The sequence below is a fragment of the Nuphar pumila genome, chromosome 17 (assembly GCF_984573655.1).
Source record: "Nuphar pumila chromosome 17, dmNupPumi1.hap1.1, whole genome shotgun sequence".
Lineage (NCBI taxonomy): Eukaryota > Viridiplantae > Streptophyta > Magnoliopsida > Nymphaeales > Nymphaeaceae > Nuphar > Nuphar pumila.
Genome location: NC_143265.1, coordinates 70,098,393 through 70,242,571, shown reverse-complemented (window position 1 = coordinate 70,242,571; position 144,179 = coordinate 70,098,393). Strand labels below are relative to the sequence as shown.

General features: G+C 38.8%; 1 protein-coding gene and 1 pseudogene across 9 annotated transcripts; both read left to right on the top strand.

Moving 5' to 3' along the window:
• The first annotated feature begins 61,448 nt into the window (after window positions 1-61,448).
• Window positions 61,449-94,356, top strand: LOC149812150 (E3 ubiquitin protein ligase DRIP2-like). Of its 8 annotated transcripts, none has more exons than XR_016428524.1 (8): window positions 61,449-61,639; window positions 64,008-64,195; window positions 64,581-64,680; window positions 67,165-67,471; window positions 67,606-68,063; window positions 68,222-68,269; window positions 88,445-88,628; window positions 88,789-89,156. XR_016428524.1 is itself a non-coding variant. In XM_089993152.1 (8 exons), exons 2-7 carry the CDS (start codon window positions 64,060-64,062, stop codon window positions 88,606-88,608), a joined length of 1,146 nt encoding a protein of 381 aa, XP_089849278.1. In that variant the 5' UTR covers window positions 61,449-61,639; window positions 64,008-64,059; the 3' UTR covers window positions 88,609-88,628; window positions 93,920-94,057. The 8 variants fall into 8 exon arrangements, 7 of the variants coding, with proteins under 7 accessions (XP_089849278.1, XP_089849280.1, XP_089849279.1 ...); XM_089993152.1 differs by lacking the exon at window positions 88,789-89,156 and adding an exon at window positions 93,920-94,057 and having other exon boundaries at window positions 88,512-88,628; XM_089993154.1 differs by having other exon boundaries at window positions 88,556-88,628.
• Window positions 94,357-117,184: 22,828 nt separating this feature from the next.
• LOC149812149 (protein ELF4-LIKE 3 pseudogene) lies at window positions 117,185-118,731 on the top strand (annotated as a pseudogene). Its single transcript, XR_016428488.1, has 2 exons — window positions 117,185-117,320; window positions 118,094-118,731. The product of XR_016428488.1 is annotated as a protein ELF4-LIKE 3 pseudogene (transcript).
• The last annotated feature ends 25,448 nt before the right edge of the window (window positions 118,732-144,179 follow it).

The following is a 144,179-nucleotide window of genomic DNA, read 5'->3' as shown; positions in this document are numbered from 1 at the left end:
TAAAACCAAGTGAACCATGTTTTGTCATTAACAAAAATCGTGTAATAATGATAGCCCTCTCGAGACATGACCGGAGCTGGCCCCCAAATATCAGTGTGGATCTTTGCAAAAGGTTCAAAAGTTACTTATTTTCTGTCAACAAAAGGCAATTTGCATGCTTTTTCCATTTGACAACTACCACACATAGAATCATAAATATTGTTAGAAACAACTTCAATAAGATGCTTATTTTTAAGATGCCTAATAATATTTATTTGGGGGTGTCCCAAACATTCATGCCATTTATTTTCTAAAACATGCCTGAAGCGAGAGGAGAAAATCAATGCATGTTGTCGATCCCTTATGTCCATAGCATAAAGACCACTTTGCTCACTCCCTGTTGCTATTATCTTGCCCATCCTCTTGTCCTTTAACACACAACCAGCTGAGGTAATTTCAAAGGCATATGGTAAATCGTGAGTGAGTTGGCTCACTAAAATGAGATCTTTTGTAAGACTGGGAACATAAAGCACATTTTTTAAAGGAATGTTTGATGAAAACTCGGCTTCTCCAACATGTGTAATAGGGATTGTGTTCCCATTTTCAATAATAACTGAGTCATGGCCATAATAAAGGGTGAGGTTTTTAAGCTTACCTGCATCACCGATCATGTGTGTAGTGGCTCTCGTGTCAGCAAACCATTCAGTATCTTGACTTTCTTTCATAGTCAGAGCAACAAGAGCATGTGGAGCATCCTCAACTTAAAAAGCATGATTGAAGTGATTGTAACACTTCAAGGCAGTATGGTTTTTCTTTTTACAAATATGTCAAATAACAATACCTTCCTTTTTTTATCTTGTTGTTTATTTCCATAGTTGTTGGTGCCACCACCTCGACCTCCTGTGGCGAACCCATGACCTCTAGAGTTGAACTGATAGTGGTATCCTCCTCGTTTTTTGTTTTGACCATGTTGGGTATAAAAGGCAACTTGCGGTTGGTTATTGGTTTCATAGATTTTGTTTCGAACTTCCAAGCTTTGCAAAAGAGTAATAATTTTTTTTATAAGAGGGGACGAGGGTTTCAACATAGTAGTTATAAATGACTCGTACCCTTGCCCAAGACCTTGTAAAAACCAAAATCCTTTTTCTTTATCGTCAACAAATTTTTTTATGGCGGATAGGTCATCACAAATGGCTTTAAATTTTTGAACATACTCGTCAATGGAATTTGATCTCTTTTTACATACCGTCATCATGTGGGTGAGGTAAAATATTCTCTCTTGTGACTCTTGTGCAAAAACTCCTACAAGAGTCGATCATATTTCTTTTGATGTTTCTAAGCCAACAACATGACCTAATACACTTTTCGAAAGTGTATAAGTAATTCACCCATTCAGCAGTCGATCAGATCGACGCCAAGCAACAAAGGTAGGGTTAAGAATCTGCTTGTTCTCATCAGAAGAATCAATTATCATGACTGAGGCCATAGGAGTTTCATTTCTAATGAATCCCTGCATATCTTGGCTGTCTATAAGAGCTATTATTTGCATTTTTCATAGAAGAAAATTCGATTGGCTCAACTTGATAGTGACAAAGTTTGAAACATTCAGTGAGGAGGAGTAAGGATAAATCAGACTTACTATGGCATTCGACGAGGAATTCATGAGAAGAAGTGAACTAAACAAACACCTTCAGCTCTGATACCATAAAGAGGAAACATGAAAAGTGTCACAGGCTAATTTTTGCTCAATAAGCCCATGCGGCGCAACGGTCCTCCTTACCGCCGCAAGCCTTCTAATCGCTATCTCATAGCCACTTGTGCCACGACATAGAATAGCTCGCAACCTGTAACGCGCTAGACTAACCAATATGGCCAGACTAACTGCCACAAGCCACTCACCAACACTTTCAATGTGCTGAATCAGAATGTTGGCTCTGTGCGCTATCTCGCGCACAACTGCCTAGCGAAAGCTCTTCAAGCGCATCTTCCAATGCATTCTATGTTATCAATGCCACTTTGTGCATAGTCGTCCCATACCAATTAAACACTTCTGAGAAGGGCACCAACTTGCCTTATCTTGGAATGCCATGGAGCGCATCGCAGCTCCATGCGCACACCAAATGAAACCTCGCCACTGAAGGATCCAAGTCTTTCGACCCCCAGTCCGAAGACCAGTTGATGATTTCATGCCATAGCGAAGAGCACCACCCAAACTCATTCGCTGGCGCATAGGCTCTCTCTTGCCTAGCCCTGAGTATCTTTACTCGGTTGGAATCACCTAGTGTGACTCCTGGGGGAATTACTCCTAACCCACACGCACCCTCGTGCGTCAAATTGCCTCGCGTGGGAAGTCTGCAAGTTGAGAGGTTCTTAAGCAACTCTCCAAAGGCAACACCCTCTGGTCCGCTGGCACTGCTTGGCCCAACAACGCTCCACGTTTGTGCCGCCATAATACAGCGATGCACTAACGACGATATCATTGCCTATCGCATGCCATGCTACCACCGCACAACACCGATCAAGCTGACGCATACCGCGCGTTCTTACACTCGATGCATTTTCCACTCAGTAGAGCTCCGCACTGCTCATGCCCCATTCCAAACTCGGCCAGGGACATGCTCCCCCACCCAAGCCATTATACGTCCTCGATAATGTTGGTGTAGGTAAGAACGCAGTTAGCTTGATCTGCCAATTCCCTTTTTGTGTTAACTTTTGGCTAACTTCTTTTTCCATCCAGCTCAACTCGTTCTGGTGTCCATCCACCATCTCTACAATCTTCAATATGCCAAGTCCCATACCTTAGCGCATCTCTGATTGCTTAGACAACAGTCTTTCGCTTTCTCGCAACGAGCATTCCATGCTTGTGGAACCCCAGTGTAGTTCCAACTCAAGCAGGGCATCCTTGCCTGCACGACAAGCTTGTCGTCATTAAGCTCATGGTTGGGTTGCCTTCCAACCTCAGCAAGGGCACTTTGAGCCCTTTGTGATCCTCTCAGAGAAAGATGACCACCAATGTGTACCGCAAAGATCTCTATCCCTTTAGCACAACATTTACGGTTTTTCGATGATCCATTCGAGTCCTCAAGTGGGGAATGCTTTGCTGGAGCATTAACCCAATGCGATCCTTCAGAGTGTCTTCATGGCACTCGTCCTCCTCACATAGGCACCTTCGGCCCAATGCTGCTGCGTCCTCCTCACATAAGCACCTTCGGCCCAATGCTGCTGCTCCCCTCCCGAAGCCCGCATGCTGCAACTCTCTTCTAGAGTCAACAAAGAATTTCCGCAGGGATCAACGATCCAAGAACAACAACTCTTTCCGCACACACACTTCTCAGAGAACTTTCAACTTAAGGGACCAAACTGACGAGCATCTTTGCTCAACGTGGGCACTCCGCTAACCCACAAACTTAGGAGAGAGCACAAGTTTTATCAAGTCTCCCTGACCCAAAGATGCAAATCCTTTCAGCCGAATCCAACGTGCATTCTCCGCATGCACAAGGCAAACACTATGCTCCACCTGTGAGCCTAACGCACAACTGGTGAGAATCTTTTTGATTTATCTGCGTTCCCTTAGCCGGCAATTGAACATCAACCTTACGCTTCAGAATATCATGGTAAAGATGTCCCATGCCATCCAACCACTACTTTGCTTCAGCGATTCGATTCACCAATCTTTAGTTACGCAATTTTGCATCGCAAGGATAAATCATCTTTGTTCCTTTCAGTGTCGCACATAAACAACAAGGTCTCCGTGAACCTTTTCTTTTTGAGTGTATCTTGCTCAAGATATCGATTTGCTATGATGCCAATTGTCACGGGCTAATTTTCGCTCAATAAGCCCATGTGGCGCAACGATCCTCCTTATCGTCGTAAGCCTTCTAATCGCTATCTCATAGCCACTTGTGCCACGACATAGAATAGCTCGCAACCTGTAACGCGCTAGACTAACCAATATGGCCAGACTAACTGCCACAAGCCACTCACCAACACTTTCAATGTGCTGAATCAGAATGTTGGCCCTGTGCGCTATCTCGCGCACAACTGCCTAGCGGAAGCTCTTCAAGCGCATCTTCCAATGCGTTCTATGTTATCAATGCCACTTTGTGCATAGTCGTCCCATACCAATTAAACACTTCTAAGAAGGGTACCAACTTGCCTTATCTTGGAATGCCATGGAGCGCATCGCAGCTCCATGCGCACACCAAATGAAACCTCGCCACTGAAGGATCCAAGTCTTTCGACCCCCAGTCCGAAGACCAGTTGATGATTTCATGCCATAGCGAAGAACAACACCCAAACTCATTCGCTGGCACATAGACTCTCTCTTGCCTAGCCCTGAGTATCTTTACTCGGTTGGAATCACCTAGTGTGACTCCTGGGGGAATTACTTCTAACCCACACGCACCCCCGTGCGTCCAATCGCCTCGCGTGGGAAGTCTGCAAGTTGAGAGGTTCTTAAGCAACTCTCCAAAGGCAACACCCTCTGGTCCGCTGGCACTGCTTGGCCCAACAACGCTCCACGTTTGTGCCGCCATAATACAGCGATGCACTAACGACGATATCATTGCCTATCGCATGCCATGCTACCACCGCACAACACCGATCAAGCTGACGCATACCGCGCGTTCTTACACTCGATGCATTTTCCACTCAGTAGAGCTCCGCACTGCTCATGCCCCATTCCAAACTCGGCCTGGGACAAAAAGATTCAAGACAAAAAATATACGTGGTTTGGTTCTTCAGAACCTACATCCATGGAATAACCCTCACACTGGCTTGATATTATTCATCACCAGGTTTGTAACATAAATACAAAATGCAGATTTATCAGCTACAGGCATTTACAAGAATTTTGAATGAACTTATTTTTAGGCACATGATAAGGTAAATCTTTGCTGGCTGCTACTGCAGCATCATTTTAAGCCTTTCGCCATGCACATAAATACATTCATTAATGAAATGCATAGATATCTTGTAGCATTTCGTCCTGTCGCTATCACGTGCATTTTAGTGATTTCTAAACTTCTACTTAATATTAGTAACAACAAGAGGTGAATGATCATCTCTAAAGACAAGAGGTGAACAATATCAATATGTACTCTAGTAGAGTAAGTGTCCCCACAAGTTACTGTACTATATATCAAAAACTTCCCCACATCCAATAGTCAAATATGAAGTGGAAAGGACGGTGCAGAAGCCTTTATGAAGGGTAGGTGGCTGGATATATATATATATATATATATATATATATATATATATATATATATATATATATATATATATATATATATATTCATGAACAATTTGACCTGCTATAAGATAAATAATATTTTCTTGTGTGAGAAGTAAAAGGAAAACGATGAGAAAATGAGTGGAAAGCCAAAAAATAAATAACATGAAAAGCAAAAAACACAGAGGAAGCGGGTGGGAAACAAGAAAAACAAGTGGGAAACGAAAATGATGCGAGAGGGAAGGGAAGTGAGTTTCTCCCACGCTTCCCCTTTTCCTAAAAGGAGAAGCGTGGCGCTTCCCACTTTGAAAGCGCTATTCCAGGAGAGCGCGCTTCCAATTATGGTATGAACTGTTTGAAACTTCAAACGGTTTTCTACATGGGATAATTAATTAAATGTCACTTAAACCACCAACAATGGCAACAATGAAAGTTACATGGTTTGCTCATGCCAGTATGCATACACTAACAAATACAAAAAAAAAAAAGGCAAAAATCATTAATGGCAAGATTGGAATGTCATTGTGTCTGATCTGCCCTACCCTTTAGGGTAGGTGTTGTAGATTCCAAGGAAGTTGGGTTCTCTTGTTATCCCTCACCTTGCAGTCAGCAGGAGACTCTGCTATAAAAGTACACACACACTTCGTTTGTAGACGTGTATAGCTCAGTCTCCACAATGGGTAGAAGTCCTTGCTGCTCAAAGGAGGGCCTCAACAGAGGTTCTTGGACTGCTCAAGAAGACAAAATCCTGATCGACTACGTCAAGTCTCATGGTGAAGGAAGATGGAGAACTCTACCTAAGAAAGCAGGTAGTTTCTTACGCAAAACCTGCACATGAGAGAGAGAGAGAGAGAGAGAGAGAGACGCAGGCGGGGTTATTTGATCAACACCATCAACATTCTTGTTCTTATAATCATCATATTAGAGATGCACACAAGGCAGTCTCGAACCGAGCGTAGGCTCAAAAATCTCAGATCGTTCAGAAAAAGACATGTTCAAGCTTGGCTGGAGCTCAAGCCGAACTTGAACAGCATGTGTACAAACTTTTTTAATGAAAGTGCGAAGGGTGGAATTCAAAACACCCACCTCTCACAAGCGTGAAATACACTACCCACTTGGATGAAACCTTTGTTTGTGCCTTTTATAAAAAAAAAAAGATTATACATATCCTAAAACTATCCATTGTATGACTATTAACTGAGCTTACAGGTCGTTTATATTTAACGAGTTTGAACTTATGTTCAAACTCGGCTTGTTTATTTACTCGGACGAGTCCGAGCCGTGCAAGCCTAATCACTATCATCCTCATCTTGCTCATGATCAATTTACCTTGAAGATCATACCGGTGGCTTGCCTGGTGGGCAGCACACCCACTGATTAGGCCCAAATAATATTTTCTTGTGTGAGTATATATGTGCATGCATCTTGCACTCCAAAATATATATTGTGTGACATCACGTGGCGTTTCTCACATAGGAACGAGAATCAACTGTTTAGAATTAATCTTTGCTGCCCCCATGCACATGCTTCCCAACATGAAATAGGGGAGGGTGGTGTATGCCCCCTCCCGATGATTCACTGAATCCCACGTCTGTGTTCGGGGTTTTGAATGAGCACCACGTATACAAGCACATGGGGCTCGTATTCCCGTGTATGTTGGCATAACTTTGCATCGGACTCTGGTGTTGTTGCAAAGACTTAAGTACCCTTTCTTGCTATTCTTCTCATAAAGTGATGGTTTGAGAAAATGACAAAAATGCCCTTCATTCAAAAAAGAAAAAACAAACAGTTCAAAAAAAGGACAAACATGCCCTCCATCCAGAAAGTCGAGAATGATGTTGACTCTTCAAAGTCTTCTTCTTCTTTCTCCGTTCAAAAAAAGGACAAACATGTCCTCCATCCAGAAAGTCGAGGATGATGTTGACTCTTCAAAGTCTTCTTCTTTCTCCGTTCAAAAAAAGGACAAACATGTCCTCCATCCAGAAAGTCGAGGATGATGTTGACTCTTCAAAGTCTTCTTCTTCTTTCTCCGTTCAAAAAAAGACAAACATGTCCTCCATCCAGAAAGTCGAGGATGATGTTGACTCTTCAAAGTCTTCTTCTTCTTTCTCCGTAAAACACTATAAAACCCTCTCTCTCTCTAGAGAAGAAATCAAGGGAGGCAAAGAGTTCTCCCTGTAGAAGGCCATGAACATCAACCCTCTCACTCTCTCTCCCTTCTCTCTCTACTTCTGTGCACATCTAACAGACGATCCTACATTGCTCCATCAAACACCGACTGACCTGCACACTGACTGTAGCATCGTTCAACTTGAAGAGTTGTGGAGTCTGATTCAGAGTTTTTGCACTTACAGGAGAAGGGTTTGGGGCTCCTCCCAGCGTGGGTAGCATCGTTCAACTTGATTCATTGTGGAGTCTGATTTAGAGTTTTTGCCCTTACAGGAGGGGGGTCCGGGGGCTCCCCTCTGACACGGATCCCGCTGCGCGGTCAGCGGGCAGGGGTCCAGAGGGGGCCGCCCCTGGCGGGGGGCAGCGCCCTCCGGACCAATTTTTTTTGGGGCCTTCCAACAACGATTTGTAGTGTTATCGGGCTTTCCTACACCAAGTTGTAGTATTTTCGGGTCTCCAACGAGCCCCACAACAATTTATAGTGTTATTCGGCTTTTCAACAGTGATTTGTAGTGTCTTCCGCAAATCACTATAGCGATTTATAGTGTTTTTGGATCTCACTATAGCGATTTGTAGTGTCTTCCGCAAATCGCTATAGCGATTTATAGTATTTTTGAATCTCACTATAGCGATTTGTAGTGTCTTTCGCAAATCGCTATAGTGATTTATAGTGTTATTCAGTAAGCAAATCGTTGTAAATCGTTACCTGAATTAGGACTAACTTGTCAGGGTCATATCTCCCTAACCGAAGGTCATATTCCAAATTCGTAAAAAATGGTGTCTTCGTTATTGAGTCTAGTTTATTCCTGTAAATTTTAAGCAATTTCTATTGTCATTTCATTCTCCATTTTAACTAAAAACCAGACCCTTATTATTTTGTGTTATTTGAGTTTCACAACACCATTCTCGCTTGACATCCACATCTTGATTCTGGCATGCTCTTTGTTGGATTTTCCATTGATTTCTTCCAACCTTGCTTGGAACAAACATATGTCTTTCTCACCACGACACCCTGTGCATTTTTTGACCACGACACCCGGGACCCGTGCTGGGGGGGAGACCCCGGACCCCCCTCCTGTAAGGGCAAAAACTCTAAATCAGGCTCCACAACGAATCAAGTTGAACGATGCTACCCACGCTGGGAGGAGCCCCCAAACCCTTCTCCTGTAAGGGCAAAAACTCTGAATCAGGTTCCACAACGAATCAAGTTGAACGATGTTATCCACGTTGGGAGGAGCCCCCAAACCCTCCTCCTATAAGGGTAAAAACTCTGAATCAGAGTCCACAACTCATCAAGTTGAATGATGCTACCCACGTTGGGAGGAGCCCTTAGACCCCCTTCTGTAAGGGTAAAAACTCTGAATCAGACTCCACAACTCTTCAAGTTGAATGATGCTACCCACGCTGGGAGGAGCCCTCAGGCCCCCCTTTTCTGTAAGGGTAAAAACTTTGAATAAGACTCCACAACTCTTCAAGTTGAATGATGCTACCCACGTTGGGAGGAGCCCCCAGACCCCTCTCCTGTAAGGGTAAAAACTCTGAATTAGGATCTACAACTCATTTAGTTGAATGATGCTACCCACGCTGGGATGAGCCCCCAAACCCTCCTCCTGTAAGGGTAAAAACTCTGAATCAGGCTCCACAACAGTCAATGTGCAGGTCAACCAGTGCTTGATGGAGCAATGTAAGATCTTCTGTTGGATGTGCATAGAAGCAGAAATAAAAGGGAGAGAGAGAGTGAGATGGTTGATGTTCATGGCCTCCTCCAGGGGAGATTTCTTTCTCAGATAATCCTGCAGTGCAGAGATTGGGTCTTAAATAATCATCTTCGGGGCACTTAAGTCTTTACAACCACTCCTTTTCAAGAATCGTCATTTTTTTTGGCACAAATGGAGGAGAGGGTACTTAAATCTTTACAATTGCATCAAACTCCAACGCTAATTAATGCTGACAAACATGGGGATACGAGACACACATGCTTACATAAGTGGTGCTCTTTGGGACCCCCGAACATGAGATGTAGCTAACTGCCCTGTTCGGGGGGGGGGGGGGACATATAACCTGCTTCGATGAAATAGTAGTTCTCTTTGTTTGTTTTTTTAGTTTTTTCCTTTTGATATTGGATATGCAGTAAAATAAGTATATAACCATGAGGCTGGTTTGCATCCACGACTAATTCATGCAAATTTTTAAGTCAATCTTTGTGGGAATATTCAATGACTGAGTAAGGAATGTCCCCTGGGCACTGTGCCGTGGGGGTGCAGGCCAAGGCCAAGGCTTTAAAGGCTACAACCACCATATATTGATTGACAGCTCTGCCCTTCCCACCATTGCTTCGATACAACATCATCGTAATGGTGTCTGAAAATGGTGAGCTATTTGCTGTTCTTTTGGTAATACACAATACCCTGACATCTTGGGGTTTTATACTCTAAAATGACAGTAATGGTTGAGGGTTTATGTAGGCATATAGAATTGTAGAAAACAATAGTAAAATTGTTGTCATGCTTACTTCAGAGACTGTGCCTTGAATACTTGAGTTCCCAGGAGTTTTTCCTCTCAAAAAACCAAAAGAAAACTAGGAGATTTACATACGACTGCCATAGTTATGATGATTGAACTAAGTAGACATGAAACTATTTCGGCTTAATTTGTTGGTTAGTTAGGACTCAGATATGCATGATTCCCTGTAATTCTTTTTAGATATGCGCTGATCAGCAATGGGAGGCATCAAATGCAATATCTGTGGTTGCTCCGATTTCATCAACAAACTATCAAGTTCAATGTGGAATAGATGCACTGTATCAAATTTTTTGCCTCAGATTTTAGTTCTAATGATCTTATAATGAATAATAGAATTGTTGTATGGTAGGCAGAATCATAGATTTCATTTACTCAACTTTATTTAACAAGGAAAGCAAGGAAATGGATCTAAATCTTTATAAACAAGTAGCCAAGAAACTATTTCCCTGAAAGCAAGGAAAAGGATCTAAATCTTTGTATAATTTCTCAGTATGCTTCATATTTACCAAAAAGCCGCAAGCAATGGGTAAAGAGGAAGCAGAAAAGTGAGTTAAAAAGTAGTATGAAGTGCCATTCGTTTTGAAAGCCATTTTGGAAGTGTGCGAGAAGTAAAAAAGGAAACGTGAAGGAAACGAGGGGAAAAAGTGGAAAGCGAGGGAAAAGCCAAAAAAAAAAATTAATAACATGAAAAACACTAAAAAACAAGAAGCTAGCGAGTGGGAAGCGAACAAAAAGCGAGTGGAAAATGAAAATGACGTGAGAGGGCACTCTTCCCCTTTTCCAAAGGTCCCACTTTTGAAAACTCTATTCTGGGAGTGCACGCTTTCAGTAATTATGGTATGAACTGTTTGAAACTTCAAACGTTTTTCTACATGGGATAATTAAATTTCCACTTAAACTAGAGGTCTTAATTTCGCCAACAATGGCGACAATGAAAGTTACATGGTTTGATCATGCCAGTATATGCATACACTAACAAATACAAAAAAAAAACAAAAACAAAAAGCTTATGCATTGGATTTTCATAAGACTACAAGTAATGACAAGATTGGAATGTGTTATGTGACTGTACCTAATCTGCCCTCCCCCTTTAGGGCAGGTGTAGTAGATTCCACGGAAGTTTGGGTCTCTTGTTATCCCTCACCTTGCAGTCAGCAGGAGACTTGCTATAAAAGTCCACACACACTTCGTTTCTAGACGTGTATAGCCCATAGTCTCCACAATGGGTAGAAGTCCTTGCTGCTCAAAGGAGGGCCTCAACAGAGGATCTTGGACTGCTCAAGAAGACAAAATCCTGATCGACTACGTCAAGTCTCATGGTGAAGGAAGATGGAGAACTCTACCTAAGAAAGCAGGTAGTTTCTTACTCAAAACCCGCACTTGAGAGAGAGAGAGTACCTGCTTTCTTATTTTTCTACATGTCAATGATATCTTCTTTCAAGAGAGAGAGAGAGAGAGACGCAGGCGGGGAACGAGAATCAATTGTTTAGAGTTGTTTGCTGCCCTATGCACAGGAAACGGATCCCATCATTTGAAATAGGATGGGTTTCATCATACATTCAATCCCAACATGAAATAGTAGCTCTTTGTGTTTTTTAGTTTTTTCGTTTTAATATTGGATATGCAGTAAAATAAGTCGATAACCATGCGGCTGGTTTGCATTCACGACTAATTCATGCAATTTTTTATGTCAATCTTTGTGGGAATATTCAATGCCTGAGTAAGGAATGTCCCCTAGGCGCTGTGCCGTGGGAGGACAAGGTTTTAAAGGCTACAACCTAAGAATTGGAGTTTCTAAACATGCAGAAACCTTCCAAAGCTGATTCAATTTCTTTGTCTCTCATCTTGAACTGGCTTCTTTTTACACTCTCTTCATATGCCAGCTGAATCGACTCTCTTGCCTTGGCTGTTCGATCACAACCTGGCTCAACAGTCCTTTGCGGCCTAGGCCACCCACTGGGGGTATATTATCTAGCTAAGAGGAGGCCCATTAAGTGACCCCCATATTCCTAGGTCGGTTTCTCGTTATTAAAAGAAAATCATGGCTAGCACCGCTATCGTAATTAATCATTAATTTGGTAATATCTTTTTTTTTTTAAAGACATTATTTTGGTAATATCATCCAAGACGGTCTCTCAAAATCTATATGCATTTTGTGAATCCCATGTTTGATTGCGGCATTTTTAATTCTTTTTGCAGGATTAAATCGTTGTGGGAAAAGCTGTAGGCTTCGTTGGTTGAATTATCTGAGACCTGATATCAAGAGAGGAAATATTTCAGATGATGAGGAAGAGCTCATCATCAGAATGCATAAGCTCCTTGGAAACAGGTGATCCTTCTCTCTTGATACTTAGTCGACACTTGTATCCAAATTTTGGGTCTTGGAATTCCAAAAATCACCACCTTTCTCCACACATAAACAATCATTGGGCAACTAATAAAAAGATGAATGAAGCTTTCTTCCTCTTTACGACATAGAGGGCACATACCTGCAATTTGCATTCCCATTCTTTTTAATCTCATTTGAGTCAAAAGCATGACCTCTCCCAGTTCGGTTCCACTCATCCCCTATCTTCGTAACCTTCTTAAATCTTACGATGCAAGTTGGTTTGATCAAATCTGATGGATTCAGCATAGTCGATATTCATAAGAATTGACCCATGGGTTGTATTTTTTTTATAAAAAAATGTGATTTTTTAAATCTCAAAATTTTGTGTTTTGTCAACCGTTGAATTTTGAATCGCCGAAAAATCAGGAACACAGTTTGGGTGATTTAAATTACTATCTTCACAAAATGAATGATGAATTTCACATTTATAGTCTGATTTGATCAAAACAATTTGCATCAACGAAATCCAAAATAGGGGTACGAAGATAGGGATGACTTTGGGAATGAGTGAAACTGATTTGGCCCATAGTCAATATATTATGAACAAAAAAAATGATGACTTGTACTAATTAAAGAAACCATTCCCCAACAAAAGCAGATGAGTGCCCCCCCCATTAAAAGTAGCCAACAGTGGAACCATTACGGGTTCACATCAAACTCATTAAGATTTAAGAAAAAAGGAGCCGACTGAAAGGTGCTTTTCAATTATTGATCACCTATATAGCTAGTGAGTTTTGCCGAACTAAAATCAACTCTTTCTCTGATCTCTCTCTCTCCCTAAAAATCATGAATGAGGTCCGCTGCCTATGACACTTTGCTGGATTATTTCTTTCCTGAAAGAAATTTCTCCCAAATGAGCACCTCAAAAAAAAAAAAAGTACCTGAATTCCATCACTTCATCAGTGATGAGGGCAACGTAGGTGGTCTTGGCTAATAAATTGTATACAGTAAACCTAGTAAATTGGTAAAACTAACCTGGTGAATGACGCGAGTTGTTGTTGTTGTTGGCTTGGTGAAGATGGTCTCTGATAGCAGGCAGACTACCAGGTCGTACAGACAATGAAATAAAGAACTACTGGAACACCAACCTGGTCAAGAAGCTGCAGCAGAAGCAAACACCCTTATCTACCCAGAAACGCACCAGCCCTAGGAAGACCAAGAATCCGTTGAAAAGATCGGCAAGCAAGCGGCAGAGGAGCGATGGCAAGCCGCGAGAGAGCCCGGCGGTTCGCGTGGCGGCCATGAGCTGCATGGACACCATGAATCCACCATCTGATGAGCTCAACAACTGCATGGTAGCAGCTAAGAACGAATCAGCCAGAGAGAGTCAAGAGGACACATCCCACATAAACGTTAAAGAAGTGGCATATGAGGACGGTTTCAAGGATGTGAATGTTGGTGGGCGCTATATTGAGATATCCGATTTGATAGACTATGAGCTGTTGAGATTCAATGGTGAGGGGTTGGTCAATGATGTAGAGGGTGACAATAACAAAGATGGGGTTGGGATGGAATGTGGGGAACCAAGCTATCATTTGCACCAAGCCATGCTCGAGGAGTTGATGGGGGACGCTCGCGCTGGACCCAGCTTGGCTTCTCAGATGGAGTCCTTGTGTGCCTTCTTGGACTCGGAAGTGGGATGGATATGACCATATTTGAATAAGTTTGAAGCCAAAAGGACAAATATTTACAAATATCATCATAATGAAGGATTTGGATCTCCAGTTCATTCTCTCATAGATACGATAATCTAGGGTCTGAACGCCAATATATAAGTTGTTAATGAAGAACTACATCTCCTTTTATGTATGATATCTCCTAGAGACATGTCAATGGTGTGCATTCAAATTTAAAAAGAGGTCATTTAATCTTTGTGTATACGTGGGCGTGTGTATGTTTCTACGTGCAATAGGTGAGTCCACTTAATTGCAGAACGTTTGCAAGTTGTGTTCTCATAGATTTTTTGATGACGAAGAACACTCACCGAGAACTGGGTCTCTTAATAGGCTACAAGGTAAACCACCAAAGCAGGTTATATGTTCCCCCCCCGAACAGGGCCGGTACTGAGATCTCATGTTCGGGGCTTCCAAATAGCGCCACGTATACGATCGAGACCGGCATGGTTCCCGATGACAGTCCGTATCATACTGCATCGTAATTTGGTGCCGCAACAAAGACTTAAGTACCCTTTACCGCCATTCGCTTCATCTTCCTCGAACGGACATAAATGCCCTCCTTCTAGAAAACTGAACCGTCGGTTCTTGAAAAGGACAAAACTGCCCTCCATCGTTATCGCGCCAAAACGTTCCGCAGAGTTTGCGTATGTAGCAAGCGTTATGTTGTAGGATTCAAATAGTTCAAAACAATCCATTCTCGCTCTAAGCACTCTACCGGAGATTCTTTGCTTTCATCTGGAGTCGTCGAAGCATCCTTTCCCTTTGTTCCAGAGCATCTGTTTCCGTCTTACGCGCAACCGCAACATAGTTGTTACCACTGCTTACTCTACAATTGGAATATCCAAATTCCCATCGTTTCAGTGAGTTTCGTGTAAGGTTTCTTTATTCAATCTGAAGATTGCTTCTTATACAACGATTTGTTTCTTATGAACCAAAATATTCCGATGATTTCTAATCTTGATGATCGTGTAATGTGTTGTGCAGGTTACCAATGTCTGCGCCTCATCAGATTAGAGATACCCCGTCGTTCTATGGGTTGTCTATTAGAGAAGTGATCCGCCAGTCCCATCTATCTAAGGTTTTTGAAAGATACCAAAATATACTTAAGATTGAGAATGATAAAAATAGGGAAAAAGCCTTGGAATCGTATTATGCGAAGGATTATCCATCAGACATCGAGGCTGCAGACCAAAGGAAGAACTCTGAAGAACGAAAGATGCAGAACAAGGATGACGAAGAGAAGGCAAAGGCAAGAAATATTGCTAAGAATTTGAAAAGAAGGCTGAGGATTGACGCACGGGCGAGAGAAAAGATGAAGAAGAATGAGGAGCAATATCAAACTTATGTTCAATCTTTAGTGGATAAAACTGCGGCACAATGTAAGAGGAGAGACTTGGAGCGCAGGGCAATGTTTAACAAGGCATGGATACCGAAGAAGGAGGAGGAGAGGCGAAGGCAAATGAATAAGGAGGAGGAAGAGAAGCAACAGAATAATCCTCAATATGAGGAATAAAAGAAAAGGCGAATGAGGGAGAAGGAATTTGAGGAAGCTAAGGAAATGCAAAGGCAGGAGAAGGAGAATGAGGAAAAGAAGGAAAGGCAACAGAAGGAGAAGGAGGAGGAAGAAGAAAAGGAAAGAGAAAGGAAGAAGCAGGAGAAAGAATGCCAGGAAAGAAGGAAACAAGAACTGAAAGAGAAAGAAAGGCGGCAGAAGGAGAAGGAGGATGAAGGAAATGAAAGGGAAAGGAAGAAGCAGAAAGAGGAAGTGCAGGAAAGGTTAAGGAAGAAGCATGAGGAAGAGGCGAAAAGGGAGAGAGAAAGGAAGCAGAAGGATGAGGAGAAAAAGCAGAGAGAAAGGAAGGAGAAGGAGGAGGAGGCGAAAAAGGAGAGAGAAAGGATGCAGGAGCAGAAAAGGAAGAGAGAAAGGAAGCAGAGGAAGGAAGAGGAGAAAAGGAAGAGAGAAAAGAAGGAGAAGAAAGAGGAGGAGAATAGGGAGAGAGAAAGGAAACAGAAGAAGGAGGAGGAGAAAAGGGAGAGAGAAAGGAAGGAGAAGGAGGATGAGAAAAGGAAGGATAGAGAAAGGATGGAGAAGGAGGCCGAGAAAAGGAAGGCGAGAGAAAGACATGCGATGGTGGAGCCGGTAGAGATGAAGCTTGAAAGTCAATTGGTGGCAGTGGACCCACCAGAAAGTCCCAGGTTGGAGGGAAAACAAGAGAAAATAGCGACTAAGGTAAATATATCCGTTCTGTCTGTGAAGATTTAATAACATATTTAGCGATTTTGGTATAGCGATTTCTGTGTTAGGTATTAATATGTATAGCGATTACTGTGATATTCTGTCTGCAACCAATATTATTTATGGCGGTTAGTAGAATAGTATTTATAAGTACAAATGAAACTAAATTACAATTGGTAGGAATAATATGTTATTTTGTGTTACAGGGAGTTCACAGGAGAAGTAGAGCACCAGGTGAAAAGCTCGGAGGTCGGTGTCAATGGCCTATAGTTCTGTCGTGGTATGGTCAGCTGAGTGCATATCAGAAGGACCGATTACGAAATATGCACTTCGATGGCCTTTTGGACCAACAATATTTTGAAACTTGCTGAAATACCATGACCCACCTGATAAATAAATGGAATGATAAGACGAACACATTCCAGTTTGATTCTTTTGAGATCACCATGACTCTAGAAGATGTGGCGAGGATCACTGGCCTTAAGTGCGATGGCAGTACTGTCCTGTTACGGCATTCAAACTATAACGCAAGGGAGAAATGCACGGCCCTATTAGGAATGTCGATGGACGAATGAAGTCAATGTATTTCTGGTGGAATAAATTCCACATCAATGAAGGTCTCATTTTTTCGTAATAAATGGGAAGGCCACTTCGCTACTTGTGCATCTGAAATAGCTGACCAAGAGTTGCGCGGCTTCCTTCTATATTTTTTTGGTCTTACATTATTTTCCGATTGTTCTGGTTCGAGAATAAGTTCCATGTGGCTGTAGTACCTGGCAGACTTAGACAAAGTAGACAACTATGCCTGGGGTGCCGCTATGCTCGCACACTTGTACAGTCAACTCCACCGTGCGAGTAACGGTACAAAAACAGTTGGTGGATTTTGGTCATTTGTTCAGGTATTTGTTGATTACATACTTAGTAATTGTAGAACAATCTCATTGCAGGTTGTGGTGTTACTAATAATATTGTTTTTGTTAGGCCTCGGCGTTGGAACATATTATCCCATTGCGTCCTCGTTGTGGCCCTCCGATTTGTGGTTTTCCAAAGATCGGTCGTTGGGCTAGAATAAACGTCGCAATTTATAATGCTAAGTCCATTTTAGATGGGCTGCAACTAAACGAGGTAAACGTTCTAAAATTGTTTACAATCGCGACAACATTTACCATTGAGTATTATAAATCGTTGTAATGTTCAGCATTCTTAAGTATCCATCGTTGCAGGATTGTCTTCCGTAGTATCCATCTTCGTCCACTTGAATTGCACTAAAGAAACCATGTTCATTGCTTGATTTATTCTGTAAGTAGCGAACCAAACAACATATTTCTCCGTTCTTCATGTTATCTGTCATCTTCCTTCTCAAGTGGTTTCTTAGATCCAAAGGAGTGAATGACACATTTTCGCGACCACTATCTATGCGGGTAAACAAATTGTATGTCTTCCTTGGTGCAATGCCGACGCTATCGGCTATTTCAGCCATTGCAGCATGCGCTACAGTTACTTTACGATGTGACCTTAGCATAGCAGTCATATATGATGCAGATAAATCATGATTATGATCACTGATTAAAGTACGCACGACAAATTTCCCATTCAGATGTCTTCTCAAAACCAATCTTGCCTGACATCCACACCTTGATTCTGGCATGCTCCTTATTGGATTTCCCATTGATTTCTTCCAACCTTGCTTGGAACAGACATATGTCTTTCTAACCAAGACACCCTGTGCATTTTTTGACCAAAAAAACCTTCTCACACTGAAGCCAACTTTTAAGGCATAATCATTGTAAAATTTATATGCATCTTCCTCGTTATTAAACTGCATTCCTTCTACAGGAACATAGTCACGTGTAATTCCATGTACATTCCAGTTCCTACGGTATCAAAATCTACCTCATTATTGAATTGCATTTCTTCTCCTGGAACATTCAAGTCAAGTGTACTTCCGTGTACATTCCCGGGCCCTACACTTTTATTATGTGCACTGTCATCAAAATCTACCTCATTATTGAATTGCATTTCTTCTCCTGGAACATTCAAGTCAAGTGTACTTCCGTGTACATTCCCGGGGCCTACACTTTTATTATGTGCACTGTCATGGTAGTCTAACTCATCATTGAATTGCATTTCTTCTGCTGGAACATTCAAGTCAAGAGTGGGTCTAATGCCTGCACCCTTCTTTTCATGTGCATTGTTAGTGCAGATGTTCAATACTTCAGTTGCGTCATAAGTATAGATATTCAATTCTCTAGATCTTTCGATGGATTCAGCTACATCGTCTTTATTACAACCTGATGATAAGCTCAACAATGTTTTAAGCAATATATCAATTTATGTTTTGCAGCAAAATAGCAAACAAATCGATATTAACTAACAAAACGGGAGTCTGTTACTAATACAACGGTTTGAGATACAATGCATACGATGAATGAATGTAGGATACCTGATGGGGTAGAGGCCCTTCCTAGCATCTGCAAACAAGCATTCTTGTTAATAGGTCCCAGCGTCTTACAAATATCGATAAGTTTCCAACCTTCGTAAGAACAAGATCTACCTGCAATAACCAAACAATGCCTTAATGGCACACAAGACGACATGCCTTCTTCATCGATCGCATGATGAGATGAAAAGCTACTCACGCTACCTTAATGGCACTGGTTGGAATGTTTGTGCATCATTGCTTTCTTCGATAATGCCTAACAACAACGACAAATAAAATAAGACAGTGAAATGTTTTGTAAGCAATATATCAATTTGCGTTAGCAAGCGACATAACTTTACTACGATTTAATCAGGATGCATATAACAACAAATACCACTAGGGTTAAGCAAGTCAAAGCAACGATTTAATGCATGACAGTATCAAATCAAGTGCAGTTTGATGTTTGCTTATACTGAGAATCGACTTATCGCTTACCATGTCAATAAAATACTCATGTCGTACATGTGTGTTGACGATAACGCTCTCATAATATCCACGAGTCTCTAAAGCGAGTTCAATAGAAGTAGCTGAGAGAGCAACGATATGCATGCAAAAATCGGCCCGCCATTCGTGTAACGATGTGTTTCTGCATCCACATGTTTTCAAAGTCTATGTACAAATATCTTACAAATACATATTACATGAAATATAATATCTTACATAAACGATATGTATGTATAGCGATTTGTAAGATATTAAAAATCGATGCGGCAGTTCAGCATAATAACTTACAACTCGACGATACAAAACCATACTATCTAAAAGGTCGATAAATATATCGCACAATAAATTACAAATCGATAAGGAAGAAGTTGAGCATAATAGTAAACAAATCGATATTAACTAACAAAAATGTATCTCACAAAAACGGGAGTCTGTTACTAATACAACGGTTTGAGATACAATGCATACAATGAATGAATGTAGGATACCTGATGGGGTAGAGGCCCTTCCTAGCATCTGCAAACAAGCATTCTTGTCAATAGGTCCCAGCGTCTTACAAATATCGATAAGTTTCCAACTTTCGTAAGAACAAGATCTACCTGCAATAACCAAACAATGCCTTAATGGCACATAAGATGACATGCCTTCTTCATCGATCGCATGATGAGATGAAAAGCTACTCACGCTGCCTTAATGGCACTGGTTGGAATGTTTGTGAATCATTGCTTTCTACCATGATGCCTAACGACAACAAAAATGAAGAGAAGACACTAGAAGGTTTTGTAACGCAAGGCAGGCACGAGAAGGCGACAGTGTGTTGTACAACAGGATAAAAAATAAGGCGGAAAGCTAGACTGGAGACGAAGGCAAAGTTTTGGTTGATAATGGGAGCAACTGTTACAGCAGATGGCGCAGGAGTTTAATGAATAGGGAACGTCTCCACGTTAACATCAAACTTTCTGGATGGAGGACTTTTTTGTCTTTTTATCGACCCGTCGTTTCACAACTTTTGAATGGAGGATATTTTTGTCATTTCCCCGAACCGTCATTTCAGGGCAGGAAAAGCAAGTAAGGGTGATTAAGTCTTTGCAACAGCACCAGAGTCCGATTCAAAGTTATGTCAACATACACGGGAATACGAGCCCCATGTGCATGAATACGTGGCGCTCATTCGATCCCCCGAACACAGACGTGGGATTCAGTGAATCATCGGGGGCGAACATACACCACCCTCTCGTAAACCACAGATGAGGTCTCCCACGCCCAAGTCCCTGCGGAACCCACCAGTTAAAAGGCACTCACATATACAGTGGGAGTCGAGCACGAACGAATCCGAACCTTCTCCCCAGGCTTGTTGTCAACCTTTAGGCTAACCAAATGTTGATTCTTTAGATTATTATATATTTCTTTTTTTGTGTTGAAGGAAAACCAATGATTTCATCGAGAGGTATAACCTTCAGTTGTTTTGTAGAAGTCGGGTCATCACTCTCATTATGCTATTATTAGAGGCTCCAGCTTTTTGTTATAGGGGCGATCATGGTTCATCACTTAGCATGAGATGTCCACATTGTGAAGAACTTGGTCCCCAGCAGCACTGGATCTACTCCCTTGAAAGAGAGCAACCCACATGGATGCACGACTAGCATGCATAGCATTACTGAAAAGAGGCATCTTATACTCGCCTGGGTGGTCCGAGTTGTAGAGGGCCTCGGGATAAGGATCTGACTGCATTGTCCTAGGTTTGACAACCACCCGGTGTAGGTGCCTTCAACTAGTGGGCTCCGTAAGGGCTTGGGTGTCGGTGACCGACCCGAGGTTTAGCTCACAGGAGAGCGAGCAAATTAAGTGACCCAATTCTTAGTGTGGGTTCAGTCATTTAAATAAAAAACAAAAAAAAAAGGCGTGTCTTGCAAGTTACTAGCCCAAATGAATATATATATATATAATGCTTATATTTCACATGCTGAGGAGGGCCTCCAATGAAAAAAAATATGTGAAGAAATATGCTCAGGGCCTAAACTTCTCTTGAGCGGGCCCTGGGTCCAACTATTGTACTTTATCTGAGTTTGGTTATGATACAATTTTCAAGATGGGTTCAGGTAAAAGCTCAAATGGGCTTTTGGGTCGGGTAGTTCATGGATTAATTAAGTGGGTCCTAGGTAAAAAAGAAGAAGAAGAAGATTCGTTTCAAGGTTCAAGTGTGGTTTAGGATCCAAATATGACATGTTTCAACTGAATCTGAGCACCTAATAGGCTTTGGTATAATATACGTTTGGATTGGGTTCCTTTGAGGTCACACTTGATTGGATCCGGAATGAGCATATATAAGATGGATATGGAACATCAACAAACCCGGTTCGCATTAACTCCATCGAGATCCATGTTTGAAATCAATTTAGTCCTCGGTTCTCATAGATTCCTCTAACTCGATCCACCATATCTTGGCGACACATCATAGAGTCGAGCGAATGCTAGGATCAGTTTATGATGATCGGGAATCAAGCATAGCTCGAAATATGTGTATGGTCATGTACTGCCGCATAGACACCTTCAAACAACAAATCACGTAATACAAATCTTTTTTTTCCTATGTAAATAAATCGCCCGAGAAAAAAGGTGTTTGGAAGAAAAGTTATACACAAATGGTTGAATTAGATGCATATATAGCCAATTAGAAAACATGTTAACGACAAAATCAACCAGTTGAATGGAAGATGTATTCAATCTATTACCGGACAAAAGATGTGTTAGATAGCCAAAAAAGGGATACGAGGGACGCAATTCTGCCAAAATTCTAATCTCCTACGTCCATCCATCCAAGATTCATACATGGTCCACCGCCGAGGTGGTATCCCATGTGTAAGCAGGGTCCTGTGTCAGGCTGCCACATGGGGGGACTGTTGTTCTGGTAGGGGTCCCCCTAACCCCAACTTGCCTTTAAATAAACAAAAAAACATATCTTTTGTACGTTAAAAAAAATGTCATTAAATGCTGAAGGTCCTTTATTTTTTCCAAATCAACGTGCAATGTGTGTTTGACGTTTGAAGTTATATATACCTTCATCAAAATTATAGTATTTGGCATTTTTTCGCACATCTAACATGTGATCTATAGGTTTTGTTTAGTGGGAACCGGCTTTTGGATCACCTTAATTTGTTTTCTGTATACAGGTTTTTCTGGAGATCCAAAATCAATGGCTATGAAGTTGCCAGTTTTTAAAACTCAAAAATATATTCTTTTGTTGAAAAAGCATGGTCATTAGGTACCTAATTTGAACTGTTTGGGTCCAAATGGATCTTAGGGGCATTTTGATCATTTTATATAATTTAATTTTTTGATATTTTTGTTTCATTCATCTCAAAAAATTCTTATTGTGGTTTCATTTTTTTGTGACTTTGAACAACAACAACGCCTTCATCCCAAAACAATTGGGGTCGGCGATATGAACCAAAAAAGAAAATCATTCTGGGTCTTCCACATGAATCCTTCTCCTCCAATCATTTCTATCCAACGCCATGTCCTCGGTGAGGTTCAAAGCATTCATATCCTTTCCTATCATCTCCATCCAAGTCTTTTTAGGCCTACCCTGACCTCTTTTAACTAATATATTTTTCCATTTCTTCATCCTTCTAACTGGAACATCATTAGGCCTTCGCCGAATATGTCCAAACCACCGTAAATGATTCTCTCTCATCTTATTTTCAATGGATGCAACGCCTACCTTCTTACGTATCTTCTTGTTTCGAATCTTATCTTTTATTGTATTTTCACACATCCATCTAAGCATACGCATCTCAGCTACACTCATTTTTTGGATATGATGTCTCTTGGCAGCTCAACATTTCGTATCATATAGTAAAGCGGGCCTAATTGTCGTCCTATAAAACTTTTCCTTCAACCGCAATGGCATTCCACGATCGCACAATACTCCAGTTGCACTTTTTCATTTCATCCACCCAACCTTTATCTTATGATTTACATTTTCATCAATTTCTCCATACTTTTGAATGATAAATCCCATATATTTGAAACAGTCATCCACCGATATTTCTTGCTCACCAAGCTTCACTACACTCCCATCACTACTTCGTTGCTTACTAAACCGACATTCCATGTATTCTGTCTTACTCTTACTCAACTTAAAACCTCTTGCTTCCAATGTCTGTCTCCATAATTCTAACTTAGCATTAACCCCAACTCTAGACTCATCAAACAAAACAATATCATCAACAAACAACATACACCACGACATATTTTTTTGAATTGATCTCGTAAGCTCATCCATCACTATAGCAAATAGGAAGGGGCTTAATGCAGATCCTTGATGTAACCCAACCGTTATAGGAAAATTTGTTGTCACCTCTCAACAAGTGCGAACATTGGTTAATACTCCTTTGTACATATCTTTAATTATACTAATGTATTTGAGAGAAACACCTTTCTTCATCATTATTCACTAGAGAACATCCCTAGATACTCTATCGTATGCCTTCTCCAAATCAATAAAAACCATATGCAAATCTTTGTTCCTCTCTCTATATCTCTCAATAAGTTGTCTAAGAAGATGCATACCTTCCATAGTTGATCTTCCAGGCATAAAACCAAATTGATTCTCCGATATCATGACAACCTTCCTCAACCTATACTCAATCACCCTCTCCCAAAGTTTCATAGTATGACTCATGAGTTTTATACCACGATAGTTTGTGCAATCTTGTATATCACCCTTATTCTTATATAGAGGCATCAAAGTACTCTTCCTCCACTCATTAGGCATCTTATTTGTCTGCCAAATCTTGTTAAAAAGATTTGTCAACCATTCTAAACCTTTCTCACCCAAGCATTTTCAAGCCTCGATAGGTATACCATCTGGGCCAACTACCCTTCTTGATTTTATTTCCTTCAAAGCCTCTGCAACTTCTTTCTTTTGAATTTTGCGCATGAAGTCACGATTCATCTCATGAAGAAGAATGGAGAAGTCTCCAAGATCCTGAGCATGACTTCCATTAAATAGCTTATCACTAAAAAATATTTGTATTTTTTTATAGGTGTTAGATTCTATAGATTCGGATAGTTTTAGTGCTCGTCGTAATCTATTTATAGCACTAGAGGGTGTAAAGGGTAAAAATGTAGTTTTATATTTTATTTCAATCATGGACCAGAATATTGGATCCAATTTTATCTTAAATATTTGAGGTCCAATCTATCTAGGTTGAAGCCCACCTATTGGCCAATTCTTTTAGAGTACCATTAACCAAAGTGTTAGATGACCACTTTAGGGTCCAATCAAATTCAGCTACTTCACCGCCCATTCTCGTTGGACCTTTAAAGATGTTGCCCAAGGGGCATTATTTTCTCAATTTTGGTAGCTCTCCATTGGCCAGCCAAGAGGAGACTAAAATAAAACTTTCAAAAGATTGCACTTTATTGGTCTCTTGGGAGGTTGCCTCCCAAGGGACTAATGGGAGCCACAACCACTTTCTTTCCTCTTTAAAAGATATCTAAACAATTGCAGAAGGGTCTTTTTGCATCTTTGAAAAAATTATGAAAATGTTTTGAGAATAAGCTTGGAGGAAGAATGGTCCATTATAGTGTTTTGAGCTGAACTTGAAGTGTTCAGGCTTGAAGAAGCGGAGTAGGATGCCCTCCATCCTCATAGCATTGTGCTGGATATAAAGGGCTGTTTGAAGTGCCTTGTTGCTTTTGTTCATGACCCATAATGCTACGCATGTTCCTTGGCGATAGTTTTAGACTGCACTTCTTATATTGTGATCATTAAAGTTGAAGGAACATGCTTGTTGCTTGAATCAAACAATTTTCGTCTCTATCGATTTTGCTAAAACCCGATTGCTTTATTAAATTTGTATTGTGGGTGTTGTGATTGCCTCTTGGATCTGTCATTTTATTGTTAGAGTTTGGTTTATGTTTGCATGATATTTGAAATCTGTATGCCTTTTGAAAGAATTCAGATTTGTTAAGTTATTTTCTTGAAAGCTTGTGTAGTTGATTATCTTTCGTGTTTGAGTTAAGCATTATCTAACCGAAGTTGGGTTTCAGAGAAAAGGCTATTGAATATTAGAGAAATCATCATTAGAAGTGTATTTTCTGTGAGGTCAAACTTTAGTCACCCAAAAATTAAAATAAAAAATATAATCTTGTGTTTGTGTTTGCTGTGAATTTTTGCATTCTGGTCCGTTTGACCCAGTCCAGGTAATCTGTTTTATGCATATTAGATTTGTTGGAAATCTAATGAACCCTGCTATATTTTTCATGATGGGTCCGCTGATAGATTCTGTCTTTACAGCGACTGAAAATAAACTTGAATAGAGTACAATAATTCAGGTGATTGTATTTCTGGTGTGTCAGTGAGACCTGTTATTCGTATCATATCTTGACACCTCGATATCAAAAAAATATGATTTTTGATTCGTTTGAAATATATTTCTGTTGTTTGCGTTTCCTTTGTAGATCATTTTTTCAAATTCAATGATCTACTGAGGCAAATTTTAGGGAAGCAGATCAGGTCATGCTGAACATGAGCGTTTTTGCTCATGTTGACATCGTGGCCGTCTGTTTGCATTTTGGTTGAATGCCATGCGGTTTTGTTGACTTTTGAGCTTTTTAAAATGCAAATCGGATGACCGTGATGTCAACATGAGCAAAAACGCTCATGTTCAGCATGACCTGATCTGCCTCCAAATTTTAGTAGCATCAGTCACTATCATATGCTTAAAATTTTACTTTGACTGATTCCACAATAGAATTTCGTTTTGATGTCTTGGTCGCTAACCTACTCGTTGCCGGTCTGTACCATTATTAGTATTAGAGCAAGGGCTCTCAGATTTCTTAATTCGACATGATTTACATTTTCACGTTGTCTAGAGGCTAGGTTATGTGTCATCTACCTTAACGAAATCCTAAGTTGTGTTCGCCATGGCCGAGCAACAAGGAGGTCATGATCACGGTGACCACTTTAAAAAATGAAACGAGAGATTTTAGATCTTAAAATAAGGACTTGTCATCTCAAGTCGAAGAATTGACTGGAAGGTCACTACAAGCTGCATGCAAGGGCCCCCACGATGTGTAACCACAACTAATCAAGGGCCTTCACATCTCGGAAGGCAGTATTGGTGCTGGGTTAGGTGGAAGCTATGACGGAGATGGCTTGGGAGGGGGATATGGTGGTGGTGGAGGTCTAGGTGTCAGCTATGCTTGGGAGGTGAAAATGGTGGTGGTGCAAGTCTAGGTGGTGGCTTCGGCTTGGGAGGTGGTGATAGTGGTGGTGCAGGCTCAGGAGGTGGATATGGTCAGTTACAACACGACTGTGGTGGCGATGGTGGTGGTGCAAGCTGGGATGTGGAGCCGATGATCCAAAAGGTGAAGCGAAACTCACTGTTTTCCGTGTAGTTTAATTCTTTTTAAATGAAAATTGCTTGGCTGAAGCCGAGCTGACCTAAGCTCGAGTTAGACTCCAGCCAAGTTTGGACAAAAGCTGTTCAAGAGTCGAGCTTGAGCAACAATTTTTTTATTTTAGCCAAGCCGAGCCAGGTTAAGCTAGAGTTAGACTCCAGCCAAGTTTGGACAAAAGCTGTTCAAGAGTCAAGCTTGAACAACAAATTTTTTATTTTAGCCGAGCTGACCTAAGCTCGAGTTATTCTCCCCTTTAACCCATTTCTCATGGTTAAAAAGTATAACCTTTTTTATAATTTTTCGAGAAAAGGGACCACTTGATAATGGATTTTGTGAACAATGCCAAACTGAAATCAGGCAAAATCAATGCCAATGGAAGTCTCATTTTAAAAGCCAATTAATATTGTTCTCAAACGTACAGAAGTCGCTCATACAAAAAGGTGAAAAAAAAAAGTAATTTCTTGTTACAGACCCAACTTTTATCTGTAATCCTATGTCAGGTACTACTTTTCTGAAATTCATGATACAGCCTTTGGTTTTTGTGATATTAGTCAAATAAAGACCTACTTTTACCTTCACCAAGCTAACCTGAGTTAAGGACTTTAAAAATTGAGTAAATAATTTTCAATCTTTCAGTTAAACATATTTATCCTGGTTCAGACCGCAAAATACCAATATAAGCTATCCAAAATTGAAAGTATGGGTAAGATCTATTTTGGATCTGGGTGGGAGCTGTGATCCACTTTGGTTATTGGTAGGTTCTTAATAGTTAAAGGTAGATGGATGTCAGTTCATAAATGTAAGAAGGGCAGTCATGAGTCATGTCTAGTGTTGTGGTGTTAGTATCAACCTCAATCAACCGATACATAATCCTATCGGAGGAAAATCGATACAAAAAATTACCTGATTCAGGTTTTTTTTTAAATAAATCATAAAAATGTTTAAAAATATATTTTATTATATCTTAATATTATGTAACACGTGTCAACTTCTGTTTAAAAGTTAGCTGATTCAGTTCTCAGAGTTGAATCGGATTCGACTCGGCTTATTTACCTGAATCGTTGGCCCAATGATTCGTGGGCTGATACGATTGTTTGTAACGAACTTTAAAAAAAAGAGAAACCGAGGGATATTTCTAGAATGTCCTCAACCTCATAGAGTGGGCGATTGTTTGTAACGAAAATAAGAGGTACGGAGATCAAAGGACGTACCTAGCCTCCTTGGTTGTAGAGTTGCATAGAAGCCTGTCCACCACGTTCTCTGAATGAATGGCAGTCAGGTGTCAGCAAAAACAGCTGCCACCTCTTGCAACATTTTTGTGCTTTCCACTTTTGGCGAGAGAAGGCTAGGAGTGTCAACGGGCCTGGTTTACTCGGACCCAACCTAAACCAAAACCTATAGGGTCCGGATATGGTGATAAATAAGAAGACCCAATTAAGACTCAGGTCCGGACCCGAAGGTTCGATTAATACAAGGACCCGGGTATAGTTTGTGAAATTTTATACCCAACCCATTTCGATTAAGACCCACAAATTTCCAATATAAAAATGATAAAAAATATGATTTTACGAGGTATGGTCCGGGTTTGGTTTATGTAGTTCTTATCGGGTCCAGATATGGTTTTTCTTATAATGGACCCGATTAGACCGGGTCCATACCTGATACCATACCCGAAAATCTAATCCAAGTCTAGTTTCACCTGAGTCCGAATCAAACCCAACCCGTTGACACCCCTATCTGTGACCACACGGACACGTCGTGCCGTCTCTATCCAGGACACACAATCATCCCGCACCTCCTCCATGTCTGTTGGACGTTCTAAGATGCAGTGACCGTCTTATGCTGCCTCCAAACCCGGCTTTCAAACGTATCGGTTGGGCCTCTTTTACTGTTCGATAGGCTTCGTCTGCATTGGTAGTGTTCATTCCTCTTCTCTTTGGAGAGGTTTTACCGGGCTGGATCGTTGGTCTTCCTCCGGTGCCTCTGTCTCCACTAGGGTGGCTAACCTATTTATATGTTTCGTTTTAGCTTTTCTTGGAGTCGGTTTGAGGGGTCGTGATCTGCATTGGTCCGTGACAAAGTATGAGAAAATCCAACTAGCACTTGAGCACATGGCTAACTCATAGTTTTTTTTAAAACAAGGCAAGATCAAAACTGGGAAAAAGCTCTGGAAATTGACTCAAGGTAAGGCAAGACCACGATTAGGGGTGGCAATTTCTGACACGACCCGCCAACCCGCCTCTTAGGCGGGTTCGGGTTGGGCTTAAGCCAACCCGTTTAATAAACGGGTCAACCCGCGTAACCCGTTTATTAAACAGGTCGGGTTCGGGTTGGGGGTATGCCAACCCGCCAACCCGGCTGACCCGTTTAATAAACGGGTTAGGTGGGTGGGTCAACCCGCCAACCCGTCTGCACGACCCGTCAACCCGACCCGTCAACCCATCAACCCGACCCGCCAACCTACCTACCTGCCAACCCGATCCGTCAACCCGCCAACCCGACCCGCGAACCTGAAAACCCGTTTACCCGACCCAACCCATTTATTAAATGGGTTGGCGGGTCGTGTCGGGTTACCCGTTTATTAAACGGGTCGGGTTCGTGTTTGCCACAGCCGACCCGTTTAATAAACGGGTCGGGTTCGGGTTGAGGTATGCTGACCCGCCAACCCGTCAACCCGCCAACCCGACCCGATTGCCACCCCTAACCACGATGCCCACAATGAAGGAAAGTTTCAAACTCACTGCAAGATTGAATCTTATAAGGTTCTTGCCATTGAAAGCAATCAAGACAGGTCTGTCTCACAGAGAGAATCATTCATTCAAGAAAACCAAAGAGACTGTTAGTGCCAACACTGCCAATGCATGTCCATCTCAAAATAAGAAAATGAAAAACAGGCGTGTTTTTTCATGCAGGCAGAGATGATAACGAAGACCTGCCTATTTTGAAAAAGATGTTAGCCAAGGAATATCGTCCTCTTCCAGCGTAAAGTTTTATTTTTTTATCTTGCTCGTTTCAGCTTGTATAAAATACAAGAGAACAGATGAATAAACCAAGATAGAAAGAGCCTTTCAGACCGTGGCACATCAATCGAACCACGTTATATATGTTTTTGCCTATTTTTTCTCGCTACTGTTTGCTTTATTGTATTAGAACCTCACTTCTAGTGAGGAACAACCAGTCATCTCTATCAGACTTGGGAGAGGGTTTTTCTAATTTGGAAAGTAGGAGTTAATATCGCTTTGTTAGTTGTGATTTTTGATTTAATTCTTCTTCTAATTGATGATGCTATTTTGGAGGTCCCCTTGAACTATAAAAGGGACCTCATTTTTTGGTATGATATGAAATTGAATCAAGTTGCCTCACTCTCTCTCTCAAGAAATCGTCCTCGCCTTGAGGTCGGTCTTTCTTTCTCAATCTTTCTTCTAACTCTTGGTCTCTAAGCCCTCTTCCCTCCTTTCTTACCTCTACGAGTTCCTACCCTCATGACTCATTCAACTTGTCTCATGGCTCATCCTGTTTGTGTAAGGTGATATCAACAATTTGAGGTCTGAAATTGCTTAAGCACCAAGTAAAACTACTTCTACCTTGTAGACTAGAACAACCCTGTGGTAGACTCGATGAACACAACACCATCGTTGTTCTGAACTTTTTTCGGACAAACCAATCACATCTCCAACCTTAGGACACCTTTTCTAAATCATGTAAGCCATTAGAACCCATTTCTTAAACCTTCTCTAAGCCTAAGTCTCTCCCAAATCCAATTTTGGAAACAATATTTTGTTAATGTGATTTTTATAAAATAACCTAACTTAAAAATAATGTACCTCCAAATTTGTACCTAGTTCAGACCTACAAAATTAACCCTAGATACCCCTACGTATCTTTAACGTACCCTCCAAAAATTAGATCGTAATTCTTTCCGAATAAGGAAAATTAAATCTGACACTGAAACCTATTCTGCCAAAAACTTGATTTAGGAACAAACATAAATCAAATCAATACCCTAACTTTTCTAAATTTTAGTTCCCAAACTAGACCGACTCAGATTCTCAAATTTAACCCAGACCTTCCATAACATATCCCTAGCCTAATCCTAAGTTGTGAGATTTTTTTTTTTATTTTTTGAAAAAAATAATTCACTCTCTCAAGGCTAATAAAAAATTGAACAGAATCTAGATCCAAAACAAACTCAGAACTTTACAAAATTTCATCTCTGCAATCCTGAATCCCCTGAACTTAAGATTTTAACACAAGCTTCTCAGACGTGTCCTAAGATTTGTCTTATTTTTGCAGAATTTATTGAGTTGTATTTTAGGATAATCCAATTTTTTGTTGTAACCTGTCAGAGCCCTACCTGAACCTGCAAACAGAACTTGACCTTTAACCTAACTGAATCTAACCCAAGCCTACCTAAGCCCTAAAAAGTGAACCTAGGCCCACCAAAACTCATCATGAACCGACTACCTACCTTAAGCTGAATGGTAATACAACACCTCCTTTCATTCCTCTAATTGAATGACCCCCTATGAAGCCGTATATGGTCAACCCTCACCCAAAACCTTGACTTATAAGGAGGGAAGTGTCAAATATCTGAAAATAGAATGACAACTAAGGCAAAAACCTCGACTGGAGACGAAGGCAAAGTTTGGGTTGATAATGGGAGCTACTGTTACAGCAGATGACACAAGAGTTTAATGAATAGGGAACGTCTCCACTTTAAATAGTTAACATCAAACTTTCTGGATGAAGGACTTTTTTGTCCTTTTCTCGAACCATAGTTTCCCAACTTTTGAATGAAGGATATTTTTGTCATTTCCTCGAACCGTCATTTCAGGGTAAGAATAGCAAGAAAGGGTAATTAAGTCTTTACAACAACACCAGACTACAATGCAAAGTTATGTCAACATACACAGGAATACGAGTCCCATGTGCGTAAATACATGGCGCTCATTCGACCTCCCGAACACAGACGTGGGATTCAGTGAATCATCGGGGCGAATATACACCACCCTCTCCGAAAAAAGGGAGATGAGGGAGGAAATTCTGCCAAAATTCTAATCTCGCACATCCATCCAAGATTCATACATGGTCCCCACCACCGAGGTGGTGTCCCATGTGCTAATCAGGGTCCTGTGTCAGGCTGAAGAGGATCGGATCCCTGTGCCACATGGGGGACTGTTGTTCTGGTAGGGGACCGCTTAAAACCAAAAAAACATATATTGTAAGTTAAAAAAAATGTCATTAAATGCTGAAGGTCCTTTTTTTTTTTTCCAAATCAACGTGCAATGTGTGTTTGACGTTTGAAGTTATATATACCTTCATCAAAATAATAGTTGTTGCCATTTTTTCGCACATCTAACACCATAGATATGATCGATAGGTTTTGTTTAGTGGGAACCAACTTTTGGATCACCGTAATCTGTCCTATATACAGGTTTTTATGGTGATCCAAAATCAATGGCTAAGGAGTTGCCAACTTTTTAACACTCATAAAAACATATTCTTTTGTTGAAAAAACATGATTGAAGAGTGATTCTCACTGAATCGAGCATGATAAAACACATCTAACGGTTCAGATCTATCATAAAACACTTTAAAACTATGGGGTAGAACGGGGCAGCATTAGAAATGGGACCTAATATGTTCATTTCTCTCTCTTTCTCTCTCTCTCTCTCTCTCTCTCTCTATATATATATATATATATATATATATGAAAACTGAAACATGAGAACTAGAAATATGGGCACTATCAACATTTTTTTTAAATCCAACTATGTGGATGTGCTTGGCACGATGAATTTGCTAGGAATCAATTGGTGGATGGTGTATTTTTGATAAAAAATGTGATTTTTGAATACTTGAATATTTATGATGATTATGAGCCATTGATTTTAAAGCCTTAAAAAAATCTCGTTTATGCACCAAAATAGGATGATTCAAGGGTGGGTTCTTATAAAACCAAACCTGTAGATCACACCTGTTTGGTTAGATATTCAAGAGGAAAGAACAAAAAATCAATAAAAATTATATATATATATATATATATATATATATATATATATATATATATATATATAGAGAGAGAGAGAGAGAGAGAGAGAGAGAGAGATGTTGTATGACACAATCGACCATTTTCTGCCATTGCATGATCACATGCACTATCAGTGGTGCAAATTCTTTTTGTGCTAAAAGAGGGTTTTAGGGGCGGTCTTGTCTGCAGCTAACAACCTGGGTGAATAATAGGTTTTTAGCGGCGATCATGACCGCCATTAAAAACACCTTTTTTTGACATGCATCCTCACATTCGAGCGTCATTCCATGCTTATCCCATCCACTGTTACAGGATTTCTTATATATATATATATGTAGAGAGAGAGAGAGAGAGAGAGAGAGAGAGAGAGAGAGAGAGAGAGAGAGAGAGAGAGAGAGAGAGAGATACCTACTAAAGATAGGTAAACAATTGATGCAAATTATTTGGATATTAGCAAAGAGCATGATGGAGATCCATCTTTGAAGATTCAATCTAGGAAGTCTTACCTTAGAAGATCCAAGCCTAATTTGACCTGTTTGGGTTCAAATGGATCTTAGGGGCATTTTTATTATTTTATATGATTTAGATTTTTGATGTTTTTGTTTCATTTATCTCAAAAAATTATTCTTGATATGTGGTTTCATTTTTTTATGACTTTGGAATCACTAAAAAATATTTATATTTTTTATTATTTATTTATTTTTTTATACTTACCAGATTCTACGAATCCGAATAGTTCTAGTGCTCGTTATAATCTATTTATGACACTAAAGGGTGTATGAGATAAAATGATAATTTTATATTTTATTCCAATCATGAATCAAAACAATGGATTTGATTTTATCTTAAATATTTGAGGTCCAATCCATCTAGGTTGAACCTATTGGCCAATTCTTTTTTAGTACTATTAACCAAAGTGTTAGATGACCACTTTAGGGTCCAATCAAATCCAGCTACTTCACTGCCCATCATCCTTGGACCTTTAGAGATGTCGCCCAAAGGAGACTACTTTCTCAATCTTGGTGGCTGTCCATTAGCCAGCCAAGAGGAGAGTAGAACAAAACTTTCAAAAGATTGCTCTTTATTGGTTTCTTAGGAGGTTGCCTCCCAAGGGACCAACACAACCACTTTCTTTCATCTTTAAAAGATATCTCAAAAAATTGCAGGAGGCGCGTTTTGCATCTTACAAAAAATTCTGAAAAAGTTTTGAGAATATATAAGCTTGGAGAAAGAATGGTCCATTATAGTGTTTTGAGCTGAACTTGAAGTGTTGAGGCTTGAAGGAGCAGAGTAGGATGCTCTCCATCCTTGTAGCATCGTGCTGGACATGAAGGGCGTCTACCATTGCTGTTCGAAGTGCCTCATTGCTTTTGTTCATGACCCACAATTCCTTGGTGGTAGTTTTAGACTGCACTTCTTATATTGTGATCATTAAAGTTGAAGGAACATGCTTGTTGCTTGAATCAGAGCCCTTCGCGGTTTTGAGGCAAAACCACAAATATCGGCCATTTTTTAATATCGCGAAATTTTCAGAAACTGATATAAGCGAAAAAAAGGGATATTATTCGCCTATATATCTTGAAATATCATGTTTTTATCATGATATATCACTTTACAAATGTGACATCTGCATTTTTATATCTATTTGATGTTTTTAATGTTTTTTCTTACAATTGTATACATTTTATTATATTTTGAATTTTAAATATAAAAATATTTTCTTGAGATCTTTCCAAGAAAAACAAATTTTTTAAAATTTATTGCGAGATTTTTCTTTGCTGAGAAAATCCCGGTAACAAGATTTGCAACTGTGGTTTAAGGTAGAATGTCAATTTTATGGGTTTGGGCCAGACATGGTAGTGGCATCATATCAAATTAGATAAATAACAATTTAGAAAACATTACCCAGACAATTCTTAACTCTGATAATCACCACCGAGGTGGTATCCCGTGTGGTAAGCGAGGTCCTGTACATAGCTGAAGGCCCAGGTTCGAATCCCTCTGCCACATGGGGCTTAAGAGATATCCGCTAGGGTCTGCCTAACCCCAGCTTGCCTTTCAAAAAAAAAAAAAAAAACTCTGATAATAGTTTCATGTCTTAGTTAATTATAAATCCCAAAAGGGCGTTGAGCTCAGCTTTGGTAACATGTATTTTGAATTCAAGACTTGTGAATTTGATATACTAGATAGGTTGGGCACAATTTTCTAGGATGGATCAATTTATTTTGACAAACAACAATTTTTTGTGTTTTTAAATCAAAACCATTCACTGTGCAGGCAGTGGGGTCCACCAAAAGTGTTGATGTCTTGCAATATGAATGGTGGTGATTGAAGTGATGGACGGCGATGATTTCAAAACAAAAATTTGTGTTTTTGTCAAATTTGCTCATATACACATCTAAATTGAAAATGAAATTATTGCATCCCTAGTGGGGGCGATAGTATAGGTTATATATGCTGTACATTGCTGCCATTTTATTTATTTATTTATTTAAATGACCGGAGGAGAACCAGTTATCGGATTGAATATGATCAAATCATTATTAGATGCCACACATCTACTTACTTGGGATGTGTGGCATCCTCTCGCTTGGCCGAGTACTCAATCTGCTTTGGTTTTCCTATAGCTTAGCCTTCACTTATTTGGAGTTCTATGTGAGCATGAAACAGTATAGAATTTGATATTTCAAATTGGTCCTAGCCTGTGAGGTCTAGTCTCATCTTGTAGTGGCAATTCATGAATGTCGACACAAAGTTGATGGGATGTCACAAGTTCAAAATTCATGAGTGCGGGCCATTTGCTTTGATTCCAAAGATAGGTATACTCCCAGATGTTGAGGGAGTCCTAAGGTTTTGCACCATTGAACTTGATGAAGAATGTGACTTGTCCCAAGGTAGCTAAAAAAGAAAAGAAAAAGGTCTTCAGTACCATAATGTCCAATGTTTAAAACGGAGAAATAATGCCATCCTTTTTCTTGTAGAAAATGAAAAGTTTTTTTTGTGCATATTTATCAGCAAAATATGGTAAAAAATTTAATAAAGAAAACAAATTTTTACAAAAGAAAAATACAATGTTATAAATGAATTCTTGCCAATAATTTAGGCATATTTGTGTTTTTGTTGACATACTAAAATATTGCTTGTTTTCACATTTTTCTATTGAATCCATGGGCAGCCAAGAGACAACTGATATCTTGAGGAAAAATGTGATATCTTCATAACAGATGATGTTTTAGAAATATGGTGTTTTTTTCAGCACTATGTCGTCTTTTGAAAGAGCACAATAAAATCATGTTTTTCTTTGTTGGCAAAGGGAAAATCCCTTATCACTAACCGAACATCAGCAAGTATACTACTAATAAAACCCTTGAAACAACCTCTCCTTGCTAGAGAGTACACCAGCTTTGATTTTGGGACAAGGGATGTCCCTTGTAAATTTAGATCCTCATAGTCTCATGTCCAGTGAAAAACCATAGTCATCCTTAACTAGCTAGGAAGGGAGCCCTTGTGGGTAATAAAATCACAATATTTTTCACAATGTTGGTGCTGTGACATAAGAAACAGCCCCATCGGGGCCGCCCCAGTGGTAGTGGGCTGGGGGAGAAGGTGATGACCCATTGATACTAGGTTCAAACCCCACTGGGTATAATAAGTGGTGGGCTCCGTAAGGGCTTGGGTGTCGATGAACCCACCCCGGTTAACCTCATAGGGGAACAAGCCCATTAAGGACCCGGTTCCCGATGAGGGTTCCTCGTCACACAAAAAATTATGACAGAAGAAGTGAGGAACTTTATCTCCTTTCAATTTAAACATCTCATAAGAGCATGGATTTTGGTTTTGTGATGCTAAAGACGAATTGCAATGGCCAGTTTTAACATGATTTTTACTAACATATGATGCAAATCAGTGGCCTGATTTGCAAAGATCTACCAAACTACGATCTATGAGTTATACTACACTACCAAAATACGAGGGAAAAGGGTTTAGAGAAAAGAGGAGGAAAAGTAATCAAAGTAGAGAATAATTCATCATAAAAAACTAATTACAAGCTCTAAATTAATGTATTTATACTAAAACACCAGAACCCTAACCCTATGATGGCTACTCGATAGATCCAATATTTAAAAGTAAAATCCAACTAAAACATAAAGTAACTGACCCAATTTGGATCTAAATGGAACTTGGATCTAGTACGCTTCCAAATTATTCTTGCCTGTCTTCTTCTTTACATATGGACTTGAATCTGGCTCTACCCCTGCATCATTCTTCTTGAATTGGAAAGAGTTCAGCTTCGATGAACGAAGGGAAATTGAGTCGTCATGATCAAGTATCAGGTTGTAAACATTATCACCACAAATAACAGTAACACCCTCTTCTTGATTTGTGCTTTCATCATTTTCTTCAATTGGCTCTTCTTGATCCTCCTACTTTGCGAGATAGACATGCTTGTTGAGGGTAGGGCATTGGGAAGTGAGATGCCCAACACCATCACATTTGAAACATTGTTGTCCATTCTTGGTTGCTCAAGCAACTCCAGATGCTTGCTTCTAAATTGCTTGTCTTAGAGATTTTTCATCATAAAAACTAGCTCTCCAGGTTGGAGTAGTTTTCTTGTATTGTGAGAAAAATCTGATATGCCATGCTGAGTTTCAACACTCTTTTTTTGTTTGCTCCACGTTAAGAGCATATTGATATGCTTGATTTGTTGGATTAACCACCACGATTGACGTGGTGGTTATCCACGATGTGGATACATCCCTACATCAGGGATGATCCATCTGATAAATATGCATACGATAAGGGGGAACAGTTACGCAAACCGTTCCCACCGTATGCTTTATAAAGACTGGGTATCATGAGCGACCCAGGTGAAGTGAATACAGAAGGAAAATTCGGGTCTACTCATCGACTGCATCCGGAAGCCTGGCTCGTGGAAGGCAGCAGTCCGGCTGAACAGAAAAACTTTCCGGCGACCTCGTTTTTTGGTAACCAACACAGCTCCATCAAATGGCAGCATCAGGTACGAAGGCTCTGTTTTTCTTTTGTATTTGCAGGGCTATTTCCATACAGGGATGCCGACTGTGGCCTTGCCGGAAAACCTCCAGTCGGACCCAACATTGGGTTATGGGCCCACACCCCGCTTCCGCTGCGGGGTGTGCTCCGGGTAGACCAGCAAAGCAGGTCACCGTGGGGTGACGCTGCTGCTGGTCACCGGTGCCTGTCGCCGGCACTGACGACTGTCGTCGTTGGGCGACAGACTGATTAAAAAAAAAACTCTTACCTCAGTTTTTGGGGGTTTCCTGTCGGCGAGGACCCCGCCGACATTTCACTCCTCATCCCCCATTTAAAGTGTTGCAGGAACCGTCGCCGGCGACTGTTGAGTCGCCGGATTTCTGAAAAAGCTTCTGCAGCATCTGTTTTGGCCGGCGGATGGATGGCTGTTTTCGCCGGAGGAGAAACATCATCTGGAGCGGCGGGGTTGGTCGTCGGCAGAGGGCATCGCCGGCAGGCGACGTTGGTCGCCGACCAGCGACATTGGTCGCCGGTAATGAAAAGAAGGGGAAAAACCCCTCTTTTCTAAAAGATCGGGTTTTTTGCCCTTTTTCAATTTTTTTGTTTCGGGTCGGGTTCATTTTCTGATCCGAATCCGCCCACCTGAATCTGATCCATAAAGTTGATTCGGATCGGATCCGGAATTCAGGTGGGGACCCGCTCGGGTCCGACCCGGATAAGGTAAACCCCGGGTCAGACCCGGATAAGGTAAACCCCGGGTCAGACCCGGATCCAGCGGTTACTGGGTCCGACCCAGATCCGGATTTTACCGGGTCCGACCCGGATCCGGATTTCACCGGGTCTGACCCGAATCCGGTCCTTACCGGGTCCGACCCGGATCCAGTCAGTACAGGGTCCAACTTGGATCCAGTTTGCAGTCGGGTCTGACCCGGATCCAGGAGGGTCCAGGCACTATTTGGCCTGAACCGGATCAGGGACTGACTCAGCCCCTTTTCGGGACCAGTTCAGAGCCGTTTTTGGCTGGTTCCTTCCAGTTTTTCACCGGTTCCGAGATGTTAAGACCTTGTTTTCTTAAATATAAGAAAATACAAGGATTTTGGCATACGATTATAGGGTTTTATGAACTTTTTGTTCATACTTGACCCGGTTCATAAGGTTCAGAACCGGTTTGGACCCTTGGATGACCGGTTCGAGGCTGTTTCAGACCGGTTCAGAGTGCTTTAAGACCGGTTCGTGGAACATATGACAGGTTCATTCAGTTTTAGAACCATTTCAAGTGTCATATGTCTGGTCCATTCGGTTTACGGACTATTTTAAGATATAATTTTGCATATTAGCATTAAGGATAGTTAGATGAATCAGTGTTTTCATGTCACCAAAGTGACTGAATACACGTGAGTCATAAATGAATTTTATACTATCATACAGTTCCTAAGCCGATATGCACATTGTACTTAGATTCATGAAATGATAGACGACCCAAAGGTAGTTTTATCGTGTTTGGAATTTAAGTAGGGTAGAATAAGGTAAATGTGTCGAGATACATCACACATGAGTATCCAAAGGTACCTTGTGTTGATGGTCTAACTTCACAAGAACCTTAGTTTTACCGAATATGGTCGGTAGGCGAAGTGGTTTCGCGTGTCGGAGCTCTTACCAAAGTAGGACTCTGATGACCCCCTTCACTCGCCTGGAAAGAAGAATATCAAGGGCTTTTATTATTTTGCTTTTTCCACTAAAGTTTTAGTCTCGTATGAATGCTTCCTGATACGTGTCTTTTGTCATACAGTTTCTAGTTCTGTGATTTTAGATGGCTCTAGCTCTATACCTTTTCTAGATGGATCTAATTTTAGTGATTGAAAAGAAACTGTTTTATTTGCATTAGGGTATATGGATCTAGATCTGGCCCTAAGGATAGATGAATCTGCTGTCCTCACTGATCAGAGTACTGCTGATCAAAAGATTGCTTTTGAGAAGTGGGAGCGCTCGAATAGGCTTAGCTTGTTGCTTTTGCAATCTAAAGTAGCTAAGAACATTCAAAGTGCTATCCCACATTGCAGAACAGTGAGGGAATTCATGAATGCCATTGAGGCACAGTTTGTGAGTTCAAATAAGGCCAGAGCCAGTACCCTGATGTCAAAACTGATATCTATGAAATATACTAGAGGGGGAAACATTCGCCAACACATTTTGGAGATGAGAAACATAGCGTCTTAGCTGAATGACATGAAGCTCACCATCTCTGATTCTTTCCTAGTGCATTTAGTCCTAACATCCTTACCCTTGGAATATGGACCTTTCAAAATCTCGTACAACACACATAATGATGAATGGACATTTAATGAACTTATGTCCAAGTGTGTTGAAGAAGAAAAGAGGATGAAAGGTAAGAAGGTGCAGAGTGCACATATGGCTTCTCATACGTCCAAGGTAGGACCAAGGAAGAATGCATTTAAGAGAAATACTAGGAAGAAGCCAATTGTGGATAAGTCATCCCAAGACAAACAATCCAACTCTGCTCCCATAAAGTACTTCTTTTGTAAGAAGAAGGGACACATAAAGGCAGATTGCATAAAGTACAAGAAGTGGTTGGAAAAGAGAGATAATTTGTCATTTGTTTCTCATGAATGTAATTTATTACAAATTCCTTAAAATAGCTGATGGATTGATTCTGGTGCTATTGTTCATATTTCCAACTGTCTACAGTTGTTTCTGAGCAGAAGGGAACCAACAATGCATGAGAAAAGCATCTATTCGGGAAACAAGATGTGTTCACATGTGAAGGGTGTTGGAACCTGCATGATTACTCTAAATACGGGCGTAGTTTTAGATCTTCATGATGTCTTTTATATTTCATCGTATAGTAGAAACTTAATTTCAATTTCAAAGTTGGATAAATTTGGATATTGTTTTAAGTTTGAAAATTCTAAATTGTTCATATTCAGAAATTCAATTGAAATTGATTTTGCATCAATTTATGATGGTTTATATAGATTGAATGTAAAGATCCAAACTCATGAGTCTTTGACTTCTGAATACGCATTGGTTGGAAATAAACGTAGCATGACAGATGCTAAATCTTACATACTTTGGCATCGAAGGTTGGGTCATATCTCTAAAAAGAGAATAAAGAGACTGGTAAATGAAGGGATCTTGCAATCTCTAGATTTTACTGATAATGACCCATGTGTTGATTGCATAAAGGCTAAGCATACAAACACATATAAAAAGGGTGTCAAATGCAGTAGTGAGATATTAGAAATAGTCCATATGGATGTATGTGGACCGTTTTCTCCCTGTTACACAGGCAAAAAATATTTCGTCACCTTTATTGATGACTATTCTCGGTATATGTATCTCTACTTGATTTTCGAAAAATCTGATGTTTTTCAGATGTTTAAGGAATTTAAGAAAGAAGTAGAGAAACAAACCGACAAGGTTATTAAAATAGTCAGGTCTGATAGAGGTGGCGAATATTATGGTAGGTTTACTGAGATGGGCAAAGGGAAGGACCATTAGCGCGATTTCTTAAAGAGGAAGGCATTGTGCCTCAATATACCATGCCTGGTAGTGCCTATCAGAATGGTGTAGCTAAAAGGAGAAATCGTACGCTTAAAGAAATGGTCAGAGCCATGTTGAATTATTCAACACTTCCCATAAAGTTGTGGGGTGAAGCCTTAAGGACTGCTGTGCATATTTTGAATAAGGTTCCTACGAAATCTGTGCCTAAAACTCCTTATGAGTTGTGGACAGGTAAGAAACCATCATTGTCTTATATGCACATATGGGGATGTCCTGCAGAGGCCAAACTATATAACCCCCACATTAAAGCCTTTGATCCAAGAACAACCAGTGGATATTTCATTGGTTATCCAGAAAGATCAAAAGGGTACAGGTTTTATTGCCCATCTCAATCACCACAGATTGTTGAAACAGATAAGGCTAAATTCCTAGAAGATGGTTCAATTGGATTGAGTGCACTTCAAAGCATTGATTTTGAGGAAATACATGATTCAGTTTCATCACCTGTTAAGGAAAACATCGAAAGATACCACATTGTTATTCCTAATGATGGTGTGGTTGATCATTCGATTGTTAATGCACAAATCCAAAGTGAACCTATTGTGGACAATGCGGAAGAGCACGAACAGGATGATCAGGTTCAATCTGAGCCTGAGGAACGACCTGTTTGGAGATCCACAAGGATTAGGAGATCTGCCATACATCCTGATTATGTGGTGTACCTTCAGGAGCCTGGTGATTTCATAGATATGGATGATGACCCGTTGACTTTTATGGAAGCTGTTGAAAGCAAACAATCTTCACACTGGAAAGAAGCCATGAAAGAAGAGTTAAACTCTATGGCTAAAAATCAAGTGTGGGATCTTATCACATTACCTAAAGGAGTAAAATCTGTAGGGTGTAAATGGGTCTTTAAGACCAAGAAGGACTCCAAAGGTAACATAAAGAGACATAAAACAAGATTGGTTGCTAAAGGATTCACCCAGATGGAGGGCATTGACTATAATGAGACATTTTCTCCTGTCTCAACTAAAGAGTCAATGAGGATTATTTTGGCCCTCGTAGCTCATTATGACTTAGAGCTACATCAGATGGATGTGAAAACAGCGTTCCTCAACGGAGATCTGAATGAAGAGATATACATGGAACAACCTCTTGGTTTCTCTGAAAATGATCGTTTGGTTTGTAAGCTTAACAAATCAATATATGGACTTAAACAAGCCTCCCGACAGTGGTATATTAAATTTTCCCAAGTCATTGTGACTTTCGGGTTTACAGAAAACATTATTGATCAATGTATATACCTTAAGGAAAGTGGGAGTAAGTTCATTATATTGATGTTGTATGTGGATGACATCTTACTTGCAACCAACGATATGAAGTTACTTTCAGAGACAAAATAGTTTCTTGCATCACATTTTGATATGAAAGATATGGGTGAGGCTGCTTACGTTCTTGGCATCGAGATTCGTCGAGACCGAGCAAAAGGTTTTCTAGGCCTCTCCCAAAGATCCTATATAGAAAAGGTGTTAAAGCGATATGGGATGGAGAATTGTTCTCCTACTTCTACACCCATATCAAAAGGTGACAAGCTGAGCCTAAAGGATTGTCCACAGAACAATATTGACAAAGCACAGATGAGTGCTTATCCATATGCATCAGTTGTTGGCAGCTTGCAGTACGCGCAGACATGTTCTCGACCAGATATTTCTTTTGCAGTAGAGGTACTTGGCAGATTTCAGTCTAACCCAGATTTACCCCATTGGAAGGCTGCCAAGAAAGTCTTGTGTTACTTGCAAGGGACAAAAGACTATATGCTAACCTATCATAAAGTTGATCACCTCGAGGTCATTGGCTACTCAGATGCGAATTTAGGAGGATGCCTTGATAGTAGAAAGTCTACTACTGGGTATGTCTTCTTACTTGCTGGGGGAGCGATCTCTTGGAGGAGTGGAAAGCAGACGACCACTGCTGCCCACACCATGGAGGCAGAATTCATTGCATTATACGAGACTACTTCACAGGCTATATGGTTAAAGAACTTCATATCATAGTTAAAGGTGGTCGATTCCATTGGGAAGCCACTGAAGGTCTATTGTGATAATGAAGTTGTGGTGTCCTTTTCAAACAACAACAAAAGTACTAGGTCATGCAAGCATATGAAATTGAAGTATTTTGTTGTTAAAGAAAGGACAAAGAATCATTTAGTGCATATTGTCAATATTGGTACCAAAGAGATGATCGTTGATCCTCTTACTAAATGGCTAGCACCGGGATTATATTCTGAACATGTAATGAGGATGGGATTGTTAAACTCTTTTTGACATATGCATATAAATAAAGTGATCACTTTCAGTTTTTTATTCTCATTATGGTTGTTGTCAATCTCCTAAGGATTAGAGATTCAACTAAGGACCTTTAGAATAGATTATAAAGGTCATTCTATTCATCAAGTTATTCCCATAAGGTTTTTTGGTTAAAAGATTTATCGTCGGATCAAGTGGGAGAATGTTGGATTAACCACCATGATTGACGTGGTGGTTATCCACGATGTGGATACATCCCTACATCAGGGATGATCCATCCGATAAATATGCATACGATAAGGGGGGACGGTTACGCAAACCGTTCTCATCGTATGCTTTATAAAGACTGGGTATCATGAGCGACTCAGGTGAAGTGAATACAGAAGGGAAATTCGGGTCTACTCACCGATTGCATTCGGAAGCCTGGGCTCGTGGAGGGCAGCAGTCCGGCTGAGCAGAGAAACTTTCCGATGACCTCCCTTTTTGGTAACCAACACAGCTCCATCAAATGGCATCATCAGGTACGAAGGCTCTGTTTTTCTTTTGTCTTTGCAGAGCCATTGCCATACAGGGATGCCGACTGTGGCCTCGCCGGAAAACCTCCAGTCGGACCCAACATGATTTACATTATGAATAGTGACACAATCAAACTTATTAGAAATATAAGATTTAAGTCCAGCAATATACCTTGCTACCTTTTGTCTCAGTCACCTGACTTTTATAAATGAGGTGGCGAAACTCATCGGTATATTCCTTCACAAATATGCAGACTTGATAAAGTGTGATGTACTCCTTATAAACTTGTTTCAAGTAGTTTGGAGGGACAAACTTGTTTCACGTAGATTTGCACCTTCTTCCCATGATTGAACCAGAGGCAAAGCTTAATCAACTTGACTCTCTTCTATTTAGGCCTACCATGATTGTGTCAATCCTCGCAGCTTTGTAGACACTTAAATATTACCTTGTGATGCTTAGGGATATGGTGCCAAATGAAAAAGTGCTCTGCTGTGTAAGAAAAGAATTCATCTGGATCCAAGTCGCCTCAAAACTCTGAGAACTCCACCTTCATATCATAGTGGTGCTCTCACTCCTATGGACTGGTAGGATTTGGACCCATATGTCGGAGATCCATATTTCAATCAGGTTGCTCACCTCTAGCCTTTAGTTGACACTCAACATGCCTTGTAGGATATACGAGCCAAGCAACATTCACGTCATTGGGCTCTCTATACTGATCCACTACCCAACATGGGTCCATCTCTAGGAATGGGTTCGCAAGAACTCTTACACTCTTTTGATCACGATGATTTGCTACTAGTGCACACATGTGCTGCCCTAGTTGAACTCTATGTTGTGTGGGTCAAGGATCTCGGTGACCAAGTCGGACCTTGGGTTCTTATATATCCAAAATATGGGTTTGGGTCATGATGGGGTGGCTTGGGTATTTAATTTAATGGATGATGGTGTTGTACTAGATTGGGTTAGGGATAATTTGAATATTGGTTGGATTGGTTTTGGGTCTGGTTTATGTTCGAGTTAGGATTTGGATTTTGGTTAAGGTGGTTCAGATTGTGGGTATGGTTGGGTTATGGTTAGATTATGACAGTATCAAGGAACCCATATTTGGTTGGGATGGGTTTTAGATCAGGTTTGAAGGATGAGAGGTTTGGTTTACACTCGATTCGTAACCAAAATGAAATTGGGTTTGTCCTTGACTTGGTCTAAATGCAAACTGGGCTTTGTCTGGGTCCAATAAAGTCCAATCTTGGACAAATTAAATAAATTGAGACTAAAATAAGGGTTGGGGAGCCAACCCCATGGACTTGGTATGAAATTGGGGCCAAACTAAGACAAATTCGGTCCATTTTGTGGTTGAAGTGAGTCCATACACAAGAAATTTGTGTCTAGACACCTTGAACTGGTTCTTGGCTGAACTAGTACAACAACAAACTGGTTTTGCTAAAAACCAATTCCTACAATTTAGGTGTTGGGTGGTTGCATGCTCGACCGTAGGGCATAAGGGAGTGCACCCAAGCCCATCGCCTGCCATGACAGTGGATGAGGGGGCACTTTGCACACAAGTAGGGGTGTCAATAGGTTATGTTTGACCCGAACCTGACCCATACCCGTGGATCCCAAATTTTGAAAACAAAAAAGGGTTTTTTTTTTTAAAAGTCTAAAATGGATCTTGAAACTAGATCTAAATTTGAGAGTTGTGGGTATGTTCTACAAGGTTGCGCACATTTTCTCCTACATTGAGCAAGGATCAGTCACACCAGAGCTTGAAATCTTTACTTGTAGGTCTTTAACTTGAGAGCGTACGTACCTCTTATACAAATCCTAAAAAAAGCGAGTTTGATGGCATAAGCTACCAAGGCTCAGGAAGAAGCAGAAGCAAACATGATATATCGAGGTTAGAAAATTTTAAACTTATAAGAATAAAATTAATGAACAAAATGGGAAATAAAATATATTGAATCTTACCTCAAGCTTAGGTAGCCCTTTCTATGTTATTGACGAGCGTAGAGGAATTTAGGCAATACTTTGGTTAGGCGCAGGCTCCAAAAAAAAGTGAGATAGGAGATTTGGGTCCTAGGCTAAGTTAGGTGAGCTAGGTCTAGTTATGCATGAATTTTGGCAAGGTGAGGATGCAGTTATGACTTTATTTCTAGATGTTGGAATAGGGGTAGCCTATACTTATAGTTTTTCTGGCAGATTCAGACACATTTTTTGAATATTTAGGATTCATATTTTTGGATCCGTCTAAAGTTGACATGGAAGGTTCCTATTGGTTTATTTTTTTTATAGTTCAATATGATTGGATCATGCTATTCTAGCCTAGATTTAGGGGTGGGATTAGGTAGGTGCTTTGGGATTTGAGAATATTTTAATATTGGTTTGGAAAGGGATAGTGATAGGATCCTAGGTAGTTTCTCAGAATGGTGTGCTTTTTGCAACTAAAAAAAGGTGGATGATGACAAAAATTGTTGACGACAATAAGGAATTGTTGTTAGAAAACTACTAACGAAAAACACAAAGTGCTAACAACATATAGTGCTGATGACATATAGAAAAAAACTACTAACAATAATTCCAAACCTACTAATGACAATCCAATTGTCGTTAAGGAAACTGGTAAAAACAAGCCTGATATGTTAATTTGTTTCAGTCATAACTTTCTATCCAGATGTCAGATTAAAGCACATTTTAGTGTGCTAGAAAGCTAACATCTTCAACTGTATTAGATATTTTAGCATTACATAAAAACAAGTTTTTTACTTAGCAAGTCACCTTGTTTTGATTGTAACATTTTACTTCGATGTCATATTTACTTGATTTTTATTTTTTTGGAAAGCTAAGATTTTCTATTTTAATTTATCTTTTGAAAAAAAATCTTGAGGATGCTATTTTAGAGGCCAAAAATAATATTGAAATTAGAGTAACTCTAACACTACAAGAAAAACGCTAATTAGCGACGAAAATTTGCGACGGAAAAAATTCATTACAAATTTGCAATGGATTAGGAAGAGAAAGATATTCGTCGCTAAAATTTTGCTTATTTACGAAATTCGCGATGGAAAACATTCTATCGATAATCCGTCGCTAATTAGTGACGGATTAGCAATGGAATTTATTCCATCTCAATATTTGTCACAACTTAGCGATGGATCAGCGACAAAACTTTTTGACGACCTAGTGACGAAATTCGTCCTTCGCGAAATCGTCTCTAATTTCCTCATAAATCCCTAATTTGAACCCCTTTCTTTCTCTTTTTTGTTTTGTCTCCGCCGTCTGTCGCCCATCGTGTTTTGTCTCCACCACCCGTCACACCCCGACCCACCGCCCCTCGACCTCCCCCTTCGGCTCAGGTAACCCCCTGACTCCCCTGTCTCTTTCCTTTTTTCGCCAACCATTTCTTTTTTCGCCAGGGAGGGGCCAAGCCTCCCTATCTTACGGGATGCAAGGGAGAGGCTCGACCCCCTCCCTTTGCTTTTTTTGTCAAGGAGGGGTCGTGCCCTCTCCTTGTCTTACATGATGCGCGTGAGAGGCTCGGCCTCCTCTTCTTCTTTTTTTTTTGCCAGGGAGGGGTCGAGCCCCCCTCCCTATTTTTTTCGCCAGGGAGGGGCCTAGCCCTCTCCTTGTCTTACGAGATGGTCTGAAGAAGCTCAGTTCCCTCCCCTTTTTTTTCCAGGGAGGGGCCGAACCCCCTCCCTGTTTTTTTTTTTTGCCAGGGAGGGGTCGAGCCCCCTCCCTATCTTATGGGATGCCCGTGAGGGGCTCAACCCCCTCCCCTTTTTTTCTGCCAGGGAGGGGCCGAGCCCTCTTCTTGTTTTTTTTTTTCGCCAGAGAAGGGCTAAGCTCCCTCCCTGTCTCCCTGTCTTATAGGATGCGAGGGAGGGACTCGGCCCCATCCCCTATTTTTTTTTTGCCAAAGAGGGGTCGAGCCCCCTCTCTGTCTCTCTGTCTTACGGGATGAGAGGGAGGGGCCGAGTCCCCTCCCTTTTTTTCACCAGGGAGGCCCTCTCTGTCTTACAGGATGAGAGGGAGGGGCTGAGCCCCCTCCCTTTTTTTTTTGGCAGAGAGGGGCTGAGACCCCTCCTTATCTTATGGGATGCGAGGGAGGGACTCCAACCCCTCCATGTTTTCTTTTTTGCCAGGTAGGGGTCGAACCTCCTACCTGTATTGGTTTGTATATTTGTGCTTTGTAGGTACATTGCTCAGCTAATTGTGAGTTGCATAGTGCTAAGAATCACATGTGGCTAAAAATGCAATGAAAAAAAAATAAGAAAAAAATGCAAAGCCAAAAATAATTCAAATCGGGTAAATACCCGTGGTAAGTGATGCAAGCGCATCACATGTTATTTAATTTATTGGATGCAACACTTTTTTGTTCACACACTCACTTAATTTTGGATATTTAGGGCTGCTTTGATGGAGTTTGGAGATCATACTGAGCGTGATTTTAATGTATGAGAATAGAAGCGTTCTTATTTTTTGAGTACGGATTCTATGCTAGGCATGGTAGTAGTTAGCGGGATATTGGAGTGTGTTTTTGTTGTAGGTACATGTTTGACATTGTTTTGATATGAATGATTTAAATGTATTATAATGTTTGATGTGTCTGTATCCATGCTTGCATGAAGTTATTTTTCATTTGATTATGCTTTACATGTGAAATTGTATCATAAAAACATGTTTCAAATGAATGTAGCATTTTATGGAATGTGATTTCATATTTCTAAATATACTCGTGATGTGTATAAATATGATGTTATGGTGTTACATACGAAAATATGATGTGTATAAATTTAAATAAAAAATTGCTTACAAACAATCACTAAACAAGAATTAATAGATAAATTAGATATTTTTTTTATCATAGCATTATTAAGATTCTCTTTTAACTGATGATGATAATATCTGTAACATTATAGGATAAAATGGCTGCAACCCATGAATGAATGTATCGTAGGATAGTTGATAATGAGGTGTTGCATGAATATATGGATGGTGTTGACAGTTTTATTAAATTCACAACGACAAGTATCAGTACAGTTGATCCCACCGGTTAGATTAGATGCTTCTGCACGATGTGTAAGAACAATCGATTTGTAGAACCTCATGGCGTTAGACATCACCTATACAGGAAGGGTTTTGTTAGTGGTTATCAGAATTGGATGCTTCATGGTGAATAATTTTAGAATAATTTTGACACACGGGTGAATGTGGTGCACGATAATCCATATATACATTTGATATCGCAGAACCAGAAATAGGTTCTACTATAGAACATAGTGATGCACCAACTGGGGTAGAGAAAGAAGTAACAAACGATGCAGCTAGTAGATTTTATGACTTACTTAGAGATATTGATGAGCCACTACGAAATAGTTGCAAGAGTCACACTATCTTGTCTGCAGTTCTTCAACTACTGAATTTGAAGTCAGAGTATAATTTGAATCAATCGTGTTTTGATCGTATGTGCTCTATTGTGAAGAGTATGTTGCCCAAAGATGAGAAATTGTCACAAAATCTCCACCGTGCAGAGGTTATGGTCAATGCTCTAGGTATGAGGTATCAAAAGATAGATGTTTGTCCAAATTACTGCATGTTATATTTCAAAGATCAAGAAAATGACAAATCATATCCATCATGTGGACATCCTCGGTTCAAGCCAAAGACAAAAAAAAAATGGTAGCACAAGGTCAAAAGAAGTGTCATATACGTCACTTCGCTACTTCCCTCTCACCCCTAGATTGCAACGACTGTATATGTCTTCAAGGACAGCTAAACAAATGATATGGCATGTAAATAAAGTTCGACATGATGAAGACAATATCACACATCCTGTTGACGCGGAAGCTTGGAGGCACTTTGATCGTACTCATCAGAACTTCGCAATGAAAGTGAGAAATGTTAGGCTAGGTTTATTTACAGATGGATTTAATCCATTTGGAGGTAGATCAACCATATACTCGTGTTAGCCGGTATTTGTCACCCCATACAACCTTCCTCCAAGTTTGTGTATGAAGTGTCAAAATCTTTTCTTGTCTCTATTGATCCCTGGTCCGACTTTTCTGAGCCAAAATCTTGATGTATATTTAAGCCCATTGATTGATGAATTGAAAATACTGTGAGATGACAGTGTTCTTATGTACGATGCCCACAAAAAACAAAACTTTAATATGAAGGTTGTTGTTCTATGGACAATCAATGACTTTCCTGCATATGGTATATTATCTGGTTGGGGCACGCATGTGAGGTTGGCATGTTCGTACTGCATGGAGGATACAAAATCTTTTAGATTGACGCATGGAAGGAAGCCGTACTGATTTGATTGTCACCATCGATTTTTACCCAGCGACCATCTGTTCTGACGATAAAGGAATGTGTTTCGAGCATGCATAACTGAAATGAAAGGTTCACCCACAAGGTTGTGTGACCGAGAGATTTTAAGAAGATTGTGATACTTTTCATGTAGACTGACAGATGCCCGTAGGCCGCCACCCTTTCTTGGATTTGGGAAGGATCACATTTGAACAAAGAAATCTATATTTTGAGAACTACCATATTGGTCGACCTTATTGATATGACATAATTTAGATGTCATGCATGTGGAGAAAAATGTGTTTGATAATGTGCTCAATATAGTAATAAATGTGAAAGGGAAAACGAAGGATAATCTGAAGGCCCGTATAGTTTTTTGACTGCCTTAGAACACATATGAGCATGATTGAATCACTATGAAAGTTTTTTTACTGCCTTATAACACATATGAGCATGATATTAACATATATATAAGTTTTTTGACTGCCTTATGACACATATATGCATGATTAAATCAATATAAAAGTTGTTTGACAACTTAGAACACATATATGTATGATTGAATCAATATGCAAGTTTTTCGACAACCTTAGAACACATATATGCATGATTGAATCAGTATAAAAGTTTTTTGACAACCATAGAACACATACAAGCATGCTTTCATCACTATAAAATTGTTTTACTGCCTTAAAACACACATATGCATGATTGAATTACTATAAAAATTTTCTTAGAACACATTTATCCATGATTGAATCAATATGCAAGTTTTTTACTACTTTAGAACACATATGAGCATAATTGAATCACTATGAAAGTTTTTTTACAACATTAGAACACATATAAGCATGATTTTATCACTATGGAAGTTTTTTTACTGTCTTGTAACATATATATGCATGATTGTGATAATAACGCATTTATTTGACAGTCTTATAAACCATATATGCATGCATGAGTCACTGTGACATTCTTTGACAACCTTAGAACACATATCTGCATGATTGATTCACTATAATTTTTTTTCCAGTCTTAGAACATATATTTGAATTCTGTTAATGTCCTTCAGTTTATTGCTAGTCTATGTGTCATTCGGCCATTTACTTTGTTGCATTAGATTAGGTGCATTGCATATAATTTATTTCATTATATTTTGTTTATAAATACTAACATTTTGGTTCTCTTGTAGGATGCTGGACATGATCAACGTAGAGGAGCTGATGGAGGCATAGAGGAAGGGGCAGATCGAGAAAATGAAGAGGATGATGCACAAAATCTTGGCAATGATTAGATTCGTTTGTTTAATTTGTTTGACGTACTTGTAACTAATTATAACTTGGCAAAGACTGCATTTGGTTGTTAAAGTTTGCTTAACTTAGAACTTGTGTTAAATTTGTTTCATATATATATGTATTTTTTATGTGTACTTTTTTTATAAGCAGGTCATATGAATTGTATAACGAGAAAATTTTCTCGAGTTTCAAAATATTTCAATTTTTTTTAAAAATTTTTTATTAAAAATTAGCGACGGATAATATTTGTCACTAATACGTCTCCAATTTGAAGCAATCGTCGGTTTGCGACAGAATTTAAGCTGTCGCTAAATTGCGACGACCATTAACGACATATATGTATCACTCGTTAAATAGTAGTGACAGATTAAATTCTGTCGCATAACCAAATCGGTCTCTAATTAGCGACGGACATGATCCATCGCTAATTTGTCGCTACTTAGTGATGGATTGGCGACAGATAAATTCTGCCACAGTTTAGCGACTAGGGTTATGCAACGGACGTTGTATGTCACTAATCCATCACAAAATTCGTCGCTAACGTATTTAGCGACGGCTTAGCGACAGATAGCATCCGTCGCTAATACGCATTTTTCTTGTAGTGTAAAATGAGTCAAAAACACTAAATTTTGGTATGTGACTCATGGCATGAAATGACTTAATAAAAATTAAGGTGTCTACACTACCAAACCCTATAGGGTTTGGTGATAAATAAGGATGTTCAAATAGAATCCGGGTCGGACCCTTTGGGTCCGATTAATATATGGAGTCGGGTATGGTTTGCAAACTTTCATACTAGACTCGGAACCGATCTGCAAATTTTCAATATAAAAAGTATGAAAAATATAATATAAATTTACTAGGTATGGTCCAGTTCTAGTTCATGTAATTATCCTTATAGGATCAGGGTATGGTTTCTCTTATAATGGGTTTGATTGGACCCTGATCCAGTCTTGGTACCAGCATCTCAAATCAGATCTAGGTACGGTTCAACTTGGGTCTGAACCAAACCTGACCCATTGGTACTCCTACCGGCAAGGCAGAGTCCGATCGGCCGGATCCAGCTAGCATGTGGTCGCCAGTCATATTTCGGTCAGTGTTGACCCCCCATCTGACTTGCTGAAACGCTGGCTGAGTAGAGAGAATGATGGACCCTTGAAGGGTTCTACGTACCATTACTAGCCATCCGGAGGTCTGGTTGGCAATGATCCGGCCTACTCTGACCATAGGTAGAGAGGAAGAGACTTGTTTCCTTGTCTCGCCATAGCATAATGCTACCCATTGGTGGATTTGGACGGAGAGTCGCCATGTTCGAAAAGTCGGCCTTCTGGTGAGTTGTTCTTTGTTGATGGTGTTCTCCCCCACAGATCGATCAAAAAGTTCGTAAATCGGTCGTTGAGTGGCTGATATCACTTGATGTAAATCAGTGGCCTAATTCGTGAAGATCTACCAAACTACAATATAGAAGAGGAAGAAATTTAAGTTCAGAATAATTCATCATCAAAAACTAATTACAAACTCCAAAATAATGTATTTATACTAAAACATCAAAACCCTAGCCCTATATATAATAGAACCTGGATAGATCCAATATTCAAAAGCAAAATCCAACTTATAAAACAGAAAGTAATGAGCCTAATTTGGATCCAAATAGATCTTGAATCTAGTACTCCTTCATCTTCTTCTTGCCACTCTTATTCTTTGCATATTGACCCGAATCCGGTTCCACCCTTGCATCAGCATGTCATGGACATCTCCAGCATGTTAAATTGTCAACAGATTCGTTGTGGGCAAGCACCCCTTGCATGCAACATAATCTTGATGATTTTCATGATGAGCCAAATTAAAAATGCTTTAACAGGATTTGTTTAACAGAGAAATGATTTACATTTGAAGATCAACCCCGATGAGGCTCTTTGTTACATCTTTCACGTTATTGCATCTCATCAAACCATTGAATTTTCTCTCATCAATCTCATCATATATATAGCTAGGATTTGACAATTCATCTGCAAAATCCTAGCCACTTAGATGCATCAGTTGGATGGCTATGATCTAAATAAGATTGTATGATACATATTTCATAGGATTGAAATCTTTTTCCTTCTAGGACGCATGTAGAGGGCCAACAGATTTGTGAGAAATTCAGGCTGTCCAAGTATAAACCAATGCATAGAGACGTTGGGGGGAGGAGGGGTGGGCTCTATACTTATCTGGCATGAGCAGTTAGTGCACGTCACCTTGTGTTGGGACGTTGCAAGTTCCAATCCCAATGGTATGATTGTAGATATCAGAGTCTAGGTCAAATTGGAAAGATAGACTGTTGGGTCTAGTTGGATATGGTAGGAATTGTGTAAACACATACAGTTTGATTTGGGTTTGAATTAGGTAAGACCCATCATGTTTGACCTTTTCCATATAAACATAGTAGAATTTTTGTTTGCCTGTTTTCATTAGTCCATTATAGTTGAGCCACATATCTTGGATCTGGGAATTCCACTATGAGATCTGAATCAAAACTGAATTTGAAAGTTGACCCATTCCACAAGAGTCGAATTCGGTATCAGGTCATGATTTGACCCGTTTTCATCCCTAATACAGCATTTCCAAAGGCTCAATTTTAGCCAAGAGGGCTAACTTATTTAGCAACTTGGTCCTAAATGAGCTTGAATGATCAAGGAATCAAGGAAGTCCCAGATTAGCTTAGGGCTGGCAAACAAGCTGAACAAACCGAATATGAGGTGTTCAAGTTCAACTTGGTTTTGTGGTGAGTAAAATCGAGCTTGAGTTCATGAAAAGTTCAAGCTAGCTCATTTATGTTAAAAGAACCGAGTTCAAGCTAGCTTGTTTACCAAAAAAATGCATTGTTTTAAACATAGAAATAATAGGATTTAAACTCTAAACCTATTGAGCCAAGCTCAAGCTGACTGGTTACAGGAAAATTGCCTTTCTTTCTTTCTTTTTTTTTTAGAAGGGAAAAAATGCTTTGATTCAACACTGAAGGCAATAGGATTTGGTAGGATTCTCAATGCGAAACCGATATGTTATTTTCAAGGAAGGTTCTTAAAGTTGAATCGACAAGTGTTTTTTATTAGATTCAGACTCATGTGGTCAGACTCTTTTGGGATTTGGATCATGATTCGGGTTGACATTCTGTGTTTGGATCTATATTCATATCCGACTCAAATTTGATACCTGTGTTTTTAACCCATAAAATGCATGCTTTTCATCCTATTTTTCCTGAATTCTTAATTAGTTGCGTATGGAAAATCATTCCAGGTCTGATTAACTAAACCGATTGATTTGGTTTTATATACTCGAATATGAATTCGGTTAAAATCTGGAACAGAGTAATCTAAGAGCATATCCGATTTAGTTGTACAAGCGGATCTGGATTTGATCGTAGCCCTTTCAGTTCATACTGCTTATAAATCAGGATCTGATTAGGCCCCCTTGATTATCTGTTATTTAGTATGCTTACATCCAAACCAATTCCAACCCGCTTACATATCTAATTTTTATAAAATTTGATGCTTTTGGTGCTCAAGGGTTGACCCATATCCAGTTTAAGTTGGGTGAAATCTACTGGATCCACACTTGGACAAATGACTATAGACATCATGCATGTTCCCACTAACTTTTTTTTTTTTTTTGTGTGTGTGTGTGTGTGGGGGGGGGGGGGGGGGGAGAGAATAGTAAAGAAGGCATGCCCGCCCTGGCTCTTGTAAGAATGACATAAGAGAGAAACCTGCCTGAACTTGCCTCTACTCCACAATGACAGAGGGAAATAGTATCTGACGAAGGTAAATTATGCTGGCAGGTTATATGTTCCCCCCAGGAACATGCACTGTAGCTACAGTGCGTGTTCCGGGTAGGGGTGGCAAAATCTGACCCGACCCGCCAACTCGCTTCTTAGCCGGGTTAGGGTTTGGCTTAAACGGGTTTGTGTCGTAAACGGGTCGACCCACCTAACCCGTTTATTAAATGGGTCGGGTTCGTGTTAGGGGCGTGCCAACCCGTTTGACCCGTTTAATAAACGGGTTAGGCGGGCGGGTCAACCCGTTTACACGAACCTTGGTGTGGGCTGCGGGCAAGGTGAAGAGGGAGGCAGACCGGCTCGAGAGCGAGCTTCAAACGCAAAAGACGGTGGACAAGGGTTCGGAGCCAGCCGAGAGAGCAGCTCCACCTGAATGAGGAGCTGATGTGGTTGCTGCTCTGCTTCGACATCGTACCAAGGACCGTCCCATTTGAAAAGGAGCTGAGGCGCCTCCTCGGCCAGAAGATCGTTGGCTTGCTATTGCATCACCATTGAGAAGGAGGTGGTGGTGGACGTCGGACGATCATGAAACCCAACATTCTGCTTCTACAGAGGTTTTCGCTGGTGCGCGCAAGCATCAGTGTCGGAGTCATGGTCTCTATGGGATAGTTGTTGTCGGCATCAATGGAGGCAGCTTCAAAGGCGATGGTGGTGGTTTTCGAAGGTGGGAGCGGCAGAGGCAGTTAATGGTAGAATCCCCTCCACTGGACGGGTGGGCCTATCAGAACCCGTGATGAAGGTGACAGCAGCCACCCCCCACTTCTTCTTATGGTTTTGTACCCATTCGTAAAAGGGATTTACGGAAGAGGGTGAGAAAGAAAAGGAAAAGCAAAAAGAAAGAAAAGGAAAAGCAAAAAAAAAGGAGAAAAAGGGGCTTTAGGGTTCTAAAGGTTGGAATCCATTAAGATAAACGGGTCACCGTGTTTAGGGTCTATGTTATCGGGTCGACCCGTTTAATAAACGGGTCATCATGTCGTGTAATCGGGTCGTGTCGACCCGACCCATTTATTAAACGGGTTAACCGTGTCTGGTCGGGTTACCCATTTAATAAACGGGTTGTGTTCGTGTTTGCCACATCCGACCCGTTTAATAAACGGGTCCTGTTCGGGTTGAAGTATTCTGACCTGCCAACCCGCCGACTCGAATCGATTGCCACCCCTAGTTCCGGGGGTGCACACGCAACACCCTCTCGTAAATTACTAAGGGTTTGATTACTCGGCTTGTACCACAAGGACAAGATGATCGTTAGCTCCTCAATCATACTCAACCTTCAGTTGCGCTTCTTTTCGTTAGTCTGATCCACTTTAGTGGTCTCAGCTTGCGCGCCTCCTGGAGAAGACAACTCCAGCATAGTGGATTTGTACGGCAATGAGTGTGTTGGCGAGCTCGATAGGCAACCACCCAGGGTGGGGGAGTGGGTGGATGTGATGTCATTGTTGTTGTTGCGTCGATACCGATGAGCCTGACATGGTTCTCGTGAGAGGTCCAGTAAGCTTTTAACAAACACATCCTTATAAGGTTAATGTCTCATTTTTCTGCTTCCTGCAATGTTAAATGATAAAAAAATTGATTAATAAGTATGCTGAAATATTTACAAACTTGACAATATATATATTCATGAGTTACCATTCTCTTTTGGTGGCTCCCAAAAGAACTAGATCTACCTGTGTGTAGATGGGCATCATGCATCTTTGCTCGATTTTGTGCAGCATTTGCTGAGCGGTTCTAAAATTCATTGTTCGCCCACTTGTCGCACATGCCCTCCCAATAATCTCTCCTGATAGTAGAAGGCTCATGGCCCTTCCACTGTAGTGGGTCATCTATCCCACCAGCTGATCCTTCCCAAATCCAATAAAGGGCCTCGCACTACGGACATCTGTCAATACACATAGAAAGTATCATAATCTTCTTAAAATCTCTATGTCAGACAACCTTGTGGGTGAACCTTCCATTTCAGTTGTGCTTGCTCAAAACACAGTCTTTTTGTTGTCGGAACAAATGATTGTTGGGTAGAAATCGATGATGACAATCAAACCGACACTTCCTTCCATGCATCAATCTAAACGATTTTGTATCCTCCATGCAGTACGAACATGTCAACATCCCATGTGTGCTCCAACCAGATAACATACCATATACAGGGAAGTCACTGATTGTCCATAGAATAGCAGCCTTCATATTGAAGTTTTGTTTTTTTTGGGCATCGTACGTGAGAACATCGTTATCCCAAAGTATTTTCAGTTCATCAATCAATGACCTTAAATATACATCAAGATTTTGGCCTGGAGACGTCGGACTAGGGATCAATAGAGACAAGAAAAGATTTTGACGCTTCATACACAAGCTTGAAGGAAGGTTGTATGGGGTGACAAATACCGGCCAACAAGAGTATGGGGTTGATCTACTCCTAAATGGATTAAATCCATATGTACATAAACCTAGCCTAACATTTCTCACTTCTAAAAAAAAGTTCTGATGAGTACGATCAAAGTGCCTCCAAGCTTTTGCGTCTACAGGATGTGTGATCTTGTTTTTATCATGTCAAACTTTATTTGCATGTCATATCATTTGTTTAGTTGTTCTCGAAGACATATAAAGTCGTTGGAATCTAGGGGTGAGAGGGAAGTAGCGGAGTGACTTATATGACACTTTTTTTTACCTTGTGCTACCGTTTCCCTTTGTCTTTGGCTTGAACCGAGGATGTCCATATGATAGACATGATCTGCTATTTTCTTGATCTTTGAAATATAGCATGCAGTGATTGGCACAAACATCTATCTTTTGATACCCCATACCTAAAACATTGACCATAACCTTCACACGGTAGAAATTTTGTGGCAATTTCTCATCTTTGGGCAACATACTCTTCACAATAAAGCACAGACGGTCAAAACATGATTGACTCAAATTATACTCTGACTTCAAATTCAGTAGTTGAAGAACTGTAGACATGATAATGTGACTCTCGCAACCATTTTACAATGGCTCATCAGCATATCTAAGTCATAAAATGTACAAGTTGCATCGTTTGTTGCTTCTTCCTCTACCTCAGTTGGTGCATCACTATGTCCCATAGCAGAACCCATTTCTGGTCCTACGACATCAAATATCAAATCTATATATGGATTATCGTGCATCATATTTACCTGTGCATCAAAATTATTCTAAAATTCTTCACCATGGAACGTCCAATTTTGATAACCACTAACAAAACCCTTCCTACATAGGTGATGTCTAACGCCATGAGGTTCTACAAACCGATTATTCTTATACATCGTGCAGGGGCATCTGATCCGACCGGTGGGATCCACTGTACTGACACTTGTCGTTGCAAATTCTATAAAACTGTCAACACCATCCATATATTCATGCGATACCTCATTATCAACTATCCTACGATACATCCATTCATGGTTTGCAACCATTTTGTCATATAATATTACAAATATTATCATTATCAATTACAAGAGAATCTTAATAATGCTATGATGAAACAAATATCTAATTTATCTATTAATTCTTGTTTAGTGATTGTTTGTGAGCAATTTTTTATTTAAATTTATACACATCATATTTTCGTATGTAACACCATCACATCATATTTATACACATCACGAGGATATTTAGAAATTTAAAATCACATTACATAAAATGATACATTCATTTGAACAAAAAAATCATGATACAATTTCACATGGAATGCATAATCAAATGAAAAATAACTTCATGCATGCATGGATACAAACACATCAAACATTGCAATACATTCAAATCATTCATATTAAAATAATATCAAACATGTACATGCAGCAAACATACTTCAATATCCCGCTAACTACTACCATGCCTAGCATAGAATCCGTACTTCAAAAATAAGAACACTTCTATTCTCATACATTAAAATCATGCTCAGCATGATCTCCAAACTCCATCAAAGTAGTCCTAAATATCCACAACTAAGTGAATGTGTGAACAAAAAAGTGTTTCATTTAATAAATTAAATAACATGTGATGCGCTTGCATCACTTACTCACCACGGGTATTTACCCGATTTGAATTGCTTTTGCCTTTACATTTTTTTCTTATTTCTTTTTGCATTGCATTTTTGGTCACATGTGATGCTTAGCACTAAGCATCGCGCAATTAGCTCAGCAACGACCTAGGGGAGTCGGGGGTCACCTGAGCGTCGGACGTTGGCGAAGGAGGAGCGTCGAGCGATGACCTAGGGGCATCGGGGGTCACCTGAGCGTCGGACGTCGACGAAGGAGGAGCGTCGAGCGATGGCCTAGGGGCGTCGGGAGGCGGGCCGAGGAAACGTGGCGGAGACGAAACAAAAAAGAGAAAGAAAAGGGGGGAAATTAGGGATTTACGGGAAAATTCGCGATGACCAAATTTCGTCACTAAGTCGTCGCTATTTGGCGATGAGTTAGCGACAAAATAGTTCTGCCGCTGAGTTGCGACGGATATGACGACAGAATAAAATTCATCACTCATCCGTTGCAATGTAGTGACGGTTTATCGACAAAATATTTTCCGTTGCTAAAATCGTAAATAAACAATATGTTAGCGACAAATATCTTTCTCTCGTTAATCCGTCTCCAATTTGCGACGGCTTTTGGCCGTCGTAAATTTTCGTCGCTAATTAGCATTTTTCTTGTAATGTAAGGCCGAGCCCAGTGCAAGAGCTAGTTGTTTGGCATAAATGCGTAGCACCATTGTCCTGTATTGAACCGGTCGAGGGGGTTAGCAAAGAAGGCATGAGACTATACACTATAGGTTTTTTTTGGTGGGGTTGGGTGGGGGGAGAAGATATAGCTAGGGTTAGGCAGGCCACTACCTCTTTAATTACCAAAAGTTGATGTGCAAACTTTAATTACCAAAAGTTGATGTGTAAAAAAACTACGCAAAAAACGATCCCTAAAGCATGGAATTGTAAGAATTGAGTGTTTAAGAAATGCTTAGGTGGGTGAAGTGTGAAGCACTTAAGAAGCACAAAGGGCAAGTGAGAAACGATAACCCCAAAGGGGCTTGGCGCAGTGGGGTGTGGCCTTGGCTGCTAGATGGGTAGTCAAGGTTCCATTCTCACGGGCATCAAGTCCGTGGTATAAGCCCGAGGGGCAGGGTTCTAGCCTTGGAGTTTTACCCTGTCGGCACAACGATTGTAGGTATGACAGCCTGAGCCAGCGCGATCAGCTGGGTGTGGTTTTTTTGGGTTATAAATTAGAAGAAAAAAAGTGAGAAACGATCACATACACATGCTTTCTTTAAAAAAGAGATAACAAACCCAAGCAGTTTGGGAAGCCGTCTCGAAAGACACGAGACGACGCACGGACACATCATGCGACCCCGTGACATGTTTTTAATACTTTTACTATAGTCATAGCTTTTTTAAACACGTTATATTTGTATTATTGGCAGATATGTTTTTATGTATTGTACCTATACGTACAAGTTTGTTTGTTTTTATTAAAAAACTAAAATATTGCACGTCCCCACGTCCTACCTTTCATAAGAACCACGTATTCATGTCCCAAGTGTTCCAAATGATATACGTAGGGAAGGACACTCTAACATGGTTAAGACTAAAGTTGCGTAATTTACTTAAGTTTCTATTTTTTTTTTACCAAAAATACTCATCATATATAATTTCTGCAATAAAAGCAAATTTAAAAATAGAAGAATTCTTTTAAAACATGATCGGGAGAGGCGAACTTTTTTTTTTTATCTTTAAAAGCGAATTTTGTCATAAAACTTCCAAAGCGTGAAAAAACAAAGCGCAAGCATCCAAGACTTGAGAAATTTCCAGTGAATCATGTCTAATGTACGTGTGTAAAAAATGGGTCCGTGTTTTCTTGCAAGTGGCCGAGTTCCTGTGCATGGGGAATGGATGATACGGTAGTACAAGAGTTCATCCCTGTTTATTTGATTAGTTTATACGTAAAAGATACGTCACGGCAAATAAATCCTTTCTCTGTCTCTCTCTCTCTGAGAGTTTTGTTGTTGCCGTTGTCTGTCTGCGATCGTCAGCCACACGGCCGCCGCCGCGTTACTACGAGGAAATAACAACCCAAACCAACGAACAGAGAGAGAGAGAGAGAAAAGGCGGTGGCAGCAGCACCCGTCTCTCACCACTCGTCCCATCTTTTTTTCTTGCCTTACGAGAGAATTCACTTTGCATGGATGTGAAACCACTCAGATCCTTCCCTCCGATCGACGACCGATACGTTCCTCTTCTTCTTTGAAAGAGATTGTGAGCGCGCGCGCACGCGCGGCTTCATCGTTTCTAGAGGTACGTTCACGAGAAACACCATTCCTCTATTTATTCTCCGTTTCTTCTATTCTTTCCTCTCTTTCGGATGGCAACTCGTCGATCAAGAGAGAGAGAGAGAGAGAGAGAGAGAGACCATCTTCTCTCTCGCCACCGAAATCGTCGGAGTTGGATCTGAGGAGCTCTCGGCTCTCTGCGATTTTCTTGGTTGGGACGTCCATCGGATCCTGCCTCGTTCCGAGTCTTCCGCGTTGCTCTCGTCGGGAGGATCGGTTCCTCTTCCGTTAAAGCAATCCTCGTCGACTTGGAGAGAGCCTCTTTTGATTTCGCGCTTCACCAAACTAAAAATTAGTTTAGTCGGCGTCGTCGTCCTCTGCTCTGTTTTTTTCTCTTGGTTGGGGAAGAGCGATCAGTGAGAGTTGCGACCTTGGTGATGTGGGGTCACTTTTTTTTAGCTAAAAGAAACTGCGAAAGAGTTCGGCTCTTCTTCTCAAAATCGTTACCGAAAGGTGGTTGTTGCCTTGTTGAGCTTCATTCTTCGTGCTGCTCAAGTTCACCTTGGTGTTTATCTCAAACGTGGTTTTGGGGTTTCTTTTCAATCTGTGCTGCTTTGGTGGCCTGCAACGAGCTCATACGTCTGCCATTGATGTATGCTCTGCTTGCTGGCGGTGCCGCGAATCGGCCCGGCTTGTTTTCGGCACCTCAACTCTGCTTTGGTGGTAGAATATATGGTGCTGAGCCGGGGGAGTTGGAGTGTTGAGGTAAACTTTTAACGGGGATCTGGTTATTGCTACTTGGTTGGCATCTTTGAGTTGGTATTAGGGGGAGCTGGTCTTGGTGATCGATTAGGCCGTCGCCCGGGGAGTTGGTGGAAGAATGTGAAGATGGTTTTGAGGGGATGATTTTGGGAAAGGTGGAGAGTTGGAATTGTTGGATTCTTCTTCGTCTTGAATTTTGATTAATATAATTCTTGACATTCGTTTCAGTTTCCTAAACAGAGTAATTGAGTTGGAGCAAATGGTTCCGGAGAGTTTCAGTTCTCTCTTGGTGGCGTACTCTGTTTTAGATTATCAATGTACATCTTTCTGCACTTGGCTTTCTGTGTGAGTGGTTATGTGTTTTGGTGTTGGCTTGCCTCCCTCCGTTAAATCGGATATATATGTTCTGTAACGTGATTTACTTCTAGTTTTCAGATAACAGGGGGAAGAAGAAAATTGGGCTGGACAATATATGAAAGTTTTCCTTGATATTTGATGTGCTCTAGAAAACTGTTTTTAGTGGGAGACTTTATAGTTGTTTATTTCTCACTTGGTTCGGTTTCTTCCAATATTATGATTGTTTTCTTCGAAAATTAGGTGTATAAATTGTGTTTAAGATGTCGGCTGCGCATTCCATACTCTTTTAAGTCGTGCCAATTGAATATACTATAGCTTACAGGGTGCAATTATTTTAGTGTGATTTTCAAGAGTAGTATGGAGAAATTGATGGAGATGTAAATCATAGGATAAAGGTTGGGTGGATGAAATGGAAGAGTGCAACTGGAGTGTTGTGCGATCGTAGAATGCCATTGCGGTTGAAGGGAAAGTTTTATAGGACGACGATTAGGCCTGCTTTACTATATGGTACGGAATGTTGGGCTGTCAAGAGACATCATATTCAAAAAATGAGTGTAGCTGAGATGCGTATGCTGAGATTGATGTGTGGAAATACAATAAAAGATAAGATTCGGAACAAGGAGATACGTAAGAAGGTAGGTGTTGTACCCATTGAAATTAAGATGAGAGAGAATCATTTACGGTGGTTTGGACATATTCGGCGAAGGCCTAATGATGCTCCAGTTAGAAAGATGGAGAAATGGGAAAATATATTAGTTAAAAGAGGTCGGGGTAGGCCTAGGAAGACATGGATGGAGGTGATAGGAAAGGATATGAATGCTTTGAACCTCACCGAGGTCATGGCATTTGATAGAAATGATTGGAGGAGAAGGATTCATTTGGAAGACCCAGAATGATTTTCTTTTTTGATTCATATCGCCGACCCCAATTGTTTTGGGATGAAGGCGTAGTTGTTGTTGTTGATTTTCAAGAGTAGTATATTGTCACCTATCCATGTTGATTGGGGGTGGAGTGACTCTCCAATATTATATTGGGGAAACTACAATTTGAAATTTTGTGACATTACATTATTGTTGAGATGTGCACGGTTACATATATTTGTCAATACTGCTCCATTTCTTCTTTTCTCACTAATCATATTCAATGTATGCACGATCACTTTCTTCTTTATGTTTTCTACTTTATGTATTGTAATGGTGATGTAATTTATTTCTTTCTTAATCAAATGGCATTCTTTGGCCTTGGTGATGAAGTATCCTACTTTTATTGCACAGAAGATACCTTTAGTGGCACACAGAGAGATTTGATTTGGTTGTGATACAATTTATGCATACTAGTGGATCTAAGATGGCAAATCAATATGCGAAAGTTAAAAGGAGCCTGCTTGTGAAATGTTTGACTTGTCCACTTTGTTCAAATCTTCTTAAGGAGGCCACAACAATTTGTGTATGCCTTCACACATGTAAGGATCCTGTAACTTGTTTGTATTCTCTGAAAAATTGTTATTTCATGTGCAACATATTTAGTAGGATTTTGAAGAAGTCATTCGTTATGCATAGTACCTACGAAAGCATGTTATATTCTGGTTTCCTATACCTCTTAGATGTGTTTTTATGAAATCCCCATTGATAAAATGTTCAAATATTGCTCAAAAGGATGGATTTTTTTTATACCCCAGTTTAATGTTTTTCGTACTGACAGTGATGTACTTTCTTTCTAAATCAAAGTTCTGCAATTATGGGTCTTTCTTGTGCCAGAAATGTTCTGGCAGTGTTGACTGGTACATGAACTTTCGCTATGGCATTTAAATTGGATATTGGTTTTATCTTTGGTTTTTGCCTGTGTAGTTTGCAAAGAGTGCATATATCAGAAGTTTGAGGACGATGAAACATATTCTTGCCCAATATGCAATGTTTACTTAGGCTGCTTGCCTCAGGAAAAGCTAAGGTAACTGAAAGCTCTGTACCAATATCAATAATGTATTTGCATGTTTAAAATCCTGCACAAAACTTAATGTTTGGTTTTGCACTACAGTTGTCTGAGCGAGTATGGGTTTATTGTTATTATGAACTGAGTTATCTTAGTGAATCCAAAACTGTATCTCTAGTGCATGCTCTTAACATTTCTTGGTACGGGGGAATCCTTTTCATGTACAGCAATTATTATCGATGTTATGTCTTCATGAAGTTTGGTTGCCTGCTTCTTCATATATTCTAATCCAAAGGTTTGTATAATTTATCATCACCAATAAATTTTCATGTATGAGAGGATAAAGATAATATGCCATGAATTGCAAGTGTGCTTTATCAATTCCCTTCTTGCTGTCTATCATCACATACTGTAAGTTGACAGAGATCTAATTCATTAATACAACAGCCAATAATTGACATTTCTTCCTGCTTGAATCCCTGTTCCTTGATGCATTGGTATCTTTTAGATTAGGAGATTCAACTTGGAGTATAAGAGGGAAAAATATCTTATCATTTAAGATTAGCAGTTCCACCCAACTAAATGAACAGAGTTCAGCACACAAACTGTCTTTAGATGATACAGAACCTACAGTTTAGTTTGGATATCCTTACATGTGTAATGGGAAGGTGATGAGACTGCTACTAGTGTTCAACCTTAAATAAGGAGTTACACATAATACAATACCCAACCTCATACAATCCCTTACAGAACATGAAATTATCATGTTTGTAAAGCATGTTATGATTTCAAGTCCATAGGACAGTGTGATATCTGACTGAACAATGTAGATGTTTTCTATTGTGCTCATGAAAAACTGCATATGATGCAACAGTGAAATCTATCATGAAGTTTGCTTTTCCAAGATAGAGAAGAGAAACATAAATATTATTTATTATCTTTGTGATTGCACGATATAAAAGAGAAAGATAAAATATACATCTGTGAAACACAAGAACAAGGTTCTAGGGGTTAGAGTTGCATGGAATGTAGTGTTTTCTTACGGATGTAAAACCAGAAGGCGTGGCTCTCTTCTCTTGGTTATGATTCCATCAGTTTAGCCCCACATTTTTTTACCTATAAGAACATTTGGCATTATTGAAGTGATACTAGATTGTGTCATGATTGAAGCCATAATTTATAGTTTGTTGGAGGACTTGATGGCAATAACCGCAAAAAGTTATCCTTTTTACTTATTTTGTTCCAGTCTAACTGATAATCATCAATAACACTTGGATCAACCAAGAAATAGCAGGATAAATAGAAAATCCTGTTTTGAAAGTGGCCAAATTTTACAAGGAAACGATTTGGCATGACCAGCAGGGATGAGAATACTAAATAACTTCTAGTTTTCAACAATGCACCTCAGTTGCTAGTGGTGCAAAAAATCGATGAAATGTAAACCTGTAGAAAATTAATCAGTAAATGGATACAATAACAATACTTTAAAACATGACTTGAAAATAGCAAAATTTACTAATCAAAATAAGGCTTGAGAAACCACGAAGATGTGGGATGGCAATATACTCCATGATTGAACAGACAATAAAGGCTTGGAATGAAAGCTCTTTCAAGTTCATGAAAGCAGTGTGCTCAGGTATTGAATAGCACAATACAGGCCTAAAATAAAACTTGATCATTGATAAGAGATCAATTCCTTTTTTTATTTTCACAGACTCCAGTTCTCTACAAGTGATATTGTCAACTGATGATCTCTGTACAATTGCAGTTAAACAGAAAAATAGAAGAGGCAAATATATATCACTCTTCTAGAAGCTGTAGTGTCAGCCTTAGAAGCTCATTCCATTAAAGTTATAGAAAGAATTCTAGGTTAAAAACAGATTTCATGACCTCCTCAACAAGGTAAATTCCACATGTGCAACAATGAAAGATGAGGTATGAAGCATGTAAATCCCTGAATACACGAATGAAGACAAAAGAGAAGACTAAAAAAGGGAGTGTATTCAACATCAGGTAACCATACATGAGGAGGTGGGAATGGTGGCAACTGCATTAAGAAATAATTAGTAGGCACACTGCACACAGCTAAAAAATGACAAATTAATCTCATTGTTATATATATAGGTTGTAGGTTATCATTTTCTAAAAGTTTGTTTTAATGTTTGAATTCACTAAACACCTGTTATAGCATGGATAGTAGACAATGTTTTCATGCCTATTCAAAATGTACCATCATACTCACTCTAAATTTTTTAAGTCCTTTATGTTTGGCCTTTCTAGTGATGGAAACCTAGCCTGAAAGAGGTAATATTCATCAATCCTAGGATTCTAAGCTCCAGGTGAATGGAGCCACCTGATTTAACCACCATCAATGCTCATGCAAGGGCATGGGGTGGTTTTGAACTTCATCATGGCTATAAGAGAACACAAGGTCTAGCCACTTTACTGAACTTATAGTTAATTTTGGTAAATGATTGTGAATGATGCATATGTTTTTCGCAGACCTGACAATAATCTGCAAGATGCTAGAATGAAAATATTTCCTTTGACGAAGTCCAAAGGAATAAAAGCTGGACTAGTTCCATCCATTCCATCTAGAAGAAAGGAGCGATCATTGTCATCACTTGTTATCAGCACTGATCCTGTATCAACAACTGGCCCTGCAAGCAGAGCAAAAACTGCAGCACGAAAGGCAGACATGTCACGAGGAGTTGGTACCAAGCATTACGCTGATAAAGATGTCTTGAATATTGACAAAAGCAAAGCATTTGAGCGGCCAAATAAGCTGTCGATAGCATCAAAAAGACAGGTTACTGTCCCATCCTTTTATCTCTTTGCTTTGTAATTTAGAAGTTTTCAAAATATGACAACCATTTATAAGGAATCTCAGAAACATATTATGGAAAAAGTTCCCTGTTAAAACTGATTTCACCTGTGTTCCAGCGTGTTACAGCCAAGGATGAATCTGCTTATATTGCAGATTGTGGAAGTGGAAAAGCAGTTCAGGATTCATTGCCAAAAGTAGACGCAGATCTAAGTTGGGACCAGTTAAATTTTCTTGCAGAAACTGCAGATAGAACCAAAGCAGAGAATTCAAATGCACCTTTAGTCAACATGAGTCGAGTAGAAAATAAAGAGCTTAACAAATATTCCTCAAATATAACCAAAAGGATTAAGAAAAGGGACAATGGACCTGCCTATGCAATACAAAGAAAGGAATCTTGTAAAGTTTATCATCCAATTACAATGGGAGAAGGGACTAAATGTGATTCAAATGGTATTGACAATGACTCCAGAACAAGAAAACCCAGAAAAAATGGAGTCTCCACAAATGGATTTTCTGATGGATTGAAGAACAGATTACAGCCTGTTTGGTTTGCTTTGTTTGCCTCTGAGGACCAGTAAGGGAAAAGCTTCATGTTAATATAGCAAGCTTTGTTTTGCCTGCATCATAACATGCACTTAGATTTTAGGCTGCTTTTCCATTTCATGTAATTGATTTAAAGTTTTTACTATGAGTGTGAATTGTCTTGCTTAAATTCTTTGCATTGTCTTGCAGATTCGGAGTCTCTTTCCCTCAAATTCCAAAGTGCTACATCAGATTAAAGTAAGTTATCTTCCCATAATGTTTGAGGTCAATTTTGTTGTATGTGCCTTCATAGTATGGAACTTATGTAGTCTTTTTATGAAAGTATCCACTTAGGCATTCCAGGCTAGTTTGTTGTAATATTTGCGTAGTATGCATGTTATCAAATCTTTAAGGATACTTCTACTCATATATTACCTCAGGATCCATGGCCCATATTTAGTTCCAGGCTTCCAGCACAGTATGATAGGACATTGCTGCCACTTGATCCTCTGGTCTTGACCTTAATGGCCATCATATTTCTGGTTGAGATCTAGTACTGTTGGCTACCAATAAAGGGTTAAATTTTTATTGTTTCAGGGTTACTTAACTGGTAGATGCCCAATTGTGATTCATGTTGTAGGTGTACTTTTTAGGTTTCCTAATGGAAATAGTTTCACTTTTACCTCTGTGGACACCCCCTAGTGTAAATAACTTTATTATAATTCAAAATTTTCAATTGTCTTTTAGGTGATCAGAAACTTGAAAATTTATAATACCTGAAGCACAAAAAGACTCATATATGCCTTTTTAAATACTAGTAGTTTCTTGGATGGAACTCAGAAGTGGATTTTGGAAGTGATTTGGAAAGTAAAAAAGAAATGCATGCATGTTCATGTAATGAAATAATAAAGTGCACAAATACAAGGCCACTAAGTGTAACGCCCCAAAAATTTCAAACTTGTAAACTTTTGAAAATACTTAGAAAACCTTTCATTTTTAAGAGTTTTTATCATCAGAAACGATTTTTTTGAAAAACAAAACAAGTTGACAACTTTGGGCACGTTACCATAAAATTCCATCATCAAGCCATCATTAAAAATATTTTTACAAGAAAATCAGTGAGCCAAAAATATTCATTATGAAAACTATCTGGTGTACAAAAGTTAGGGTTTCCTCCTTGTACAAACTTCAAACCAAAACAGGTAACTAGGGCTCTAAATTGCGAGCAGGAGAGTGAAGTCTCAAGCCATCTCGCATCCCACCATCGGTTGTTTGAAGAAAACCTACTCGTCACCTGTTCCCATAAAATGGGTCAGTTTCATGAAAAACTAGTAGGTGCGCAAAAATAAGACAATAAAGAAGAAAAGCTAAAGCATGATAAACAACTGAACTTGATAGCTATAACAAGAATAATTAACTACGCCTACAAGTAATTTATGCAGAGAACATCTAACTAAAGCATATAACCAACCCACAGTATGGAGTTCATAAAACTTAAAACTACACAACATTCAGTAATGTGAACAAGATATCTTTAGTTTCGATATTAGCTGGACTGTGGGTACGCACAGACATAAAACGTAGAAACAACCGAGACTGATCCGGGGGTTTATTATGCCATGTATTTTTTATAACCCGGATAGCTGACTGAGTCCGCTTCTAAGGGGACGACCAGTGACCAAGCGAGAATTCTCCAAAGACATTCGTGGTAACGGATGCATCCTACTTCTGTAGAAGTTTATGGGAGATACCACCTAAGATCATTTTTGGTAGTTCTTTTCCCTAACTCTGATTACTGGAGAAGCCGAGTCATTTGCTCGTAGGGTGGTTGTTAACAACCTGTCCATCAGAGTTTTTGTACCATCCATCCTCTCTCTTGATGAACCATAAGAAGCGAATGGGCGCGACAGGGGTTACTTAACTGTCGTCCCATTCTACATGCTCTAGTCCTGTAGACTCACTCAAGCATTTTGCTTGTGAAGGCATAATATTATCATTTGGTGTATTTCAACAAATATGCTCATTGCACACTTCGAGGTTTCCTCGACCTCTCATGCTACCCATCGTAGTACCACATACCATCCCTGTCTAAAGGCACGACTACGACGATAGGCATGGGTTTCTCAAAAGATAACCCCGCACAAAGTTGCATAATATAAGTAAGTTCATGCTTAGTCTTTATCATAGAACTATCATGCAAGGCTTAGGATCGCTGCAGATCCAAACATTCCTCCCAAGTAAATCTCGGGTCGAAGCTAGATGCATCTAGCAACGTATAGGAAAACACTAGCTTTGCTATGCATGACTGCGCACTCGAGAAGTCTATAATCCACACAGGAACACCCCCTTCTCGAGACTGGAGCACTGGTATGCAATTTTGCATCTCTTCAAAAAGAGTGAAAATTGGTACGCGCACACATGCCCTGCAAGGCTTGCATTGGCCGAACACACGAAGCAAAACCTCTCACCAGGTGCAACAGCTCAGAATAAAAGCAACGAGCAACAGAAAATGCGATAGCAAATCTTGAGCACATAAAGCGCGGCGGCAACAGAAATGTAAAAGCAGAAAATAAGCTTGTGCACATCAAGCGCGGCGGCGACAGAATGTAAAAGCAGAAATATAAGGACAGAAAGTACAGAAAAAGTAAATACAGAAAATAAGCCTGGGCACATAAAGCGCGGCGGCAACAAAAAAGTAAATACAAAAAAATAAATACAGAAAATAAGCCTGGGCAAATAAAGCGCGGTGACAATAGAAAAGTAAATGCAGAAAAATAAATAGGGCAACAATCGCGAAAGGTAAAAATGTACGTATATACTTATACGTATATATATATATATGTATATATATATATATGTATATATATATATATATATATATATATATATATATATTTGTCCTTCATTTTTCTATTTTTAATTATTTTTCATTTGTTTTTGCATTCTGTTCGTTTATAGTCCGTTTGCACAACTTGCCCCTACCTTGGGGGGTTGCGGTTCTGCGTATGCCTGCAAGCGTAAGTGAGGACAGGCTCGGGCCATGGGGTGCGAGCGTGCTCCGTTGCGTAACCTGCGAAGGTACATTAAGTTAGTATGTTAAAAATGAAAGGAAAAAGCAATAAGGGGCAGTGACAGGGGATAGGCCGCTACCGGACAGGAGAACGAAGAGGGGCAGGGGTCAAAGCCCCCCCTACCGAGAACCCAAAGGCAACCGAAGGAAAAACAAGGGCAAGGACCTTGCCCCTGCCGAAAAATTCGAGGAGGCATGGGCCCGACCCCTGCCTGCTGAAAATCAGAGTAGGCAGGGGTCTTGACCTTGTCGATCTGATCATGCGGGTGGTAGGGGCTTTGCCCCTACCTAACAGAGCACAGAGAGGCAGGGGCCTGCCGAAAGTTAGAGACGACAAGGGCTTTGCCCCTACCTGTAGAAGACCGCGAGGAAAAAGGGCAGGGGGCTTCGGCCCTATCGATGAGATCCAAAAGGCAGGGCGACAACCCTGCCTGACATACACAGAGACGCAGGGCGTCTGCCCTGCCTGTCAGAAGGTTCAAACGACAGGGGCCTCGCCCCTGCCCGAGCAAACACCAAAGAGGCAGGGGCTGAGTCCCTGCCTGACGAGGTTTTAAGAAGGGGGAAACGACGACAGAGATAGGGGGCGAACCCCCGTCTGCCGTGAAGAAAGAGGTGCCGGGGTAAAATCCCTTGCCCGTCGACGATCGAGAAGGCTGCAGGGGTGACACCTCTGCCCGATCGCCGGAAAAAACAACGGTAGTGGCAAAGCCTCTACCTGACCGCGCGAGGGTAGGCAGGGCTTCACCCTGCTTGCCTATCTCATGGGAAAAAGGCAGGGGGCAGAATCCTCTGCCGAAAAGGGACAAGTGGCAGGGGTGTCGCCCCTACCGAAAAGCGACATGTGGCAAGGGGTGTCGTCCCTGCCGGCCAGCCAAAAAAAGAAGGAACGAAGAGGGAGAAGACAGTGAGGGGGAGGAGTTTACCTGCGAGGGGAGTCATCGGCGTCAGGTGGCCTCTGGCGAGGCGAGGTGGATACCGGCAGGGTGTCGAGAAGAGAGAGGCAGAAAAGAGGGGTTGGGAGTGACAAAGAGGGGAATGGCGAGGGTGGAGAGAACAGGGACCAAGGGATGTAACAAAGAGAGGGAGCGTCGGGGAGGGCTCCTTCAGTGAGGGTTGCCGGCGGCGGTGGTCAGAAAATGGGAGCGGGAGAGAGAGAGTTGCGCATGGGAGAAGGGTGATCACAGAGAGAGAGGGGGAGAGACAGAGGGGAGGGGAGGCGGTGCTATCGCCAACAACTGAGATCGCCGGTGTCGGCGATCGGAAAATGGGAGCGGGAGAGGGAGTGCTGGGAGGCGAGAGTGAGAGGGTTGTGGCACAGGGGGGAGGGTTTCAAATGAGACCCTCCCCCCTCCCCCTATGTTGCCTTATAATGGCACGGGGTGGTGCCCCAACCCTAATTGGGTTTTAGATCTGGGTCAGATCCAGATCCGACCCGAGTCCAACATTTTTTTACGTGGTTTTACACTAAGGGCAATAGACATAAGCCATTAAGGGCAAGTACAAGAGCTTCAAGAGCACACACACACACAAGCCACTAATGGGACAAAGAAGACAATTTAAAAAATATTATTTTATTCAATTAGAATTTCTCTAGAGAAGCATGGCAAAAGGGGAAGAGGAGTCCCTTATATATACAAAAAGTGAGCCAAAGGAGGCTCAACTAGCTGTTAGAGAGAGCTAATGGCTAGTTGAGCTAGCTGGTAGGCCCATCTAACAACTAGAATAAGAAAACTAAAAATGCCCCTAATACAATATAAAAAGTATAGTGAAATAACTAAAAGTTTGCTAAGGAGGAAAGAAAAACGCGGTGACGACAATGCTTTGGTGAAGTCGTCGGCAATTTGGTATTCTAATGTCACATAGGAAAGTTCAATAGTGCCTTTGAAAAATTCTTCTCGAACATAGTGACAGTCCATCTTCATGTGATTTGTATGCTCGTAGAAAGTATGATTGCTTGTATTATATGTGGTACTTTTGTTTTCGCTACACTTCATTGATGTGGTAGACTCCTCAACCACACAATCTCGGTAGTTGTGGTTGTTGTAGCTTGATATTCAGCTTTGGTCGACGACAGTGATACCACTTGTTGCTTCTTGCACCTCCAAGAATAAGTGAATCTCCTAAGAAAACACAATAACTTGTAGTAGAAATTTTTATCGTTAGGATTGCCCCTCCCCTAATCAGAGCCAGTATAAGCAATTAAATATAAACAAAGGAAAGATGAGAGAAATAATCCTTTAGTTATAGTGCCCTTTAGGTATGAGATGATTTATATCACGAAATTCATGCGGACTGTCATGGGAGCATGTTGAAACTTGCATTATGTATTGCATGGGCTATGTCAGATCGAGTGATGGACAAGTATGCAAGTGATACAATCATTTGGCGATGGGGAGTGAGATCCTCTAAAGGAGTTTTGTCATTGACCCTCGTCTTAGCATTGATAATTTCAGGAGTATCTACTACCTTTATATTTGTTAAACCCAACCTAGCAATAATCTCAAATGCCACTTTCATTTGAGGCAATATATATCATCTAGGGGAGTAAGCAACCTAAATACCTAAAAAAACTTAGAAAACCATGGTTAGACATATTAAAGTTTTCTTTAAGAACATTTTTAATAAATTTAATGTAATTTTTATAACTACCGGTAATACTCATGTCATCAACATATAAAAGCAGTAATACATATCCCTGCATTCTTAACAAAGAGAACCATTTCAGTATAACAAGAGACAAAACCAAGATCAATCATTACTTTACTAAAATGATCATATTAGGCTAAGGCTTTAGGCACCTGCTTAATACCACATAAAGTTTTCTTAAGGTCAATCACCTTACCTTTCTCGATTTTAAATATGAGTGGAGAGTCCATATACACTTCCCCACTAGGGTAACCAATAATGAAGTTATTCTTTACATTTAATTGGTAAATGGGTCATGTTTTATTAGAAGCTAAAACTAAGAAGTCTCCCAAGTTGATTTGGCAACTTTTGGAAGCTTCTGGATAATTATTAATTATTTAATAATTAATTAATTAATTTTATTTAATTCTGAATTTTATTTGTATGGCTGTTTAGGGCTTCTAAATAGAATCCCTATACATGCCTCAGAAGACTTAAAGGTTTGAGAAAATACTTTTAAAAATTGAAAACTTTGAAAAAGTCAAATTAAGAGAGTTTTAAAATTTTGGAAAGGGGGAGAGAGAGAGTCCTCAAAAGAAGAAACTCTCCTTCTCCAGCCCATCTAGAAGGGGTTGGAGAAGGGGGGGCGTCACCCCCTCTTAGCTTATTTAAGATAAAAAAAGAAGGAAAGAAAAGAGAGAGGGGAAAAGAAAAAAGGGAGAGGAAAATAAATGAAGGAGGAAGAAGAAGAGGAGATCTATTTCTCCATCTATCTACATTTTTCATCGTTATTTCTTATTCTTTTTCGATCTACGATCAAGGTACGGGTTTCCTCTCTTGAACCTATGTCACAGGGATTCGGCTAGCAGGGTATCGCACCCACGTCGACGCGATGCGACGCGAGTGCAGTCAACCCGACCCTGGGTGCGGTTGACCGCACCCAGGGTCATTTTGGTCCAAATTTTCAAACTTAAAAAAAATTGCCAAGAAAATTTTTTTTGCCCTATATGTCACAGGGATTCTCCAACTAGGTGCCGCACCCGCACCCGATACTGTCAACCTGACCCTGGGTGCAGTCAACACACCCAGGGTCATTTATGTCCAACTTTTGGACTTTATACAACAACAACAACAACAACAACTACGCCTTCATCCCAAAACAATTGGGGTCGGCGATATGAACCAAAAAAGAAAATCATTCTGGGTCTATATATATATATATATAATTTTGGACTATATATATATATATATATATATATATATATATATATATATATATATATAATTTTTTATATTTTTGCCACACCCCCGCACCTGGGTTTTTTGGAAGTTCCGCATCCGCGCACCCGCACCCATGTGACATAGTCTTGAACCAAGTGATAAATTGAATGTAGATGGGTTTTTCATGCATGATTTTGATGATAATTCATGGGGAAAGAGTAGATCTATATGTTTACTCTAAGATATATGGAAGAAGATTTATGGATCCTCTTCCATGGATTCTTTTTTCTTATTTTATTCACCTTTTCAAAAATAATTTTTTGTGTATGCTTCTTTTTATGCTAAAACAGAATTTATTTTATGATAAAAATAATTGTTATGTGTTTACATTATGATATTAGCGATTTCCTTGGACGATCCATATTATGGGCCGTTAGATGCATGTAAAAATGTGATGAAATAATATTGTATGCATGCAGTTTTCATTAAAAGTTGGTGTAATGGTGTTGTAGTTGAGAAATCTGAATATGCATGTGTTCTTGAATAGGCATATACATGCAAGCTAAATGTTCATGTTATGTTTCTGAACATGCATGTACACTTATGTATAGTCACTCATGATTTTGTTATGTCTGTTCCAAGACACTTTTGACCATGAAAATAATCGATTCAGAACATTTGTTTAACATGAAAGTTGTAGAGAATTTAATTATCAAATCAGAGCAACAAAAATCACTTGAATCGGAGTTCGGATGACTGCTACAAACCAAACAAGGAGTCAGACTTTTACAGTCCTGAGTCCTGACAGTCACCCAAATGACTGTTTTCTCTATTCTAGAACAGTTTTGGCAGACAAAACGAATGAATCGGAAGATAGGCTAAACATATAGGTTGTAGCCACATATGTTAGCTTTCCAACAATCTATCATACGTTAATTTTCATGAAGTAGATTAAGAGTTATGCTTCAATTAGTGCCACTATGTTTGATACACAGACAGTCACAACCTATGTCACAGGGACTCAGCAAAACAAATGCCGCACCCGCGTCGACGCGACGCGGGTGCACGTGCCGGTGCGGCCAACGCACCCAGGGTCATTTTTGTCCACTATTTGGGCATAAAAAAAAATTCCCCCGATGAAAAGGAGGATTAGGGCAAAAAAAAATTTTTTGCCCTAATCTCTCCTCTCTCTCCCCCTGAGCTCGAGCTCTCTCCCATCGCCGCCCCAGCTCCTCCTCTCGGCTCCTCCTCTCCTTTCGCAGGTATGTACCCTCTCTCACTCTTTTCTTGGGTCGGCAGGGGAGGGGCCGAGCACCCCCCCCCCCCTCTCTCGGTCTCTTGTTTAGTCGGCAGGGGAGGGGCTGAGCCCCCCCCTGCTCCCTCATTTTTCGGCAGGGGAGGGGCCGAGCCCCTCCCCAATTTGTTTTTTTTTTGGGTCGACAGGGGAGGGGCCGAGCCCCTCCCCCATCTGTTTTATTTTTTGGGTCGACAGGGGAGGGGCCGAGCCCCTCCCCCATCTGTTTTTTTTTGGTCGACAGGGGAGGGGACGAGCCCCTCCCGATCTGTTTTTTTTTTTTGGGTCGACAGGGGAGGGGCTGAGCCTCTCCCCCATCTGTTTTATTTTTTGGGTCGACAGGGGAGGGGCCGAGCCCCTCCCGATCTGTTTTTTTTTTGGGTCGACAGGGGAGGGGCCGAGCCCCCCTCGCTCTCTTGTTGGGTTGGCAGGGGAGGGCCTGAGCCCCCCCTTCTCCCTGTGTTTTCGAATTGATTTGAAAATTTTAATGTATTTTTTTTGTGTTTTCAGGATAAAAATGACGGATAAAGGGAAATGACTTGCATCATCCTCATCCCAACATGTGAGTTCTGCTGCTAGTTTTGCTGATAGTTGCAGTGGGGTTGATGATGTGGGGCCACTATGGGTACATGCAGATAAACTTGCAAAAACTGGAGAAGGAGGTGGTGGAAACAAGAGATTTCGATGCAAGCTCTGCGAAAGAGATTTTGTTGGGTCTTATACAAGAGTGAAGGCTCATTTGTTGAAGATACCAGGACATGACATTTCAGCTTGCAGAAAAGTTGATGAGGCAATGCGAAGACAATACAAGAAAATACAAGAAGAATATAAGAAGAGAAAGGCAATAGCCGATTCTTCTGCAGTCAGTGTGCCATTTGCAAGCCACCAAGAAGATGCTGAAAAAAAAGAAAAGTCAATGTAGGAGGTAGAGGAACGATACAAGCAACATTCAATACATATGGAAGAGAAGAATTAGATAGAAAAGTTGGGAGATATTTTTATTCTGGTTCACTCCCATTTAGTGCGGCTAGAAATCCTTATTGGAAGGATTTAGTAACATCCTTGGCAAATTGTAATTTGAGTGGTTATGTGCCTCCAAGATCAGAAAAAATACGAACCACACTTCTTGCAGAAGAGAGGGCAAATGTGGAGAGGTTGCTAGAGATTAAAAAATATTCATGGGAGCAAAATGGAGTTTCTATTGTGTCTGATGGATGGACAAATATTCAAAGGCGTCCATTAATCAATTTCATTGCTTGTTCGCTTAGTGGCCCAATATTCTTGAAAGCAGTTGATGCATCTGGGGAATATAAAAATGCAGAGTATTTGAAGGGATTGTTTATAGAAGTGATAAAAGAAGTTGGTGATCAGAAAGTGGTACAAATCATTACAGACAACGCTCCAGTTTGTAAAAGTGCAGCGTTGAGTTTGGAGAGTGAGTACCCTCATATTTTTTGGACTCCCTATGTAGCACACTGCTTAAATATAGCCCTAAAGAGCATCTGCAACCCAAAGAAGAAGAAAATTCACAAGCATATGCTTTATGTTCATGGATTGAAGATTTAGAAAGAAATGTCAAAAGCATTAGGAATTTTATTGTTAACCACCATCGTACTAATGCTATATTTAATAGGCATTCTGATTTGAAATTGTTGAAAGTCGCTGAAACACGTTTTGCGTCCATCATTGTGATGATGAAGATGATTAAAAGAGTGAAGAATGCTTTGATTAACATGGTGACTGATGAAAACTGGACATTCTATCGTGTTGATGATGATATCAAGGTTCAAGAAATTAAGAAATTCATTCTTGATGATGAGTTTTGGGACAGAGTGGTATACTTCCTTCAATTTACGCAACCTATATGAGAAATGTTAAGAGAAGTTGATAAGGATGAGCCCATGCTTCACAGAGTTTATGAAATGTGGGATAATATGATCGAAAAAATACAAGCTATAGTTTTCATGCATGAAGAAAAAAATCCTGCATTGGATGATTCAGATTTTTTTAATCATATTCATTCAATTTTAGTCAGAAGATGGGATAAGAGCAACACTCCTTTGCATTGCATGACACATTCTCTTAATTCAAAATATTATGCAAATAAGTGGTGGGCTGGTGGTATTGGTCGTGTCCCTCCAAATTTAGACCCAGAGCTATCAAGACATAGAAATATGTGTATGACAAGACTTTTTCCAGAAGCATATCTTCTACATCAAGTCAAACAAGAGTTTGAAAAATTTTCATCTTCGAGATTATATGGACCGGCATTATTCGTGAGAGAAGAAGATAATATAGATCCTATCACATGGTGGTCAACAATTGAATCAGAAACACCTTTTCTGCAACGTCTTGCATTAAGATTGCTATCGCAGCCTGCTAGTTCATCTTGTTGTGAAAGAAATTGGAGCACATATTCTCAAATCCACAACATGAAGAGAAACAAACTCACCAGCAAGCGTGCAGAGGATTTAGTATATGTTCATTCAAATCTTCGATTACTTTCGCGAAGCAATGATGAATACAGGTACTAATTTGCTCTCTTAGTTATTTGATTATTTCTTAGTTTTCATTTAAATATACTTGTATTGTATTTATCATTTTCAAATTGGGTTTATAACGCAGACAAGGAACATCCAAATTTTGGGATGTAAACCCAGAAGAGTGTGACTTCGAGGGAGAACATGAATTCAACGTAACAAACATGGATTTAGCTGAGCCCAATATTTCTTCTAATGATGCATTTGATGATGAAGAAGAAAATTATTAACATCCATTACTTCATCAGGATATACTTTGGTATGTAATTTAGTTCTTTTATACAATACTTATTTGATTGATATTTAGGTCGATTTATGTAATTGCTTTACTTATTTGATTGATAATTTGATATTTAGGTTGATATACTGCATGCATGATGAATCATATTATGAGTTTATGACAATGTTTACTGTTAAATGTTAAACTGTTAAAACTTCAAAATTATATATATATATATATATATATATATATATATAAATTTTTTTTACATTTTTTCCCCTGCCGCACCCCCGCACCCGAGTTTTTTGGAAGTGCCGCACCCGCACCCATGTGACATAGGTCATAACCGAATGGTGTTACATGATTCAATAACAAATTTAATTTAATCTAAATTTTAGCATTAGGGGTTTACTCTTCAACCTGCACACAAAAACACTTCTAAATGTATCTTATTCAATGTTAAATCCCTTCCACCTTACCTCAACTCCAGTTAGATAAGCAAGTTTTATAAACAAGCCACCACTATCAAACAAGCTAGTAGAAAATTTCTATTCAAAATCTAATGCGCAGAGATAATCTCTTAGATCAAACAATATGTATAACTAGTTCAAACTGAGGCAAGTTTAAGCAAACCCGATTATAAGTCACAAGATAAAGTTTCAGTAAAGTATCAAGATTCACGCAAACACGAACAATAGAAAATCTACTCTCTTCCAACTCGACAAGGGCACCACAACCAAAGAATTAACTACAACAATTGGTACAGAATTTTGATAGCAACTATGAATACATGAATGGTTCACTTGTAGCTTCGGTTCACGCCCAACTAGAGCTATGGTCTGCACCACGGTCTGGCTGCACCAAGCTTCAACAAAAGTGTCTCAATGTAAGAGACGACTAGGGAAAATCCACCATGATTTTTTCTTCAACAAAATTTTTCAGCAAAGAAAGAAGACCCCCCTCAACATTTTTTGGGCTTATTTAAGGGAGGAAGAAATGTAACATGGCCTTTCATTGACCACGTTGGAGGCCACCTCCTTAGTGGTTAATGATAAGGCTAAATTTGAAATGCTTTGCTTTCGATGGTCGAGAAGAAGGTATCCTATTGGCCACCTTGGAGGTGACTTGGGCTTAGAGTGACTTTAAGTCCACCTTCATCTGCACCAATAGGGAGTCAAGATACACTCTTCTTGACTTTGGTCAAACAAGTTCAAATGTGTTCCATATTGGTCCAACCGGGGGGGGGGGCGATATGGATCCATTTAAGATGAATTGGATCTGGTTCAAGATTCAATTCGTGTAAATGGATCTTAAATAATTTTAGAGCAAAATAAAATTGCTAAAAAAAATAAAAATCTACCTCGTTGCCCCATACACCCTCTAGTGCCATAAAAAAATCCTATTGGACACCATAACTATCCGGATTTGTAAGATCCGACACCTAAAAAAAATCAGAATTGATTCCAATATTCACAAAAAATGGAATTGCCACATAAGGTAATTTCTGAGAAGCTAAAAACAAAATTCTCAGAAGTTGAGATGTGCCAAAATGAAGTAGTTACTTCGGAGATCCATTTGGACCCGAATGGGTCTGAAGGGAATTGGATCTTCTAAGGTATCGTATCCCGAATCGAGTCTGGAGAGTTGGATTTGCATCCAACTAATCTTCAATGCTTCTATCATCTGGAGTAAATTTGTGTCCTACGAATCTTTTTAACTCACATATAAGGCATTTATTGCATTAATACATTCGTATGTAGAACCTTCATCTTATACTTAAGCCAAAAACCATACAGAATTGGTAGAAACTATGAAGGCAAAATTAGAAGCATTAGAAAGGGCTATCACTTGGACCATTTAAAATATTCCATAAGGAAAGAAACCTATAGGCTACAGGTGGGTTTATAAAATCAAAATCAAGAGTGACAGAACTCTTGAAAGATATAAAGGCAGATTAGTGATTAAGGGGTATTTCTAAGAGTATGACATCGATTACGAAGAAACTTTTGCTCCAGTTGCCCGAATGACCATAGTTAGGACACTGATAGCCTTAGCCTTTATTAGAAAATGACCATATTTCAAATGGATGTCAAAAATGCTTTTCTCAATAGAAACCTAGTTGAAGAAGTTTATATGAAAGCACCACCTGGTATAAGTATTCCTAAAGGTGAGGCTCTTTGTTTAGAAAAGGCTCTTTATGGTTTTAAACAAGCACCAAAAGTCTGGTATGACATGTTTAGTCATGTTATGCTTGATATTGGATTAAGAACTTGTCTAACTGACACTGCTTTGTTTATTAAGATTTATGATGCAGAGATTATTATTTTTTTTTATGTGGATGACATGATCATCATCGGAGGAGACAAACAAGGAGTTGAAAACATTAAAAAGCTTCTTAAAATCATTTTAAAGTGACTGATTTAGGCTTATTGAGATACTTTTTTAGGAATTGAAGTTGCTTATTCCCCTCGAGGTTATTTATTATCTCAATCTAAGTTTGCTTTTGATATTGTTTCTAGGTCTGGAATTACAGATGATAAGAGAGTGGATACTCTAGAAGTTGCCAACACCAAAATGAGAATCGATGATGGAGAACCTCTTGATGATCCCACTTCTTACAGTCAGCTTATTGGAGCACTTTCCTATATTTTCATTACTAGACTTATATTGCACACATTGTACACACAACTAGTCAGTTTCAGCACACTCCCACTTCTATTCAAATGGGAGTAGTTTTGTGTATTGTTAGATACATTAAGTCCTCTATTTTACGAGGCCGCTTTTTGTCTGCTTCATATTCATTAGATTTAATTGCTTATACTGATGTTGACTGGAGAGGTGATCCCAATAACAGACACTCAACCACTAGTTTGTGTTTTCTTAGGTGAATTATTGATTTCGTGGCGGTGCAAAAAGAAGCAGATGGTCTCTCTTTTGTCCACCGAAGTTGAATACCGCGCCATGACTCACAACAATGAAGGTAGTTTCGCTCAGAAGACTCTTGGCTGACATGAGAGTTGAAGTGACAAAAGCTTCACACATGTGTTATGACAACAAGAGTGCAATCTATATTGCCAACAACCAAACATTTTATGAATGCACCAAAAATATTGAAATGGATTGTCACTATGTCAGAGAGGAGTATCTATATAAAACCATTGATCTGCCATATATTACATCAGAATATCAATTAGCGGATTTCTTCACCAAACATCTCGTTGCTCCTAGAAATCATTTCCTCTTAAACAAACTTTCGCTCATTATACCGTAAGTTTGAGGGAGAGTGTTAAAAATATAAATGTAACTATATATAATATAATATATGTAATATTTTATATTTATTTATTTTATTTTATTTTTGTATTTTTATTTGTCTAGTTCTATTTTAACTAGACTTTAAACTAGTCAATATCCAACTAGATCTTGACTAGTTGGTATGGCCGTTGGAGCTAGTCCAACGACTACAATTAGAGTTGTTGGACTAGCTCCAACGACTCTCTATAAGAGCTCTTCTCTCCCACTCTCTCCTTGTAAAACCTCAAAAAAAAATTGTTGGACCCGGGTCGGATCCAAAAGGAGAGGCGGTCGGGCAAAGCCTCACCGCCCCCCCCCCCCCTCGGGTCTTCTATAGACAGCGAGACGGGGGGGGTTCAAATACGAAACCCCTTCCCCTCTCCTGCTCTCTCGTTCTCTCTCCCCGACACTCACTCTCTTCCCTTCTCCCCCCGACTTGTCTCTACACCCTCTCTCTCGCTGGAGACCCCTGTCCTCCGCCGCCGCCACCTGCAACCTCCCTCCGACGCCGCCGCCACCTGCGACCTCCCTCCTCCTCCGCCGCCGCCACCTGCGACCTCCCTCCGACGCTGTCGCTGCTGCCATCGATGATCTCCAGGTACGCTCCTCTTTTTCTTTCGTCTTTCTTCTTCTTCTTCGTTTCCCCTTCTCCCTTTCCTTTCTTTTCGTCGGCAGGGGGCTCCGCCCCCCTGTCACTTGCTGTGTCAACAGGGGGCTCCGCTCCCCCTGTCCCTCTTGTTTTGCTGATAGGGAGAGGAGCTTCCTGTGTCGGCCCACCTTTCCGGCAGGGGCTTCCGCCCCCCTGCCTCTTGTGGATTTTCCGGCAGGGGCAGAGCCCCTGCCTCTTCGTTGTTTTTCCGGCAGGGGGCTTTGCCCCCCCTGCCTTGTGTTTCCCGGCAGGGGGCGAGGCCCCCTTGCCATTGTTTTGTCTTTGGCAGGGGGCTTCGCCTCCTCTGCCTTCTTATGTTTCCCGGCAGGGGGCGAGACCCCCTTGCCTTCATTTCGTTTTTCGGCAGGGGGCTTCACCTCCTCCCCCCCCCCTGCCTTCTTATGCTCCCCGGCAGGGGCGAAGCCCCCTACCTTCTTTGGTTTCCCAGCAGGGGGTGAAGCCCCCCTGCCTTCTTCTTGATTTTGGGTAGGGAGCGAAGCCCCCTGCATCTCCTTTGTTTTCAGGCAGGGGGCTTCGCCCCCTGCCTTGATCTAGTGGTCGGCAGGGGCAGAGCCCCTGCCTGTCTCGTTTCCAGGAGGGGGTTGCGCCCCCTGTCCTGTTTCTGGTTGAGACAGGTTCGGCAGGGAGCCTCTGCTCCCTCCCCTACCTTTTCTGTCCTAGCAGGCAGGGAGCATGAGCCCCTGCCTCTGTGGCTTTTTGTCGGCAAGGGTGAGGCCCCTGCCTCCTGCACCCTTGTAGGCAAGGTGCAGTGCCTCTGCCCGTGCCTCTGCATCTCTGGCGTCTGGGAGCAGGCCTCCCTGCCTCTGGCACCCTGGTCAGCAGAGTGCAGAGTTCTTGCCTCTGCAGCCTGCAGGCAGGAAGCCTTGCTGCCTCTATTGCTCTTCTGCATTCTACAGGGAGTTGAGCTCCCTGTCTACCCTCGTATCGGGGTCCGGTACTGCTGCAGGTCTTATCGGACCCACTTCTCATTTGTATTTTGGCATGCTAACCTTTTTAGCATCACAGGTTGAATGGTGGATCTTACTCGCCCTTCGTGGCTTGAGCTCGTGCTTACCTACGCCGCTGGCATACGATGATCGTAACCCCTCAAGGTAGGGGAAGATTGCACAAAAGACTTGGACAATTGAATTGAGTTTAATTAACTAAAAAGGATAATTAAATAAATATATATGCATATATATATATATCATATATATTTATACGAGTACACACTTAACTCAAGGATGCGGTTTTGCGATCCTTGTCTCTTACTTTGCCGTCGTGCATCACACAAAGGTTTTGCGTTGCACTCCTGCTTACAGTCCCTTACTTTGCCGTTGCACATCGCGCAAAGGTTTTGCGTTGCACTCCTGCCTACAGTCTTTACTTTGCCGTCACGTTTTGCGCCCAGGCTCTTGCTTTTGCATATGTGTTGTTACTGCTTTGCTATTGCAAATGACGCTTAGGTTTTCGCTCATTGCATACACGTTTGAGGCATTCTCGTGGAGGATGCAAGAGACATCTACCACTCTCCCTCTTGCAACAAGAGTTCAGTCGGGAGCGAGCAATACATCATCGTCTAAGGAGAGGGATACCTCGCAAGGATCCTAGCTCTTCGAGTACGCAGTTCCTGCATAGTAGAATTGAGATTTAGGGAGCTGCGCAAAAACATCAAATACTGCCCCAAATCGAAGCATTTGGAAGGATGTGATTGGTTGGTTCTGTTCGTCTTTTCGGCATATCTCAGGTGATTTCGAATTGGGGGTTCGAGCGAACTTCTTAGCGGGTGTTCTGTTGAGAAACCCGTATCCCATCTATCGAGGCCGGTATCGAGTCATGCGAGACATGTAGATACCCCGATAGCGGATGAGATTCGAGATAATCACATGCCAATTGTTGGCACAAGTTGACTGTTTCAAAAGATAAAGAATGTCAAAGCATAGTTTGAGTAGCATTACATCTTTGTGAAACACTTCTGCTGAGGCTCCTATTGAGGAGCTATACCCCTTTTATCCTAGAGTACTTGTAGTCATGCACTACGTGTTAGTACTGCGATGATCAGATGAGACGGTCGTGCGACCTCGAATAGTGCTAAATGCACAATGCTGTAATCACATAAAATAGCCTCACATTCGCCTTCACAGGCAAGATGCTCGAGTGGGTTAAAGACCAAAGCATAGAATGGGTCGTTAGTTAAGCAACCCCTAACATACCTATTCGCTTCTTGTTGTCTGTCAAGGGAGAGGACAGAGCGGTACAAAACTTTAATGGATAGGTTGTTAACAACCACCCTACGGGCAGATGATCCGGCCTCCCCAGTCATTGGAGTTAGGGGAAAGGGGCTACAATAGTTAACTCAACACTTCTCCAGAAGTTGAATGCATCCGTGACACTACTTATAAGCCTATGGGGAATCCTCTCTTAGCTAAAGCCGTCCCCTTTGGAGCGGACTCAACTAGCTATTCGGGTTATTGAAAATACATAGAATAACAGACGCTCAAACTAGTCTTAGTTGTTTCTACGTTTTGCCTACGCGTACCCGCAGGCCAGTAATATCGAAACATAAAGTTTGTTCACACTGGTCGATTGCTTGGTAGTTCAGTATGCTACTCGTTGAGCTATACCCGCCTGTCGAGGCGTTACTCTAGTTTGTTAAACTGCTTACGCAGTTCTTTGCTAAGTAACATCTAGCTTCTCATACTAGTTAAATGCTTATAATAATAGCACTATATCAGTTGTTACATATTAGCATATAACTTGCTTAACCCCTTGGTCGAACTGGTTGGTGCTTATTGTAACGTAACACTTGTTGGCTTGCATCTCTTATGATTGATGTGATTGCATACAACTCGTAATCTACGAACTGGTGGCAACTAGGATTGATGTGGCCGCTTGTCTTATAAGATGCTTACATATTGTGATATAACTGTTGTCGTATGATTGCTTATGAATGGCTTGTGATGCAATGGTTTATGCCTTACGATTAATTTAATTACTTGCAGATGGATTAAGCCATTTGATGGTAATTGTATGTACTACGAGCATTGTTATGAGTGTTTGTCTTATTCAGTTGTTTTGTTTGGTTGTCGGATAGAGTTAGTTACTCTTCGCCTATAGAATCAGCTGGATTGCCATATCTGCGTGTTCTCATGTGTCATTTACGCATGCTTTGAGGTCCTATTTGAGGATTGCAATGTTTCTTGTGGCAATAACAAGATGCGAAGTATTATATGTTTCTGTGTGATGTGATTGATATGCCACGTGATAAGAAATGTTGGAAGTATGCGATAATATGTTCATGGTTCATGGACCCTTATTGGAGGAATGGGTGATCGTGTGTTTTGTTTTACTATATGAAGTGATACGATGCATATTGTTGATATACATGTTTGTGCCCATATTTGTGGCTACCGACCCCAAGAGCGGTCAATTGTTTGGAGCAGTCGATTGTATAGATGCATGTATCACTGAGTATGGTATCTGTTGAGGACCTGATCTCCAAAGAATTATCTGCGAGGGCGTGTATGATCAAGACCAGGTAACCGACTAGAGTGGTAGATTCTCTGTGAGGATGTACACTGTCCACGAACGGGTAGCCGCAAAGACGGTGAACTCCTGTGAGGAAGTGTATGATTCAAGACCAGGTATACCATCTAGGGCGGAATTTCTTGTGAGGTTATACATTTCCCAGACCAGGTGATCCGGCGTTGATCTTGTTGATACTAATAGTGGCTATCGACCTTGTGAGCGGTCATTTGTGTTGATGCGTGTATCACAATGATTTTTATTGGATATGACATTTGTTGGGGACCGACTTCCCAAAGGTTTCGCTGTGAGGGTATGTATGATCAAGACCAGGTGACCCGGCTAGACTGGTAGATTTTCTGTGAGGATGTACACTGTCTGCGAATGAGTAACCTCAAAGACGGTGAACTCCTGTGAGGAAGTGTATGGTCCAAGACCAGGTATACCCTTTAGGGCGGTAATTCCTTGTCAGGTCGTATATCTCTCGGATCGAGAGATCCGACGTGGATCTTGTGTTTTTGCTTACCATAAAAAGTTATGGTGAGCTGTGATGATCTTCTGAGATTGTTTGAGATAGTCAGTTATAAATGTATAGTTTGACTTTCTGTTTTAACATGATTACATGCAGGACTCAGATATGAGAATCAGATCGTTAGCAATTTTAGATAGTGATCGTGTCTTGGATCTTCTATGGAAGGGTGGGTTTTTCTGAGAAGTATGACGCCTTAGGTGAGTCATAGTAGGTGACAGTTAGCCGCGTAAGGCCTTGAGAGATGAGAATAGATAAAGGTGGTTCAGAACAAAGTGTTTGTTAGAAGTAGTGAGACCGACAAACGATGACTTGATAATGATTAGATGCAGAGACCTCATTCTAGGAACGAGAACAAGCTTGTTGCGTGGTAGTTCACAGCTTACGATCAAATGAATCGTTTTGCTACGTTTTGACAGTTGCGCTGCTTACTTGCTTTGCACTACTTACTCGCTTGCACTACTTACCTGTTTAACTGCATGTCTGCTTTTAACTGCATAACCTGCTGAATTAAATATACTTAATTCTGTTTCCTGTAGTCTCTCGTGCACCTACAAGTTTTTCGCGAAACTAACTCATTCTATGGGTACAGATGATGATTAGGTACACTACGGGCGATTGCACGATTACAAGATGACTTCAAGACTTCTTCCTGCTCTTAGCTCGCGTCCTGGACACTTTGGGTTTGTAATGGATTTTCTTTGGGATATCCGAATTTTGTGAGTTTTGGTTCTTTTAGTTAACGTGCCCAAAGTTGTCAGCTTGCCTTCTGAATTAACGAAAGAATAGTCTTCCACTGATTTCATAAATAAACTCTGAAGGAAAGAGATTTTTTCTAGTCTCTTGCATGTTTTCTGAAAGGATCGAAAGTTTGAAATTTTGGGGCGTTACACTCCTTGTGTATAAATAGGGGTGATCCCCTCTTCTTTGTAAGTATGATTTTTAAGCATTTCATGTGAACGAAATAAAGTTTATTATTTTATCTTTTGAGTTCTTTCATTTATGCCCTTTTGTGGGTTATGATTGTAGTGTCTTCAATAGACACCTATTACAAGCTTTTGTGCTTTCGTGGAAGACCCTCATTTCCTTACATAACCAACCTCACTGATCCCACTCAATCCATGTATCCTTTCCTAGATTTTGTTAGCACTCTAACTGTTAAATATTCAAATCTGAAATGAGATTACCAACATAAATGAAAAAGAAAAGAAAAGGAGAAAAGAGGAAGAAAAGATGCATGCAGGATATATATGAACCTGGCCTTTTCAAATAGATTCAGTGGAAATGTTACTTGCATTACTAGAACCTGTATGTTGATTTTATTGATACTCCTTTTTTAATATATGTTATCTTTTTATCTGAAGTTTATCTTCAAGTGCGTATGTTATGACAATATTTTATTGTTGCGGTTATGAACATTCTGTGATTGATCGTTTTGGCTACCTTTCTTCTTTTAATTTCAGATTAAGAAATGGGTTACTATTTCTTTGTTTAAAAAGGAACCTACATTATCCCCATGTTATGTGCAAGGTTGCAGCTATTTGAGAAACTTAAATGGTGTTACTTGCAAGCAGGGATGGAAATGTACCTGTGTCATATATTAAGCAGTACCTTGTGCAAAAGCTGAATTTGAGACATGAATCTGAGGTAATGATTTTGCTCGCAGTTGGATAAATAGAATAATCTTTGTAATACTGGGACCACTATGAAATTCTCTAAGAGTCGATGACTTATTTTTATTAATCTTATCTTAATAAACTTTATGCACAAAAATTGAAATCTTGATTTGATTATTTTTTTTTTCCAGTATTAGGTGCAAAATTGGAGGTATATTCACAAGTTAGACAAAGTCCATGATTTCTTGGTTATCTGAATGTTCATCATAGTTGCAACTTGCAACTCAACCTTTTGTTTTCTGCATAATGTAGATTGCCCTATTGTGCTATTAAGAATTTAATAATCAGATGGCATTTCTATTGTTGAGGAACGTGCATATATCAGTCAAGTAATGGATGACATGTTTGTAATATTATGTCCAAGTCTCTTGTCATCTTGAAGCTAATCTGAAGAGCTCGGTCCTTGTGTTGTTAGAATTGTTGTCAATCACAGAAAAGATGTGAGATTATGTATTACCAATTGATAAAACACAAGGATATAAATTTACTGTTTGATGCATATATTTTCGAAGATGTCTGATATAAACCAGATAACCTATTTATTGAAAGGAATAATGGTTCAACTATTTTCTTGGAAAATATTCTGGGCAGTTCTGAGTAACGTTATCAGAAATTTGAATTTAGATGCAATGCCAATTTCAATCACTACCACAGAAATATCTTTGGAAAAATCTGCTTTCCTCTTTTTTTTCCCCTTGTTGGAGCTTACAAGAACGTGTCTGCACACTTATGCATATGAAGTGCTGACTCTGGATTAAACAACAACAACAACAACAACAACTACGCCTTCATCCCAAAACAATTGGGGTCAGCGATATGAACCAAAAAAGAAATTCATTTTGGGTCTTCCACATGAATCCTTTTCCTCCAATCATTTCTATCCAACGCCATGTCCTCGGTGAGGTTCAAAGCATTCATATCCTTTCCTATCATCTCCATCCAAGTCTTCCTAGGCCTACCCCGACCTCTTTTAACTAATATATTTTCCCATTTCTCCAACCTTCTAACTGGAGCATCATTAGGCCTTCGCCGAATATGTCCAAACCACCGTAAACGATTCTCTCGCATCTTATTTTCAATGGGTGCAACACCTACCTTCTTACGTATCTCTTCGTTCCGAATCTTATCTTTTATTGTATTTCCACACATCCATCTAAGCATCCGCATCTCAGCTACACTCATTTTTTGAATATGATGTCTCTTGGCAGCCCAACATTCCGTACCATATAGTAAAGCGGGTCTAATAGTCGTCCTATAAAACTTTCCCTTCAACCGCAATGGCATTCTACGATCGCACAGCACTCCAGTAGCACTTTTCCATTTCATCCACCCAACCTTTATCCTATGATTTACATCTCCATCAATTTCTCCATACTTTTGAATGATGGATCCCAAATATTTGAAATAATCATTCACCGGTATATCTTGCTCACCAAGCTTCACTACACTCCCATCACTACTTCGTTGCTTACTAAACCGACATTCCATATATTCAGTCTTACTCTTACTCAACTTAAAACCTCTAGCTTCCAATGTCTGTCTCCATAATTCTAACTTAGCATTAACCCCAGCTCTAGACTCATCAATCAAAACAATATCATCAGCAAACAACATACACCACGGTACATTTTCTTGAATTGATCTCGTAAGCTCATCCATCACTATCGCAAATAGGAAAGGGCTTAAAGCAGATCCTTGATGTAACCCAACCATTATCGGGAAATTGGTTGTCACCCCTCCACAAGTGCGGACATTGGTTACTACTCCTTCATACATATCTTTAATTATACTAATGTACTTGAGAGAAACACCTTTCTTCATCATTGTCCACCAGAGAACGTCCCTAGGTACTCTATCGTATGCCTTCTCTAAATCAATAAAAACCATATGCAAATCTTTGTTCCTCTCTCTATATCTTTCAATAAGTTGTCTAAGAAGATGTATAGCTTCCATAGTTGATCTTCCAGGCATAAAACCAAATTGATTCTCCGATATCATGACAACCTTCCTCAACCTAGACTCAATCACCCTCTCCCAAAGTTTCATAGTATGACTCATGAGTTTTATACCACGATAGTTTGTGCAATCTTGTATATCACCCTTATTCTTATATAAAGGCACCAAAGTACTCTTCCTCCACTCATTAGGCATCTTATTTGTTCGCCAAATCAAGTTAAAAAGATTTTTCAACCATTCTAAACCTTTCTCTCCCAAGCATTTCCAAGCCTCGATAGGTATACCATCTGGGCCAACTGCCCTTCTTGATTTCATTTTCTTCAAAGCCTCTGCAATTTCTTTCTTTTGAATCTTGCGCATGAAGTCACGATTTATCTCATGAAAAGGAATGGAGAAGTCTCCAAGATCTTGAGCATGACTATCATTAAATAGCTTATCAAAATAATCTTTCCATCTCTCCTTAATCTCCTCATATTTGACTAAAACCCTTTGCGTTTCATCTTTGATACATCTAACCATACCCAAATCCTTCGATTTCCTATCTCTCATCTTTGCAAGCCTATAAATATCCTTCTCGCCTTCTTTGGTATCCAACTTGTCATAAACCTCCTTATATACCTTAGCCCTCGCGTTTCGAACAACTTTTTTAGCTTCCTTCTTTGCTATCATATACTTCTCCAAATTCTCATTATCACGACTCTTACTTAGATTTCTATAACACTCTCTTTTAACCTTAATAGCTAATTTGACATCCTCGTTCCACCATGATGTATCCTTACCTAGTGGTGCACCGCCTTTAGACTCACCCAATACCTCCTTAGCTACTTTTCTCATACCACCCGCTATCTTATTCCACATTGATTCTGAATCCTCCTCGAGACACCAATCAACTTCCTTAACTACCTGCTCTACAAACATTCCTTGTTTAGCTCCTTTCAGTGCCCACCACTTAATTCTAGGATCTATCCTATGTCTATCCCTTTTGCGGCATTGTCTAATTCTAAGATCTAAAATTAAGACTCTATGTTGTGTAGCTACACTTTCTCCTGGTATAACCTTACAATCGATGCAACAACCCCTATCTCTCTTTCTAAGTAGGAAAAAATCTATCTGACTCGTATTAACCCCACTTTTAAATGTTACTAGGTGAGACTCCCTCTTCCTAAACCAAGTGTTTGCTAAGATCATATCATAGGACAAACAAAAATCTAAAATCCTTTCTCCACTTTCATTTCTTTCTCCTATACCATAGCCTCCATGGATATTCTCAAATCCATCCCTACTAATGCCTACATGTCCATTAAGGTCACCGCCGATGAAAAGCTTTTCTCCATAAGATGTCTCTTGTACTACTCCATCTAAATCTTCCCAAAATTGATGCTTAATGGAATCATCTAAACCTACTTGAGGTGCATAAACACTAATAATATTAATAATATCCGTACCTAATACTAATTTAATAAGTAAAATTCTATCACCCTTCCTACGGACTTCAACTACATTATCTATAAACTGACGACTCATAACAATCCCTACTCCATTCCTATTCCTATTTATTCCTGTATACCAAATCTTATATCCCCAAGGTTCTATCACTTTAGCTTTCTCACCTACCCATTTGGTCTCTTGAAGACATAAAATATCAATCTTTCTCCTACACATAACATCTACTAACTCTACCAACTTACCAGTTAAAGACCCTATGTTCCAAGTGGCTAACCTAATTTTATGGTCTTGGACTAACTTCTTTACCCCCACCCGTCCAACAAAGTGAGGGAACCCTTGCCTATTTGACACCACACCCGGGCGCCGGTGTGACGCGTCGCTTCTGGGCGACGACCTAGCAACCCTTGCACATTTATCACTGCCTCCGGGCCTAGAGAGTACAGCGCGTCGCTCAGTAGGGAACGCCCCAACGAAATTCTCATATTGGTTCATTTTCATAGGATATGACAAAGTTTTTATGCTGGCTGTCACAGGCCTACCGCAACCCTCCTCCTTTATCCGGGCTTGGGACCGGCAGTGTATAACTACACAGGCGGAGTTGACTCTGGATTAAACAAAAAGAATAATTTTAAATCTTTTTTAAAGGAATTTTCAATTTACAATTATAATGAGCAGATCAAGACGTTATTATAAATCGCAGTTTGTTGTTTTCCACACTCATAATACATTTAACAAAATAAAATATTGAACATAGTTCAGTGGCTAGATGATCTTTCATGTGGTTGATTATATCTTTGATGATGTGTTTTCAAGTATGTTTTGCATGCAAATTTGAAATAAAACTGAACTTGTTTCTTATCAGGAAAATTGTACTTAATAGTAAAAAGTGTGGCAGTTAACACATTATGGGAATGCTTTCTGCAATTTTATCCATCTTTGAGAGAAGTGCATGTAGCTTGTGGATTGCAAGCTTTTGTCATTAGTAGGTCATACGGTCAGTCACACTCACATTTTGACCTGTAACATCCAACCATTTGTCTTCAAAATCATGCTTATCCTTTTGTTTTCTAATAACATCAATGCGGTTGCTCATGGACCACTGCGGGGGTTGCCCCATGGCCAGCGGGGGTGGTTGTGAAGGTGTTGAGATGAAAGTGAGTCAGGGTGGTCATGGGCCTCACCCGAGGTTCACCTAGCTGGGGGTGGGTCCATTAAGTGGTCTGGTTCTCAGCGAGGATTCCTCGTCATAAAAAAAATACCAATTAAGTACTATCCTCTGCTGTGGCTAACACGCATGAAATGACACCAACATCAAGCGTAGTTCCATTAATATCTAATAGCAGCAAGTGCCTAATGGAATCATTGTTCGGATTAGGGTGGAAAGAGATGCTGTGTAGAGATATGGATATGAGCTCGATCTTCAGAATCTACTCTTTACAGCTAATGCAGGCCTTCCTTTGGTTTCTGGTTCTTTTGTTTCCGTTGCGAGATCAACGGATTTTTCTCATGGACCTGAAATTTTGTTGCCAGAGAAAAGCTATTTGGTTAAGAAGCACTATCATGTATAAATTCCCAAAATATTAACTAGTTGCTTAGTCATTCTTTCAAACACATGGATGATATGTTTTGTAATGCACAAGGTAGCAACGTTGCCCAGATTTAAACTAGAATCTGGTCCATCAGCAATTATCATAGCAGTCCAGATAGACTAATGAAAAATATGCAAGTTTTGCCTTTCAGGAACTCTATCTGCTGATTGTTTTCTTGCTCTTTGATCACGAGCTCTGCATGCTTATTTATTTACCAAGTACCAATTTCTGTTTGCTTCTTTTATGAGACCTTGCTTGGCATCTACTACAGGTGGAAGTTACATGCTGTGGTCACTCTGTGGGGACGAGCTTTCCTTTGCATGATCTTGTTGATATCTGGATGAAGAATGTGGACAGAAGAGATGATACTGCTCTCATGCAACCTAAAAAGACTGACAGAGGCTGCAATATGCCGGACTATGTCATGGTGTTGAATTACAGCAGGAAACCCGCATGGGCAGATCAAGAGATCATGCGTCTATCACCCTCAACAACTGGACGGACGGGCAACGAGCTATCCATCCACTAAGGAGAAGGTCTTCTCTCAAGGGCACTCTCTGAACATAGCAGATGTTCAGAGAGTGGACATATGTTTATGATAAATGGATGATGCTTTTTCCTTCCATATCTGTGTTCAGCATGCTCGGTTTAGTAAGAATTGACTCTTGTATCATGTTTTTTTGAGTAAAAAAAATGGCTCATTCATAACGGTTGTTTTTTGGATCGCCGGAAAAACCTGCGTACAAGTTAGATTCTATCGATACAAAAGCCAGTTTCCACTAATAAAAACATGTAGATCACATCTATGCTGTTAGATATAAGAAAAACAAACCTAAAATAAATAAAAAAGAATGTTGTTTGCTAAGTCAATTATAAATGCAATAAACTGTTATATATATATATAGGGAAGGGAGACTGTCCAACCAAAAGAAAGTCTAAAATCTACAACCAACGACGATCGAACGGCTCCCCTTTTCCAATGCTTGAGCATATAATAGATCGTACCTCATATATTTGTTTTTTATAATTTATTTAATAATAAATATGCTTTACACGGAGACTTTACAACATATAGGCATGTTTTTCAAAATGTGAAAAATCGACAGCTCACATCTAAAATTCATAATCCAAAACATGTCTCTCACTAAATGAATGATAAAAATCCAATATGTAAAGTTCGATCGATGAAAAATTCGATTGTTATAGAAGTGCTGCCGATTATCATCCGTTGTAGATTTTGGACCTTCCTTTGGTTAGACAGTTCATATATATATATATATATATATATATATATATATATATATATATATATATATATATATATATATAGAGAGAGAGAGAGAGAGAGAGAGAGAGAGATAGAGAGAGAGAGAGAGAGTAGCTGTCTACAACCTTAGGTACCTATGACAGCCTACCGTGAGGGAGGTTTGGGTTGTTTTTCCCAAATCTGACCACAGATGTATTCGGTGTGGACAATTTTCTAAGAAACGATACTTGGATCATTTTTTTATAAAAAAAAACATGATTTTTAATCCTTTAATATTTATAAAAACTGTTACACTTTTGATTTTCAAACCTTATAAGGACCTACCTGCACGTCGAATTCTAATGATGCAAGAGTCAATTTCTATAAAATTAAACAGGCAGAACACATGTTTACGATCAATTTTGAGAAAAAACATGGAAAAAAAATCCTTCAAAAGCCCCATAGGCAGTGGTAGGCACAAATATAGTCTCTACTCTTGCATCATTGGATTTCGATGTGCACATAAATTTTTATAAAGTTTGAAAATCAACTATATAAAATTTTATAAATATCATAAATATTCAAGGCTTAAAAATTCATGCTTTTTTTATCGTAAAAACACGATCCAGGTATGGTTTCCTAGCAAATCAACCATGTCAAACGCATCTGACTAGGTCAGATTTGGGAAAAACAAATCAACCCCCTCCCCCCCCCCACACACACACCTTTTCGCTTGCTGTACCTTATATATATATATATATATAGAGAGAGAGAGAGAGAGAGAGAGAGAGAGAGAGTTTGTGGTGAGTATGTTTTTATTTTGCAAGATGTTCAGGGACATAAAAAGAATTTAGTAGCAGATCGGTGACATCATTATGCTCACGTGTTTGCATTCAACTGGTTATGGATTAGAAGATAAATTGGTTGGTGTTGAGAAACTCGGATCATCATTGATTTTGGAGTAAAGAAAGTTGTAAACGGGAATTCATTTAGCATAATTGTACAACGAACAAACAAAGTTGGCAATACTTAAATGTAAAATGATTGCAGGGTGGGGGCCACACCTGCCGTTTCACTTTAAATAGTTCAAGAGTTTTCAGACCATGTGCATCTGATCTCTTATCCATTTTGTTTGCATTAATCTGGGGATGGGTCAAAATCAGTGCTGGTAAACAAACCAAACAGCTCGTGGCTCTGCTTGGTTCGGTTCGGTTCGGCACAAACTCGTTCTAGATCGGGGCCGTGTAGTTGGAGAGCCGAGCATGAGCAGCTCGTTTAGCTTAAATGGCTCGAGCCTGAACACGGAGTGATGAACTTGGCTCAGTTCAAGAGTGATTGTATATATATATATATATATATATATATATATATATATATATATATATATATATATATATATATATATATATATATATATATATATTATTAAGTATAATACATAAAAATATATATGTTCCATGTATAAATAATATAGGATGTTTTTACCTAAACCAGCTCATCTCATTTAGGTCCAGCCGAGTTTGAGCCTGGCTTGGCTAAACACAAACACAAGCCAAGTTGGGAGCCGAGCCTGAACATGTCGTTAGGCTGGTTTATTAGCTCTAGTTAAAATCCAGATCAACTGAATCCAAGTAAGGCTGATAAATGAGTCAAACCAACCGAGCAGAAGGTGTTCAAGCTTGGCTTATTTCTTGTTTTGAGCCTAACCAAGATTGAGCTAATGAAAAGCCTGAGTTAAACGAGCCTAGCATGAGCTAGTTCATTTTAAAAAAAAAAATAATAATTTGCAGAGTTGAAAATAATAGAATGTGAACCCTTAATCTATTAAGCTAAGCTCATACAGGTTTATTTACCAAATAAGTAATTGTTTCGAACTTATGAGCAATAATTAAGATTTTAACTCTAAACTTTATTGCTTGCAAACCAAACAGTTGAACCATCTTTATTCAATGAATATAAAATAGTGCTCACATTATATCCAGCATATCTGCACGGTGGGCATGAAGCGATCGATTTGCTTGATAGCCACTGCTGTATAAAAAAGTGACTTTTATAAAACTGTATGTAAAATATATTTATTATTAATTAACGAGCTTAGCTATACGATCCGAACATTGGTTGTTCATGCTAGAGCTTGCCGAGACTATTGAACATGCTCTTTACCAGGCGGAAACAGGAGCCGAGCAACAAGCCCTAGATCCAACCCGAGGTTGTATGGGTTTTAGCCGCACAGCGAATAAGAAATGGGTGGGTCCCCAAACTAACAATTATGACCTGCCTGAACGCACGGCTGTACAAATTTCCGAAGAATGTGAAAGATGAGACCACAACCAAATAATCAGTTGAGATCGGGGCAGCGGGTCAAGCGGGTCCCACACCACATCATGGCTTTCTCGTGCATATGTTGGTCAACTTTGTAAAACTTAAAATATGGGGCCCACCATATTCATCATGGTACAGATAAGCTGCACATTCTACGGGTACGGATTACGTCGGATCTTTGATTTGAATCTAACAGATCTTCATTTAGATGAAGATCCGATCCGATTTGTTTTTTCACTTTCTACATGCAAAATCTTTGTTTGTAACGTTTTTTTTTTTTTTGTCGGATCCGATATATGATGATACGTCAATATTCGGATACACGTTCAAATCTGCTGCTTCGGATCCGCTTCAATTCATTTACATCTAATAAGCTGCCTTTCAAACCGAGCACATCCAGTGATTGTGCCCGAGTACTTTATGTTAGGCGTAAGAAGGAAGGGAGAGAAAATTCAAAGGAGAAACTGAGTCGTTTAGAGAAGGTGGTCTTGATGAGGTGGAATAGTCTCACATTGCTTGTGCTTGAGTTTTCTGTGAGCTTTATAAGTCACTTGTGAAATCATACACTTGTTCTTGATGTATACACTGTTGTACTTTCGTTCAGAAAACCGCTGGGCTCATAGTGAATTTCTGCCATGGCAATCAAACAAAAAGAGAAAACAATGACTGTCTACACCAACTTAGTTACTGCTAACCAATTGTCATGGCAATAAAACCATTGGAACTGCAGTAAAAGCACTTTTTGATATTTCTCTTTCCTTCTCCTGTACACTTAGCTAGCTCTCTTGCTGACCAATAAATTTATTTTATTGTTTTATTTATGACAGGAAAATGCCTAGGAATGGGGGCTAACTTTCCGTACCACCATAATGGGTGTGGTGGAATCGTGGATATTGAAAAAAAATCACCATTGGTGGTGATTTTTAATATCACCTCATCTCAACCCTACCCCCACCTAGATAGTGAACCCTGGGTGAGTGTCTTAGCCTACAATGCACACTCATCAGCCAAGCCACACTGGTTTGATCCTAAGGAAAACTGATCTTGAGCAAGACGAGGTTCCACTATCTTCCCAAGAATCGCCCTAACTGCTATTATGCTTTGCAGTTATATTTGATTTGATAACCATGTTGAACACCCTCCTCTCTCTCTCTCTCTCTCTCTCTCTCTCTCTCTCTCTCTCTCTCTCTCTCCGTGGAAAAAATAACTCCCTTTATTCAAATTTAGCAGAATGAATTACCTATAAACTATGCCCACTGGAGTCGTCCTAATGGCAGCAAGCCTGGGGAGAGTGTGCTGACCCCTTCGTCTCAAGATCGACTTACAACGGGTGTGCGGATACCATTAACTGGTGGGCTTAGTATGGGTTTGGGTGTAGGAGAGCAGGCCCATTAAGTGACTTGGTTCTCTCGTCATAAAAAAGTTTACTTAAAACTGGATTTTACTTGCAGTCGTGCCTCCATCTGCTATTTTTAAAGTCATAGTTTCCCTTGTAGAAACGGTTCCTCTGTGTAGAAAGATTAATGATAACTTCTTCTCTCATGACACAACTAAGTTTTGCCTATCTGCATTGAAATCAACTCCAACTTGCACTTTAGATGTCTTTTACTCTGACACACAATCATCTTTGAGTAGCTTAAGATCATTAAAAGAATGAGATTCCAATAAACTTCTTTCAGATTAATTATTTAAAAGGGTTTATTGTGGTATATAAAAACACATGGGCAACAGCTAGCAATAAATACACAATGGGCAAATGACAGCCAGTTAATTGTCAATAACTGATAGTTAATAATTGAATCTCTAACAATCAAGTAATAATTAGTCAATAGTTATATCTGTTGCATGACTGCTTGTTAACAGTAACCTTAGAATAGCCACATGTATATATCTTGATCTCTCATGCATATGCATGTGCACATAAAAAGTTAAGATCAAAACAAGGTTTGGTCAAAGTCTTGTTCTAGTCAACAGATAAATAGTCATGCCAAGTTTTGGCTAAGAAGACAATTTTGAGACAAAAAATGTAATAATCAACCACTTATGTCAAAATGATGAAAAGAGTATGGCTACTTCAAGCTGAAGGAGATCCCCCAACTATGAGGGTGTCCTAATCAGCTACTTATAAAGTTCATGTGCATAAATGAACTCTTTGGGCTTGAACTTTTTAACAAATTATACTTATTTATGGTTAGTTTTCAATTTTACAGTTAGTTTGAGATCTTAGTAGCTTTGCTTTAAAGTAAAAATTATTTTTGACTTTTCATGCACAACATACACATATAGATCGGATCACCATATGTGTTGACACTATGTAGAGGCAACACATTGAAGGCCTTGTGCAAAATTCTAAGTGCTCTATAAACAATACAAATCTTGTAATAAGTGATCCACATAGGTGAGTCTCTCAAACCTAATCATAAGGTATAGGGATATCACTAAAAGCTTATTGATGCTCACCATGTAAGTCAAAGGCTATGAGTACTTGCATCATGAATGAGGTGTAAAAATATGCTCTATCTGCACATTTGTGGGTAATGTTCATCCGCTCACTTGAGTGACTTGTTGTTCTCATTGAATCACAAGTAAATGCATTCTAACTCTCGTAGCCCTCTATACGAGAGTGTTAAAGTTTAGACAAACTTAACCAAAGTTTTGCAATCCTTGAATAAAGTACTTCTAGGGTTAGTGTAATAGATGTATGCATTATACAAATGGCCAAGATTCTTCCCCTTTTGTACATACTTTTCCAATTATTGCGCAGAGCTACAAAACAAGTGTACGAACATCACTTTGGTAATGTCAATGTTATACTATCATTTGTCCAAAAACTAATACATGGTGTACCCTTTAAATTCTAATCATCTACCAATAAATATTTTCTTAAATCATAAACTGTTGAGATAAAGTCATCGTTGGCTTCATTGACGGGCCAAAGGCAGACTAGATCGAACCTCTTTCCCTCTGACTAGTTTTTTAACAACCGGTAGTTTTAGTGTGGGTGCGCGACCCACCCACTCAGCCACCCATTACACGTTGTCCTATATCAAATCATAAAAGGGCCAAAATGCTCCCCCTCGCCCACTTGACACTACAAGAAAAACGTTAATTTGCGATGAAAATAATTCATCGCAAATTTGCAACGAATTAGCTAGAAAAAATTAGTTATCCCTAAAATTAGAATTAGTTGTGGAATTAGCGATGGAAAAATTCTGTCTCAAAATCCATCGCTAATTAGCGACAGAAAAATTCTGTCTCAAACTCCATCGCAACTTCACGACGGATGAGCGACAAAATTTTTCTGTCACTACTCCGTCACTAATTGGCGACGAATTATGCGACAAAATGTTTCCGTCGCTAATTTCTCCCGTAAAACCTTAATGTGAGCCTCTTTCTTTCCCTTTCTTTTTCATTCCTCGCAAGCAGTCACCGCCTGTCGCCCGCCGTCTGAGTTCTCTCTCCTTCCGCCGCCTGAGTTACTTCTTCCCTCACTCCATCTCTCTCACCGCCGTGTGCCACCGCCGACCACTAACCAACGTGTTACTTCTTCCCTCACTTATATTGTTGAACCCTCTCCCTCGATCGACCACTGACCACCGAGTTCTCTCCTTCGATCGGACCTCTCTCCCTCTCCCTCGCTCGACTCTCATAGTCAAACCCTCATTCACCTCTCTAGGTAACCTCTCCCCCCCTCTCTCTTTCTCCTGTGTCTTTTTCTACTTCTTCTTCTCTTTCTTTTCTATCAACCGACAGGGGCTTGTCTTTCTTCCCTGCCAGCAAACCATGGCCGGTCGGCAGGGGCGAAAGCCCATGCTAGTTTTTTCGACAGGTCGGCAGAGGAGACACCCCCTGCCACCTGTGAAAATTTTTTCAACAGGGGCTTTGGTCCCCTGCCTCGTTCCTTTTGACCGGCAGGGGCTTTGCTTCTACTGCCTGGGTGTTTCCGGCAAGCGGGGGCAAGGCCGTCGCCCACCCGTTCTTTCTTTTTCTCCAGAGAGGAGTCAAGTTCTCTCCCTATCTTCTTTTTCTTGGTTTTGATGGAGGAGCTCAGCCCCTTTCTGTTTCTCCTTCTTCGTAAGGGTGGGGCCGAGACCCCCTCTCTCTTCTCCATGTCTGCATTTTCTTCGGTTTTGAGGGAGGGGCTCAACCCCCTCTCATTTGTCCTTCTTCGTAAGGGAGGGACTGAGACCCCCGCCTTGTTGCTTGAGTTACGAGGGAGGGGTTTGGCCCCTCCCCCGTTTCTTTTTTATTTTTATTCGGTTGGTAGGGGGTGGATCCCCTTGTCCTTGGTTCTTTGAGTCGGAAGGGTGCAGATCTGCCTCCCTGCTATTGTCTTTTCTCGTCAGGCAGGGAGGACAAAGCCCCTACCTGAGTGGTTCTTATGCCGATAGGGGGAGGGGGCTCTACCCCTGTCATGTTCCTCTTTCGTCAGGCAGGGCGTGGCAAAGCTCACTGCCTGTGTCTTTGTCATTGACGAAGTGGGATATTAAAGTATGTTTGTTGCAGGTACATGCTTGACATTATTGTGATATGAATGATTGAATATATTGCAATGTTTGACATGACTATCCATGCTTACATGAAGTTATTTTGGATTTGATTATGCATTCTATATGAAATTATAGCATGAAAACATGTTTAAATTGAATGTATCATATTTGTTAATGTGATTTCATCTTTTTAAATATCCTTGTGATGTGTGTAAATATGATGTGATGATGTTATGCATAAAAATATTGAATTATCACTGCATGCATAATAGTTCATGAAGTTGCATTTTATGTTAAACATGTTTGTGGTAGAGAGGGAAGGAAAATTTGTGCATTAACTGAAACAAAAAAATTGCTCACCAACAATCACCAAACAAGAATTTCTAACAGATTTGTAAACCACATATCATTCTTATGATTCTCTTTTAACTGGTTAGGATAATATCTGTAACATCATAGGACAAAATGACTGCAAAGCATAAATCGATGTATGATAGGATAGTTGATAATGATGTATCACTTGAATATATGAATGATGTTGACAGTTTTATTGAATTTGCAACAACAAGTGTCAGTACAGTGGATCCCACAGGTCGAATCAGGTGCTCATGTACGATGTGTAAGAACAATCGATTTGTAGAACCGCATGTCGTTAGACATCACCTATACAGAAAGGGTTTTATGAGTAGTTATCAGAATTAAACGCTTCATGGTAAAGAATTTTGAAATAATTTTGACGCACAGGTGGATGTGGTGCACGATAATCTATATGTAGATTTGATATTTGATACCGCAAGACCAGAACTGGGTTAATGATATACCAACTAAGATAGAGAAAGAAGCAACAAACGATACAACTAGTAGATTTTATGACTTACTTAGAGATGCTGATAAACCATATTGTAATGGTTGCAAGAGTCACACTATCTTGTATGCAATTCTTAAACTACTGAATTTGAAGTCAGAGTATAATTTGAGCGAATCATGTTTTGACCGTTTGTGCTCTATTGTGAAGAGTATGTTGCCCAAAGATAAGAAATTGCCATAAAATTTCTAATTTGGTGGATGTACTCATTTAAAAGGTATATTTTTATTTATATTTTTCTCTCTAATGCTATTGAGAATTTATTGTATTACGAGATGTATATTGTTGACATATGCATTTTTTGACCTAAAAAAAGGTTCAGAATAAAGCAAGAGTGGATGGTTCAATTTGTGAGGCGTACACTTTAGAAGAGATTTCAAATTTCTCATCTATGTACTTTGAGCCTTACATTCTAACATGTTATACTTGCTCACCTCGTAATGATGATGGAGAACAAGTTATTGTGGCTGACAAACTATCAATATTTAAACCACTTAGGAATACCTTTGGCACTTGTCGGTCAAGACTCATGGAAGATCAAGAGCAAAGCGCATCACAAATCTATATCCCTTTTAATTGCTCAGAGATCAACCCCTACATCAAATAAGTATACATAATATGTTACACTAAGTTCTCTACGTACATGATTCGATTATATAATTATTTGTTAAGTGCAGACAATTTGATCTAGAGTTGCGAAGAGAACTTTTACATCTCACTGATTCAGAAGTATAGAAAGAACGTGAAAATAAGTTTGGGGCATGGTTGAAAGAGTTGGTAAGAACGATGACATACATTCTTTCCGTTTAAACAACAATATTTTACTTAATTGGTCGTATTTACAATCATTGTTTATGCTTGTAGGTCTGCCATGGTGATGTTAATGACCAAGAAATATATGATTTACAAAATTGTCCAACCAAAGTTATGCAATGTTACAACGGGTACATCGTAAATGGTTATCGATTCCATACAAAAGACTACAGTGTAAACAAGTCAACGATGAATAGTGGCATGTGTGTCAATGGTAGTAATTACGGTGAAAATGAACTTGACTACTACGGTGTTATAGAAAAAATAATGAAGTTGATTTACTTAGGCATAAATAACAAAGTAACTTTATTCAAGTGTCATTAGTTTGATCCCACAACAACAAGAGTCGACAAAGTCTCAGGCATTATAAAGGTGAATCATAAATCAAGGTTTAGAACATAAAAACCATTCATATTAGCATCACAAGCTCAATAGATTTACTATACATTATATCTGAATATAAGAAAGTCGGATAGAAATGAATGGTGGGTGGTTTGCAAGGTGAACTCTAAACTATACCCCGAGTATAATCAATTACAAGAAGACAAGATTGTTGAAGAGGGTGATTACTATCAATCAGATGATATGTATAACTTCTCTTATGGTCATGATTTCATACATAATCTACATGTCACATCTCTATTGTTCAATGAAACACGTATGAAAGAATGTGATCCAAATGATATACTAAGTGGATGGGCATCCAATGAAGAAGAAGATGAAGATGACAAAGAGAAGGAGGAGAAAGAAGAAGAATATGAAAGTCAAATAAGTGATGTGGAAGCATACTCGAGCTAGTGAAATACATCTTGTAATACATACCACATCACTTTCTCATATGCTCTTATTTTTGTAGTTCGGAGACCATGCTAGTCATGGTTGTATTTAGCGGGATATTGGAGTGTGTTTTCTGCAGGTACATGTTTGACATTGTTATGATATGAATGTATTTTCATATTTGATGTGATTGTATTCATGCTTGCATGAAGTTATTTTCAATTTGATTATGTATCCATGTTTATGGAATTGCATATCATGATACATTTCATGCATACCTAGCATGTACATGCACATTTTATGCATAGTTATAAAACTGATTCATGTAAGGCCTTTAAATCTCTACATTTCATGTATATGTTATAAAACCCGTGAATTTCTAAGAAATCATTAATGAATAAAAATGAACATTTATGTGTAATAATAAGATTTTTATAATATTCTATGCGATATTGACACCTAAGGGTTAGTAGAACGAACCCAGTAACGAATATTAGAAAGGGGTACTTGGATCCAGACCTTAGTGAGATTCGATGATTTGACCTGGCTCACAGGGCCCAATGGGAAAACCGATGGTTTCAGGATGATAGCGTGAGATTCAAAGCACATTTAAGGTAAGAGAGTGCAAGTTTAGAACAAACGGGTGAAAAATCCACTTGAAAATGAAATAAATCCATCAACAAGGAAAAAAGTTCAAATATGACATAAACAAAATTTTCTTGCAAAAGTAAACATCAAGTGATGATGTGGTGTAGTGGTAGGACGCACGGTTGTGTGGAGCCACAACCCGAGTTCAAAACCCCGGGGCGCTCACGTAGAAGTGAAAAGCATTATATTTTACATGAAATCCGGAACGAAACTGAAAGGGATAAATACAATTTAATTCGTGCACATTGCAACAAAAAGCAACATAGCACAAGTGGTGGGGTTCGTTGCCCTATTGGTGGAAGACCCTGGTTCCAAACCCCCTGTGCATAGATTTTTCTTTTTTGCACAGGAAAGTGATGATTTCTATATATATATAACTCTACCTCATAACCACCTCCCACCAAAAACGTGTTGGAGTGGTTTTAGCTCCTCTTTTTCAAGAAACAAGAAAAAAATCCCACCAAATGGGAGAGGGTACCACTAAAAGAAAAAAAAATGAAGTTTGAATAATGTTGCTAATAAGAGGGAGGGGTAGTTTTGGAAATTCCAAACACCCACTAAAAAGATGGGCTGAAGATTAGGTTTTGAAAAAAAATTAAAAAAATTTCCCTAAGTAGGGAAGTAAGTTAAATGGGGGTGAAAGGAGAAAACGGTTGTTCTCTCTCTCTCTCTCTCTCTCTCTCTCTCTCTCTCTTTTTCTCTCTCTCTCTTGGAGATCAACTTCCATAGCTGGACGTGGGAGTCTTCTTCCTTGTGGAGAGGTGTCGCTCCAACTTGACAAAGGAACCCACCATTCTTGTCGGTTGAAACTTCGAGCATGTAAGGGGCATTCTATTTTGTGTGTATGATCAATGTCTTGTGGCACGAGTATGCTAAGGTACCAACCGGCTTGATCGCCTAGTCTGTTACTTTGTCCTTTTCACGAGTTGTTGTCGTGTCCAACAGTGTCATGGAATCAAAGCCTTAACCTATGGGTTATTCGGAACCCGTTAGATAGGGGTTTTGACTATCGAACGATGTTTCCCCCCCTATGTGTGCTGCAGTCTCGAAGGTGGGTTGAATACTGGCAACGTCAATCCAAGGATAGTCAGGTCTGACGTTGAGGGAGGTTCAACCATGCCGAGTTGTTTCCCCTGCAGTAACACATGTGGTCGTAAGTGCTGCGTCTAGCATACTCATGATCAATGTGTTACCGAGGGAACACTCTGTGACTTATCAATTAACTGAAATGTTGAGGGTGCAGGAGATATGTTTTATGCATATTTGGGAAACAAAGACGTATCTGGATAGATATGTCGTGTATTCTCTCAAGCAAGCACAGGTGCTTCAGGAGAGGTAACTGTCACCTCGTTAATCATCTTGTTGTGGACAAACCTGAAGGAGTTGTGAACAAAAGAAAAGAAAAATAGATCTGACAAATCTAGTTTTCTCTTAATGACTGTTTAATCCAGGGTCTGACGTTGATTCATTTTCATTCAATAACCTCCATCACACCACATTGACTTACTATTAACCTGGCAGTGTAGAAATCTAAATTGTTGGATTATTTCTTGATGTTTTTGAATAACCTGTAGCTCTTGCTAACTTCATAAGAAATATATATATAAGTAGAAATCTAAATTGCTGGATTATTTCTTGATGTTTTTGAATAACCTGTAGCTCTTGCTAACTTCATAAGAAATATATATATATAAGTAGAAATCTAAATTGCTGGATTATTTCTTGATGTTTTTGAATAACCTGTAGCTCTTGCCAACTTCATAAGAAATATATATATGAAAAAAAAAACATAGATATACTATGCCTGACTATGATGGAATGAAATGATATTCTGAAGTAACCCTTCTGAAATCCCTGTACAATCAGTTACTTACTGATGTTTGTTAGGACTCTTGATTTATACTTGATCTTGCATGTTAGGAGAGGTCTATTTGCTCAATCACATATGTTGTATAGACATAAAGGTGTCAGGATATTGAATGATCCCTAGTGAAAAAACAAACAAACAAAACAAAACATGATTATAGTTTTATGTGGAATTATATAAAGGCTGGTACTTTATAAAGTGCCTCGTAAATATATTTTTGGTTTCTCTCCTGCATATACCTTAACCTCATAAGGCCACGATAATTACACTGGTGACCTTATGTTTTGGCTCAAGCTCTACCAACACCAACGCACGGTGTTTTACCTGTTAGGGTATGTGGGTTAAACCAAGGCTAAGAAGGAAACAAATAACATGATGGATTATCTTTTCCTTTGAAATGTCAAAACCGTTATGAATATTATCAGGTGTTTTTTTTTTTTAAATGAAAAAGGAAAGAATGCTTGAGTTATAGCATGGGGTAACGTGATCCAATAGGATACATGTAACCCTGGTACAATCTGACTATGCGGGTCACCCTATAGGGGATCGGTTAGACCTGGTTGGTCTGACTGGTCTGCTCCAACTAAGCAGGGGCATGGCTCATTGCACTGGGTAACAACTGCTACTCCTGTTGGTGTTGTTGACATCACTTGTACCTATGACGCTGCTGGCCTACGGGGCTGAGGAGTGGCGACACTCAGGCTGTAGGCTGACCAAATCTGTTGGGGAATCACATGATGTCGACACCAGTGTGTTCGACTGAATGAAACAGTGAATCACCACATTGGACGACGTTGGCATTTCTAGCATGTGGCTGGAACAACAACATATTGTTGTTATTTCTGGCTGAATGCCAGCATTGAAGTTGCAACTCTATGTGGGTCTGGCAGGGGATGGCTTGACCCTAGCCTTGTTTTCGGTCATACCATGGCTGCTAACCGTGACAACCTGGTGGTCGATATGCTCTCGGGAAGTCATCATGGTACGATAAAGCACTATGACCGTAGATGAAAATATTATATATATAGTGAATTAGGCCACAAGACTGACATAACTCGCGGGTTGCAGAGGTATACCCTAGTTAAAATTTTAAATGTTATTGTGGGCCCCCAGGGTCGAGCGAGTCTTGTGAAATCTCACTCCTTGGTGGTTCTTTTGATGGCACCTAGCTCTAAGAGGCATACAATATATGTGAACCCCGATATAGGTTCGGGATTTTTTTGGAATTTTCCTGTGGTGTGATGACTCGCACAAGAAAGCAAACAAAAATGTGAAATGAAGGTAAAATCATAAAGTTGTGTGGTTTTGGGTACACCTGAGAAACGGTATATGTTACCGGACCCCACTTGGTGCGATGGTTCACACATGGTTATAAAGAAAATGTAAAATGAAATATAAAACCTTTGAGATTATGGGTATACCTGAAAGACGGTATATGTTACCGGATTCTCCAGGCTCTGGGTATACCTAAAGGGCGGTATATGTTACTGGAACCATGGTCTACCTTGGAGAGGGTAGGTGGTACAAGCTTCGTGAACGTTCTTGTTTTCGTGAGAGCTAAACGTCTCACTGGGTCCCCAGTCCACGGAGTTAGGGGGTCAGGACTACCAATGTATCCTAGTTGGTAGATCCAAGTCTTCTGTAGAAGTACAGGGTGCATCCTAATTTTTTCTCTAGCCACTGAGGAGTTCTCTCTCGATCACTGACCGTCCCCTTTAGATATTCGTACGGCTAGTCATACAGGTTATTCAATAATAGACCCCCGTATGGTCTCGGTCCGCTACGAGGTCTATGCCTGTGCGTACCCACAGGGTAAGAGTAAGATAAACATTAAATAATTTAAGTTAAATGAAATACTCATTCTTGAATAATCGTGAACTGTTGATATGACTTTCGTAAAACTTGTATAATGTACAACTTATGCTAATGTGAATAAATGTATCTTTAGTTCAGTTATCTTTTGCACTGTATCATGAATTAGAAAGCATAATCTTTTTCTTAGAATGATATAAATTTCTATGCTAGATATATCTGCAGTTGTTGCACATATTTGTACACAGGACATTAAGCACCACATATAAATATAATGCTTCTTACGCAGACAGGGGAGTCTGACCCTTCTGCTTTAAATCTTTTTCAGGAAGCAACTAAATCAGAGCATCGTGGGCGTCACGTATGAAAGTAGTTAAGAGATCTCAGTTTTTCAGTGTTTTCTGTTTGAACTCTGATTAGTAGATTTGCATTTTTGTTATAAGATGTAATTAATGACATTAATGCTTTAATTAATAAATGGTATGCTTTTAGTACTTCTCTGTTTTACCCTGTAATGCGCCCGACTTATGTTTTTTCTTACTTTCGCTATTTCAAAAAAAAAAAAATTCTCCAAAATTTTTACTATAAAAAGTTGGGACGTTACATATGTCATGTCCATACTAAGATTAAGAGTTATGTAACTGATCCAAATAACATTTTTATTTATTAAAATATGGTTTGTGGAGGTCACAATAGTCGAGCACTCAGTGGTAGCCAGTAGTCTCAGCCTTCGTCTTCACGTAATGCTTCAATAGATATATCATTTAAATAATTTTATACTTGATTAGTTTAAATATACATTGTGTGAATTTCTATCTCATTGTTCTGTAGATGATGTTTTGCCGGCACATGACCCACCTACACCAGCTACTCATACACATCATAAGATAACGCCGGATGCAGGGTCTTCTTAATCTGACACACGATGACTCATTCAAATAGTGTATATCGATAGTCGCCTGTAAGTATTTTATTTTCACTTGTCCAATACTTATCTTATAAATAATGCATATCGATAGTCAATTGTTAATGTGTATCAATACATGTGCGGTGCGAGGTTCGAGCCACAAGAAGTAATATGAGAAATTAAGAAGTCACTAGTTTAGCATCTTCCAAGACCGGTAACTCAATGAAAAAAGTACCTGAAGGAGGTGTTGGAAAGATTATGGTCTTCATTCATGGGATACAATCATTTATCATAGCTAATGTGTTTCATATTTAATTTTTTGTTATAGTCATATGTACTCACTTTCTGAAATTATTTGTAGGCTTTGAATCGCTTCGCGAATGTGAAGGAGGAGCAAGACACGAGGCAGGTGTGACAAAAGATGACTGTCAGTCGATTTGCTGACATGTTGCACAATATGAAGACTGCAGCAATAAAAACATTTGGTGGGATAAATGATCCACTGCAGTAGAAGAGTCATGACCCTTCTACTATCATGACAGATTATTGGCATGCAATGTGCGACAAGTGGGCGAGCCATAAATTTCAAAATCGCTCAGCAAAGGCTGCAAAAAACTAAGCGAAAATGTCTAATGCTCATCTACACACAGGTGAATCTAGGACTTTTGGGAGTCACCAGAAGAAAATAGTAACTCATCAATATATATTGGTAAATTTATAAGTATTTCTGCTTACTTTTTAATTATTTTTTTTATCATTTAACCTTGCAGAAAACCGAAAAAGAGGCATTGTGCCTTACAAGGATGTTTTTTGTTGAACACATAGACGCAAGAGCATTGGAGAGTTTTTATCATAGAAGGTAAGAGTGACAACTGTATGCATTTATTGTATTAATAAACATTATAATATACAAGTTACCATAAATTACATGATTATAAACATTGTAATTCTTAATTATTAATTCATACTGTAATCATTACTTTGTAGGAGCCATACGAGCAACAGATGGTAGAGCAATATGGCGATGACTCCACTCAGCATCCGCCTTTTGATCCTGCAGCATGGGTGACTGCAACCAGTGAACCCAAAAAGGCTCATGTGTTCAGGTTTGAGAATAACATGAACACCACACCAGTTGTTGCCTTTTGCAGCTAGGGCTCTCAGAGTTCTCCCACCAGCATCAACTCTCACCGCCTGATTGACCCTGTTGTTTCTTGGGATGGTGTCCACCAACTTTTTCAAGATACAATGTGTGACTTTTTATATGAAGTCATTTCTAACCTTGTCCATAATGAGTCATGCAACTTTTTTTAGACAGAAGAACTTCGTCTGCATTCAACATGAGCTCTGGTGCCCGTCAGGTATAAAGTTTCATGTCGTTAGATTTCAAGCAGGTATATGCATGATTGAATACATATATGCATGATTGAATCACTATGAATTTTTATTGATGGCATTAAAACACATGTTTGCATGATTGAATCACTATGAAAGTTTTTTGACAACCTTAGAACACATATAAGCATGATTTCGTCACTATGAAAGTTATTTGACTGCTTTATCACACATATATGCATGATTAAATCACTATGAAAGTTTTTTGACAACCTTAGAACACATATAAGCATGATTTCATCACTATGAAAGTTATTTGACTGCCTTATAACACATATATGCATGATTGAATCACTATGAAAGTTTTTTGACAACCTTAGAACACATATATGCATGATTTCATCACTATGAATTTTTTTTGACTGCTTTATAATACATATATGCATGATTGAATTACTATGAAAGTTTTTTGACAACCTTAAAACACATATAAGCATGATTTGATCACTATAATTTTTTTTGACTGCCTTATAACACATATATGCATGATTGAATCACTATGAAAGTTTTTTGACGACCTTATAACACATATAAGCATGATTTCATCACTATGAATGTTATTTGACTTTCTTATAACACATATATGCATGATTGTGATACATAACACATTTATTTGACAGCCTTATAAACCATATATGCATGCTTGAATCACTATGACATTTTTTTAACAACCTTACAACACATATCTGCATGATTGAATCACTATAATTTTTTTTTGTCAGCCTTAAAACACATATCTGAATTTTGTTAATGTCTTTCACTTTATTGCTAGTTTATGCTTCATTCAGCCATGTTACTTTGATTGCCTTAGATTATGTGCATTGCATATAATTTATTTCATTATATTTTGTTTATCAATACTAACATTTTGATTCTCTTATAGGATGCTGAAGATGATCAGCGTAGAGGAGCTGATGGAGGAATGAATGAAAGGAAAGATCGAGACAATAAAGAGGATGATGCTTCAAATCTTGGCGATGATTAGATTCATGTGTTGAATTTGTTTCACGTACTTGTTGTTTCAAACGAAACTCTTTGTATATGTTCACTTATAACTAATTAGAACTTGACGAGGATTATAGTGGGTTGTTAAATTTGCTTCACTTATAACTTATGTTAAATTTGTTTCACCGGCATTGTATATGTATTTTTTATGTGTAGTTTGTTTTTTATACACAGGTTATATAAATTTTATAACAATTTTTTTTTTTGATATTTATATTTCAAATAATTTTTTTTTTTAAAAAAAAAAAAAATTTGCGACAGACAATATCTGTCACTAATATTCGTTGCCAATTTAGTGACGGATTAGGGACAAATATTTATCTATCTTAAAAACTGAATCAACCAATGTTTTGCGACGGAATGTAATCCGTCGCGAATCTGTCGATAAATTGGTGACAAAATTTAGCGACAGATGCATATCCGTCTATAAATTGGTGACGAAATTTAGCGACGAATACATATCCGTCGTTAAATTTTAGCAATGAAATATCGATGGATATGTATCTGTCGGAAAACCAAATCAGTCTTTATTTAGCGACGGATTAGCGATGGATCATGACATTTGCTAATCCATTGTGAATTAATGACAGATCAATTATGCCGTTAATTAGCGATCAGAAAATTGCCATGGATTCTATCCATCGCTAAATGGATTGGCGATGGATTATCGTCGGATAGAGTTTGTAGCTAATCCGCAGAATTCTTGTAGTGTGAGTTGCTGATAAACGAGCTGAACGAGCCGAGCTTGATGTATTCAAGCTTGGCCAATTCTTGTGGCGAGCCAACCGTGTTCAAGCTCATAATGAGCTCAAGTTAAATAAGCCGAGCTGGGTTGTTTATAGAAAAAAATACATTGATTTAGAGCTAGAAGAAATAGGATTACAACCAAGGGGTCTTGGCTTATTTGGTAGCACCATGTGTTAGGACATTGCAAGTTCAAAACCCAATGGTATGTTGTGCAACCCGTGGGGGTCTGCCTAACCCCTGCTTGCCTATATAAAAAAAAAGAATATAAGATTACAAGAAAATGCATGTAAAATATATTGTTTAAATACCTAATGATCTTATATGAGTTGACCAAGCCGAGTACCTATTGTTCATATTTAGCTTGCCGGCACTATTTTATGAGTTTGAATGAGCTCTTTATAAGGCAAACATGATATGAGCCACGAGCGGCTTGGCTTGTTTTCCAGCCCTAGTTGCATGGTTCTCTCTCTCTCTCTCTCTCTCTCTCTCTCTCTCTCTCTCTCTCTCTCTCTCTCTCTACGCTTGTGAACGGATGGGGCTTGACCTGATCCCAACCCCAAGTGAGCCTTATAGGACTTGGTTTTGAAACCAACGAAGGACTGATAGGTGGGCCGGGTAGGATTCGTAAGACATGGCTCCAATTTGATTTGTGAATTTTGCAACAAGGGTCCAGCCCAAGTTCCAATGAAGATCCACAAATTTTCAATGCGAAAAATACAAAAACAGTAATATAGATTTTCAGGTTTGATATATGTCATCAATATCCGAACCTAGATCTGGTGTTAGTACCTCAAAGTTAGACCAGATCCGGACTCGCCCAAGTTTTGTGCAGGTCCACCCTATTGGCAGGCCTAGTTAGAACTGTCAATGGGTCAGGTATCCGATCCATGAGGGTGCACCTGAACCCTCCCAAATAACAAGTTGTCAGATTCGTGTTTGGGTTTGGATTTTTCCGGGTCAAGAAAATAAAATCTCAAATCCAGATTCTTAGTGTCAGGAGCTTACTTTTAGTAAAAATACATGTAAAACACTGATGAAATCTGACATCTGGCAAAAAAGACAGGACAAGTCTTATTGGGCAAAAATGATAACCCGAACCCACCCACATATTACTCGGGCCTGGTTCGAATCGACCCGAATAATATGTGGAAATTCTTGTTTGGGTCAGGACAGGTTCTCAATTCAAACCCGACCCATTAACAGCTCTCTCTCTCTCTCTCTCAACCGAATTCCCAGTGGGTCCGGTATCATGTACTCTTGGGATCCATGATCCACAGTGCCTAAAGCTGCACAACTTGCGTTTTGAAATATCTAGCAAATTTTTTGGACTGACCATTGTCTACCGGTGGAAGCCTTGCCTTCATGGAGAGAGAAAAAGCGTTTGACCATAGAACCAAAGAATGTAAAAATCATGTATGTAAAGAGGCCTAGTCGACCCCCTGATAGGTCGTGAATGCGCTCCCAAGCAAAGAAAAGAGTGTCAAGGACAAATTTAGTTTTCCATCAAAACCGAATTCATATGCAAGGCCCAAATAGCGGATAAGCTCAATAAGGGGTTGTGCTACAACTGCGATGAGAAGTGGACTCCTAAGCACAAGTGTAAAATCCTTAAGTTGTAGCCAGTGTGCAAAAGCAAGGATGAGAGCGAAGACGAACAACTAAATACCATGGGCGAAACAGACGAGGAAATAGAACAAAGACATGAAATCTCTTACCATGCTCCTGTTGGTGTATTTGCTCGGAATTTCATGTGGGCGAAGGATTATATGCATCAGCAACAAGTGGAAGTGCTTGTCAATACCGGATTGACCCAAAACTTTTATGAGAGAAGATTTAGTACCAATCCTTGGATGTGATGTGAAAGAGCAACCCTTTTTTATATGATGGTTGGGGATGACAACCCCCTCAAATGAATTAGTGTGTGTGTGCGCCGAAGTGAATTTGGATATCTAAGAATCCAAATTGACGGTGAATCTATTTATGATGCCCATGAAAGGCACCGACATGGTGCTTGAGATGAGTAAACTCTGATCCTTAGGAAGATAAAATGATAACGTATTCAAACAAATATTTTTTACATAAAAGGAGTCATAAGGGCTTAAAGTTAGTAGAAACGATAAAAAGGTTCTTCTTCATGATCCTGATCTAGAGTATAACTCCCATCCACTGATTGGTTGGTCTATGAGTGGATCTGATTAGTGTATGAGTGGATGCTAGCACTTCTTCTTGAACCTTACAAATATAATATTATTTGTTCATATCATTTAATTATTTATTTTTCTTGGATTGAAATCTTTTTTATTTTTATTTTTAAACACACCTCTTTTTGAAGGTCTACATCCAGTATGAATCACTCTTAATGTTGTATCTCTTGCATTTCCTGTTGTAATATGAGCAACAAATTGGGTACCCTTTCTTTTGCCCTTAAATCAACATGTACCTACTAAGGAGCAAGAAATGACCCGACCTTGTGGGTTTGTAACAATAATAATAGTATTATTGAAACTTGCTTGAACAAATATTGGTGTTCAATCCCCACTCTTGCATGAACTAATACAACTATTTGTATGTGAACCAATTCTTGGTATCCGTTTTGTCATATTTTATTTATCATCTCATAAATATGAGTAAGAGATATACAAATATATCCATTTCATGCCAAAACAAATCTTTATTTATTTGTTATGCACATTAGGTCTCTTAGCAAGGTAAGTTCTTTTTAGTAAATATTATTCTTATCTGTATTTGTGTTTAGGATTGGAACAAATTGTTATAATTCGTTCTTGCCTATGGATCAATTGTCATTTTTCATAAATCTTATTATCAGAGGCTCTTATTTTCATATTTGTTGTTCTTTAATTCCAAATCCACTTTTTGAAAGAAAAAAAAAGTCTCTTTAATGTTAAGTTAGTGTTTGAGCCTCAGAAATTAATCCCCATGAAAGTTGAAATAACTAATTGTTTGAATCTTTATTGTGAAGTCCAAATTATGTGTCCCTCTGTTGAATCATAACGGCATGAGCTTGGAGAACAACTGCAGGATTTTAACTTCTTGAGAGTGTCTCTACAACTGGGCATTGTTTGTCCTGGGTGCCACTACCTAAACTGAGGATCTTTCTTAAATATCCAAAAGAAAGGTGTTGATCTTTTGAGTACTTCTTGAAGCTTTGCAGTTACAGATAAGGGTGGCAAAACCTGTCACGACCCGCCAACCCGCCTCTTAGGCGGGTTCGGGTTTGGAAAAAACAAACCCGTTTAATAAACGGGTCGACCCACCTAACCCGTTTATTAAACGGGTCGGGTTCGTGTTAGGGGTATGCCAACCCGCCAACCCGGCTGACCCGTTTAATAAACGGGTTAGGCGGGCGAGTCAACCCGCCAACCAGTCTGCCAACCCGCCAACCCGACCCGTCAACCCGCCAACCTGACCCGCAAAGCTGAGAACCTGTTTACCCGACCCAACCCATTTATTAAATGGGTTGGCGGGTCGTGTCGGGTTACCCATTTATTAAATGGCCGGGTTTGTGTTTGCCACAGCCGACCCGTTTAATAAACGGGTCGGGTTCGGGTTGAGGTATGCTGACCCCTAGTTACACACAAATTGCGAATTGGATCAAATGGAAATAATGTTTGCTTGAATGAATTCGAGCCACGGGCAATGGATACATGGTACTGGTATGGTTACCTGACGGATTAAAAAAGGTACATTTTTATTTGAAACACATATTGAAATGATTCCAAAAAATATTGATAGGAGTTTATAGTATCCATTGATACGGTTTTCAAGAGTTTCTCAAAAGTTGATACGAAATATATATTTTTATAAATATACTTATAAATTAAAATAGTTAAATATAATATGTAAAATAAATATTATTGTATAATAATTCTTTATAAAATATAATATTTATTACTCTTAATAAAAGTTAATGTCTTTATAAAATAAAATTATTTTTTTACGCAAAAATGCTAATAGAAACGAACTTATACTTATTTATAACATAATAAAAACATAGCACGTTTTATGTAAGATGACGTGTTTTTTCAAGTAACTGAGAATAATTTCTTAAACATTTGATACATCGGTTTATGGTTTCATAGACGAGTTTCATATCTGTATTTGGTACTGTTACACTCGAAGGTGTATCCAGTACAACCACCGAGGTGGTATTCCATGTGGTAAGCGGAGTCTTGTGTCAAGCTGAAGGCTCAGGATCGAATCCCAATGGGGCTGTTGTTGTTCTGGTAGGAGTCCGCCTAACCCCTGCTTGCCTTTTCGAAAGAAAAAGGTGCATCCAGTACCAATGCAGCTATGACCGTGAGAATCGTAGTCATTGATCACCACCAAAGGGCTTGGGTTAGGAGTGTGGTTTATTACAAACACGAGGGTATGTTGGTAGAATATATGAAGATGTAAAAAATGGATAAACACAATTAAGCAAACAAAGATTAGAGATAAAACAGGGAAGAAGAAATATATAATATAAAAAGGGGGTGGGGGTGAGGTTTGGGGGCAAATAAGGAAGGGGGCTCGGACCATGCCAGTCAAAATCTACTTATTCTCTTTCTCTCTCTCTCTCTAGCTTTGTGGCATTGCGGATGATTGAGTGGGTTTGTACTTTTCTCCGGCGATTTTGATTGAGAATCGCTAATCTTTTCATGGGCTGGTGACCTCCCTTCTTCTCCTACTTCTCCTCGTCCCCTTCGCCGGCCATTTTCCGCACCCTCTTTTTCGAGAAGAGAAGATTTCCACGAAGAAAAGTATTCCATGTTTCATAGGTACGTTGGGAAGAAAGAAATCTCTCTTCCTTTTCCTTTCTCCCTTCGTTTTTTTTTTCTTCTGATTTGGCCCTTCTCTCTCTAGAAAACTCATGAATTATTGGAGTTTGTGACTTGGGTATTCAAGTTAATGATGGAAAATGGTCTCGGTTTGTTGGGTTTTCAATGATTTTTTTCTTTGTGATCGGCGGTTTAGGTAGAGAGTTGGAAAGAGAGGGTTCAGTTTATCCTTTTGTTTTCAGTTTTTACATCTCCTACATCATCCATCCATGTTTTTTTCGATTTCTTTTTGGTTTTCTAATTGTGTATAGAATTGAGAGCATATAATTTTTAGCCTCTCTCTCTCTCATTTCCACCCCATCTTTTTCTCTGCTTTTTCCTGTTCAGGAAAATCTCTGCTAGTATTCTCGTACGGTTCAATATTTTTGCTGCCATTTTTGTCATGCTTTTTGTTCCTCACAAATAAAACTATTTTTGGCCTTTTTCTTTTTACTTGTTTCCATTTTACAATACCCATCTTTATTTTGTGTGCATTTGTACGATTTTCTCTGTCAGTAATCAGATTTTCTTCCTTCATAGTATCATAAGAGAACAAAACATTCTTCTGCCCTTCTCTAGAAATAAGATCCCTCTCCTCTGCTCCCAACTAAGAACCCCTGCCCCATTAAAACCATTACAAAGTAGAATTCTCATTCCTTGATCGTTAATTTGAGCTATAAACTCTTTACAACTAGTTATGAATGAAATTTTCTTATGTTTTTTGATATTTGCAGGCCTCTTATTGAGTGAATTTTCGGGGATAGAATGGAAGGAGATACATATCCAGCCCCTGGTAATGCTACCCAATTGGATGGCAAGGTCTTTCAAACCTTTCAAACGAACTTTCTTCAGGTTCAGAACATCCTGGACCACAACAGGTTACTGATCAACGAGATCAACCAGAACCACGAGTCAAGAATCCCTGATAATTTGAGCAGGAACGTGGGCTTGATTAGAGAGTTGAACAACAATATCCGGAGAGTCGTTGATCTCTATGCCGACCTTTCGAGTTCGTTCAGTAGATCAATGGAGGCTTCTTCAGAACGCGACTCGGCCGGAACAGTGAAATCAGATGGAAAGCCTGGTCAGAAGAGAGTTAGACCAGTGTGAAGCTCTCCCCTGAAGATCATGTGATTCTTTTAGAGACCGAAAGAATGTTACATAGGGATTCAACTACCTCCTTGGGCAGCTAACACTTGATTTTGTGAAACTATGTACCATTTGAACTTGGTAGTGTGCTATAGCATTCTGTGCCTCTCATGTTGCTGTGTCTTGTTGTTCTGTCATCTAAAGGAAAAGGACACACAAAATAATGAGAGAGCTCTTCCAGTGGAACTGAATGAAATGAGAATCCTTTAGTCTCTGTACCAAATGCTTTCTTGTATGTTGCTTTCTTCCATCAGTGAATCTTGTGTTGGAATCATCCTTACCACAGTGGTTTTTTCTATTTCCTTTGGTTTATAAAGTTGTGTAAAGTTAAAACACATCATCAGTTACTTGAGCTTCCCACCTTTTCTTTGACACACAAAGGATGGCATCCGATTTGGGTCTTTTTGACTTCTATCCATGAATGCTACAGCATTTGTTCTCATAGCCTTAGTTGAGCTAATGACTCGTATCCCTGCTTTCCTTTTTACCCTATCACTATGGGTGAATTTTGTTTGAGAAACATACTTTCCTATTTCTTACACGGAATTTTTTCTCTGGGTTACGATTCATGCTCATGCCAGTGACCTTTGTAAATGCAACTTGAGATAAGAAATGATTTGCCTTTTGACCACCACTGTTCTCTTTCTAGCCGCTGCTTTCTCTGGAAAGACCTGATGCAAATGTTTGAGCAGGGAGAGAGGCAATTGAAAAAGTCGGAGAAACTCATACTAGCAGTAGGATTGCAGAGGGTGACAGGGAGAGCCATAAACAGTGTGACCCAACAGCAAGGCAAGGGACCCAACACAAAAGAAAGATAGATGTGGATCAAGCTTATCCTCTACTTATGTCTCCTTCATCTTTTCATTCAATTATTTTATTGGTTTTATATATATCTTGTTCCTCCCGACTGTACACTTTAGGAACCAGTTTCCTTGTTGATATTGCTACTCTTGTCTTCACATTATTTGTCAAGTTGCATCTTGGTGGACCGAATATTCATCCCTGGAAACAAAGCTGACGCTTTTCAGAAGAAGGTGCATCAGTTTTATCTTTGAACTCAAAATTGCATGTGTTCTTGAGGAACACAGATCCACTAATGGGAATGACAAACCCTTATAAAAGCAGATTCGTTCACCTTCTTAAAAGTTAAAAGTACCCAACGGCCTTGCCCTTATCTATTCAGATGAAACTTGATAGATCGAAAATGAGAGAAAATGATGAGCTAGACAAAAAGATGCCTTTTGATTAAACTGCTTTTAGGTAGTGAATTTTGTTACCTAAAGTTTTGGCAGCAGTGTGTGTTCTGTTCACATGTAACTTGCTAGGTTGAAGCGAGAGCAAATAACCAGCTAGCTAGACACAGACGATTTTTAATTATAAAATGACTTATCCGCCCGTCAGCTACTTTTAAGGAGGGGACATGTGTCTGTTTGTGGAGGGAGATGGAAGGTGATCTGACTAATGGATCCTTGTTCCTTCATATGTGAGAGAAAAGACAGAGAGAGATATTAAAAAAGTTTTTTTTATCATAGACCAAGGAAAAAGCTTCACCGACTGCATATTGACAGGCATATGATTGGTAAAATAATTGAGGTTCCCTTGCTCATTGACGAGTTACACTCAACTTTGACCCTGCAGCAAAAGCCACTTTTTGTGAGTTTCGAACCATGGTCATCCTATGTTGGGTGAAAGAATCACAGTCACCTAGCCATCATGGTGGAGCCCTTGTGGGCATGAGAGAGAGAGAGAGAGAGAGAGAGAGATTGATTGCCACAAAAGTATCCCATAGAATGGACAGAGAGTCTATCAACATCGTATGATTAACAATCGGCCCAAAGAAGAAGTGGGCAAATATGAAAATGACAAAACTAATCTATTTCCTATGTGTGGAAATTGTTTCTGTGTGTTCACATTAACCAGCCGGTTATTAAAGATTAAAATGAGAAAAAGGACAGTTGCAGATATAGCCAGCACAAAACAATGCATTCTGATGTGATTTCGATGGGGATCATTTTGGAAGAAAGATACTGCAAATGTGAGCTGTCGTGCTTCGTTGAAACCGAGATGCAGAGATCTCTTGGGAAGCGACGACGAGGGTTGCCATGTTTACTTCATCCTTGCCAGCACCAAACAACGGAATCGTAGGCGAGAAATGCTGTTAGGAACATCTGTGACTCAATATTTTAGAATCTTTGTCACAACTGTCGCCTTCAATATTATAAAAGTAAAAACAAAAGGCAAAGAAACGAAGCATCTGATCATTAGTTTAAGTTTACTTTCTTTTCTTGAGTTGAGAGTAATAAAATAAAGGGCTTCAAAGGACAAAAAGATGCCCCAAAGAGGTTTGTCTTAGTGGGATGGGGCCTAGGCGTGCTGTCTAAGTTCAAATCTCATGGGTGTTACCCCTTTCACAAGCCAAAGCCTAGTGACTTTATGGGGGAGCAAGGAGTAAGCCATGAAATTTTACACTGACAGGACAACGGCCATAAGTACGGCAGACAGAACCAGTGTGGTTAGGTCTATGATCATGTGGGCGATTTCGCCGTGTAAATATAAAAAAGATAAAAAAATGAAATAAGTATTGTCCAGGGCTGACAAACGAGCTAAGCTTGGGTTGTTCGAGTTCGGCTCGGGAATCCATCATGAGCTCAGCCGAGTCCCACATCATTAAGAGCCCAGCTTTATGAGGCGAGCACAAACTGGTTTCTTTTCTTAAAAAAAGCTTTGTTTTCTGAGTGTCCTTAATATCTGATTTTCTATATATATATATATATATATACATATATATATATATATATATATATATATATTTATATTTACATTTATATATAGAAGATAATATATGCATAAGATATAAGGAAAATTCTATTTTGGGGAAAAGCTTTTCTGCCTAATTCTAAACTTAGGCCTTGTTTTTCTGACATTCCAAATATGTCCACCTTTTTCTAAAAACAGTCCAATGGAGACCTCAAGTCAACAACCATCATATTAAAAAAAAATTGTTTTTTTTTCTTATATTGTCCTTTCAAAATTTAAAAATATGTATTCAGCCTCATAAAAAGGAAAAGGTAAACTAATTAATGATGAAGGATATTATTGTAATTTGACTTATGATTAAAATAATAATAAATGTAAGTCCATGTTTGGCAATTTTCTGAAAAATGTGGCCAATATCTGAAATTTTGAAACGTGAAGCCCATTTTTTTAGATTAGGGACAAGATTTGCCACCTAAATAAAAAGTTCTCTTATATATATATATATATATATATATATATAGTCACTAGAGTTTGAAAACTGAAAATATGAGAACTATAATATAAAACACAATTTTTATGGATTTTTTTTTTCTTTTCTCTTAAATCTAACCTTGCAGATGTCATTTACAAGTTTGGTTTTATACGCAGCAGCTCTTGAATCATCAGGTTAAACTGAGTTTTTTAAGGCTTTAAAATCAATTGTTTATAATCTTCATAAATATTTAAGTATTCAAAAATTGCATTTTTCATAAAAAATGCATGATCCAACTGTTAATTCCTAACAAATTTACCGTGAACACATCTACATGGTTGAATTTGCAAAAAAACATGCATGGAAAATGCTCATATTTCAAGTTCTCATATATATATATATATATATATATATATATATATATATATATATATATATATATATATATATAGGGTTCATATTTAGCGTGTTTGAAAGCACCAAATTATATAAAACTATTGAACTACAAATCATAGGTTCAAGCTTTATCAACTCAATTTGACCACGTGGATGTCTTAAGGAAGGTTTGTTTGCTAAGGATCAAGCTTTCAATCATGTTATTTTCATCCAAAATTATGATTTTTCGAGTCAAGAAAGTTTAGTGCATTATAAACCATTCATTTTCAAGTCCTTTAAAAAGTCGGTTTATGTGTCACAATCATATGATTCAAAAGTCATTTGCCACTAAACAAACATTGTAGATCACGCCCATAAGATTTAATTTAAAAAAAAAACTAAAGCTTATGATTTTCAGCTCAATAGTTTCATATAATTTGTCGCCTTCAAAGCTTTGAAGCCCTTAACGTGCCAAACTTTTCCTATTTATACTCAGCTTGGATACCTAAACAAGTGGCTCCTAGTCCTAGCTCACTTCATTCAGCCCAATTTTCAAGCCCAACCTAGACCGACCAAGCAGCCAGCGGCTCGTTTTTTTTCTCAGCCCTAGTCATGCCACACCCACTGAGCTCATTCATTTAAATATATGAGGGGCGCGAACAGCATAAGAGATGAGAGCAGGGATCAACAACTACTTTACATAAGACAGAATCTACTTTTTCGCTCTGCATGATGAATAACAAATGCTTTGTTTATTTCCCTGTTCTTTAAGACCGTCCCTTTAAAAGTTTTGTCCATTCATTTAGTTTATTCATTTACACTTGCTACAACGTGACTAGAGGACAGCTCTCTAAAACCCCTCTGCTTTTCCTTCAGTGGAGTACTCTCCTCCCTAGGGATGGCAGTGGACCCGGACGGTGGTGGGGGACAAGGTCTCCACCCCAGCCCTGTTTCAAAATCCAAACCTCCATCCCCCACACGGGGATGAATTTTAACCTCCACCCCCGCCTCCATCCCCGTTTCATGTCATCCATCCCCGGTCCAAACGGGAGCGAGTCGGTGTTGCGCCCCATTTTCCCTTGGTCTATAGACATCCCTTAAAGGATTGGGGATGGGACGGGACGGAGCAAGGCAGGGTGGGGGAAATTGTAAGTCCATCCCTGTTTCATGCCCTTCATCCTCAGTCCAAACGGGGCGAGGCGGGGCGGGGCCCATTGTGCCCCCGGTCCACTGCCATCCCTACTCCCCCCCCTCCTTCTCTATATTCCCCAAAGGCGTGTGATACGGTGTTGTACTAGAATGCAGAGGGTTGACCGTAACTTTTTTCCCATGAAAATAGGGAAAACTACCCTCAGGATCAAAGACCTAATCATGCTGGTTAAGTCTGCCATACTTATGATCACTTTCCCGATGGTGTAAACCCTGTGGCGCACCCCTTGCTCTCAAGGAGTTGCTTGGCTTCGGCTGAGCAAGGGTTTTATCCCCTGCCCTCAGGGTTCAACACACATGAAAATGAAACCCTGACCACCTATATAGTGGCCAAAGCCCCTCCCCTGCACCAAACTGAGAATGACCATTGACTTGAAAAGGTAATAAGAATTAGCCTTTGATCCATTGTCTCGTGAGTAAGCCCAGATTGGGAGAAACTCATTGAGTTTTCATGGCTTTGTGCGAGAGCCATGAATGGGAGGTATGTTGGCGTTTCCTCAACACTCTCTGCTGTTTGCAGGCAGCGCTTTGAAGTTTTTCCAATGCCTGCTATTGTTTCAAAGCAGTGAATTGAAATTTTTCTGGCACCTTTGTTGTTTGAGAGCATTAGTGTTGCCAAAACACTGTTAGACGATCGATTTGTTGTTTGACACCCAACACCACATTTCAACACCATTGACATGAGTATGTTTTGGGCTACTCTATCATCAATACCACATTTTGGCAAAACCATAGTTTGGCAACTCATGAAAACTATATGTTTTCATCTCAAGGCTCCCCAACAGGGGATGATAGGCTATGAAATACTTTGACTACCTTAGTGATGCTCTCTTGATTTTTCAGAGAGAATGCTGGGACTAGGTGACCCCTACCAATACATTAATTGATTAATCAGTAAAAGGAAATGCGTAGGCATCCTTGTAGTGTAGGCAATAGCATAGGAAGTCAGGGACAAGGAAAAAAAAAGAGCAGGTGGAGGTGGTGGTGGTGGTGGTGATGTCTGTCTTGCTAAGCTAGTGGTCATCTGAAACTAATCAAAGTTGAAGTCTTTACTGGTTATATAGCACACAACTAGCTTTTCTGTCCATAGCAAGGTTGCTGGGGAGGGAAACGAAAACGAGAAACGTGTTGGAAAACGGAAACAGAAAACGAGACTTTCTAAAGTTCATGTGAAATGGGAAGGATATATATATTTATATTTATATGTGTGTGTGAAGCAAAAGTGCAAATATCTGCAATATGCATGAAGTATATTATAAGTCTATATAAACTTTATTTCTTCACTAATATTATGATAAATAGTAAGAATTAATATTTTTTTATAAAATATATGATTACATTGATGACAACTATAAAATTATTATAAAGTTACAAATGAGTGCATAATCAGCTTGCATTTACTAAAATATTAAATATCATAAATAAAATATTTAAATGCAATATAGATTTAGATAGAATAAAAAATAATGTACTTCCATTAAATGTTGAAATTTCTCCATTTCATCTAATGCACTACACTAACACATATCTCAACTTTTTATTAAAACAAGAAATGTTTTATTTAAAGAAAACATGCAAAAAAATGTACGAAAAACATGCTTTCCAAATAAGGGAAATGAGTTTCTCAAGTAAAGTAAGTAGGTTTCCCATGTGATGTGAAATGAGTTTCTCACATGATAGGAAATGAGTTTCTCATTTATTTTTAAAAGTTTTCCTCAAGCTTCGGAAATGCTTGATTTCTGGTTCCGAAAATGGTTTCCCAGGAAACGAGTTTCTCACATGCAAGTAGAGTTTCTGATAACCCTGGTCCAGAGACGGGATATGGCAGAGAAACTCAAACTAAGAGCAGAAGAGAACCCCAGTTGACTGAGTCTCAAGGGGCCTCATAGAATATCTGAATTGAGCAATTGACCAATTCACCAATTGGCCTGTCCCTAACCTAGCCAAATCTCGTGTTCGTGCTGCTATTTCATACCTGGTCACTGTTAAAGGTGCATAATATAGTCTGAAAATCAATAAAATGGGAACATGAGTGCACCTGGTCAAAGTCTGAGATTCATTGACTAGCTAGGTTAGCACATTAAAAAAAAAAGGATGACCTAGTGAGTAGGGCTGAGAAACAAGCCAAGTCGCTCGTGGCTCGGCTTGTAAAGAGCTCGTTTGAACTCATAAAATAGGCTCAACAAGCTGAATATGAACAATAGGTACTCGACTCATATGAGCTCGTTTGAACTCATAAAATAGGCTCAACAAGCTGAATATGAACAATAGGTACTCGACTCATATAAGCTCGTTACATATTAAAAATATATTTTAGATATATTTTACATGCATTTTTTTTTGTAATCTTATTTCTTTCATCTTTAAACCGATGTATTTTTTCTATAAACAAGCCAGCTCAAACTCGACTTGGCTTGCCATAAGAATGAGCCAAGCTTCAAAACTTGAAGCTCACTAGTTCAGCTTGTTTAACAACCCTACTAGTGAGGGCTTGGTTGTTAGAACAAGTCTTAATGGACACGGTTCAAATATGAACCAAGTAGAGTAAGACTTTACCCTTAAGGATGTAAATTATGAGTTTAAATTTATGCTTTAAATATTTCATGTTTAACTGGGTTTTAATTTGACAAACTTTAAGAATTATCAAACTTTAAGGATATAAATTATGAGTTTCGTCATGGTTCTTTAAATACGTCAGTTTTAATATTCTGCAAATTTTGCATGTTTACAAAGGACATGCAAAATATAGGAAACTAGTATAATCATCATTGTTCGCATATATTCATCAATGTTCACACATTTTTTTTGTGAAAGTCCCAAAATTCCATATGTTCTCAAAACCGTATATGAGGAAAAACATTTATTTTATATTGCAAATGTGTTAAATTTCTTTTAAATTGCATATATTCGTCATTGTTCAAAATAATTTGTTGCAGAGATTCACTTCATCACAATTCTTTGTTTTCAAAACTATTTTGAGAAAGTCAAAAAATTCTTTATGTTCGTAAAATATTTTTGCAAAGTTCTACATCCTAGCATCATCATTGTTGCAAAACACTTAATTAGGTTAAAAGTATATATCTTGTATTGAAATCACATATGAGGTAAAACACTTATTTTGTGTTGCAAATGTCTCAGATTTCTTTTAAATCACATATATTCATCATTGTTTGCAATAATTTGTTGCAGAATTTCGCATGATCACAACTTTTTGTTCACAAAACTATTTTGCAAAAGTCACAAAATCCTTATGTTCGTAAAACTTTTTTGCATAGTTTCACAATCTCGCACTGTCATTGTTGCAAAACACAGGTTAAAATCACATATCTTGTATTGAAATCACATATGAGGAATACCATTTATTTTATTTTGTGAACGTCTCTAATTTATTTTAAATCACATATATTCATCAATGTTCACAATAATTTATTGCAGAGTTCTGCATGATCGCAACTCTTTGCTTGTAAAAACTATTTTATAAAAGTTACAAAAAATTTTATGTTTGCAAATTTTTTTTTGTAGGGATCTGCATCCTCATACTATCCTTATTGCAAAATACTTATGTTAAAATCACATTTTGCATATTATTTGTGACAAATTTTTCAAAAATCGTAACTTTGATTATTATTCACAATAATTATTTGCAAAGTTCACTAAAATTGCAAATTCATCATTTTCTGTTATAATTCTTCTATTATAATTAAACTGACCCATTTTAATCTAGTAGACATTTTATAATTCATTTTTTGCATTCAATATAAACCAACTCTGATATTCATTTATTCATTCTAAATTATACTTGTCATTCTTTTTAAATCATACATCTCATGAACCTCCATAACCCTAACATCCACATTTGAAGTCCTGCAAGAAACACAATATTTAAAGTATACATACACACAACTATATATATTTCTTTATTCAACCCTCCATAACTCTAATATTTAACATATATTTTCTGTTATAATTCAACAAAAATTTGCATTTATAGACATTTACAAAACATTGTTTACTTAATTACAATGATTTACAGTTACAAAACATTGTTGAGTTTACAATTACATTGATTTACAATAAATCATTGTTACATTCAAATGTTTACAATTACATTGATTTACAATAAATCACTATATATATATATATATATATATATATATATATATATATATAAAATCGAAGATAAAGTCACTGTTGTGGATGCTTCATGCATGCTCGTAGGATGACCTGATCCTTGTTAGCGATAAGGTTAGCTTGAGTGCATACAATTAGGGATGGGCAACAGGTCGGGCGTTCGGATGAGACAAGCGAACCCGGCCCCCATGGGCCCAGTTTGGGCCAAGGTTTTAGGCTCAAGCTCATTAGGTAGAAAGCTAAAACCTAGCCCATTATATATGGGGGTCGGGCTACCGAGCAAGTCTGATAGGCATAAGTTATTTATTAAGTTTTTAATAATAAAAAATATATATAACCATTGCATAATAACTTGGTAACTATTAGTATTTACCTAATTAGTTACAATAATTTATGAAAATTGACAAGATAATTAGTTGGGTGCATGGAAAGTTGGGAACTTATTAATTATTACTATTTACAAATAGATTTTTGTCGGGTCGGGCTAGATCCAACCTGTAATACCCATAATTTTGAATATGAATTATTGGGTTTATGTACATAAGATATGCGCAAGTTCGGATTGGGTAGTGATCCAAACCGAAAGATCCGGTCTAAACCTAGAGGCAGAGCAATACAAGCTCCAGATTATCGATCTAAACTGGTTTTGGATTGTCAAGGACTCCAGAAAACTCATTTAACGAATGGGGTCGTGTTCGTAGTAGGTCAGAGCCAAAACCCCCTCTGTTGTTGGGGTTCCCAAATAGCAGAAACATCTTGCTATTTGGGTTCCCTGCCAGTTAAGGCCACTAGACCGAAATGTTGCCCTCCTCTCGCTGACAACCAACCGTCGATCATACAGATCGACCAACTCTTCCTCTCTTCCCTCTGTCTAGAGAGGAAGAAATGGGTAGGTGGGTTGTTGCCTCGCTACCGCGCTACAAAAGCTACAGTCACCACCCGACTAGGCCATGTGGGCCCCACTCACACTAGCGATAGACTATTGCCATTGTCGTAGACACCTCAGGATCTATGTGCACTACATCATTGTTCATGCACATTGCCTCAAGAATCATGCTATTATTGCCTATACATATGTTTCCTCGTGATCTGCATCAGTTACCTCATCGTCACCTTCAACTACTCGCATGGTCAATACGCCATCAGAGTTCGTGCCAAGTTTAAAAAACTCTCCAAAGCGAAGAAAAAAATTAGAGAGGTACGATTCCTCAGTTTCTAGTTGTGTCTTTAGAATAACCACACAAAAAGGGCAATCTCTATGCTAACTTTCAGTGATATACGTAAACCATAGAAGATGCTTCTTGGGGTTCATAATATATATTTTTATTTTTTGAACTAACCGAAGTTAAGAAATTGGCGAACGGGATATTATAATTAAAGAACTGAGTAATTCGAGATATTACACGTCTCGCTTCACATTAACCTATTGGACCAATGTGCAGGGCCATGAGCTGCTCTTCAAACCTGAGCCTTGTAAGAACCTAGCCATCTCCAGGTCGGGCCACACTTAAAGCCTAACAACCCAAGCTCTAAACTGTCTCGAGCAAGGCTGACCTGATGCCCACCCTTACGTATAATAGATTATGTTGATTGAAATAGCTCCTTTAACATGCAAATTTCAGCTAATGCAAGAGCCAACTGGTCATCCACTTTACTTATAGTCCATACATGCTTCAGACTCCTTGCCCCAAGTTCCTCTTCCTCAATGACCCTTTGCAAAGTGACTGTATGCAAATTGGAGGTTAGCAACAACTACATCATCATCATCACCGACAAGTACCATAGAGGATAAGTTGATGTCTTTGCTATTGTTGTGCCAGTCTTCAAGTTTATAGAAGAATAAGATAGTGTAATCTTTTGTTATATCCTTTTTATTAGCGTGACAATTTTGCTAACTACACTAGAGCAACCAATTTGTTGCTAAACATGGCTAAATTGTTGGACCACTCGGCTGGCCATTTGGCTCTCAACTTCATTCATGTTGTGCAACAAATGTGCATCCTCGCAACTATGTTTGCTTGCATAACCATATCCTTATTTTTCTCCTCCTATTTTGTGTCTTCGTAGGCAACCACCTTACCTACATAACGAGCATTCATTCATGGTTAGTCCAATATTGCATTACTTATAAATGAGTATGAAATATTATAAAAAATATTTACATTTGCCCTTATCATTATTCACAATAATTTTAAGTAATGAGCATGTCCATGTAATGATCAAATGCTCTTCGATCAATTTTCTCTTCGTTGCTTGACCGACTCTACAATGCAACACATGAAAATTCAAGAAGAATGTGACATCTCAGAGGCCTTCTAATAGATATGTGCTCTCATATCCAAACCTATAATGATTCATATAAGGATTAACACATATTAATGTATAAAATATTATATAAAAAATATTAAATAATATTTTAATTTAAATCAACAATTTAGGTACAAATAAAGGAATAATTACCTGTAACACCACCAACATGTCAGTGATGTTCAATTTTTCAGTCCTCATGCCACTCAAACCTGCATAGAAGTATGAAAATGCGGTTGTTCTCCATGTGTATTGCTCGATGAGATCCAAGTTTCTCACTAGTTCAATATACGAACTATAGATTAACTTCCCATCATTGTCGATGAATAAGTATATGCCCAAGAAGTAGAGTAGGAATGCTCTCAGTTCCACATCCTAGATATTATCGGTAATGAACTTTCCTCCAACACACAATAGTTTTTCCTTTATTATCCTCACTTTACTAGGATTAAAGTGATTCCTCAACCATGAAAACTTTAGTCTTTCTCATAGGAACACATCATCCTTCACTCTAAAATAAATATCACACATGTACTTCAAATCTTCCCACTAATGTTCACTCACTAGCTCCCCATGACAGTTAAATCTTGTGATTTGTGTCACGTCCTTCAACGTGATGGACATCTTAATATCTTTGAACTTGAATGTGTTGATCGTCATATTCTAAAACTACATAATAGCCTCTGTGAAGTGACGACTGATGTTCCATAGTGTGATCATTAAGAATTTTTTAAAATGCATACAATCAAGTTTTTCTTTTGTATCCTTCAATAGAGATAGAAACTATTATTGTGTTCGGAACTAGTAGAACCAATGCATGTGGCCTGCATGATCCCTCTTGTCACCTTGTAGTTCTTACAATATATATATATATATATATATATGATAATTTAATAAATGATTGAATGCAAAATATAAAATGATTACAAACATCTTACAAATGTTTATATACAAAATAATAAATGATCAAAGTACCTGTCTAGGAGTATTGGACCTTCTTTTCTATATCTTTTCCCTGTTAAGATATCGCCTCCTTTTTTCTGCAGAGTTCATTCTCCCATTGCTAAGGTGCCTCTTCCACCCCTCTATCATCCACATTATCTGTGGTCACATCTCCAACATCATCTATTTGGTCATTGAAGTTAGCAACAACCTCAGAGTGAGCGCATAGGTCAAACTTCTTGTTTGTTGAGCCCCCCTCCATGTCTCCTTCTTTATATGCTTCAAAGATGGGAGACCTGATTGTGATAACAAACTATTCATCATTTGCACCACCCAGAAGTTGTTAATTGCAATTTGATCAATATTTCAAGTATTTTGTGCTGCTACTTTAGGGGTGGCTCATAACTAAGACTACATTTTTTATGGTAAATGTCGAACAATCAGTATTTTGGCCATGAAGCATGCTCCTTCTTTATCCATGTGTCAAGTTGATTACGTACATCATATTAGATATAATGACTCAGTACATAGTTTTTATTTTTTGGCATTTCTTGTTGTGCTCCAATACTAGCAGACGATATGGGCGTGGTTCCCTCAGACACAAATTTCTCAGTCATCATATTATGTCAAACTCTGCAAACTTAACATTAAGAAGCACTAAAAAGCATATAATTTGACATTAAAGTATGCACAATACTAAGAAGCATAAAATTTATTCATCAATGAAAATAAATTGTTAGTCATATTTGTCATTACTACACCATCAACAATACCACTATATACAAAACAACGTAAAGGAAATTAAAAGTGAACTGAACTAAAAACATGAGCCTCACCTCTAGGATTTAGAAGATGAAAGTGTTCATTGCCATCAAACAATATTTGTATATTGTTCAGAAAAGTTAAACTAAAAATATAAAACAATGTTTAATTGCATCAGATAAGAAAAAGAAAATTTGCAATGTCTCTAGGATTTAGAAGATGAAAGTGCTCAGACATCATCTAGGTATGGTTAACTTGTCTCGTTGTAGAAGCAAGAGCCTCAAGCCAATAAATCAAGAAGTTTTACCATTATTCAGTTGTATCAATAAAACCCAACATTTAGAAAGATAAACTAATACAACTATAGTTTTTTATATTTTTCAATGTATTAATTGTAGGCATATTTTTTGTATGAAGGATAAAGAGAGGTAGAAGATAGAAGATATAACAACTTAAGAAAAAGAGTTACTGAAAGAATTCATCAGAAATATTGTGCTTATCGAAAAAACTTATAAGAATATTCTTACCGAAAAACTCGTTATCGATGAATTTGAAAAACCCAACGTTGAAGTGCTACCAATGAATCGTTAAAAAAAGTGCCCAAAAATAATTGTCAAAAAAGTCAACAATTTTTTTTGTTAAAGATCAAGAAGGAAACCACAAGTTGAGGACCATAAATAAACCCTAGAATATATGAAAATAACCTTGGGTGCAGACAATTGCTTTTTATACCCTCGAAGAGTCACATTTATTTTAGGAGAAAAATAACAAACATAAAAGAACATCACAATTTAGATATGTGGTTAAAGAAAGGAGAAAGGAGTTCACATGATCGTCAGCGATATATGTATTAGATATATGCGATTTCATTAAGGTATTTGCGAAGTTACCATCATAAAAAAGTTTGCAAAACTTGTTTTTGTATGCTTCATTAAGACCACAAAAAATATGGGTGAATGTAAGACCTGAGATTTTTCTGAGAAAATGCAATGTATGATGTGATTCAGTGATGGTAAATGACTTATGTTAATTATGAGGTTTTTGCATATAGTTATGCATTATACATATGTATATGTATATAAATATGGATATAAGAGACTCTAAATCGCGTAAGATATACAACATGATTGAAAGCAATCTATAATACATTAATTTTTGAGAACCTTAAATTAAATTCATAATATATATATGATTACTCAATCTTCGAATTTGAGGCCCAAACGAGGAAAAAACCTTGTTATTTCATGTGAATTACTGAAAATCATATATCGATAGAATATGGGTCTTAACAGGAGCAATTTTTGTAAGTGATAAAAATATAAAAAATATGCTTTGAAAATTTAGTTGCAATTGAAAATTTAAACAAGAATTTGTCTTAAAAATTTGGTTGAAATTGAGTGTGTAAATAAATTTTAATAATATTTATTATTTAGGTTGGCCGACCCAAGCCCTTGGTCGACCACCTTTCCGAACGTGTTTGGCCTTGGTGGACTAGCCGGTCAAGGGTTGACCAGTTGGGCGATGACATTTTTGAAAGGTTTTCAGAGAAATTCAAACGAAATAAGCCTATTGGTGCTGAAAAAGTAGAACTAAAGTATTACAAGTATGCCATCACCTAGAAGGGTGTGACATACATCCTAGCAATTCATTTCTAACTTTTAATCTCAGTCATCCACTTAAAACCCTAGCATATTTAACCTTTGAGGAGAGAGAGAAAGTCATTCTCTCATCTTCTTTCTCTCTCCCTCCTTTCTCCCCTCTTTCTCTCTCCCAAAATTGTGGGGCTCCCACCATAGCCGACCTTCTTTCTCTTTACCTTGCTAGTGTGTAGAGTTGGGTACCACGTGGGACTCCATCCTACATGCCCAAGCAAAAGGAGAACCCTCCATTGTTTCGATAGCATCGAGGGTGAGTTTTTTTCTATCTTCTATTTGCGAATCCTTTGTTTTCGTTTCAAAGAAATATATGTGATTGTATCTTCTTCCTTCATGAAACCGAATTTCCCAAATGCATGTATGTGAGTTGCATGTGTATTAGATTTGTGTGTTGTTTCTTATATTCAGTTCATAGTACTTATGTGAGATGCATCACGTAAACACACACACACTTATGTTTCTTCTATTTGCAAATCCTTTCTTTTTGTTTCAAAGAAATATATGTGATTGTATCTTCTTCCTTCATGAAACCGAATTTCCCAAATGCATGTATGTGAGTTGCTTGTGTATTAGATTTGTGTGTCGTTCTTTATATTCAATTCATAGTACTTATGTGAGATGCATCACGTGAACACACACACACTTATGTTTCAAATATATATATATATATATATATATTGTCAAAACGAGTTTCCTGAATCTAGAGTTATCAAAGACACCTTCGATGATTCAATCGTATCTCCCTAGATACTGGTCAAATTTTAGTGTTCTTAAACATTCTGAAAAGCCCAGACCTAGTCCTCCAACTTTGTAGTTGAAGATTTTTCCAGATTCGGAATGCAAAGTTTTCTAAAAGCTCCATCAAAAATATTATTTTTGCATGCATTGATTCTTTCCCGAATCCAAAGTTGTCAGAGACACCTCTGATAAATCGACTGTATTACTCTGGATACATGTTTGATTTTGGTATTCTTAGACATTCTGGAAAGTTCAGACGCAGACCTCTAACTTTGTAGTTAAAGGTTTGGCCTGATTTGGTATGCATGGTCCTTTAAAAGCTCTGTTAAAAATATTATTGTTGCATGCATTAGATCTTTTCTGAATCCAGAGTTGTCAGAGACACCTCTGATAAATTGACTATATCACTCTGGATACATGTCCGATTTTGGTGTTCTTAGACATTTGAAAAAGCTCAGACGTAGACCTTTAACTTTATAGTTAAAGATTTGGCCTGATTCGGTATGCATGGTCCTTTAAAATTTTTGTCAAATATGTTGTTTTTGCTTGCATTGATTCTTTCTTGAATCTAGAGTTGTCAGAGATACCTTTGATAAATCGACTGTATCGCTCTTGATACATATTCGATTTTGGTGTTCTTAGAGGTTCTGGAAAGCTCAGATACAGACCTCTAATTTTGTAGTTAAAGATTTGGCCTGATTCGGTCCACACAGTTCTCTAAAAGCTTTGTTAAAAATGTCATTGTTACATGCATTGGTTTTTCTCGAATCCAGAGTTGTGAGAGACACCTCTGATAAACCAAATGTATCGCCTTGGATACAGATCAGATTGCAGTGTTCATGGATATTTTAGAAAGCCAAGATAAAGTCCGCCAACTTTGTAGTTGAAGACTTTTCCTGATTCGGTCTGTAGGGTCCTTCAAATCCTCTATCAAAATATAGAACATTCAGATTTTTGTTAGTCCTTGTTCAGTCCAGAATGCCCTGAACAACGTCTCGTATTTTTGAGATTTCTCCTAACTCCCTTAATAAAAATTCAATTGGTTTGTTTCTGTGGAAAGCTAAAAGATAACTCTACAACTTTTATGTTTAGGGTCAGAGATGAATCTGTTACGGTAATGAAGCCATACATGATACTTCAAGTACAAGGTTTTGATGATGAGCAAGTAGAATCAACTGCATTTCAGCTAAGGCTATGAAGAAATTGAAGAATTCGGTGAAGAATCCTTGAAGACTAGTGTGCAAATGTTTAATTCATTAAAAGTCTTAGATTCTTGTAAGAGCCTTACTTAGAGTGCATATTTAGGTTGCATTTCACCTTAAAAGTCTTTAGAAAAACTTTTCTAAAAGAAACTCTTTTGAAAATCTTTTTAGAAAACTCTTTTCTTAAATTTTCATGTTTATTAGTCGACCAATAGACTTATCAGTCGACTAATCCTTTCGCGCCATATTTTCTAAAAAGTCATTCTTGTCAAATTAGTCGACCAAAGATTTTATCAGTCGACTGGACAGAATGTCTGTTTTCTGGAAAATTAGCAGCAGTCGACTAATGGTTTTATCAGTCGACTGAACAGAACATGTGTTTTCTGAAAAATTTAGCAGCAGTCGACTAATGCTTTTTATCAATCGACTGAACAAAATGTTTGTTTTTCAGAAGTTTTTAGCAGCAGTCGACTAAAAGGTTTTTCAGTCTACTGATGATATTATCAGTCGACTAACTTTTCTCCAATCGACTAAGTTTCAAAAGTTCAGATTTTCAAACGGCTCGATTAATAGATCAGTCGATCGACGATAACGGTCAGTCTACTAATAACTAACTATTAGTCGACTAACTGATGTTTCAGTCGACTAATTTTGCCATTTTCCTGAAACTTCAAAAAGGCGTGTCTTTTCATTTTTCAAACGTTTTGATCGTTCGAAATAGACAGTTTTGACACCCTTTCATACTCTCAACGTATGGAATCTTTTAACTATAAATATGAGTGCATTTTACACTCAAATACAACAAGAATTCAATCGATTTGAATCATTTACTTCTTGCTTTTCACTCCTATTTATTCAAGTATTTGTTTTCTCACTCACGTGATATTTTCACTTCAGTTTTTCACTCAAATCACTTTGAGAGATAGTGAATTCGTGAGTAGAGTGTTTCAACAACCTCAAAAGCCAATTGCATCTCATTTGCATTCAAAAGGAAGGCTCATAGGTTGTATTGTAAGTTGTTATTTCTTTTGTGTAAAAAGAAGGACTCCTTGGTGTAAAAGAGTTGTTTGCTTTCAGTAGGATTGTTACTGAAAGTGGGACCAGTTATGGTCTGTGTGATCTTGTAGTTTACAAGGTTGATAGTGGAAAATCTCAAGCGGGTTTTGCTTGGGGACTGGATGTAGGTCGGGTTTGACCGAACCAGGATAAAATCTTGTGTTCTTTGTGTGTTTGCTTTGAGATTTGCAAAATCATTCAATATTCCGCAGAAATTTTTAAAAGCACTATTCACCCCCCCTCTAGTGCTTGTTGCCTCGATCCTAGTGCACTTTCAGAATCTTTGTTTAAATATCTCAAAAATATCAATCTTCTTCCTATTATAAGAAGTCATGCTTTTCTTTTAACTGATTTTAAATCTCTCTCCTTTTGGGGTCAAGTTGGGTGCAACCCAACTGAGACACCAAGTCACTGAACTCAAACGGCCTGATTAAGCTTGTTTATCATCTAATATGGTTAAAATTGAGATTAGCTAGCATGCGATATCATGCTCGTATTGCTCTGATTTATGTACGCTTATATACTACATGAGAACAATGTGACATAAATGTTATAACACGAATGAGTACTTTCACTTGCACATCATGTCACCAAACTTACAGTAATTATACAAATCATGTTGATAATTCAAGTGTTCTAATATTTAATAAATATTTGATTGTGTTTTGTGTACGTTTGCATTGATCACATGATTCACCTTTGGCACTTGATCTGTTCCATAAATATAAAGGAGACTCGAGACACCTTATAAGGGCGTATTTGTCAGTGAGACTTTGTGAAATACTAAAAACTCCATGACGAGTTAGTGTGGGCAATAGACCCACCTTGTGAGTTGAGCTCACTTATGTTAGAAATGTGCGGTTACCAATATTTTCTTTCTTATGAACATCTCATGTGATATAATTCTAGAGAGGTCTTCCTTTGGTTAGATAATTAATGAAATATTCATTGTTGGATGCTAAGGTTAATCATGTTAGTCGTTTGATCATGATCTCACTGTTTGTTGTTGAATGGAGCAAGAGTTGTATCTTCTAGATCATTTGCTTAAATAATTAATGTACCTGCTTATGTATGTTAGTGCTTGACATTATTGCTTATGGCTAGCATTTCTCCTTACTCGATACAGTTACACTTGTTTAATCATTTCAAATATGCTAACTGTCTCACCACGATGCACTTATATGTTTACTTGTACATATGCACTGCTTGAGATATCTTACCTGTTCTGATATGATAAGTTCACTTATGTCATTGCTTGGATTAATTATGTTATTAATGCTATAATTTGCACAAATGGATTGTCGTGGTTGATTTCTCACCAGCTCGCAAGAGTACTGACCCCGTTTTATGGGAATGCAGGTGTTTTATTTCTCGTGGTGCAATGGAACTCGATGTGCGGCAAAGGACTGAACCCACACTTCTAGAACGTCAAAGATCTTGACAGTTGGTTTTTGTAAAAAGGGAAATGTTGTATCGTCTTGTAAAATGTGGTTAATAAAATGTTTCATCTTGTTGTTCTTTGTAACCCGCCTAGAATTTCCACTTGTTTTTTCCGCTTCGCACAATGTATTTAAAAAAAAAATTACCCTAAAAATCTAAAGGATTTCCCAAGTTGGGATTCTGGAGCATTATAGTGAACATAGTTAACTGAGGATTGAAGAAAGAAAAATTGAGGTTTGCATGTTTTTTCTGCGACTTGGTATAAAATATGTGATTTTACTAAGGTATTTACGATTTTATGTTTAACAAAGAAGACTGTATAAATAATATATTTTTTGCATGCTCTTTGAGGTCCACAAAAAATATCTGGACCTCTTTTTAAGTGGGAGTTTGTGATACCTAATGAACGCACAAACTTCATAAGTTTCGTACATGTGAAGAGTGAAAAGGTCTTAACGAAGTTGGTTATTTATAGTTTTGGTCATCGGGCAGATTTTAGCAAATTCTAGGGTTGTTAGAGAAATACATCATGTTTATTGTACAATAGTCATTTTTGTAAATTTTATTATAAAAACAAGAATGCCAAAAAAATGAACATAATTCATTTAAAAAATGAGAATGACATTACTATATCATGTACATTTTTTATATTTGAAGTTTTTCATTTTCAAGAAGTGTGTTTCTAAAGTTTAAAAATTTTTGGATATTTTTAGTAACTATTGAGGTGAACCCGATCCATAGTCTTAGTGTGAAATTCTGATTGCAATGAGGCGTTTGTCTTTATCATTACCACCAACCGGAGTATCAAAATCCCTGGGGTATGGCATACATGGAAATGGCAAGTCAGTAACACCATGCAAGTAGGGGTGGAAACGGATCTGATATGGTCAGATATTCCATCTGAGTCCAAAATATTTTTCCGGTACAAATCTTTTAAGCAAATTTAATGTACATTCTCATCGGATTTGGATATGTTGAAACACACACACACATATATATATATAATAGAGAGAGAGAGAGAGAGAGAGAGAGAGAGAGAGCCATCCATCCAAAAAAAGGTCCAAAATGTATAACCAATGATGATCGGATAGCTTCCCTTCTCCAAAGCTTGAGCATCTCATCGATCGGACCTTAAATATTTGTTATTTATAATTTATTTAATAAAAAATATGCTTTACATGAAGACTTTAAAACATATAGACATTTTTTGAAACGTAAAAATCAATGACTTACAATGCGTTTAAAACTTTACAATAAAAAGTATTATGAGCTGTTGTTTTTTAGCACTTTCAAAAACATATTTAAACATCGAAAATTCATAATCCAAAACATGCGACTCACTAAATAAATGATAAAAATTCAAGTTCGATCGATGAACAATTCGATCGTTAGAGAAAAAACTCTACCTATCATCATTAGTTGCAGATTTTGGACCTTTCTCAGGGTCTAGTCCCGGTTCATGCTAGCTCGAGAGTGAACAACAAAACCCTTAGAGAGTCATGCCCAGACGGGCCAGATCTAGTGACCCAACCCATTGCCTACCCCTAGTTTCTAGTGAAGGTAAAAATATGAACTTTAAAAGTTTCTCACCGTTTTGTTTGAGGAAGGTTAACCCAAGGTCCCCACTTACACTTTTTGATAAACATTAGGTATGGATTTGGGATTTGGGATTTAGGAATCTTCCCGATGTAAGAATCGTCTTGGACCCTCAAACCAATTAATCTAGCTATTCTGATTCGGGACTGAATGGGCCAACTTTTAGCCACACAATATTAAAATAATATTTAAAAATATTTAAAAATTATTTTCGATCATTTTTAAGATCAGATCAGTTTCATGTGGATTTTCTGCCGATTCTATACAAATCGGCCGATTCAAGAGTATTTGCAACGATGCTGCTTTGGTATTCAATATCATATAAAAGGTGGGTCCCAATCAAGAAAATTTTTTTTTTATCCCTTCCTCCACCATCACATACGAGAAAACAGGTGCAGTATGATTGCACAAATATTTGTGCATTAAGCACCTGACAGGCCTGTCAGTTGCTTGTGAGGCTCAAGGCCTGATGGAGGGCAATCAGGTGCTTAGTGCACCAATTTTGTGCCATGTGACTGCACCCGATCCTGACTCCTGAGTGTCAGGGAGCGTGCCAGAAGTGCAGCTTACACAGACAGAATATAGAATATGATACACATACACGACAGGTGTCTGCCTGACTGGTTGCATGTAGATGCTGCAAAATACCACTGCACAAACACATGCAGACAGAATTAAGAATGATGTCTGCTTCACAACAATTGATTCTTACAACAGTTGTTGGGCGTGGATGGGCTTAACATTAGGCAATTGACTTGGATATTAGGAGTCAATAGGGATGTAAATGGTTCAGATTTAGGTCGGATATCCAAACAAAATCCGAATCCATGGGTGGCCAATGTGGGTTCTGATTTATCCTGATTCAGGATCAAGTTTTGCATCCAAATAGGAGTTCAAGCTGAAGAAAAATGACTAATGTCCAAATGTGAATACATGTAAATAATAGATTTTAATGCAGTCAAATATGGGTGAAAACTGGGGCTGTCAGTGATCTGATATGGGCGTAATTTGGGATGGTGCAACCAACCCCCCCCCCCCCACACACACACACACACTCTCTTTTCCTCTGCAATGGCCACTGGTCAGGCTGGAGGTGAGCTCCCTCTCTCTCACCCTTTTCTTCTTTCTTCCCCTTCTCTCTCTATGTCTCTCTTGAGCAGTAGCTGCCGGCGAGGTCGATGATGAACTCTCTCTATCTTTATCTGTATCCTTTTTTTTGTTCTTTGTTCTTCTTCTTCTTAGGGTTTTTATTTTATTTTCTTTGATTAGGGCTTTGATTTTCTTTGATTAGGACTTTTATTTTTTTATTAGGGTTTTGATGATGTTTTTTCTTTAATTTTTATTGATTAAGGTTTTTTTTTTCCTTCTCATTGTGACTTTTTGCTCAGATCTTGCAGTTTCTCCAATGTGACATAACTCCGAGGGTTCACATTAACCTCAACCTTAGGGTTCACATTTGAGCCAACCATATAACCCTCACTCACATCCACTTCTTGAAGATGGTCCATATCAACCTCAATTTTAGGGTTCACATACTCTCCTTGGTGAGGTGTCTCCTTCGCTCTCTCCATCTTCGTCTCGACACTACCACTACAAGTGGCCGCATCTCCAGTTTCATCTATCCGGGCATTGAGGTTAGCAACAATCTTAGTGCAAGCTAATAGGTCACCCTCCCCTTCCTTAAATACTTTCGAGATGGAAAATAAGAATATGCCTACAAACTGATCAACATTTTCAGCACATGCTGCCTTAGATATGGATCACTTTGAAATTTATAGTTGTTTTTGTTGCTTGTTGTTTGACCATAATTTTTTTGTGTTTATCGCTGGTATATTTTTTATGAAAAATATTGAATACTCAGATTTTTGGCCTTGGATATGTGGCTCCCTCTCTATCTACTTGTTAACACTAAACCGTGCTTGTAAATATTCAGGATGACCCAATTCATAATTATTCATTGGCTTTTGTTGTGGTGCTCCAACATTAGAAGATGATGTGAGTATGGATCCCTTCAACAAAGTCTTCTCAATCTTCATATTGTATAAAACAAATTCAAAACTTTTTATAATAACAAAAAATGAAATATTGAAAATGCATGAAAAAAACAAAAAACTATTTGTGATGATGAGTAAGTCTCCTAATTAAATAGTATTTCCTAATCATGCTTATAATATAAGTTATGCAACGTATAAACAAACAAAGAACTGAAGGTAAGCAGGTTGAGAACCAATGGTTTGGGAACACTATTTGATTCAACCATTAAAGATGTGATTACCAAAAAAAACATTGTTGATGATTGAGCTGCAATGAAGCAACCTATGAATTATTGAAAATAGTTGCCGAGACAAGTCACCGAAGGGAATCAGGTTGGAGACCATGTTAGAGATTACAAAGAACCCTAGTTTATACGAAAATATCCCTATGGTGCGGGCAATGAGTTTATATATGATTTGTAAACTCAGTAAATAATAAAAAAACTCACATAAATTCACAAATATTTAAATAGTATATTTGTAATGTTTCGATATTCAATTTAAGTTGAGGTTCACATGTGTGTTTATGCGAATTAGTGAAGTATACGAGAATAAGTAGGATATCTGTGATGTTTTGGGTTTCAGTTTAAGCGAATGTTCACAAACAAATTTATACGAGATTCATATTATATATGCGAATAAGTAAGCTATTTGTGATTTTAGTGGTTTCAGTCTAATAAGATGTGTACAAGTAAATTTATGCGAAGTTTATATTATATATGTGAATAAATAGGATATTTGTGATGTATGGGTTTCAGTTTCTTCAAATGTTCGCAAATAAATTTATGCAAGTTTCATGAAGTCCGCATAAGAAAACATGTAATTCTAGATTTAAGTGAGAGTTTATGCTAGTTGATGAGTGGTGTATAATTTTATCGCAATAACCCGTCAATTCGCAATTATGAAGGATAAAAAAGTCCTAACAAAAATTAAAACTTTTTTATTTTAAACATGAGAATAATATCATTAATTATAGGGCATTTTGAAAAACGTGTCAAATTAGCTCCAATTCATTTTTCGTTTAATCACATTGGTTTCATGCTTCAGCTCCAATTCACTCAACTTACAACCTTATAAGGTCATCTAACACACGTGAGTTATGTGTGACTATTTGACCTACACTGAATTTTTCGACGCTAATTCGCGATGGAATATATCTGTCGCCCATTCCATCACTAAGTAGCGACAGAATGTATCTGTCGCCAGTTCCGTCGCTAAGTTGCGACGGAATAACGAATGCCAACATCCGTCACAAGGCCGTCGTTACTATATGGCGACTGTGGTGTTGCGATGGATTTATAGTCGTCGCTAATCCGTCGCTACATTCAATGCTAATAGTAATTAGTGATGGATATATCTGTCGCTAATCTATCGCAAACAAAGAAAAAAAAATGAAAATTAAATATCAAAAAAAAAAAATTCTCATGATACAATTTAGATTTACTGTACAATTTATATTTTTTGTGAATAAAAAACAAAGTACACATCAAAATACATATAAAAGGAAACTAAAATAATTAATCGATCCACTGTAAAATTCGCAAGTTCTAATTATTTACAATTCAACATTTACATTTTTGAAACAAAAAGAAGGTAAAACAAATTCAACACATGAATCTAATCATCACCAAGATTTTGTGCGTCCTCTTGTTCATTGTCTTGATCTGTCCCTTCAGCTCCAATACGCTGATTATCGTCAGCAACCTACACGAGAAAAGAAAGGTCAGTATTGATAAAAAAAAATATACTAAAATAAATTATACTCTATATGTGATTCTATCATGCTCATATGTGTTCTAAGGCAGTAAAAAAACTACATATGTGATTCCATCATGCTCATATGTGTTCTAAGGCAGTAAAAAAACTATATATGTGATTCTATCATGCTCATATGTGTTCTTAAGGCAGTCAAAAAAACTTTATATGTGATTCTATCATGCTCATATGTGCTCTAAGGCAGTCAAAAAGCTTTATATGCGATTCTATCATGCTCATATGTGTTCTAAGGCATGCAAAAAATTATATATGTGATTATATCATGCTCATATGTGCTCTAAGGCAGTCAAAAAAACTTTATATGTGATTCTACCATGCTCATATGTGCTCTAAGGCAGTCAAAAAACTGTATATGTGATTCTATCATGCTCATATGTGTTCTGAGGCAGTAAAAAAATTGTATATGTGATTTTATTGTGCTCATATGTATTCAAAGGCAGTAAAAAAACTGTATATGTGATTCTATCATGCTCATATGTGTTCTAAGACAGTAAAAATATTATACTGAAATATTATATAAAAGGTCAGTATTGATAAACAAAATATACTGAAATAAATTATATGCAATGCACCTAAGTTAAGGCAATCAAAGTTATATGAAATCTAATGACATGCAATACATCACATGAAACTTTCATACCTGAGAGACACCTGCAAACGAAGCTCCCCTGTTCTGCAAAAAACTGTTGAACTCATCCCGAAGAACGTCAACAATTGTTTCATGGAAGTAGTCACACATTGTGTCCTTGACAATCTGGCGTACATCATCCCAAGAATCAGTCGAATGGTTGGAGCTGATGTTGACAAGAGAAATCTCTGAGCCGTGACTGGAAGAAGCAATGACTGGTGAGGTATTCATATTACTCCCAAACCCGAACACACGACCCTTTTTGGGTTCACCTGCTGCAGTCACCTATGTTGCAGGATCAAAAGGCGGATGCTGATTGGAGTCATCGCCATATCGCTCTACCATTTGTTGCTCGTATGACTCCTACAAAATAATGTTTACAGTATGAATTAATAATTAAGAATTATAATGTTTATGATAACTTGTATATTACAATGATTATTAATACAATACATACATACTGTTGTCGTTCTCGTCTTCTCCGATACGAACTCTCCCGTGGTCTTACATTTATGTGTTTGAACAAACACATCTTTGTATGACACAATGCCTCCTTTTTCTGCTTCCTCTGAAGTGAAATGATAAAAGATTT

What these genes read in the sequence shown, in the direction of transcription:
- LOC149812150 (XM_089993151.1), top strand. Translation starts at nt 64,060, where the DNA reads ATGCATACTAGTGGATCTAAGATGGCAAATCAATATGCGAAAGTTAAA. An exon ending in TTGCCTCAGGAAAAGCTAAG is followed by an intron (nt 64,681 to 67,164) that starts GTAACTGAAAGC and finishes TGTTTTTCGCAG; the next exon opens with ACCTGACAATAATCTGCAAG. An exon ending in TTGTTTGCCTCTGAGGACCA is followed by an intron (nt 68,064 to 68,221) that starts GTAAGGGAAAAG and finishes ATTGTCTTGCAG; the next exon opens with ATTCGGAGTCTCTTTCCCTC.